Raw genomic sequence first — 134,933 nt, 5'->3', positions numbered from 1 at the left:
AATGCAGTACTTCTCCAGAAATGCAGGTGTAACAACCCAAGTGGTACAGCAATGTGTGTGCAGCAAGGTGTGCAGCAAGTTGATAGCAAGATGACTCAGCAAATTGTGCAAATTATGGTAAAAAAATTGATGCCTTTCACAGCCTGGTAAGCGTGTCTGTCCCAGGAGAAAATGAAACTAATAATGGCCACCGGCAGGAAGAGAAGGAGTCACCTGACCTGGAAATGGAAGGCATGTACTAAATTAATTAGCTGCAGTCTGCAATACAGAAAAAGGACAGCAGGTGGCAGCAGACCAAATGCAAAACTGAACACAAAGAATGGTTACATAACATAACACAATCCATAAAGCACATAATCATAACTTTAGATGGAACAGCACATGGTGCTCTGAGAGCCGTGCCAAATTCAGGCAACATAAATGAAGGAGACCCAACAGGGAGACCAAACATTTCAAAAAATTATGGGCAGATACCACTAAAAAGTGGCATCAATTTCTATTTATTTATTTTTGTACTCACATATATAGCGCCAATAATTCCACAGTGCTTTACAGACATTTACAGACATTAAATGTAAATTTCTTATTAGTACAGTGGGTACGGAAAGTATTCAGACCACTTTAAATTTTTCACTCTTTATTTCATTGCAGCCATTTGGTAAATTAAAAAAAGTTAATTTTTTTTCTCATTAATGTACACTCCGCACCCCATCTTGACTGAAAAAAACAGAAATGTAGAAATTTTTGCAAACTTATTAAAAAGGAAAAACTGAAATATCACATGGTCATAAGTATTCAGACCCTTTGCTCAGTATTGAGTAGAAGCACCCTTTTAACAATAATCTGTTTATTTATATAGCGCCAACATATTCCTCAGCGCTTTACAGTTTGCACACATTATCATTGCTGTCTCCGATGGGGCTCACAATCTAAAACCCTTTTGAGCTAGTACAGCCATGAGTCTTCTTGGGAATGATGAAACAAGTTTTTCACACCTGGATTTGGGGATCCTCTCCAGTTTCGTCAGGTTGGATGGTGAACGTTGGTTGACAGCCATTTTCAGGTCTCTCTAGGTCTCAATTGGGTTTAGGTCAGGGCTCTGGCTGGGCCAGTCAATAATGGTCAGAGAGTTGTTCTGAAGCCACTCCTTTGACATTTTAGCTGTTATGCTTAGGGTCATTGTCTTGTTGGAAGGTGAACAAGGCTTTCATCCAGGATATCTCTGTATTTGGCCGCATTCATGTTTCCTTCAATGGCAACTATACGTCCTGTCCCTGCAGCTGAAAACACCCCCGTAGCAGTATGCTGCCACGACTGTGGTTCACTGTTGGGATTGTATTGGGAAGATGATGAGCAGTGCCTGGTTTTCTCCACACTTGCCGCTTAGAATTATCACCAAAAAGTTCTATCTTTGTCTCATCAGACCAGAGAATCTTTCTCATTGTCTGGGAGTCCTTTATGTGTTTTTTAGCAAACTCTATGTGGGCTTTTACAAGTCATCCACTGAGGATAGGCCTCCATTGGGCCACTCTGCCATAAAGGCCCGACAGGTGGAGGGCTGCAGTGATAGTTGACTTTGTGGAACTTTCTCCCTTCTCCCTACTGCATCTGTGGAGCTCAGCCACAGTGATCTTAGGGTTCTCCTTTACCTCTCTCACCAAGGCTCTTCTCCCACTATTGCTCAGTTTGGCTGGACAGCCAGGTCTAGGAAGGCTTCTGGTGGTCCCAAACTTCTTCCATTTAAGGATTATGGAGGTCACTGTGCTCTTAGGAACCTTGAGTACTGCAGAAATTCTTTTGTTAACCTTGGCAAGATCTGTGCCTTGTCACAATTCTGACTCTGAGCTCCTTGGCCATTTCCTTTGACCTCATGATTCTCATTTGGTCTGACATGCACTGTCAGCTGTGAGGTCTTATATAGACAGGTGTGTGCCTTTACAAATCAAGTCCTATCAGTTTAATTAAACATAGCTGGACTCCAATGAAGAAGTAGAACCATCTCAAGGAGGATCACAAGGAAATGGACAGCATGTGACTTAAATATGAGTGTCTGAGCAAAGGGTGTGAATACTTATGACCATGTGAGATTTCAGTTTTTCTATTTTAATAAATTTGCAAAAATGTCTATATTTCTGTTTTTTTTTCAGTCAAGATGGGATGCAGAGTGTACATTAATGAGAAGAAAATTTACTTTTTTGAATTTACCAAATGACTGCATTGAAACAAAGAATTAAAAATTTAAAGGGGACTGAATACTTTCCGTACCAACTGTATGTCTTTGGAATGTGGAAAGGAAAATGAGTACTCGGAGGAAACCCTCACAAACACGGGAAGAACATACAAACTCTTTGCAGATGCCGTTTTTGGTGGGTGGGAATGCATGTTATAGTGTAACATTTATGTAACTTAGCACTACAGAAAGGAAGAGGACTTGAACTCTAGCGCCACCCACTGCAAGTAGCACTCCTAAAAGTCAATCTCGACCCCCTTAAAAAACCTAAATCTTAAATGTCAAACCAGACATTCTATCCTATCCGGCTTTAATCCTATTAGTTGTAACACTACATTTTGATGCCCTCTAGTGGAAAAAAAAGATTACTTAAAAATAATGCATTGTTTTTAGAAAATATCATGTGCGAAGTGACGATCGTGTGGGTTCACTATGAGCACAGGCGTGTTCAAAAGCAGGTGTCAGTGTCATATGAGGACTGACACCCTGCGGCAATGCCCATGATTGTTGCTAGCGGCGATTGCGTGTGTTAAACCCCTCAGATGCCGCTGTCATTAGCGACAGTGACATCGATCGGGTCGCAGAGGTAGGGAGCTCCCTCTATACACTGATCGATTGAGAATGCAATGTTCGAATGGTCTACATAGTGACCCCGGGTCGTAAGATGGCCCAGGCCATGGGGTCACCCAGTGTTCGCCTCCTCCCTAGATTCTCGTGCGAGTCTCTCACATGAAAACCTGGCACTGCCGCCGGCACTCAGACTGGAGCGTGCGGCTACATAGAAATACGACGTTTCTGTGTAAATCTTTAAAACACATGATTCACATGGAACCCCCGGCAGCATGTTCCATATAATGAGGCAGATAGAGACACTTTGGACTCCGTCTAGCCTGTGATCTGGCGCTGTCTGCCTTTTTAAGTGTCCATAAAAGCTCAATTGACCACAATTTTGTGCACCTCTGAAAAGACGTACTCTGCTGAACAGAGGCCAGACGGAGTCCATAGTAGCTCTGCTGCCTCATTATAGTGACTGGATAGGGGTTTCAACTGAATGACATAATTCTGAGATTTAGGTTGGAAACGCCAATGTAAGTGCTTAGTTATAGAAGGATAGGGAAAATAAGGGGAGGTCAGCTCACCAGTCTCAGTTGCGATCCATAATCCTCCTGCGCACGGAGTCACCTTGATCAGGGGCGTTGACTGAAGCAAAATAAAGGATGGAATCTCCAGCGCTGGACTTCAGTTAAAAATTCATCATTTATTATAAATTCTTAAAATCGGACAGAAAAAAGTATGAATAAGGACATACAGGCAGATGGGGTCTCTGGTGGTCTCCAACCAACGCGTTTCGACCTAGAAGGTCTAACTCATGTAAGTGCTTAGCGTAGAGCGCTGGATAAATGTGATCTAAAATGTTATGTTAAATGTTCCCAATAAAAGCTTAAACTCAATCGACAGAAAAATCAAGTCCCCACTCAGGTCCGTCATCGGTCAATGGAAATATAGGGGGCTTCCACATTACTGGTAGCATAAAGGTTCTGGAAAAGCAAAATGGCTCTTTGCCCCCCAATAGAAAAACAGTGAATTCTGAGTTCCTAAATCCAAATGCCCCTCCCCTTCTGAGCCCCACAGTGTGCATAAATCACAATTAGCGTCCACATATTTGGCATTTCTGTAGTGATTGGAGCCCGCTTTACGGGGTGCATATGTGGCGCCCCTGAGGTTTCAGTCGCCACAGAGGTACTGCACCTCAACCAGAGGTGTGGTAACCCACTTCACAGGTAAGGTGGAGGCACCTGACAGTACTCTAACACCTGCACCCAACACCCACCCTATAGCAGCAGGGCATCTGGATGTACCCTACGGGAGGATGATCTCAACTCTGCCTGGGTGGTAAAGGGTGTTGGGAGGTGGTTGGAGCTAGTGGGAGAATAGAGTTAGTCAAGAGAGTCCACCCTGAGAGGAGGAAGTGGAAGGATGTGTGAAGCAGCTCCCGGTCAGGAGGAGCTGCTGGGAAGGGAGAGACTGAAGGAAGCTCCCTGAAGAAGGAAGGGATCCTAGAGGCACGGTACAGCAACAATACTATCCGTGGGGCTTGGTCCACACCGGCTGACGTCGGGTGGAGGGATCAGGTCACAGTATAGGGACTGACCCTAAAACTAGTGGAGACAGCAACAGACTCAGCTAGATCAACCGGAGGCTACAAGCATTGCAAGTGTGGCGCCCCTGAGGGTTCAGTCGCCACAGAGGTACTGCACCTCCTCCTGAGGTGTGGTACCCCACCATCCAGGTAAGGTGGAGACACCTGACCACGCTCCAACACCTGCATCCCACACAACATAGTAGTGTAGCTAAGCACCCTTTGGTGGCTCCCTGCTTGGAACACGAAGAGTGCTGGGAGGTGGGTGGAGCTTAGTCTGCACCAAAAGAGTGGCAAGATATTAGGATTGGGTCAGTCTGACTAGGTCAGTCTGTGAGAGAAGATCCCCTGAGTGGGATGGATTGAAGGAAGTGCTGCAGCAGACATCAGTGACCTGAGTCTGCTGGCACAGGAAAGACATATTCAGAAAGCCTAATTCTCCATAAGAAAGATAGTTTTGTATGGAACGTAAGGAGGAAAGGAGGACTAAGGATTAGGGTTACAGCAGAAACCTTCCCAAGTTCTAAGCGCAAGGCCGGGGTCCGGTCCCCGAGGTTGTATGGATACTAATGGTCCTGCGACAGACACCGGAGGAATAGAAGTTGTCACCACTTTATTCCCACACAAGACTTGGGGGCACAACAGCAACGTGAGTGAGCCGGGACTAGGTAGCAAGGAGTCCCCGAAGCAGGCTACAGCTGTCTGCTGTACAAGTAGAGTTATAATAACATCAGAAAGGAGGAACTCCAGTGTAACTCAGTACTGTGAGTACTTCACTACGAGCGCTAAGGAGGGAGACGTTCAGAAAAGCCACATATGTTGGCGGAGTGTTGGAACGGTGTACTTCATCTTGCCTGGAGGTTGGTTGCGCCCCTGACCTGGAGGACACGGCACGGATGCGGACACCTGAATGCACAACAGACTGTGAGTAAAGCTTTGGAACTACATGCCATGGTGTACTCCGCTTATTCCTACGTCAACACCCTCAGCACTGCTACATCTCTGTGCCTGACACTGCACAATCTACATCTCTTCCCCATCTCTTCACCTACACTGCCCTGGGACTACAGCCCTACCTGTGGAGGGCCACAACATCATTGCTGCACCACACCATCTGTCCCAGAGGATTTGTCTGCAGCGTCGGCTTAACATCTTCATTGCCGAACACTACAGGTGGCGTCACGAATCATTCACTCATAAACTTTAATCATCATCCACACGTTCAACCATTCCCCCTTTTACAATGGACGCCCAGGGCCATGGACCGGGTCGCAGCTGCCGTGACATCCCCCTTTGAAACCAATGGGCCCGGCTCCGAGTAGCCCCGCCGCCCTGGGTGCGAGGGCGATCCATTTTTGGCGTCACGAACAGGATGACGAAGCCCAGTGCCACCGGGTTCTGTGTGCCGAAGATTTATTGGACTTAATTGCTGAGAATGTGCAAAATAACCAAAATTATAGACTGTAAAATGGACTCTCAAAATGGCCGCCGCCGCGGTGAAGAAGGGCGTGACAACATGGGTGGTCCTAAGAAAAGAGCGCGAACTGTCCTGGGCCTAACCTGCCTAAACTTCTATGCTACAGCGACATGGCCCACCCCCAGAGGGGTTCGTATACTGGCCTGGTATGGAGGATTAGCAAGAAGACGCTGCCCCCAGAAGGAGGAGTGAAGCCCTGTGGCGGGAAAGGAGCCTGGGAAGGAGAGAGAAGGCAAGGACACCATGATGGAAGGAGGCCAGAAGAGTGCGAGAAGGTTGAGTTGAACTTCCCCGGCGCAGTAGCTGAAGGCTCTGACCCTGCTTCCACAATTAATCACCAGCAGCTGGAGGACGAGATTGCCCAGCTGACACACCGCCTGCAGCTGAGACAAGAGGCTCTCTGGACCCTGATTCTGCAGCGTGTCCAGGAGGGGCCTGTACCACCGGTACCTACACCTTCGGTACCCGCCATCACTGCACTGGCTCTTCCCCAGGCAGCGCCTGTCACCATCTCCCCACTGCAACCGCCGCCGAGCGCTGTCTGCCAGGAGGAGTTCTCCGAGGGCCCGGGAGCCGAAAAGGAGGAAGCTGTGCTCCTGCCTGGACCTAGCACGGCTGCGCAGGTCCCATCGGAGGCCCTTGCGGACCCGGAGCCGCCATCCGCTCCACCACCGTCTCCCGCCTCTGACCAGGCAGCTCCAGTCACCACCGCTGCCACCGGCTGCCACCCGATGCCTGCAACGGAGCCGACACAACACCGCCAGGAGGCTCCAGGTATGACTGCCACCCCTACACCTGGGAAGGCCTCGGGGTGCAAAACTGCTGCAGCGTCCGGGCAGGTCGTGTTGGACTTGGTCTGGGACCGGGATTCTAGACCCTGGGGGGAAGCACCTGAACCCCTAGCGGTAGTGCCCCTATCCACAGTGGGTAGAGGCCGGACCCGGGAGGAGGAGGAGGAGACGGAGGCCAGATGCCAACAGACTATCTGCCAGCTGGCAGCCGAGCAGAGGGAACGGGAGCAGCGGAGACTGGCAGTGCTGGGCCCTGGCATGGACCGGAAGGAGAAGGTCCGTGCCGATCACTACGGCCCCGGGACTAAGCAGGATGGGGTCAGGTACTGAATGTCAACCATGAATGGGGGTTTGGCTTCATCTCAGACCCCCGGAGGATCTCTGACCTCTTCTTCAGCAGGAGGGATGTTGAGTCTCACCTCCGGAAGGGACACCCTACTCGTGATCTGCAACCAGGAGAATATGTCACTTTTACCCGGCATGAGGGGCTTCGTTGCAGGTATGCCCTGAATGGCCAGCTGCCATTTCCTCATATGTTAACCCACAAGCAGGAAGAGGAAGTCCTCAAGTTCTCTCCTGGAAGCAGCCAAAGAAACCAGCTTCCATCACCCCAGGAGGAGACCAACATTAAAGAACATTTCCCAAACAAATAACTGTTACCCAGGAGGGTATTGGCACCGTTGTGCCCCATTGTTTACAATTATGTTCCAGGTTTTTTTTGCCTAGTTGCGTTGGCAGCATTTATTATGAAAATTTGAACTGCAGGGATCATGAACTTGGAGTGTATCACAAACTCTCTTGTATATAGTTGCACCTCTTTAGGTGCCTTCTCTTGGTTTTACATAGGTCTTCTAAGAATAAAAAGACTACCTCACCTGGAGCATGGCTCCCACCTAAGGACACTGCAAGAAATCCCGGCTGGGAGCGGTGTCCAGCACTTACAAGAATTATTGAAGTTTTTATGTGATATAATGTGCCTTATGAAATTATTAATAGTTATAGAACAGCTTTTATATAGAATTTAATTGATAGTAATAACTATTAGGATTGTTTTAATAAAGAGATGAAGAATTTGAATAAAGATGCAGGTGACGAACCAGGCATCAGCGGTTGTCACTTATGGTCAAGAAGGGAAATATGAAATGATAAAAGGTATTGAAATAGTAAATTAATATAATAAGTTATAGATAGTTAGTTAAATTGTTTGTAATGTTCAAGAGTCAGAGCCTCCCAAATTGGGAAGATAAGATAAGAGTTGTTTATCAAGCATTCAAAATTTTTTTGTATGTTCCTTATTTTGTTTCACCTTTGTTTCACTTGCAGCCCGCAGACGTGCTGTGTTTAACGGGGGGTATGTGGCACCCCTGAGGGTTCAGTTGCCACAGAGGTACTGCACCTCCTCCTGAGGTGTGGTACCCCACCATCCAGGTAAGGTGGAGACACCTGACCACGCTCCAACACCTGCATCCCACACAACATAGTAGTGTAGCAAAGCACCCTTTGGTGGCTCCCTGCTTGGAACACGAAGAGTGCTGGGAGGTGGGTGGAGCTTAGTCTGCACCAAAAGAGTGGCAAGATATTAGGATTGGGTCAGTCTGACTAGGTCAGTCTGTGAGAGAAGATCCCCTGAGTGGGATGGATTGAAGGAAGTGCTGCAGCAGACTTCAGTGACCTGAGTCTGCTGGCACAGGAAAGACATATTCAGAAAGCCTAATTCTCCATAAGAAAGATAGTTTTGTATGGAACGTAAGGAGGAAAGGAGGACTAAGGATTAGGGTTAGAGCAGAACCCTTCCCAAGTTCTAAGCGCAAGGCCAGGGTCTGGTCCCCGAGGTTGTATGGATACTAATGGTCCTGCGACAGACACCGGAGGAATAGAAGTTGTCACCACTTTATTCCCACACAAGACTTGGGGGCACAACAGCAACGTGAGTGAGCCGGGACTAGGTAGCAAGGAGTCCCCGAAGCAGGCTACAGCTGTCTGCCGTACAAGTAGAGTTCTAAGAACATCAGAAAGGAGGAACTCCAGTGTAACTCAGTACTGTGAGTACTTCACTATGAGCGCTAAGGAGGGAGATGTTCAGAAAAGGCACATATGTTGGCGGAGTGTTGGAACGGTGTACTTCATCTTGCCTGGAGGTTGGCTGAGCCCCTGACCTGGAGGACACGGCACGGATGCGGACACCTGTATGCACAACAGACTGTGAGTAAAGCTTTGGAACTACATGCCCTGGTGTCCTCCGCTTATTCCTGCGTCAACACCCTCAGCACTGCTACATCTCTGTGCCTGACACTGCACCATCTACGTCTCTTCCCCATCTCTTCACCTACACTGCCCTGGGACTATGGCCCTACCTGTGGAGGGCCACAACATCATTGCTGCACCACACCATCTGTCCCAGAGGATTTGTCTGCAGCGTCGGCTTAACATCTTCATTGCCAAACACCACAGGTGGCATCACGAATCATTCACTCATAAACTTTAATCATCATCCACACGTTCAACCATTCCCCCTTTTACAATGGACGCCCAGGGCCACGGACCGGGTCACAGCTGCCGTGACATCCCCCATTGAAACCAACGGGCCCGGCTCCGAGTACCCCACCACCCTGGGTGCGAGGGCGATCCAAAAGTGCTGCAGCCAAAGCCACAATTAATCCCTGAAAAGGCAGACACATAGGATCCAGGGACCTAGAGGTTATTCCGGCCAGATCCAAGTCTGCTGGCTTGGGACACTGCTTGTGAAGGTGCTAGATAAGAGGGAGGAAATCAGCACAGGGAGACGGCCAGGAAAGGAACACACTGAAGGGAGTTCTGGAAAGGTGTTCTCCATCTGCCTGGGAGTTTGCTGGACCCCTCACCTGGAGGACGCAGCGCCAAGTGGGTATTCGTGTACACAAGAACTGTAAGTAAAACTTTGGAACTGCACCCAGCTGTGCCTTCTAATTCTTCCTGCGTCACCTATCAAACACTGCTACATCTATCCTTATCAAATACTACATCTTTGCCATCACAACTGCCTTGGGACAAAAGCTCTGCCTGTGGGAAACTATTTCAACTCTGCTGCATCACACCATCAGTCCCAGAGGATCTGCACTGCAGCGCTGGTCACCTCTGACCAGAAACCACAGGTTGCGTCACAAACTTATCTACACATAGACTTTATTCCTCTTCAGTTCTTATTTTACATGGACACTCAGGGTCACGGACCGTGTCACTGCTGCCGTTACACATCCCTTTAAGACACCGGCCCGGTACCGAGTAACCCACGGCCCTGGGGGTGCTCCACATGTCTTCAGAAGCAAGAGCAGTACTGTTCAACCATATATGGGGTATTGCCACATTGAATAGAAATTGTGTGACAATTTCTATTGCCAATTTTACCCATTTCCCCATGTGAAAATGTAAAATCTGGGGCTAAAGCAGAATTTTTTTGCAAAAATGTAATTATTTTTTTCTTCACCACCCTATGGTATAAAATTTTGTGACACACCTGTTGTATTAATATGGTCACTGCAATCCTAGGTGAATTCATAGCAAGCTGTATTTTGTAAAATGAGGTTACTTATGGACCTCTGGTACCTCAGGGGCTCTGCCAATGTGATATGGCCCCCTTAAACCATTCCAGCAAAAATTGCACTACAATATTGTGGTCCTTCCATTCTGAGTCTTGCACTGTTCCTCAAAAGTAGTTTTTTTGATCAGATATGGGGTTTTGGTGCACTCAAGAGAAATTGCATAACAAATTGTACCAAAACCTGGGAGCAAAGCAACATTTTCATGGAAAAAAATAATTTTCCATGGACTCAGTCCAATGTGATACAATTCTGAGAACAAATGCTCATAACAACCCAAGATACATTTCTCATGAGGAGTAGTTTCCAAAATGGGGTCACTTGTTGGGGATTTCTGCTATTTTTACATGCCAGGGGCTCTTTACATCTGACATAGCATCTTCAATGTATTCCAGCCAAAATTGGACTTGAGTAGAGATGAGCAAACTTGTTTGAAAAACGTTCACCAATTTCAAATTTGGCACAAACGTTGCACATTCGGATTTGTTTTTGGATTCCCAAGCTTTTTTCCTAAAAATTGTCAAATATCGGCCAAAGTTCGGTAAATGACCAAATTCACTAAGTGCTCTTTCAGACGTCAGTGTTTCTCGTAGTAGCACGGGCCGCAAAACATCCCACACACATGTACACTGATGACACACGAATGACATCCCTGTGTCATAAGTCTGACACGTATCAGCGACTGGGAATCAGTGGTACTGTTAGTGCTGTTCCCCGATGCTAGGTGAACACAGCTCACATCCCTGTCCCCTGCTCATGCTGTGATCAGCAGTAGCAGGGGACAATGTTGAGAGTTGTATTCAACTGTTAACAGTGAGAGAAGGCGGCGACTGCACTATAAATAAATAGAAAAATGACATAAGTCCCCTTTACATTTAGCGATGCACTAGCGATCCCGACAACGATACGACCCTGCCAGGATCGCTGGTGCATCGGTAAATGGTCGCTAGTGAGCTGCCACACAGGCAGATCTCACGGCGACATAGCAGCGATCTAGCGGTCGTTACTTACCTTTCAGACGCGGCGATCCTGACGTCCTCCCGTCCGCATCCACGCGTCGCTCGTCGGCGCCAGCAGGAAGCCCAGCAGGAAGCGCCCGACGAGAAATGGAGCTGCGCGATCTCTCGCGATCAGCGATGGACAGCGAGGGAGCCGGTCGGAGGTAAGTATCACACATAGCGATATCGCCAGCGAGATGGCTGCTGCGTCACCAAATCGGTGATGCTTTAGCGATATTGTTAGCGATATCACTATGTGTAAAACGTCCTATAGGGTTCCCTTGTATTTTTGATAACCAGCCAGGCGAAACTGACAGCTGCGGGCTGCATCTCTCAGTTGTCATCTTCATCAAGATTGGCTATCAAGAATAGAGGGGTCCCCAAGCCGTATTTTTTAATTATTGAAATAATAAATTAAGAAACAGCATGGGGTCCCCCTATTTTTCACAACCAGCCAAGCTAAAGCAAACAGCTGGGGGCTGGTATCCTTGGGCTGGTAAGGGTCCATTTATATTGCCCCCCAGCCTAAAATTAGCAGCCCGCATTCACCACAGAAAAGTCACATCTACTAGATGTGCCAATTCTGCTGTTCTGCTGTGAGGTTGATAGCACCTTGGTATTGTACAGTGACATCAAGCCCATGGTTTAAAATTGGAGAGGCATCTACGAATATAAGATGCTTATCTATTACTAAATCTTTTAGTTATATTGTAAATAAACACACTCCCAGAATAACGTCCTTTAATTAAAATAATAACACAGACTCCTTTAATGAATATAAATTAAAACAAAACCCAGCATCCTGAATTAACTATTTCTGACACCTGGCCTGGTGAGTACAGCTATGCCTTTACCTACATCATCTATTCAGTCTGCGTCCAATAGATACTGCAGAAGAGACGCTGGATCGAATCAGACGTCACCTACCATAGCACTGACATCATAAGTGTATTTGAGAGGAAAGACATAGGAGACTCAGTAAAGATCTCAATACAGGTTTTTTATTTACACCAAACATTAGGAACATTTTAACATTACAGGTACAGACACAAACACAACAGAACATTTTATTAAACCACTTCATCTTGCCATGCCACACGTCCCATTTCAGAAACAAAGTAGGCAGCAAATTGGTCCCTCCTTTTGGGCAAATTCAACTGTTGACCGCAGAGGGTGATGATGGTAATCTGGCAATGGGTTTGAAATGGGTTCATCAAGTTCAATGTTGGGTCACTCTTTAACCATTATGTAGATATGCAGAACCACACAGGTTTTGACCACCTTTTCGACTGTCTCCATTTTTAGATTAATGGCAGTTACAAGAATGCGCCATTTGGAGACAAGAATCCCAAAGCTACACTCAACAGTTCTACATCAGTCTGTAGTTAAAAAATTTTTTTGTCTGGTTCAAGTCCCAACTGGAGTAAGGTTTCAGTAGGTTTTCATACATCTGAAAGGCCTTATCCCCAACCATAACAAATGGCATTGGCGGGCCTTGAGTGTGGGGAAAAGGTCGTGGCAGGGGGAAATTAAAATTTTTTCCGTAAAAGTGTTGGCCCATATCCGAGTTTTAAAAAGTTTGGGAAAAGCTCCAATGTCCACAGCGATAAAGTGACAGTCTGCATCTGCAATCGCTATGAGCACTACAGAAAAATATTTCTTGTAGTTGAAGTACTCAGATCCAGTTCTGGCGGGTTTGGTAATCCGAATGTGCTTTCCATCCACTGCTCCCAAACAGTTGGGGAAATTACACACTCGCCAGAAATTTTCGGCAATTTCCAGCCACATTTCCGCAGAGGGTAGGGGGATAAATTCATCCCGGAGAACGTTCCACAAAGCCCAGCAGGTGTCCACAACTATTCCAGACAGGGTGGAAATTCCTAGCCGGTACTGAAAATGGAGCGATGATAAGCTCTCTCCGGTAGCCAGGAATCTGCAAAACAGAGAAAGAAAAAAAATGAAGAACTATAATATGATGGGGTTTAGCTAAACAGATAAAGGCAAAAACAATTAATACAAGGCAGAACAATGATAATTATGACAGGCGTTTGTATTGAAATATTACGTACCTTAATGTGACCAGGAGACGTTCCTCAGCAGGAATCGCTCTATAGAGCTGGGTGTCCTGTCTCCTGATGGCTCCTTGGACACGACCAAGCAAATCCCGTAAGGTCTCGTGAGACCAGGGCCAGACTGGGACAAAAAAGCAGCCCTGCCACACAAACCCACCAGCCCACAAACTATAACACTCCTCACCCTGATCAGTAAATTTTGCTTTACTTTGTCATGCCCCTCACTCTCCTAAAAGGAGATATTTGAAGAGCCACATGTGAATGACGCCACAGTGCGTATGATCGACCACAGCTGCATTTACATGGTGCTCTACAGAGCTCCGATTTTCAGGATCATGGGGGTCGCAGCAGTCCGATCTCCAGGAATTGGAAAGTTATCCCCTATCCAGAGGAGAGGGGGATTACTTGGGATAATCCGTTTAAACCGCTTTTCCAATATTTTATTTTTATTTGGCCATAGTAATATTGAAAATACTAAACCAATATTGACCCTTGCAAATTCCAAGGTCGCTTCTTCGACAACAGGACAGGAGAAGTGGTACTGTGCAGTGCATACAGGGTTCGCTCCAGGTTTTTGTGGGCCCCGGGTGAAAGTCTCAGTGGCCCCTTTAACACGTACCATAATTCATAATGCACAGATACAGCAGAGAAATATAGGTATACAATAAAGATTTCACTTCTTACATTACATGAGTGATAACTATTGTACATTCTACAAAAGGTCATAAATCAGACAGTATAGTCCTCTATACAATATTATGGGCACCATATTGGGCTTTATACAGAAATAACATGCCCCATATATTGCTCCAGACAGAATAATGAGCCCCATATATTGCTCCATACAGCATAATGAGTCCCATATATTGCTCGGTACAGAATAACATGCCCCATATATTGCTCCATAGAGTATAATGAACCCCATATATTGCTCCATACAGTATTATGGATATCACATAGTGCTGCATATAGTATAATGAGCCCCACATATTGTTCCTTACAGAATAATAAGCCCCATATTATGCTCCACATAGTATTATGGGTACCACATAGTGCTCCGTACAGTATAATGAGCCCCATATATTGCTCCATACAGTATAATGAGCCCCATATATTTCTCCATACAGTATGAGCCCCATATATTGCTCCATACAGCATAATGAGCACCATGTGTTGCTCTATACAGTATAATGAGCCCCATATAATGCTCCGTACAGAATAATAAGCCCCATATAATGCTCCACACAGTATTATGGGTACCACATAGTACTCCATACAGTATAATGAGCCTCATATAATGCTCCAAACAGAATAATGAGTCCCATATAATGCTCCACACAGTATTATGGGTACCACATACTGCTCCATACAATATAATGAGCCCCATATATTGCTCCCTACAGAATAATGAGTCCCATATAATGCTCCATACAGAATAATGAGCCCCATATAATGCTCCAAACAGTATAATGAGCCCCATATAATGCTAAAAACAGTATAATGCACCCCATATAATACTCCATACAGTATAATGAGCCCCATACCTTGCTCCATACAGAATGGGCCCCATATAATGCTCCATACAGAATGGGCCCCATATAATGCTCCATACAGAATATGATGGGTCCCATATAATGTTCCAAACAGTACATGATGGGCCCTATATATTGATCCAAACTCCAAACAGAATGGGCCCTATATAATGTTCCATATATGATGGACCCCATATAAGGCTCCATATATAATGGGCCCCATATGATGCTCCATATATAATGGGCCCCATATGATTCTCCAGTATATACCATAATGGGCCCCATGTGATGCTCCAGTATATAATGGGCCCCATGTTATGCTTCAGTATAATGGGCCCCATATGATGCTCCTCAAAATATGGTGGTGCCCGGATGAGGGTAACTAATCCTTAATCAATATAAAAAAATTAATCCAGGACTCAAAGGATCAATGCTGATAATGAATATTTTTATTTTATTTCAGAGGGCATAATCCAAAAAAACCCCATGACGTTTGGGTCTATTCATTGACCTTCATCAGACGGTTTAAGATTAAAGCCCAAAGAAGAGAGGAATCATAGGAGAATCATGAGGAGACAATCTGGTGCAGAAGCGCTGTGCTGTAACGGGTGGGAGCCAGTGAAAATGCACATTTTCACTGGTTACCACCCGTTACAGCACAGCACTTCTGCACCAGATTGTCTCCTATGACATACTCATGATTCTCCTATGATTTCTTTCTTCTTATGGGCTTTAATCTTAAACCGTCTGATGAAGGTCAATGAATAGACCGAAACGTCATGTTTTTTTGGATTATGCCCTCTGAAATAAAATAAAAATATTCATTATCAGCATTGATCCTTTGAGTGCCAGATTAATTTTTTTATTTTTTTTTATATAATGGGCCCCATATGATGCTCCAGTACTTCATATAATGGGCCCAATATTATGCTTCAGTATAATGGGCCCCATATTATGCTCCATATGATGCTTCAGTATATATTGGGCCCCATATGATGCTCCATATGATGCTCTAGTATATGATGGACCTCATATATAGCTCAAAACATTAAAAAAATGAAATCCTCCGCTCTCCTCGCTGGCCGCTGCTCTTCTCCGGACTCTTCAATGTCGACGTCTTCCAGCTCTCTGCACTGTGACTGTTCAAGCAGAGGGAGCAAAGAAGTGATGTCACTGCACCCTCTGACTGGAAACAGCACAGTAAGCAGACGTCACAGCAGAGGAGCGGGAAGAGATAAGTATTGCAAGTGCCGGGGCCCTGAGCAAGCGGGGAGGGGTGGACTCTTTATTAGCCCATGTGGCAACATTTCAGTTCCACAGCAGAGAAAGGTTATGTTATGGATGTGAAACGTTGCCACATGGGCTAATAAGGAGTCTGCCACTTTTTTCACAATTTATCGGAGTGATACATTATACACTATATTAAGACAGCATTATACTATATTATGTTGCATGCATCATATAGGTGAGTGCTGTATATACATTATATAGGTGATACTGTGACTGGGGTATATAGTCGCAGTATCACCTATGTAAAATATATACAGCAGTATCACCCATATATTGTATTTATAAGGCCGGTTTCACACTAGCGTGTGTAATGTGAGAAACTCGCACGAGTCTCTCGCATCAACACCCGGCGCTGCCGCTGGCACTCAGGACCGGAGCTGCGGCTGCATAGAAATGCAGGCAGCGCCGGGTGTTGATATAAGAGACTAGTGCGAGTTTCTCACATCACACACACTAGTGTGACCCCGGCCTAAGTCACAGTATCCTCTATATAATGTATATAGAATGCTGTATATACATTATATAGGTGATATTGTGATTACACAGATTTAGCAGCCAATATCACCTATATATTGTATACACAGCAGTCTATATACAATATACAGGTGATAGTGCAAGTGCTGTACATACACAAAGATTCCATATTGAGACTCACCCAGGTATGGACATGGGGGGAGGATGAACAGCTGAGGTGCGTCCATCGTCGGGCATGCAGAGGAGCGGGTCCCTGGGTGAGTAGATCAGGAAACAAAAAAAGGCATAGCCGTGGAGGCATATAGATCACAGGGTGGGGTTCATAGATCGCTGGGGGGACACAGAGATCATTGTGGGGTGGCACAACGATCACAGGGGGGAAGTACAGAGATCACAGGGGGGCACATAGCTGGGGGCCACAGAGATCACTAGGGGGTGGCACGAAGATCACAGGAGGGCACATAGCTGGAGGGCACAGAGATCACAGGGGGCACAGAGATCACATGGGAGCACAAATATCACATGGGAGCAAAAATATCACAGCGGGGTACATAGCAGGGGGGCACAGATTACAGGTGGGCATATAATTGGGGGGCCCAGATCTTGGGGGCATTTAGCTGGGGGCAAAGATCATAGGGGGCATATAGTTGGGGGGGCACAGATCACAGGGGGCATATAGCTGGAGGCACAGATCACAGGAGGGCATATAATTGGCGGGCACAGATCACGGGGGCACTTAGCTGGGGGCACAGATCACAGGGGGGCATATAGCTGGGGGGGCAAAAATCACAGGTGGCATACACAGCTGTGGCCAAAAGTATTGACACCCCTGCAATTCTGTCAGATAATACTCAGTTTCTTCCTGAAAATGATTGCAAATACAAATTCTTTGGTATTATTATCTTCATTTTATTTGTCTCAAATGAACAAACACAAAAGAGAATGAAGCAAAAAGCAAAACATTGATCATTTCACACAAAACTCCAAAAATGGGCCAGACAAAAGTATTGGCACCCTCAGCCTAATACTTGGTTGCACAACCTTTAGCCAAAATAACTGCGACCAACCGCTTCCGGTAACTATCAATGAGTTTCTTACAATGCTCTGCTGGAATTTTAGACCATTCTTCTTTGGCAAACTGCTCCAGGTCCCTGATATTTGAAGGGTGCTTTCTCCAAACTGCCATTTTTAGATCTCTCCACAGGTGTTCTATGGGATTCAGGTCTGGACTCATTGCTGGCCACCTTAGAAGTCTCCAGTGCTTTCTCTCAAACAATTTTCTAGTGCTTTTTGAAGTGTGTTTTGGGTCATTGTCCTGCTGGAAGACCCATGACCTCTGAGGGAGACCCAGCTTTCTCACACTGGGCCCTACATTATGCTGCAAAATTTGTTGGTAGTCTTCTGACTTCATAATGCCATGCACACGGTCAAGCAGTCCAGTGCCAGAGGCAGCAAAGCAGCCCCAAAACATCAGGGAACCTCCACCATGTTTGACTGTAGGGACCATGTTCTTTTCTTTGAATGCCTCTTTTTTTCTCCTGTAAACTCTATGATGATGCCTTTACCCAAAAAGGGTAATCTCATCTGACCAGGGTGTCTCATCTGACCAGAGAACATTCTTCCAAAACGTTTTAGGCTTTTTCAGGTAAGTTTTGGCAAACTCCAGCCTGGCTTTTTTATGTCTCGAGGTAAGAAGTGAGGTCTTCCTGGGTCTCCTACCATACAGTCCCTTTTCACTCAGATGCTGACGGATAGTACGGGTTGACACTGTTGTACCCTCGGACTGCAGGGCAGCTTGAACCTGTTTGGATGTTAGTCAAGGTTCTTTATCCAACATCCGCACAATCTTGCGTTGAAATCTCTTGTCAATTTTTCTTTTCCGTCCACATCTAGGGAGGTTAGTCACAGTGCCATGGGCTTTAAACTTCTTGATGACACTGCGCACGGTAGACACAGGAACATTCAGGTCTTTGGAGATGGACTTGTAGCCTTGAGATTGCTCATGCTTCCTCACAATTTGGTTTCTCTCAGACAGTTCTTTGGTCTTCTTTCCTTTCTCCATGCTCAATGTGGTACACACAAGGACACAGGACAGAGGTTGAGTCAACTTTAATCCATGTCAACTGGCTGCAAGTGTGATTTAGTTATTGCCAACACCTGTTAGGTGCCACAGGTAAGTTACAGGTGCTGTTAATTACACAAATTAGAGAAGCATCACATGATTTTTTGAACAGTGCCAATACTTTTGTCCACCCTCTTTTTTATGTTTGTTGTGGAATTATATCCAATTTGGCTTTAGGACAATTCTTTTTGTGTTTTTTCATTTAAGACAAATGAAATGAAGATAAGAATACCAAAGAATTTGTGTTTGCAATCATTTTCAGGAAAAAAACTGAGTATTATCTGACAGAATTGCAGGGGTGTCAATACTTTTGGCCACAACTGTAGCTGGGATGCACAGATCACAGGAGGGCATATAGTTGGGGGGCACAGATCACAGGGGTGCATATAGTTTGGGGGCACAGATCACAGGGGTGCATATAGTTGGGGGGCACAGATCACAGGTGTGCATATAGTTGGGGGGCACAGATCACAGGGGGCACAGAGATTATATTGGGCCATATAGCTGGGGGGCACATAGCTGGGGGCACAGAAATTACCTGCAGACAGGAACTAAGCTTCTATTCCAGGACAGGAGACCGGGAAAGCATTAGGCACTAACACCGCCCACCTCGGCACTAACTCCGCCCACCCCAATGACATCATCATTCCTGTGCAGGCAGCGTTCTGTAATGAATGCTGCGTGCACTTGGGGGTTAAACGGCCGGCAGCTGGCAGGGCTGCCACTGGAGGATTGCGGGGACCTGCCTGCAGGCCGCATGTGGCCCGTGGCCGGAGGTTCCCCACCCTTTTTAAAGGGGCGGCGGCCCATTTAGCCTCCAGCCCACCGGGCATGTGCCCGACTGGGCAGATTAGCAATCCGGGCCTGCTTGAGAGATCCTGGTATATTCCACAAATTTTTCCAGGTTGGCATTGAGTTCGCTGTATAGGGTGTGATAGGCTCCTGGACTTCAATAATGGGGTGTCTCCAATAATGCCGACGCCGTCTTCTCCGTCTTTCTCTGTTTCTTTGTTGCTCACAAGCAAACGCAAAGGCAAGAAACATCTTTATATCCAAATCTAGGTTGAAATAAAAGCTCTCCATGCGAAGAGCCGCAGGATACAGGAGCAAAATCTGAAGATTTCAGCTGTCCAAGGGTCTATATAAAGATATCCCATAAGACAGACCCACTGTTGTCCCATTGGTGGTGTCTGTTCATCTAGATTTGTCTCCTGGAAAATTTTTCACCTTTTGCACAAAAAGCGCCAAAGCATTCAAACGCAGCGTTTTTTTACCGCATGCGTAAGCTGATGCTTATAAAAAACACTGCGTTTGCACACGGTTTTTCGTTCGTTTGAGGTTGCGGAAGTTACTCTGCAGATTCAACCGCAAATGTGAAACTAACCTAACACGTGCACCCCACAGTTTTTCTGATACATTGTATTTGTTTACTTTTAGTGTGTTACGTTTGTCAAGATTTTTTGGAATTATTAAGAAAGAATTATACATTTTTGTCTATGCATAGTTTAAGATATTTAAGCCTTTTTTTTCTTTAGCATATTTAATTGACTATTAATTTTGTTTGGAGAAGTGAAAAATATAAAAGTGAAAAGGATATCTGCAAAAAAAAGTGTTCAGCAAGACATAGGCCAGAATTAAAATCTGGCCAGTAGATGGTGCTCACAGACTTGCAGGAGAAAACGGTTCCTTGGCTTGGCAAGACGAATGTAGACTCCAGCATCATTCGCCAGGCGCAAAATGTCTGAGTCCAGCTTCTATTGTGCATTTTACATGCTTTGGCTGGTGGCATGCTTACTGTATTATTCTCACGGCTATGTGATTGTAAATTCAGTTTCATGGTCAGTCACCAATGAGGTGGAAGAAGAATTGGACAGCTCATCCACCGAAGATGCTTTACCAGCACTATTGGAAGACACAATCAGCATGTGGAAGCAGAGCTACCCAGCTTCAGCTTACAAAGAGGAGAGGGAGATGAAATCCAGGCCAGGGCCTGATATGACCAAACAGATGATCTCACCATCCAGGATGTTCTCCTACAAGAGGGAGAGCAGTACTGTCACAGAGAGCCCTTCTTCTCTAGCTGCCCTCCAGAACAGACTGCTCACAAATGCCAGAATATTAGCCCACAAAAGCAAATGGGGGACCCTAGCAACGCTTTCCACCCAGGAGACTGTAAGTGCTTTGTGTCTGCAATGTGCAGTTGCATTCATACATCCCTTGATCAGAGTTCATCGTCTTGGTCTACTTCTGCTGTACATTTATGTCTTTTGTATTACAGGCTCTACAAAAATTAGCTGCCAGAAAGATGCATATATGAAGCAACCGTTCTTAAATGTTAGACATGTATCATGCTCCATCATATGTTTATACATTCATTACGAGGTTGTTTCACCTTTACGTTTTATTTGCAAAAAACATGATAGTTGCACAAAACATGAGTAGTCTGAAGGCGATGTAAAGAACATGCTACTTATACAGCAGATTATTTGTAACACTGGTGAAAACATCTATGTTAGGCGGGGGTCACACATGCGAGAAACTTGCACGAGTCTCTCGAATGAACACCTGGCACTGCCGCTGACACTCAGGACCGGAGTGTGCGGCTGCATGTATTTCTATGCAGCCACACACTCCGGTCCGAATGCCGGCGGCAGTGCCTGGTGTTCATGCGAGAGACTCGTGCAAGTTTCTCGCATGTGTGACCCTGGACTAAGGGTTCAAACGCATTTACATATAAAAAATGCTCTGATGTTCATCCCAAAAAGGTTGATGAGTGTCCTGCGTATGTCATTCTGTATATCATGCAAGAGTGCAATTTTTTTCTCGCCTAGCATCTTTATTTCATGCGCATGCCATCCGTATGCGCTGCATTTTTAACATAATCTTTTACATGCTATAATACTCTATGTAAATTAAAGCTAGTTGTCATAAATAGTAAAGCAATTACATATATAAAAATATAGATAGATAGATAGATAGATAGATAATAGAAAGATATTAGATAAATAATAGATAATTAGATATTATATAGCTATATAGTAAGATAGATAATACAGTCAAGGCCAAAAGTGTTGGCCCTCTTGTAATTGTTTCAGAAAATGAACTTTGTTTCAAACATGTGATAAAAAGGGGAGAAGATGACTCAGTCTTTACATTGTGTATCTGTGTGTGCCATGCTAAGCATGGAGAACAGAAAGAGGAAAAGGGAACTGTTTGAGGACTTGAGAACCAAAATTGTTGAAAAATGTCAACAATATCAAGATTACAATCCCATAACCAGAGATCACTTTTTCTTTGTCCAAAAAGTTTACAACCCATGGCAATTCAAGATATCCATCAGGCTTATGATGCATCAGTGTTAGCGCATCTAACCATCGACATTTGAATTAAATGAAATGTTATGGCAGGAGACCCAGAAGGACCCCACTGCTGACAAAAAGACATAAAAAGCTTGACTGCAGTTTGCCAAAAGCCCAAATACTTCTGGGAAAGTATCTTGTGTACAGATGAGACCAAGAAAGAGCTTTTTGGTAAAGCACATCATTTTACTATTTACCAAAAACAGAATGAGGCATAGAAAGAGAACACAGTACCCACAGTCAAATATGATGGAGTTTCAAAGATGTTTTGGGGTCATTTTGCAGCCTGTGGCACTGGGTGCCTTGACTGTGAAATCTGAACATTACCAAAGGATTATGGATCGCAATGTAGTGACCAATGTCAGAAAGCTGGCTTTGCGTCCCAGGTCATGGGTCTTCCAGCAGAACAATAACCCCAAACATAGTTCAAGAAGCACCCAGAAGTGCAGGGAAACAAAGCACTGGAGAGATCTGAAGTAGCCAGCAATGAGTACGGATGTCATGGAACACTTTTGGAGAGGATTTCAAAATTACTGTTGGGAGAAGGCACTCTTCAAATATGAGAGACTGGGAACAGTTTGCATAAGAAGAGTGGTCCAACCTTTCAGTTGAGAGGTGTAAGAAGTAGAGATGAGCGACTTTGCCTTTCTTAGGGTCGAGTTGGGTTTCATGAAACCCGACTTTCGCAAAAGTCGGGTCGAACAGCTGGAGGCTGTTTCAGCAATCTAAGCCAAAAACAGTTCCTGTTGTTCCGGCTTTAAAAGCAGTCTACCTACTCCCAGAAAAGGGAGCATTACAGGCCTTCCAGAGCTACACCATGATGCAGGCTCAACACCTCCTGCCTTAGCTGCTATTGTGTTTTTGGCACTACCAGCACATGCATCACCACCACCTTCAGTACCAGGTGGCCCCCCATGCCCACATCCACTTCCACCATACTTCCTCATATTTTGGAAAATTGACCCAAAATACCAGCAGATATATGGTACTGTATCAGAAGCGTACAGCTCTATACAGTCTAGGGATAACAGTAAATCTCTGTATATATTTCATGAGTCATACACAGACGCTCACAGGCTCAGTATGGATTACCCAAAAAAATAAAAAGTTGAAAAAGGGTACAGTATCACCAGATACAAGGTATATATAGTGTTAGGAACGGCGGAACGCACTAAATAAAAATAATAATGAAGTGCGTTCGCCACTCGGGGTCCACCGTGCAGTAGGTGATATAACCGCTGCTAAGTGGTGGCAGGAGCAATATGGCAGAAATGCGCACAGGGGTAAACTTCACCCAGGTTCGCAGAGCAATCTCAGTTAACTCACAGAGATGCCAAAAAGTACAAACACAAATGACTGAGCCTGTTGTAGTCAGAGTACTCAGTAAAAAATGCACAGACGGTATACGGTCGCAGGAGTAGCCCAAGACAGCGGCACTACGTCCGTCTAGACCTACCGTGTGCGTGGCGTTGCAACTGTGAACGCAAAGGAGGCTGCTACTGCAGCGCGGCGTGGACACTGCCGCTAAACGACAAAGGCAAGGCGCAAGCACAATGTCGGACGCTAGCAGCAGTGGATGTTGCAGCAGAGGAGCGCTGGCGCTGATTCTAACTCAGTCCCTATCCACATGCGTAATATCAGAGGGAAGGGTTTTCAAATGAGTCAGTCACCAGAATCATGCATCCGTCATCACACAGCAGCAAGTAAGTCTATACTAGCGCATGGCGGAACAGCCATGCGCGCCTTTTATAGCAGCCGGGACCTTCTGCACGCTTCCAGATCTCTGAGATGGACCAATGAGAACTGGAGCGGGACCTGAGCACATGACTCCCGATCTCCAATGGAAGATCGTCCCATGAGCATGCCCAGTAAGAGGACAGAAGGACTTAGCCTCAGGAGAGATTTGCTGCAAGGCAATCTCCTCTGCAATCTCCTCTGCAGTGGAAAAATAGGAGGAGAGTGCAGAATGTGAGGATCTGGATCCCTGCTGAGTAAACGCTGAAATCCGACTCCTAACATATAGTATAGTGTAAACATTCTGAATCTCCGTATACATTTCAGGAGGCAGACACAAACGCTGTTAGGCCCAGTATGGATTACACAAGAATATGAAAAGCTGTAAATGGGTAATGTAACACAAGCGTAGAGCTGTATACAGTGTTGGGGTAATCTTAAAGCTCCAAATATATTTCCGGAGTAACAGACAGACGTTCACAGGCTCATTATGGATTACACCAGAATCTAAATAGCAAAAACGGTTACTGTATCAGAAGCGTACAGCTGTATACAGTGTTGGCCAAATTTTAAATATCGGTAAATATTTTCAGAGTCACCCTCAGACGCTTACTCAGTCTGGGTTTGACCATAACTAAAAATGTTGTAAAAAAGGTACTGGATAACAAGATAGCAAGTATATATATTATAGGGTACAATTGAAATCTCCGTATACATAGTCCCGTAGTCACTCTCAGATGCTTACTCAATATGGATTTGACCGTAATACTAAATTACTAAATGTTGAACAAATGTACCGTATAACAAGATACAAGCTGTATCAAGTATAGGGTAAAAATTGGTATCTCCGATTCACCGTTTATATAGAAGGCGTAAACCACACACGCTCACTCACTATGGATGATACCGTAATGAAAAATTTTGAACAAAGGTACTGTATCAGTCTAGGGGTAATTGTAAATTTCCGTCTATACTTCCAGAGTCAGACACAGACACTCACAGGCTCACTATGTATTACACCAGAATTTAAAAAATAGAAAAAGGGAAAGGTATTCGAAGCGTACAACAGTGTTGTGGTACTTTTAAATCTTCATATATATTTCAATCTCAGTAAGCCAGTCCAGACTCTCTGCTACTGGAAACTACATGGATACAAGTACAGACGGAAAGTCGAGTGTTAGCAGAAATTTGGGAATTACTCATCGCGGGAAAACCTCCCGGTAGATGTTGCAGAGGCGATGCAGACCCTCAATTACTGTGTCTGTGGAGACAGCGAAAACGGTTCTTTGTGAAGAAAGGATTGCTTTATCACAGTAGCGTGGATCACATCACCGTTACTCGTGTCCATCAAATTGTGATCACAGGGAGAGATGTAGACATGGTCCTCACTGCTTATCATGATGTGTCTGGTCATTTTGGAGTGCAAAAGACAGAAGCCACAGGCCGTAGGCGATTCTATTGGATTGGCATGAGAGGAGACATTGAAAAATGGTGGCAGGAATGTCATACGTCTGTGACTATCACTACTGTTAAAGGTAATCATAAAGCACCACTGCATCCGCTTGTAAGTTGACGTCCATTACAAATGGTAGCCATTGATCATCTGAAGGTAGAGGCCAATAGGACAGGCCATAGCTACATCTTAACCATCGTCGATCAATACAACAAATTTCTAGTGGCCGTCTCTGTGAAGGATTTAACTGCCCAGACTACACAGCGGTGGAGCAGGGAGAGGTAAGTATTGCAACTTGCAAGTGCTGTGGCCATGACCAAGCAGGGGGACACACTAGTGGGCGATGGTACTGGCACAGGGCCCCTCATAGTACGCTGGTGTGTCTGACGGCGAGTGGGGCCCCCCCATCAGAGACACTGTATTGTACTATGAGGGGCCCTGTGCCAGTGCCATCGGCCATCAGTGGGCCCATCCACCTGTTCAGAGCAACGGCACTTGCCCGGGTGCACCAGGTGTTGATGCCAGCCCTTGGGGGGGAGTGGGCAGCCCAGTTAGGGAGGTTTAAAAAATGGCATATGTTGATGTGTAGGCTGGAATGGCGGAATTGGCGGAATTGGGCAAGTCCGAGGAAGAGGAGGACCAAAGCGAGTGTGACGACTCCTGGAGTGGACCCTCTGGGTCGTGACACCAACCCTCCCAGGGCGAGCTGACCTAGTGAAGACCACCCCCTATACAGGGAGTGTCAGGGGCAAGCCCCAGGGGGTGAGGCACCACGACTGCTGGCACCAGGCGGCCGGCTCACAGGAGACACGAGTGGGTGAGAGTGTCTGCAGGAACGTGTAAAGTGTGGACACGGGAACACGTGGTATACAGAGAACTTCGTTCGTCCGGGTGTGAGTGAAGCAGGAAGCGTGCAAGGAGCACGTCAGAGCACTGAGTCAGGCAGCAGGTGTGCCAGGAGGTGTAACAGAGAAAGAGACTAAGTACAGGATCAGAGTGTGTGCCCGGAGGCACAACTGAGTATAAGACAGAGCACGGAATCAGAGTGTGTGCCAGGAGGCACGACTGAGTATAAGACAGAGTACAGGGTAAGAGCGTGTGCCAGGAGGCACAACCGAGTATGAGACAGAGTACAGTGTCAGAGCATGTGCCAGGAGGCACAACCGAGTACGAGACAGAACACAGGGTCAGAGCGTGTGCCAGGAGGCACAACCAAGTACAAAGCAGAGTGCAGATTCAGAGCGTGTGCCAAGAGGCACAACAGAGTGCAAGGCAGAGGACCTGAGTACAGCGCACAGCCAGGCAGGGACACGGCAGACCAAGCCAGGAAGCACAGCAATAATCAGGCACCTCCCCTAGGGGGAGGTCGTCTGATATAGCACATGACTACTACTGGTTCCGGGTCAGGAACTAGCCAGAAAGCACATGACCACTACAGGTTCCGGGTCAGGTCCTCCATTACCATAGAGAGGACCGAGCCCTATACAGCACTGACAGGAGCACGCAAGCGCAAACGTGACAAGTAGGAGGAGGCCCGGGGACGAGAGCTGCGCGTGCGCACCCTACAGGACCCCCGGAGTGACCGCAGCTCCGGAAGAGATGACGTCGGGACCGAGGTCCCGCCCCCAGGTGAGCACGGCGTGACAGTACCCCCCCTTTACGCCCCCTCTTTCTAAAACTGGAGAGGAACTTAGACAAAATCTGGGGTGCGTGGATATTCTCCCTGGGTTCCCATGACCTCTCCTCGGGGCCAAAACCCTTCCAATCGACCAGGAACATGGTTCTCCCTCTTACCTTCTTCATGGCCAAAATGTCATTCACCTCAAACTCATCCCCCAAGCCAACAGGCTGGGGTGTGTGGCCTGGAGAAGGATGAAATCGGTTAAGAACCACAGGTTTTAGGAGAGACACATGGAAGGAATTGGGAATACGGAGTGAAGGAGGCAGCTTCAATTTGTAAGCAACATCATTAATCCGCCTGAGGACCTCAAAAGGACCAATGTAACGGGGACCCAGTTTGTAAGATGGTACCTTAAGGCGGACGTATTTGGTGGAGAGCCACACCTTGTCACCAGGGAGAAATGGAGGAACGTCCAGGCGCCTCTTGTCAGCGTGTAATTTCATTCTGTCCCGTGCTTTCTCGAGAGCGGTTTTGGTCTCCTGCCATACCCTGGAGAACTCCACAGACTGAGAATCGGCAGCAGGTACCCCCGAGACAGGAAGTACCGGTAGAGGCACATTGAGATGCTGTCCAAAGACGATGAAGAAAGGAGACTTGGTAGACGATTCACTGGAGTGATTATTGTAGGCGAACTCAGCCCAAGGAAGTAGGCCGACCCAGTCATTCTGATGAGCATTAGAAAAATGCCGGAGATAGGATGTAAGGATCTGGTTGGTACGTTCCACCTGCCCATTGGTTTGGGGGTGATAGGCGGAAGAGAAATCCAATGACACTTTCATGAGTCCGCATAGAGCTCTCCAGAACCGGGAGGTGAATTGGACCCCTCTATCCGACACGATGTGCTGGGGGAAGCCGTGAATCCTGAAGATATGGGAAATGAAGATCTTCGCCAAGTCAGGAGCAGAGGGTAGTCCGGGAAGAGGAATGAAGTGAGCCATCTTTGAAAATCGGTCTACAACCACCAAGACCACAGTACAACCGGAATAACAAGGCAGATCAGTAATGAAATCCATGGCTATGTGCTGCCATGGAGCCGACGGAATGGGAAGCGGGAACAGAAGACCGGAGGGTGGTTGTCTGGGTATCTTGTTCTGGGCACAGGACGGGCAAGATGCTACAAAGTCTTTAACATCCTGGGAGAGTGAAGGCCACCAATAATGGCGAGAGATTAAGTCCAAAGTCTTTTTGACACCAACGTGGCCGGCAATCTTGGACGAATGTCCCCAATTTAGCACTCGTTTTCGGTTATTCTCAGCCACAAAGGTTCTTCCCGGAGGTAACGTGGTTAACTTGACAGGAGCCACAGTAATTACTTTGGATAAATCAATGATATGAGAGGGTTCTTCCTCTGCATCAGACGACAGGAATGATCTTGACAACGCATCCGCTCTAACGTTCTTATCGCCGGGCCGAAAATGTAGCTCAAAGTCAAAGCGGGCGAAGAATAGGGACCACCTGGCTTGCCGAGGATTGAGCCTCTGTGCGGACTGGATGTACGCCAGGTTCTTATGGTCTGTGAAGATCTTGAATGGATGTATGGCACCCTCCAGTAAGTACCTCCACTCCTCCAAGGCCAACTTAATGGCCAATAGCTCTTTGTCGCCAATGGAGTAGTTCTGCTCAGTGGAGGAAAATACTTTAGAAAAGAAGCCACAGGTGACAAAACGTCCAGAAGAGGATTTCTGCAGAAGGACTGCGCCAGCCCCAGTAGAGGATGCGTCTACCTCGAGAGTGAAAGGTCTACTAACCTCAGGTCGGTGAAGCGCCGGAGCAGCGGCGAAGGCTTGTTTCAACGACTGGAAGGCCTCTTCAGCCTCAGAGGGCCAAGCCTTTGGGTTAGCTCCCTTGCAGATAAGGGACGAGATGGGGCGAACCAACGAGGAAAAATGAGGAACGAACTGTCGGTAGTAGTTCGCAAAACCAAGGAAGCGTTGGATTGCCTTCACCCCATGGGGCTGTGGCCAATCGAGGACGGCGGACACTTTTGCCGGATCCATGCATAGACCTGATTCTGAGATAATGTACCCCAAGAATGGCAGGGACGTTTGCTCGAAGGCACATTTCTCGAGCTTGGCATAAAGGCGGTTCTCCCTCAGGCGCTGGAGGACTTGACGCACGTTCTTTCTGTGGGCGGAGAGGTCTGGAGAAAAAACGAGGATGTCATCCAGATAGACTACCACGCAAGAGTACAGCATATCCCGGAAGACGTCATTCACGAACTCCTGGAAAACCGCTGGGGCATTGCAGAGGCCGAAGGGCATGACCAAGTACTCGTAGTGACCGTCTCTGGTGTTAAAGGCGGTCTTCCACTCATCCCCGGAACGAATGCGGATCAAGTTGTAGGCCCCACGAAGATCCAGTTTGGTGAAAATTCGAGCTCCTCTAAGTCGGTCAAAGAGCTCCGGGATCAATGGCAATGGGTACTTGTTCTTGACCGTGATATTGTTCAGGCCTCGGTAGTCTATGCAAGGACAGAGGGAGCCGTCCTTCTTTTTTACAAAGAAAAATCCCGCTCCCGCGGGCGAGGAGGACTTACGGATGAAACCTCTAGCAAGGTTCTCCTGGATATAGTCAGACATAGCTTGGGTCTCAGCAGGGGATAGCGGGTATATCCTACCCCTGGGTGGCGTAGAACCAGGAATGAGGTCAATCGGACAGTCATATGGCCGATGGGGGGGCAGAGTCTCGGCCTCCTTCTTGTCGAAAACATCTGCAAAGGACCAGTAAGCCGACGGCAGACCTGTAGGTGCCGGGGATGGACCGGCAGAGTTCATCAGACGGACGGGCAACAGGCACTTCTCCTGACAGAACGGTCCCCACCGGAGTATCTCGCCCGACCGCCAGTCCAGGGTTGGCTCATGAGTCCGTAGCCAAGGGAGGCCTAGAAGAAGTGCGTGAGACATGGTGGACAAGACGAGGAAGGAGATCTTCTCCAGGTGCAGGGCTCCGATCTGCAGCTCGATCTCTTCGGTGGCCTGGGTAACGGACTCCAGCACGGACGTACCATTGATCGAAACAATCGACCGAGGAGTCTCCAGGGATCTGACAGGAATCCGGTATTTTTTAACCGCCTCGAGTGTGATAAAATTCCCCTCTGCGCCAGAATCCAGGAAAGCCTCCTCAGAATAACGCTTGGCACCGAGATTCAATAATACGGACACGAGCAGGGGAGGAGAGGAATCACGTACACCTAGGGAGGCCTCTCCTATCAACCCTAGGCGGAGAAGTTTCCCGGCTTCTTGGAGCAGGAACGGAGGAGGTGAGAGGAGCTCCTCTCTCTGGCTAATTCACGGGCACGTTCCTGAAACCGCAGGTCGATGCGTGTCGCCAGTGAGATCAGATCCTCTAAAGAGGTGGGAGTATCCCGACCTGCCAGTACGTCTTTGATCCGACTGGACAGGCCACGCCAAAAGATCCCTACGAGAGCCTCGTTGTTCCAACCGAGTTCGGAGGCCAAGGTACGAAAACGGATGGCATACTGTCCGACCGGTAGCGTACCCTGATGGAGGTTAAAGAGGGACTCGGTGATAGAGGCCAGCCGACCCGGCTCGTCGAACACCTTGCGGAAGGTGTCCAAAAAGGTGGAAAGCCGAGAGACGAGTGGGTCATTGCGCTCCCAGAGGGGGTTCACCCATGCTAATGCCTCCCCCTCTAAGTGTGAAACAATAAAGGCAATTTGGGCGCGCTCAGTGGGATAGTGCTGCGGCAAAAGCTCAAAATGTAACCGGCATTGGTTCAGAAATCCTCGACAAAACTTAGGGTCCCCGCTATATCGGGGTGGCTTGCCGAGGCGCGGCATAGGGTGCGGGGCCGAGGACTGGGCAGAAACGGATTGTATGGCCGACAAACGAGACTCCATGGATTTCAAAAAGACCATAATCCTGGTCTGACTCTCCCGTAGGAACACCAGTTCCTTTTGGATGGAGGTGGTGGCACCAGCGGGGTCCATGGCCTGATTATACTGTGACGACTCCTGGAGTGGACCCTCTGGGTCGTGACACCAACCCTCCCAGGGCGAGCTGACCTAGTGAAGACCACCCCCTATACAGGGAGTGTCAGGGGCAAGCCCCAGGGGGTGAGGCACCACGACTGCTGGCACCAGGCGGCCGGCTCACAGGAGACACGAGTGGGTGAGAGTGTCTGCAGGAACGTGTAAAGTGTGGACACGGGAACACGTGGTATACAGAGAACTTCGTTCGTCCGGGTGTGAGTGAAGCAGGAAGCGTGCAAGGAGCACGTCAGAGCACTGAGTCAGGCAGCAGGTGTGCCAGGAGGTGTAACAGAGAAAGAGACTAAGTACAGGATCAGAGTGTGTGCCCGGAGGCACAACTGAGTATAAGACAGAGCACGGAATCAGAGTGTGTGCCAGGAGGCACGACTGAGTATAAGACAGAGTACAGGGTAAGAGCGTGTGCCAGGAGGCACAACCGAGTATGAGACAGAGTACAGTGTCAGAGCATGTGCCAGGAGGCACAACCGAGTACGAGACAGAACACAGGGTCAGAGCGTGTGCCAGGAGGCACAACCAAGTACAAAGCAGAGTGCAGATTCAGAGCGTGTGCCAAGAGGCACAACAGAGTGCAAGGCAGAGGACCTGAGTACAGCGCACAGCCAGGCAGGGACACGGCAGACCAAGCCAGGAAGCACAGCAATAATCAGGCACCTCCCCTAGGGGGAGGTCGTCTGATATAGCACATGACTACTACTGGTTCCGGGTCAGGAACTAGCCAGAAAGCACATGACCACTACAGGTTCCGGGTCAGGTCCTCCATTACCATAGAGAGGACCGAGCCCTATACAGCACTGACAGGAGCACGCAAGCGCAAACGTGACAAGTAGGAGGAGGCCCGGGGACGAGAGCTGCGCGTGCGCACCCTACAGGACCCCCGGAGTGACCGCAGCTCCGGAAGAGATGACGTCGGGACCGAGGTCCCGCCCCCAGGTGAGCACGGCGTGACAGCGAGGCAGTTTTCTGGCAACCTATGTGTCATCAGGGGAAGGTGGGACAAAATCCTTTGAAACCCATGCATGGTTCAGTTTAATGAAGGTTAGATCATCAACATTTTGGGTCGACAGACGGGTCCTTTTTTCTGTCAGGATTGATCCAGCAGCACTGAAGACTCTTTCAGATAACACACTAGCAGCAGGGAAAGCGAGCTCCTGTAAGGCATAGTGTGCCAATTCAGGCCAGGTGTCCAGTTTAGAGGCCCAATAGTCAAAGGGGAATGACCTGTGAGGGAGAACATCGATATGGGAGGAGAAGTAGTTTGTAACCATAGTTGACAACTGCTGTCTCCTGTCACTTGTAATCGATGCAGTATTAGCAGTCGTGTGAGCGGTACTTGAGAAATCATTCCACAACATGGTCATTAAACACCTGACTCCAATGCCACTTCGGCTGTGTGCACCACGAACACCTCTTCCATTGTGCCCACTACGGCTCGTGGGAGAACCAGCACCGCTGCTGTGTGCTGGGAAAGCCTCAAATAAACGGTTTACTAGAGTTGCTTGTTTCTTAGCTAATATTATCTCTAGGTTTTCCTGTGGCATGATGTTGTGTAATTTGCCTTTGTAGCTTGGATCGAGGATGCTGGTCAGCCAGTAGTAGTCATCCTTCATCATTTTGGCAATGCGGGGGTCCCTTTTTAGGATCCGCAAGGCATAATCGCACATGTGGGCCAATGTTCCAGGTGTCAATAATGCACTGCCACTGCTGGTTGGAGGAGCACTTTCTGGCAAATCCACATCCCTACAGTCACGCACAAACACTGTACCTGACCTTGGAACGCCAACATTTTCTCTTGCCCCCTGAGAAGCATCCTCCTGCCCAAAATAATCATCCCCTCCTCCTCCTCCTCCTCCTCTTCTTCCTCCACCTCATCCAGGACAGTTCCTTGACCAGACAATGGCTGACTGTCAGCAAGGCTTCCCTCCTCCTCCTTTTCCTTCTCCGCTGCAGACGCCAGATCCTTAATGTGCCTCAAACTTTGCATGAGCAGACGCATAAGTGGGATGCTCATGCTTATGATGGCGTCGTCTGCACTTACCAGCCGTGTGCATTCCTCAAAACACTGAATGACTTTAGAGGTCTTTCAGCTTTGACCACTGCACACCCGACAATTCGATGTCTTCCCTCAAACTGCCTGAACGTGTATCCTCCCACAAATGCATTACAGCCTGCCTCTATTCGCACAGCCTCTCAACCATGTGCAGGGTGGAGTTCCACCTTGTTGCAACGTCTATGATTAGGCGGTGCTTGGGGAGGTGGAGCAATCGCTGCAGCTTCTGCATACGAGTGGAGTGGACATTTGAGCAACGGATGTGCGAGCACAGTCTTCGCTCCTTATGGAGCAGGGATATTAACTCTGGATAATTATTAAGGAAGCGCTGCACCACCAGGTTCAAAGTGTGAGCCAGGCAAGGTATGTGTGTGAGTTTTGCATGGCCTATGGCTGCCACAAAATTAAGGCCGTTATCACTGACTACCTTGCCTGGCTCAAGATGTAGAGTGCCCAGCCATGACTCAGTTTGTTGCTGCAAGTAGTTGGCCAGTACCTCCGTGGTGTGTCTGTTGTCGCCCAAAGACATCATCTTTAACACAGCCTGCTGACGCTTACCACTAGCTGTTCGATAGTGGGAGACCTCGTGTGCAACACTGCCAGCTGCGGATGGAGTGCTCGTGTGACTGCGCTCTGTGGACGAGCTTTCGCTTATGGAGGAGGAGGAGGACGGTCGAAAGCCTACAGCCAACTGTTTCCTATACCGTGGGCTAGGCAGCACTGTTCCACCGCCGCTGTCCCCTGTGGAGCCTGCATCCACCACATTAACCCAGTGCTCAGTGATGGACACGTAACAGCCCTGGCCATGCCTACTGGACCATGCATCTGTTGTGAGGTGCACCTTTCCACTCACTGATTGCTTGAGTGCATGGACAATGCGGTCTTTCACATGCAGGTGGAAGGCTGGGATGGCTTTTCGAGAAAAGAAGTGCCGACTGGGTAGGTCATAGCGTGGGACTGCGTAGGCCATGAGCTCGTGGAAAGCTTCGCTTTCAACCAAACCATAGGGCATCATCTCTAATGAGAGTAGTTTGGCAATGCAGGCGTTCAAACAGTGTGCGCGGATGAGAGGATGAGTACTTTCTTGTCCTACTCAGAGTGTCTCGTAGGGTGAGCTGGACTGGAGAGCTGTATACGGGGGAAGTAGTGGTGGATCGGACAGAGTGAGAGGGGGTTGGTGATGGTATTGGTGGTGATGGCCTAGATTCAGTGATGTGTTGCAAAACCATTGTGATTCCCTGAGTGCTTTGGCCTTGCGATGACACCTCAACATTTAGTGCTGGTGGTGTGCTTAACGGTGGCGGTGGTCTTACAGTGGGGGAAGCGATGGAGCGTTTCTAACTACCTTCAGTCGGAGCAGGTGCACATGTGCTACCTGAGGTTTTGTAGTCCATCCACGCTTGCAAGTGCATGTTGATAAAATGTCTAAGCATGCAACTGGTATTCAAATTTCTGAGTTGTTTACCTCGGCTAAAGGTCCTTCCGCACTTCTTACAGGTAACCTTTGCCTCACCAGTAGGATTTTGGACAAAGAAGTGCCACACTGCACTCTTCCTACTATGGTATACATTTTCTGGCCTTGCACGGTGTGCTAAGTTGACCGTCTGGCCAAGCTGTCCTGCAACTCTTTTAGTTTTTGGTCCACGTTTTTGGACAGCTACGGGCCTGCCAGATAACCGCTGCTGCGATGTCAATGCCTGCTGCGGATCCTTCTCCTTATCTGAACTATTGCCAGCGCCACCCTCCTCCCCCATTGGATGCCAATCCGGGTCAAGAACTGGGTCATCCATCTCCTCCTCTTCAAAGTCATCTGCACCTTCCTGGTGGTATAGAATGCGGGAAGGGGCACCTGAGTTTCATCAGGGTCAGATTCTGGCTCAGTAGACTGCGAGGGCAATGTAGTGCTCTGGGTCAGTGTACCAGCAGAATCATCTAGCAGTGGCTGTGCATCAGTGCACTCCATGTCAGATTCATCTTGGACTGGGGAATTCAGGATTTGACTGGATAACCCAGGCATGGTATGTGAAAAGAGCTCCATAGAGTAATCTGAAGTGTGGGCTGCCGCATCCTTAACTTTTGGTGGGGGTGAAGGACACAAGTAAAGGTGTTTTTCCTGACCAGAACCCTGCACTGACGACTCCGTGCTTGCAGGTTTCGAACGTTCAGAAGAGGAGGCAATAGAGCTGGTGGCTCTTTCTCCAAAACCTGTTCCTGATGCTCCGGCTTTAAAAGCGGTTTTCCTACTCCAAGAAAAGGGAACCTTACAGGCCTTCTTGGGCCAGATGATGATGCAGGCTCAACACCTCCTGCCTAAGCTGCTATTGTGCTTTTGCCAGAACCAGCCGATGCACCACCACCATCAGTACCAGCTGCGCCCCCATGCCCACGTCCGCGGCCTCTTCCACCATACTTCCTCATGTTTGGGAAAATGTACCAAAAATACCAGCAGAGAGATGGTACTGTATGAGGAGCGTCCAGCTGTGTAAGGTGTATTAAAAAAATTAAATCTACGTATATATATTGTTAGTCAATGATGCTCTCCCAGTATTTATTTGACCATAATCCAACAAGCAGACAGTTCTATAAAGTGTAGGTCTGGAAAAATGCAAAATCTCCTCACTTTGTTTTTCCAGAGTCACACACAGATAGCTTGTATTTGTCCGTGATACCAGTCGGTACACAGTAGTGTGTGAGGAGCGTACACTGCTATACGGTGTCTGTATGGAAAATTGTCAATCTCCTTCTATTTTTATATGGAGTGACACACGCTTTCTCTGTATAGTTTTGACCGTAATCAAACAGCAGATATACGAAACTGTTTGAAAAGCGGACAGTTCTATAAGGTGAAAAGCGGACAGCTCTAAAAGGTGTAGGTCTGGAAAAATGGAAAATCTCCTCGGCTTGTTTTTCCAGAGTCACACGCAGATAGCTTGTATTTGTCCGTGATACCAGCCAGTACACGGTAGTGTGTGAGGAGCGTACACCGCTATACGATGTGTGAAAAAATGAACGCTCGGTAACTCACCAGAGCAAAATAATAAAAGTTGGAGTGCTTTGAAAAAAGAAGTTTGAACAGCAGTGTGCACACAGCAAAGCAGCTTTCAGGTAGCCTTAAAAGGCAGCCTAATCACCAACAGCGCTGCTGCACACCACAAAAATCCTCCCCTTTCACTGCACATTAACTGTACAATGAAAAGCGCTATCAGCGGAAGCAATTTTTTTGTTCTTCTTCCCTGCCTAACGCTCTCCCTTATTCAGAATCAGCAGCAGCACCTCTCCCTATTCTAAGATCAGCAGAAGTAAGATGGCGGTCGGCGGTCACGGCCTTTTATAGCCACTGTGACACCACCTAAAGCCAGCCAATCACTTCAATGCCCTTCTCTAAGATGGTGGTGGCTGCTGCCCATGTCATCGCGTTGCCCACAGTGTGCGTCCTCCATCATTGGCTGAGAAAAGGCACTGGAAGCAATATTTGAAATGTGACTTTGGCGCTCCGCTCGGCGACCTCATGGCCGACCTCACGCTATGGTCAGGTTTCGATCGGCGAAACCCGACTTTAGCTAAAGTCAGCGATTTTTGAATTTGACCGACCCGTTTCACTCAAATCTAGTAAGAAGCTTTTTTGGTTATACAAAGTTATTGACTGCAGTTATTTATTTCAAAGGGTGTACAACAAATTATTAAGTTGAAGGTGCCAACAATTTTGTTGTGCCCATTTTTGGAGTTTTGTGTGAAATTATGTCCAATTTCCCTTTTTCTCTGTTCCTTGTGTTGTTCCAATATACACACACAAAACTTGCAATTGTAATAATTTTCTGGAAGAAATACTTCACTTTCTGGAACAATTTCAAGGATGCCAACATTTTCGGCAATGACTGTAGATAGATAGACAGATATCCTGCAGACACAAAATGTAACAACCTCCCTATATATTATAAACTTGCTCCCTTTTGTGCCTTTCATGTAAATTTTATTCTACAGCTTGTTTCATTTAATAAATAAACATAAAAAAACTACGTAGAGTCCCCCCTATTTTTTGAAACCAGGAAAGGTAAAGCAGGCATCTTCTTTCAGAATAGCTATATAGAATAGATGGGTGGAACAGATAGAATGTCAGGAACACCACACTGCACTTGCTCACTGAGCCAGTGCGCGTGTTCTGAGTACAAAAACAGTGCTCAAAGAAACCTGTGGAGCAGGGCAGCAGTGGTGATGATGCGTGCTTCAGACTATCAGGACCTGAAGCACGTGACTGCTGGGGGCGTGACCTAAGCTCCACAGAGCTAGGAGCTGCAGGGAAACTCCTAGAAAAGTAACTATGGGACAAGTTACCAAGGGGCATAGACAGAGACGTAACACAGATCAAGCCGGGTCAAAGCACGAGATAGCAGGACAGTACCAAAGGGTTAGACAGAGCGAATAGTCAGGACGTAGCAATAGATCAGAAAACCATAACGGGCAATGGACGGTACAATAGGGACAAACTGTAACGGAGTAACAATAGCCAAGCCAGGAGGTCAGAACCGGAGAAGACAATAATACCAAAACGTGAGACAGAGAACTGAGTGAGGGGACAGACCGGGTCATACACGGGAATCAAACAAGCAATGCAGTATCCACGCACACCAGGGGGGTCAGACACCGCAGCCAGAATAACAGTATAGCTGACAGGGAATCCTAGTCTGGAGTGAGTATAAATACCCCTCCCAGATCCAAAGAGAGGCCAGCAAAAGTTAACCCTGTGAGAACAGGACATTAACCATGTCCTAACCATGACAGTACCCCCCTCTTAATGGGGGGGCCACTGGACCCCCAGGTTTCTCAGGGTATCTGGCATGAAAAGCCCGCACCAGTCGATCAGCGTGCACCGAACTGGCCGGAACCCATGACCGATGCTCAACGGAATATCCCTTCCAATGAATAAGGTACTGAAGTCTCCGACACACTCACTGTGAGTCAATGATGCGCCCTACCTCATACTCCAGTTGACCCTCTTCCAACACTGGTGGAGTTACAGATGAGGGATCTTCTCTAACTGTCCCCACAGGTTTTAATAGGGACCTGTGGAAGACGTTAGATATTTTGAAGGAGGTGGGCAACTGTAATCTGTATGCCACCGGGTTGATCACCTCTACAATCTTGTAAGGGCCAATAAATTTTGGGCCCAACTTCTTAGGCTAGTTTCACACTTGCTTTTTTTTGCAGCGCGTTTTTCCCGCAAAAAAATGCATTGAAAAAACGCATACAAAAGCATACAACTGCTGCGTTTTTTTCAAGCATTTTTATGAGCATGCATGAAAAAAACGCAGCGTTTTTAAGCGTTTGTATGCGTTTTTAGTGCGTTTTTACCGCGTTTGCGTTTTTTTCCAACATTGGATGTCCCCTCACACTAACCCAAACCATGACTTTACTAACCCTAAACCTGACCCTAACCCTAACCCTAACCCTGACCCTAACCCTAACCCTAACCCTGACCCTAACCCTTAACCAAATCATACTTAACCCTAACCCAAACCCTAAACCCTAACTAACCCTAACCCTAACCCTAACCCTGACCCTAACCCTAACCCTGACCCTAACCCTAACCCTAACCCTAACCCTGACCCTAACCCTAACCCTGACCCTTAACCAAATCATACTTAACCCTAACCCAAACCCTAAACCCTAACTAACCCTAACCCTAACCCTAACCCTGACCCTAACCCTAACCCTAACCCTGACCCTAACCCTAACCCTAACCCTAACCCTGACCCTAACCCTAACCCTGACCCTAACCCTTAACAAAACCATACTTAACCCTAACCCTGACCCTAACCCTAACCCTGACCCTAACCCTAACCCTAACCCTGACCCTAACCCTAACCCTAACCCTAACCCTAACCCTGACCCTAACCCTAACCCTGACCCTAACCCTTAACAAAACCATACTTAACCCTAACCCTGACCCTAACCCTAACCCTAACCCTGACCCTAACCCTTAACCAAACCATACTTAACCCTAATCCTGACCCTAACCCTGACCCTAACCCTTAACAAAACCATACTTAACCCTAACCCTGACCCTAACCCTAACCCTAACCCTAACCCTGACCCTAACCCTAACCCTAACCCTAACCCTGACCCTAACCCTTAACCAAACCATACTTAACCCTAATCCTGACCCTAACCCTGACCCTAACCCTTAACAAAACCATACTTAACCCTAACCCTGACCCTAACCCTAACCCTAACCCTGACCCTGACCCTAACCCTAACCCTAACCCTGACCCTAACCCTTAACCAAACCATACTTAACCCTAATCCTGACCCTAACCCTGACCCTAACCCTTAACAAAACCATACTTAACCCTAATCCTGACCCTAACTCTGACCCTAACCCTTAACCAAACCATACTTAACCCTAACCCTGACCCAAACCCCAACCCTAACCCTGACCCTGACCCTAACCCTAACCCTAAACCTCCTTAACTAACCCTAACTCTAACCCAAACCCCTAAATTCCATGGTTAAAAAAAAAAATCGCATATGCAAAAAAACGCATACATGAGCATGCCAGTGCGCACATATGCGCATCCATAGGCTATAATGGCCATTTTTAGCGCAAAACGTGCGCATATGTGCGCATGCGCTTTTTTGCAGGACCAAAAAATGCAACATGCTGCGTCTGGAAAATCACAACGCACACCCCAAAAAAACGCAGCGCATGAAAATCGCATACATGCGCTTACAAGCGCGCAGGTATGCGCACCCATGTTAAATATAGGGGAAAAAACGCATGCGCAGGTTAGCGTTTTTTTCCAGCGCTAAAAAACGCAAATGTGAAACCAGCCTTAGAGGGTATTTTAAGTTTGATGTTACGGGTGGACAACCAGACTTTTTCCCCCACTGTTAACGCAGGACCCAACCCCCTCCTCCTGTCCGCAAAATGTTTGTACTTCTTCTGGGCTTTGGAGATGTTCCCCTGCACCTCCCTGCAGAGGGTTTTTAACTATTGTACCATCCCCTCGGCACCAGGGCAATCCGAATCCATATGGGAAAATTCCCCAAACTGCGGAACAAACCCATAATTGACCTGAAAGGGAGACTTTCCGGTAGACTGATTAATACGACAGTTGAATGCAAATTCTGCCATGGGCAATACCTCACACCAGTCTTCCTGTCTGGAGGAGGCCAGGCATCTCAGAATCTGCTCCAACGACTTGTTGGTGCGTTTAGTCTGTCCATTGGATTCCGGGTGATAGGCAGAGGAGAATGACAACGTGACCCCCAACTTCATACAAAACGCTCTCCAAAACCTGGCCACAAATTGCACACCCCTGTCCGACACCACGTTCACGGGCACTCCATGCAAACAATCTGCTGTATAAACAAGCGGGCCAAGGTTTCAGCACATGGTAATGCAGGTAATGGCACAAAGTGGGCTTGCTTAGAAAATCTATCAACCACTACCCATACCACTGAGTTGCCCTTGGAAGATGGAAGATTAGTGATAAAGTCCATGACAGGTGTGTACATGATTTATCCGGAATTGGCAAAGGCACCAATTCCCCGGCCGGCCGGACCTGAGAGCTTTTAGAGCGCGCGCACACCCCACAAGTATTTACAAACCTTTTTATATCAGTACCCATAGAGGGCCACCAAAAACCCCTAGCTACTGCCCCCTGGGTAGCTGCAATACCAGGGTGTGCACTTAGCACAGAATCATGAAATTCTTGAAGGAGCGTGAGACCGAATTGTTCGGGTACAAACAATTTACCTGGGGGTTTATTCCTGGGAGCTTGTGCTTGTGCTTCCAGAATCTCTCTCTGTAACTCAGAAGAGATTTCGGCTACAACCACTCCCGGTTGAAGAATGGAGGAAGGAGGTTCTGGAGGGGACACAGAATCAAAACTTTGGGATAAGGGATCCGCCTTTACATTTTTAGACCCTGGTCGAAACGTGATAGTAAAATGAAATCGAGAAAAAAAAAGTGCCCACCAAGCCTGTCTGGGGATCAATCTCTTAGAAGACTCGATATAGGCCATGTTTTTATGATCAGTGATGACCGTAATGGGATGAGCGACCCCCTCCAAAAAATGCCTCCATTCTTCGAAGGCCAATTTAACCGCTAACTATTCCCTGTTACCGACATCATAGTTTCTCTCGGCCGAAGAGAACTTCTTAGAAAAAAAAGGCACAGGGTTTGAGGTTAGTCAGGGTAGAGGGGCCCTATGACTATACTGCCCCCACCCCCACCTCCGAAGCGTCGACCTCGACGATAAAAGGTCTTGACGAATCGGGTTGTACCAACACAGGGGCTGTGGTAAAACACTTCTTTAATGTAAGGAAGGAATTTTTGCGGCCACGGACCAATTTTTTACATCTGCCCCTTTAAGAGTGTGGTCCATCAAGGGTTTCACCACCTGCGAGAACCCTTTAATGAACTTCCTATAATAATTAGCGAAGCCCAGAAATCGCTGCAACCCCTTCAGGTCATGAGGCTGCACCCAATCGGTAATGGCCTGAACCTTCCGTGGATCCATGCGGAATCCCTCCCCGGATACAATTACACCCAGAAAAGACAGTTCTTGCATAAAAAATGAGCATTTCTCCAGCTTAGCATACAAATGGTTCTCCCGGAGTCTCATAAGAACCGTACGTAAATGGTGTAAGTGTGACTGACTGTCCTCAGAGTATATCAAGATGTCATCCAAGTAGATGACTACATAACACCCAATCACGTCAGAAAAAATAACATTAATGAAGTTCTGAAAAACAGCAGGAGCGTTAGTGAGGCCGAAGGGCATAACCAGGTTTTCAAGCAGCCCCTCAGTTGTCAGGAACGCTGTTTTCCATTCGTCCCCCTCCCGGATCCTTATAAGGTTATAAGACCCCCGTAGATCGAGCTTAGAAACCATTTGGCCCCCGTGAGTTGGTTGCATAGATCAGGAATCAACGGGAGAGGGTACGTGTTCTTAACAGTAATTTTGTTCAGTTCCCAAAAGTCGAGGCACGGTCGCAACACACCATCTTTTTTCTTTACAAAGAAAAACCCTGCTGCCACGGGTGAGACAAAGGGCCAAATATGCCCCTTGTGAAGGCTCTCTTTGATGTACTCTTTTATAGCTTGGCGCTCAGGCCCGGACAAATTAAACAAACGAGCCTTGCGTAATTTGGCTCCAGGTACTAAATCGATAGCACAATCATATGGTCTATGAGGTGGGAGCGCCTCAGCCTCGCTTTCGGAAAATACGTCTTCAAAGTCTCTCAGGTACTCCGGAATACCGTCCAGACCGACAGACGACACAGATACAGATCTTATCGGATTGACAAAAGGAACCGGGTTACAACACAGACCATTATCATTACATCCCCATTGGATGACAGACCATTATCATTACATCCCCATTGGATGATCTCCCCCTTCACCCAATCAATGAGAGGATTGTGGCGTTGCAACCAGGGCATCCCCAATACCAGTCCTGCAGGCAGATTATTCATAACAAAACAACTTAACTTTTCCACATGAGTGGAAGCCATTTTCATAGAAAAAACTTCAGACATAAAGCAAATTCCATCCCGGGTAAGAGGGGATGAATCCACAGCCACAATTTTAACAGGGTCTTTTAACCTGACTGTCCCTATCTTACTAAAAGTCACAACTTGGGCATCAATCAGATTAATGGAGGAACCACAGTCAACAAAAACGGTGGTCATAACAGGATCGCCAGCAAGTTCCAATTCAACCTGCAGCACCATCTTTGTACATGAGAAAAAATGTACCTGGGAGTCTGGACAACCTCCTCGATTGTTGCCCAGACTCAGTCATTTCTCTGAAGAAGAGCAGGAGGGGCAATTCCTTTTCCAATGTCCAGTGGCTCCACAGTAAAAGCATAGTAGGTTGTCTCTACGGTGCCTTCTCTCTTTCTCCTTAACCGAGACTGACCCAACCTCCATGGACTCAGATACAGGTGCGGAGTCACACAATTTAGGGTACAAGGGAGACTCTTGTTGCATTATTCCTCTAGCACGGAGTCTCCGGTCTATATGGACCGCCTGCATCATGGCATCTTCCAGGGTATCAGGAGGAGGATGTAATGCCAGAGTGTCCTGCAGACGGTCCGACAGGCCCCTGCGGAACCACCCCCTCAGGGCGGCGGCGTTCCAGGATACTTCCGTCTTAACTCTGAGCAGAACCATTCAGCAGAGTTCCTCCCCTGTGTCACACTCATCACCACATCCTCTGCGAGATGCACTCTATCAGGCTCATCATAAATGTGCCCCAGAGCCTCAAAGAACAAATTCACAGACATACGTTCAGGAGCAGAGGAAAAGAGAGAGAAAGCCCATGCCTGTGGAGCCCCCCCCGAATTAGGGAAATGACAATTCCCACCCTCTGGAACTCATCCTCGGAGGAGCGGGGCCTCAGAGAAAAAAAAAGCTTGCATCCTTCTCTGAACGTCCTGAACTCCCTTTTATCCCCTGAGACAGGGTCTGGCAATTTGACCGGAGATTCGGGGGATGCCAATGACACATCTCTATCCCCAGCACTATCCCCAGCACTAGGAGCCCCTGCAACGACAGCCCCCTGCACAGTAACCACCGACTGTTGCTGGGTATGGGCCATCGTGCACTGTTCCACATTAAGTTTGTGGAACATTTGGGTCAGGTGCTTGACCTGATCAGCCAAAGCTTTATGGGATCCATGAGGATAACACACTTTTCCTTAAGAGGAAAAAAAAACTGAAATGGTCAGCTATAATGTCAGGAACACTGCACTGCACTTGCTCACTGAGCCAATGCGTGTGTCCTGAGTACAAAACAGTGCTCAAAGATACCTGTTGAGCAGGGCAGCAGCGGTGACGATGCGTGCTTCAGACTATCAGGACCTGAAGCACGTGACTGCTGGGGGCATGACCTAAGCTCCACAGAGCTAGGAGCTGCAGGGAAACTCTTAGAAAAGTAACTATGGGACAAGTTACCAAGGGGCATAGACAGAGACGCGTAAAACAGATCAAGCCGGGTCAAAGCACGAGATAGCATTACAGCACCAAAGGGTTAGACAGAGCGAATAGTCAGGACGTAGCAATAGATCAGAAAACCATAACGGGCAATGGACGGTACAATAGGGACAAACTGTAACGGAGTAACAATAGCCAAGCCAGGAGGTCAGAACCGGAGAAGACAATAATACCAAAACGTGAGACAGAGAACTGAGTGAGGGGACAGACCGGGTCATACACAGGAATCAAGCAAGCAATGCAGTATCCACGCACACCAGGGGGGTCAGACACCGCAGCCAGAATAACAGTATAGCTGACAGGGAATCCTAGTCTGGAGTGAGTATAAATACCCCTCCCAGATCCAAAGAGAGGCCGGCAAAAGTTAACCCTGTGAGAACAGGACATTAACCATGTCCTAACCATGACACAGATACTGCATTTTTCAGACTATAAGACACACCGGACCATAAGATTCACCTCAAATTTTGGAGTGAAAATAGCAGAAAAAAAGCTTTTTATAAGATGGGGGTCCGTCTTATTGTCCCAATTTAAGGTATCTTACCTGAGGGCTGGCAGTGGTGCAGCAGGGTCACAGGAGGTATGGTCCCTTCCTCAGGATAAGTCCGGTCCGGTGTCAGCGGTGCTGATGTTTGATGTGGGCTGTTGGGAGTACACCTTAGCAGAGTCCCTTCGTGCTAAGGTGGGCGACGCCGCAGCCTAGTTCCACGGGGGGTTGCGGCAGTGGTGTGGTGGCTGCAGAGGTGCGGTGATGCTGAGGTATGGTGGGGGGTACGGCGTGCACCTGAGCAGGGTCCCTTCCTCAGGTTAAGTGATGCCGCGGCCCGGTATCCAAGGCAAGCAGCAGAGCTGGGTTACTCATGAGTTTCTCTGTTGCGGCGGCCATCTTCCTGAGGCCACGTGTGCGCAGATTGAGTACTCTACTTCCCGGGGCTTCAGTAAAATGGCTGTGGGAGGCAGTGCGTGTGCAGATGGAGATCGCGGCGGCCATTTTCCTGAAGCTGAGTGAAGCCGAGATCTCAATCTGCAAACTCGGCTTCAGGAAAATGGCTGCCGCGATCTCAATCTGCGCACATGCGGCCTTCCGTGGCCATTTTCCTGAAGTCCCAGGAAGCAGAGAACTCAATCTGCGCACTCGCGGCCTCAGAAAGATGGCCGCCACCACCGAAAAACTCGTGATTCACTGGGCCGCGGCGTCACCACACCTGAGGAAGGGACCCTGCTCAGGTGCACGCCGTACCCCCCACCGCGCCTCAGCATCGCCGCACCTCTGCCGCCACCACACCACTGCCGCAACCCACTGGTAAGCCTGCGTACGCACTGTAAGATGCAACCCCCATTTTCCTCACAATTTTTGGGGGGCAAAGTGCGTCTTATAGTCCGAAAAATGCGGTAAATAGATAGCATAAATATCCTGCAGATATATAATTTCTAAACCTCTCTACATATTATAAACTTGCCTTTCTTGTGTAGTTTATTCTATTGCTTTTTAGGCTTGTTTAACTTAATAAATAAATTAAAAAAAACAACATGGATTACCCCCTATTTTATTTAACCAGTAAATATAAAGCAGACAGCTGTGAGCTTATTTTATTAGTCCAGCAATTCCCACGACATTCCTTGATTACGTCGATAAAAGCCTAAGGAGCCTCGTTTTGAGGCTCCATAAGTGTTGAGCAGCAGTCACTCCTGGCTCACGCTGCGCTCCGCAAGACCCACCAAGTATTTTTGGATGATGAATTGAACAGTGATTTGTGAGGTCTAAGGCTAGTTTCACACTTGCTTTTTTTTGCAGCGCGTTTTTCCCGCAAAAAAACGTATTGAAAAAACGCATACATAAGCATACAACTGCTGCGTTTTTTTCAAGCATTTTTATGAGCATGCATGAAAAAAACGCAGCGTTTTTATGCGTTTGTATGCGTTTTTAGCGCGTTTTTACCGCGTTTGCGTTTTTTTCCAACATTTTTAGGTGGCCCCTCACACTACCCAAACCATGACTTTACTAACCCTAACCCTGACCCTAACCCTAACCCTAACCCTGACCCTAACCCTAACCCTAACCCTGACCCTAACCCTTAACCAAATCATACTTAACCCTAACCCAAACCCTAAACCCTAACTAACCCTAACCCTAACCCTGACCCTAACCCTAACCCTAACCCTGACCCTAACCCTAACCCTAACCCTGACCCTAACCCTAACCCTAACCCTGACCCTAACCCTTAACAAAACCATACTTAACCCTAACCCTGACCCTTACCCTAACCCTAACCCTGACCCTAACCCTTAACCAAACCATACTTAACCCTAATCCTGACCCTAACCCTGACCCTAACCCTAACCCTAACCCTAACCCTGACCCTAACCCTTAACAAAACCATACTTAACCCTAATCCTGACCCTAACCCTGACCCTAATCCTTAACAAAACTATACTTAACCCTAACCCTGACCCTAACCCTGACCCTAACCCTAACCCTGACCCTAACCCTAACCCTAACCCTGACCCTAACCCTTAACAAAACCATACTTAACCCTAATCCTGACCCTAACCCTGACCCTAATCCTTAACAAAACCATACTTAACCCTAATCCTGACCCTAACCCTGACCCTAACCCTAACCCTAACCCTGACCCTAACCCTTAACAAAACCATACTTAACCCTAATCCTGACCCTAACCATGACCCTAATCCTTAACAAAACCATACTTAACCCTAACCCTGACCCAAACCCCAACCCTAACCCTGACCCTGACCATAACCCTAACCCTAAACCCCCTTAACTAACCCTAACTCTAACCCAAACCCCTAAATTCCATGGTTTAAAAAAAAAAACGCATATGCAAAAAAAGCATACATGAGCATGCCAGTGCGCACATATGCGCATCCATAGGCTATAATGGCCATTTTTAGCGCAAAACGTGCGCATATGTGCGCATGCGCTTTTTTGCAGGGCCAAAAAATGCAACATGCTGCGTCTGGAAAATCCCAACGCACACCCCAAAAAAACGCAGCGTATGAAAATCGCATACATGCGCTTACCAGCGCGCAGGTATGCGCACCCATGTTAAATATAGGGGAAAAAACGCATGCGCAGGTGTGCGTTTTTTTCCAGCGCTAAAAAACGCAAATGTGAAACCAGCCTTAGAGTTTAGGCTATGCTTTATAATCTAACCCTGCTTTACTCTTATCCACAATTTTATCCCTGACCTGTTTGGTGAGTTCTTTGATTTTCATGGTCCTGTTCTCAATCAAACCTCTGAGGCTTTCACAGAACAGCTGTGGTTATGGTGATAATAAATTACACACAGGTGGAATAAATTTGCTAAATATGTGACTTCCGGAGGTAATTGGTCACTTAGGATATTATTTAGTGATATCAGAGTACAGGGGGCTGAATACAAATGTATGTCACAATTTTCAGATTTATATTTTTAAAATAATTACTAAGGTCTCTTTCACACATCAGTTTTTTGCCTTCAGGCGCGATCCGGCTTTTTTTTGTAAAACCGGATCCGGCGAAATGCAATGCCGGATCCAGTTTTTCCCCATTGACTTGCATTAGCGCCGGATCGCGCCGGATGGCATTGCGTTTCATCCGTTTTTTGCCGGATCCGGCTTCTTGTCTCATTCCGGTGTCTGGAAAAAATGGCGACTGTAACGTTTTTTGTCTCCGGCGAAAAAGCCGGAAGCGCCGGATCCGACGCTTCCGGCTTTTTGCCACAATGAAAGTCTATGGGCGCCGGAATGCGCCGGATCCAGAAAAAGACGGATCCAGCCACCGGATCCGTTTTTTTAAGTCTGCGCATGCTCAGATCCAATTGGCCAGCCCCCAGGAAACAGATATAACCTGCTAGACGGATCCAGCAGAAAAACGGATCCGTTTCTACAGTTCTCCAAAATTTATGCCGGATCCGTTTTTTCTAAAAATAGCCGGATCCTTCCTGACGGCAAAAAACTGATGTGTGAAAGTAGCCTAAACCATATATCATTTCCTTTACACTTCACAAATACTTGCTACGCTGTGTTTTGGCATATCACATAAAATCCCAATAAAATACATTTAGGTTTGTGGGTGCAACATGAAAAATGTGAAAAAGTTCACAGGATATAGACTGATTCAGATCCTACCTTTTGTACTGAATTATCTAATAAGTGTGCACAAAGGTTATTATGGTGTATCCTGTGTTATCAGCTGTAAAATTCAATTCCACTCAAATGTATTCATTCACCACTATTAGACATTCATATAATCTGGACATTCCAGGATGAATCACAAGTCTGACCTTGACTCTTATGGACAGTAAAAGCCTCAGTGAGAAAATTACTTACCGACTTAGGCTAAGTTCACATTTGCGTATATGTGCGTATCGTATCATCTGCATGTCAAACCGCATGCAAAGGCATGCTAACGCAGCATTTTTTATCCGCATCAGCTTATGCATGACACCAAAAAAAAGCGGCGTATGCATGCGTTTTTGCATGTGTTTGTGTTATTTATGCGCATGCATTCGATAGGACAATGTTTTTCCAGGAGAATTTCCTTGACACAAGCCACGTCCTATGGGCGTGTCTCATGGAAATTCTGTATATAGACTCTTGTACAGATGAAATCCTCAACTTTTGCTGCTGTATTCAGCTGCAAGAAGGATCTTGGCATGGAGAGCTTCTATCGTAATCTTGATTTGGACTTGAAATTGTCTGGTGCCTTTGCTGTGGCTTGCGAAGCAGAAAAAAGAAGAGATAGACGGAGAAGACATTAATGTCGGTACTGGCAACACCCCATCGTTGAAGTCCGAGAGAGCCGTGGAGCCTTCCACTCATTGTACACCGAGCTGCGTGCAAACCCTCAGAAGTTTTTTGACTACACGAGGATGTCGGAACAGAGCTTCGGTGACTTGCTGCAACGTGTCTGAGGATCTATCACCAGGCAGGACACACAGCTACGTCGAGCAATTCCTGCTGAGGAACGTCTGTTGGTGACCCTATGGTACGTAATTTTGAAAAAGAAACACCTGTCATTAATATTATTTTTATAAAAGCCATGTACTGATTTTTTTCCCATTTTCTGTTCCACAGATTCCTGGCTACCGGAGAGACCTTATCATCGCTACATTTTCAATTCCGCATTGGAGTGTCCACCCTTTCTGGGATTGTTGGAGACATCTGCCGTGCTTTATGTGACGTTCTGCGTGAGGAATTCCTCCCCCAACGCACAACTGAACTCTGGCTGGAAAATGCTGCAAAATTCCAAGACATTTGTAATTTTCCTAACTGTTTGGGGGCTGTGGACGGCAAACATTCAGATTGTGAAATCTGCTGGGAGTGGATCTGAGTATTTCAATTACAAAAAATATTTTTCTACTGTTCTCTTGGCGATTGCAGATGCTGATTGTCGATTTGTCGCCGTGGACGTTGGCTCATTTGGACGAGGAAATGACTCACAGACTTTCAAAAACTCTGACATGGGCCAACGTTTGTATGGGAATAATTTCAATTTTCCACAGCCATGACCTATTCCGAACACTGAAGGACCGCCAATGCTGTTTGTTGTGGTTGGGGATGAGGCGTTTCAAATGTGTGCCAACCTCATAAAATCGTACTCATGTCGGGACTTAATCGCACTAAACGGATTTACAACTAACGACTGACAAGGGCACGAAGAACTGTGGAGTGTGCCTTTGGTTTGCTGGCATCTAACTGGCGCATTTTGGGAACAACCATCAATCTAAAAACTGAGAAAATTCATGAGGTTGTGAAAGTGTGTGTTGTTCTGCACAATTACATCCTGGCAAAAGAGCGACCCATCTTAGAACTTGATGAACCTGTTGCTACCACTGTGACGAGCGTCAGCTTACGCTGCGTTGTTTCTTCTTTGAATGAGTGGACCCTCTGGACCGTGGCACCTACCCACCTAGGGCGAGCTAACCTAGTGAGAACCACCCCCTATACAGGGAGTGTCAGGGGCAAGACCAAGGGGGTGAGCCACCACGGCAGCTGGACCAGACAGCCGGCTCAGGGAAACAAGACAAGGCGAGACGAGACGTTAGTTCAAAGAAACTTCATTTAAGGAAGGCTTCAGGGATAACATCAGGTACAAACATAACCAGAACAGGGACAACATAGCAAAGTGCGTGCAAGAGCACGCCAAAGTCCAAGCATGGTACGTGCAGATGGTAGGCGGAGGCACGATGACATCAGACTCCGGACAGCAAGTGAAGATCAACCGGGACATCAGGTTCTGAAGCTCTTTAGGCAATCATCAGTGTTGTGAGTTCATTTTCCCCTTCATTACTGAGGCCCGAAGAACTCCCTCTTCTGGTAAAGAAAGGTAGTGAGCCTGATTGTCAAACACCTGAGGCTGATGATGATGACTGGCTGAGTGGAGTTACGGACTGGATATAAGGCTGCCGATGCCCTTCTGCCCTGCGGGTGATTTCTCTGTGGGATCCTTGGAGACCAGTCTGAATTCCTGCTCCTCCAAAGCTAAGTTTGCTGCTCGGCCTTTTGCTTTTGTGCTTTGACTTTGTTTTGCTTTGTTTTTCTGGATTTCTGCCATTCCCTGCTGGGGTGTGCTGAATTCATTTAGCTCTGTCTTCTGAAAATACCTGAGTGCTGATTTAGTTTTTGAAGCCTAGCTGCTTCAGGGCCTTTTTCATATCAGCGTGTTGGCTTATGTCTTTGATAGGGTTTTGGCAGATTGCAGACAGCAGCCTTCCTGTCCTTTCCTATCTAGGTAGTTTTGGGCCCCGTCTTTGCTCAGTCTATCTTTCTGTCTGTGTTAGTGTTTTCATCTTGCTTCACCGTCATTATATGTTGGGGGCTGCCTATTGCTTTGGGGTCTGCTCTGGGGCAGTTTAGATTTCCCCTTTCTTTCTTTAGGCCTATGTAATTCTCTGGCTGTGATCGAGGGGTCTAGGGCATCGTAGGAACCCCCCACGGCTACTGCTAGTTGTGTTGATAGGTTCAGGGGTCTGCAATCTGATAGTTGCCAACTTCTCTGGTTTTCTGGACTTAGCTTGTATTTCTGCTTTTGCCTCCTACGGTGACTCATTCATAACAGAATCACCCGCCATACCGCAGATTCTAGGGTACTCAATAGCAGGAAAGAATTGAAAAAAAAAAAAAAAAAAGTGTGTATATTTTTTCCTCTATATCTCTGAGGCCGTAGGGGGAATTTTTTTTTTTTTTCTCTCAATGGAGATAAAGCAATTGTCTGATCGTGTGGAGCAGCTCGCTGCGGAAGTGCGGGGAATTTCCGCCTACCTTGCTCATTCACATGCTGCTGAACCAAAAATTCCTACACCTGATGTATTTTTTGGGGATCGGTCTAAATTTTTGAATTTCAAAAATAATTGTAAATTATTTTTTGCCTTGAAGCCTAACTCGTCAGGGAGCTCCGCGCAGCAGGTTGAAATTGTCATCTCTTTGCTGCGTGGCGATCCCCAGGATTGGGCGTTTTCTTTGAAACCAGATGATCCTATTCTGACTAATGTGAACGCATTCTTTCAAGCTTTGGGGTTGTTGTATGACGAACCTAATGCCATTGATCAGGCTGAAAAGACCCTGCTGGCATTAAGCCAGGGTCGTGATTCTGCAGAATTGTACTGTCAAAAATTCCGAAAGTGGGCAGTACTTACTACCTGGAATGATAATGCCTTGGCTGCTCTCTTTTGGAAGGGGTTGTCAGAAGCCGTAAAAGATACTATGGTGGGATTTCCTGTTCCCTCTGGTCTTGACGATTCTATGTCATTAGCCATTCAGGTTGATCGGCGTTTGCGCGAACGCAAAGCTGCACGAGAGGTGTTGCCACCTGTTGAACAAAAGTCTGAACCTATGCAATGTGATAGAGTTTTTTCCAGAGAGCAGCGTCAGGAGTTCAGAAGGCATAATAAGTTGTGTTTTTTCTGTGGAGATGCCTCGCATATTATTTCTGTCTGTCCTAAACGAGAGAAACGCTTTGCACACACGTTTTCTGTTGGGGGTGTTCAACCTAAGTTTCTTCTGGCTATTACTCTGATCTGCTCCCTGTCCACATTTTCCGCCAAGGCTTTTGTGGATTCGGGAGCAGCCCTAAACCTAATGGACTTGGATTTTGCTAAACATTGTGGATTTCCGATGACACCTCTGCAGACGCTTATCCCTTTGAGGGGGATTGATGCTACTCCTTTGGCTAAAAATAAACCCCAGTTTTGGACCCAGGTGGTAATGCGGGTCGCCCCAGACCATCAAGAAAATTGCAGATTTTTGGTGTTGCATAATCTGCATGATACTATTGTTCTGGGGTTTCCCTGGTTACAGATTCATAATCCAGTTTTGGATTGGAAATCTGTGTCTGTGGTGAGTTGGGGTTGTCGGTGTGCCTTTAGTGAGGCTCCGGTATTTTCCACCTCTCCTCAGTCGCATGATGTTCCTGATTATTTGGCGGACTTTTATGATGTATTTAGTGAGAATGAGTCTGTGTCTCTGCCTCCTCATAGGAGTTATGACTGTGCAATTGAACTGAGCCCGGGGTGTAAATTTCCCAAGGGTCGGCTCTTCAATTTATCTGTACCTGAGCACGAGGCTATGCGATCCTATATTAAGGAGGCGTTGGAGAAGGGTCATATTAGACCATCCTCGTCACCCTTAGGTGCCGTTTTTTTTTTTGTAGCCAAAAAGGATGGATCATTAAGACCTTGTATTGATTATCGTGCCCTCAACAAAATTACTGTTAAATATCAGTATCCGTTACCCCTGATTTCTGATCTATTCTCCAGAGTTAAAGGTGCTTGCTGGTTTACCAAGCTTGACCTCAGGGGGGCCTATAATCTTATTCGCATTAAGCATGGGGATGAATGGAAGACGGCGTTTAATACTCCGGAGGGACATTTTGAGTACCTGGTGATGCCTTTTGGGCTCACTAATGCCCCTTCTGTCTTCCAGTGCTTCATGAACGATATTTTCCGAGATTTTGTCGATAAATTTTTGATTATCTATCTGAATGATATTTTGATCTTCTCCAAGGATTGGGATTCTCATGTGGAACATATTCGGACTGTGTTCCGGATCTTGAGGGAGAATTCCCTGTATGTCAAGGGATCTAAATGCCTTTTTGGAGTACAGAGGATTTCTTTTTTGGGATTTATTTTGTCCCCGTCAACTATTGAAATGGACCCGGCCAAGGTACAGGCCATTCACGATTGGGTTCAGCCCACTTCTTTGAAGGCCCTCCAGAAGTTTTGGGGTTTTGCTAATTTTTATCGGAAATTTATAGCAAAATTTTCTAGTATTGCCAAGCCATTGACTGATTTGACTAAAAAGGGTGCTGATGTGTTAAATTGGTCTCCGGAGGCTGTTTCTTCCTTTCAGGAGCTGAAGCGAAGATTCACCTCCGCCCCGGTTTTGCGGCAACCTGATGTCTCACTTCCATTCCAGGTAGAGGTGGATGCTTCTGAGATTGGTACAGGAGCTGTTTTGTCCCAAAAGGATCCTGTAACATCTAAAATGAATCCCTGTGCTTTCTTTTCCCGAAAGTTCTCTCCATCTGAACGTAACTATGATGTGGGGAATAGGGAACTGTTGGCCATGAAATGGGCATTTGAGGAGTGGAGACATTGGTTGGAAGGAGCTAAGCATCAAGTTGTGGTCCTCACTGACCACAAGAATTTGATTTACCTAGAGTCGGCTAAGCGCTTGAACCTTAAACAGGCTAGGTGGGCCTTGTTTTTTACACGTTTTGATTTTGTGGTTTCTTTTCTTCCTGGAACAAAGAATGTCAAGGCAGATGCCCTCTCTAGGAGCTTCCTTGCTGATTCTCCTGTGGTGACCAAGCCTGCTACCATCTTAGGCGAAGGGGTAGTTCTTTCTGCCATCTCGCCCGATTTGAGACGTTCTCTGGAAGAGTTCCAGGAGGACAAACCTGAGCGTTGTCCCAGTGGAAAGTTGTATGTTCCTGACCAGTGGAAGAAGAGAGTGATGTCTGAAGTTCATTGCTCTGCTTTGGCTGGTCATCCAGGTATTTTTGGTACTAGAGATCTGGTGAGTCGGTTTTTTTGGTGGCCCTCCTTGTCTCGTGATGTCAGGAATTTTGTGCAATCCTGTGGGACGTGCTCCCGGTCTAAATCGTGTTCTCGCTCTAGTGGGTTGTTGATGCCTTTGCCTGTCCCCAAGAGGCCATGGACCCATATTTCAATGGATTTCATCTCTGATATGCCTGTCTCTCAGAGGATGACTGTTATTTGGGGGATTTGTGATAGGTTCTCTAAGATGGTTCATCTTGTACCACTCCCTAAGTTGCCGTCTTCCTCTGAGTTGGTGCCCCTGTTTTTACAACGGGTGGTTCGTTTGCACGGGATTCCTGAGAACATTGTATCTGACAGAGGAGTCCAGTTTGTGTCTAGATTTTGGAGAACTTTCTGTTCCAGGCTGGGAATTCAGTTGTCCTTCTCCTCTGCTTTTCACCCTCAGACCAATGGGCAGACAGAGAGAACAAACCAGACCTTGGAGTCATATTTGAGATGTTTTATTTCTGCTGATCAGGATGATTGGGTTTCATTTTTGCCCTTGGCCGAATTTGCTTTAAATAATAGAGCTAGTTCTGCCACTTTGATGTCACCTTTTTTTTGTAACTTTGGGTTTCATCCTCGATTTTCTTCAGGGCAGGTGGAGCCCTCTGCCTGCCCAGGTGTTGACACTGTGGTGGAGAGAATGCACCAGATCTGGGACCAAGTGGTGGATAAGTTATCTCTCTCCCAGGAAAAGGCCCAGCGGTTTTCCAACCAACATTATACCATTGGTCCCCAGTTTAAGGTTGGTGATATGGTGTGGTTATCATCAAAAAATATTGCTATGAAGGTGGCTTCTCCTAAGTTTAAGCCTAGATTTATTGGACCTTACAAGATTGTGGAGATTATTAATCCGGTCTCTTTTCGTTTGGCTCTTCCTGTCACATTTAAAATCCATAATGTGTTCCATAAATCTTTGTTGAAGAGGTTTGTTGAACCTGTTGTTCCGGGGGTGGCACCTCCAGACCCTGTATTGGTTGAAGGTAACATGGAATATGAGGTAGAGAAAGTACTGGATTCCCGTCTGGCTAGATGGAGACTCCAGTATTTGGTTAAGTGGAAGGGTTATGGTCAGGAGGATAATTCCTAGGTCTCGGCCTCTGATATTCATGCCAAAAGATTGGTGCGTGCCTTTCATCGGGCTCACCCTGATCACCCTGGTGGCGTAGTTGAGGGTTCGGTGACCCCTCCTCAAGGGGGAGGTACTGTTGTGAGTTCATTTTCCCCTTCATTACTGAGGCCCGAGGAACTCCCTCTTCTGGTAAAGAAAGGTAGTGAGCCTGATTGTCAAACACCTGAGGCTGATGATGATGACTGGCTGAGTGGAGTTACGGACTGGATATAAGGCTGCCGACGCCCTTCTGCCCTGCGGGTGATTTCTCTGTGGGATCCTTGGAGACCAGTCTGAATTCCTGCTCCTCCAAAGCTGTTTGCTGCTCGGCCTTTTGCTTTTGTGCTTTGACTTTGTTTTGCTTTGTTTTTCTGGATTTCTGCCATTCCCTGCTGGGGTGTGCTGAATTCATTTAGCTCTGTCTTCTGAAAATACCTGAGTGCTGATTTAGTTTTTGAAGCCTAGCTGCTTCAGGGCCTTTTTCATATCAGCGTGTTGGCTTATGTCTTTGATAGGGTTTTGGCAGATTGCAGACAGCAGCCTTCCTGTCCTTTCCTATCTAGGTAGTTTTGGGCCACGTCTTTGCTCAGTCTATCTTTCTGTCTGTGTTAGTGTTTTCATCTTGCTTCACCGTCATTATATGTTGGGGGCTGCCTATTGCTTTGGGGTCTGCTCTGGGGCAGTTTAGAGTTCCCCTTTCTTTCTTTAGGCCTATGTAATTCTCCGGCTGTGATCGAGGGGTCTAGGGCATCGTAGGAACCCCCCACGGCTACTGCTAGTTGTGTTGATAGGTTCAGGGGTCTGCAATCTGATAGTTGCCAACTTCTCTGGTTTTCTGGACTTAGCTTGTATTTCTGCTTTTGCCTCCTACGGTGACTCATTCATAACACATCAGGATCCGGACATCCGAAAGTCAGCCAGGGTTCCATGCAAGGAAACAAGACAGGGTTAAAGACATGATGCGTGTCAACGGACACGCCAGGGTTCACAGGACGGAGGCCTGCGCATGCCAAGGGGCATGCCAGGAACGGGTACAAGGACGGAGACCTGCGCGTGTGAGGGCACACCAGGGACGGGTTCAATGGCATCGGAATCCAGAGTGCTGGCATTGACCGACAGGATCCAGGAAGCAGGCTATGGACATCAGCTCCGGACATCAGGCCGCAGTCATCTAGGTCCGGACCTCTGGCAGCGGTCGGCAGGTTACGGAATCCAGCAGGCAAACTAGGGTTCAGAGCAGAGCAAAGAGAGCAAAAGACTTTTTGCAAGAGTAGCACGAAAAGGCACAGTGCGAAAACCAGCATGCATGCAAGGGAGCACGGAAACCACAGCTGGGGGCACCGGCAGGTGGTACCGACGATGGCATAAGCAAGCGGGCACGACTAGAGGCGGCACCGCTGCGGCCACACAGCCGGTAACTACTATAGCACTGGACGGGGGCACGGCTGAGGCACACAGGCAGGCACGGCTAGAGGCGGCACGGTTGAGGCACAACAGACAGGCACAGGCGACCAGGCATGTGCACGGAGCCACAAGGCAGGGCTAGGCAAAGATACAGGACAGAGACACGTGCAGAGAGCATGGCAAAGCCTAGTACGAAAAGTGCAAGAGCGCACCAAACATCAGAGGCAAGGCATAGAGTAGTAGACAGGACCCTGCGCATGCAAAGGACATGCCAGGGGCAAAGTACAAGGCGAGGCCTGCGCGTACCGAGGGGCACACCAGGGACAGGGCACAGAACGGAGGCCTGCACGTGTAGACAGACACGTCAGGGACAGGCTACAGAGAGGGGTACCTGAAGCCACAAGCAAAGCGAGACAGGAAACATGGAAAGAAACACAGAACAGAATCAGAGCAAACAAGGACTACAAGGCAAAGCAAGGCAAAGACAAAACATGGCACGAAGGACAAACACTAGACAAGGCACGACACAAGAGACGGAATATGAGCACAGAGCATGTGCAGAGACGCACTACAGAACAAGGTGCAAGGGCACAGAATAGAGGGGGCAACCCCACAGACCAAGCAGCCATGCAGAGAAGCAACACAATATTCAGGCCCTGAGCATAGGAAGGGGCGGTCTGATAAAGGGCATAGCACCACCACTTCCGGGTCAGGACCAGGAAAGAGCTTCCAGTTCGGTTCCTCTAGGATCACAGAGCGCGGTCACATGATCAGGGCTTCAGACCTGCAGAGACGATTGCAGAACCGGACAGTGCAGGATCCTAGAAAAGGTCACATGATCAGGGTTTCTAGACATGCAGAGACGATTGCAGAACCAGACATTGCAGGATCCTAGGAAAGGTCACATGATGAGGGTTTCAGACATGCAGAGACGAATGCAGAACCAGCCTATGCTGGAACATAGGAAGGACACATGATAAGGGATTCTAGAGCAGAAACGCAGGCATCCTGCAGCTCAACAGACATGAGGTGAGTGTGCACACTGCTCTAGGAAACATGCAGGATAGCAGACACGAGATGCGCGTGCACACCGCTCCAGGGGTTCTTGAAGTAAAACAGACATGGCAGACATGACAGACATGGCGGACATGACAACCACATTGCAAGATTACCAAGATCACCCACTGAGGACAACAGTGGAAGCTGCCCAAAGGAGGGATAAATTTACAGCCTACTTTGTTTCTGATATTGGACGTGTGGCATGGCAAGACCAAATGGTTTAAGCCGCTAATAAGTAAAATGTACCTGTAATGTTATGTACCTGTAATGTTTGCTGACTTTAATACTAACACCTTCACTGTAACTTCAATACTAAACACCTTGACTGTAACACCCGTTAATACTTCACTCAACAATACACACAAGTTTAAATACTGTAAAGAGATAAAGAAAACACAGGGAGATAGGGATTGTGAAAAAAAATAATTTGTATTAACAAAAACAAAGTTTAATTTAACACTACCTGGACCTGCTCATTCGAAGAACGCATGCGTATCGAACACATGCATACGCATGTCCTTGTGTACCAATGTGTTCCCATAGACAGTAATGCGTTGTTTTGACGCACTTCATCCGATGTGTATGGCTGCGCATATTTGACGCCTCAAAATATGCAACATGTTGCGTTCGCCGCACACCATGAAACGACGCATGCGTACGCATCCGCAAACGAACGCATGTAAACGCATGTTCCTGCGTCCACCATGTTAAAGATATGTACGCATGACGCATGCAAATCAATGCGGATCAAACGCTGCACACAGATACAAAAATGTGAAACCAGCCTTACATACGAGAGGTTGTGGGAATGCTCGGTAAAATGTGTAGTGGTCACTGTGTAGGAAGAAGTGGGAGGTTTTGTCATTCTGCCTTATGATGATACGAAAACTTCTGAAAATTGATAACTTCTACAAAACAGGAAATGTAACCTTATTGTGAGGTCTCTGTGGTCGCTGGAAAAACTGACATTTTCAACAGTTTATTTTAATATAGATAGTTAAACAGAATATTAAAGAAAAATAATCAATTCCCAAGAAAGACAAGTTTGAACTTCTAAAATGTGTGGATAGCTGAATAGACACAACAATAGTTCGTTTCTCTGAGCTTCCTTTCATTTCCGTGTAATAATCCAACAAATGATCCATGCTCTGCACCATTATGTATCCTCAGAACTGCAGTGCTCTGACCCAGGACTTCCACACAGCTCATTAACATAAAGAGCTTGGGCCATTTGCAAGCTCCCTGTTGGGGAGAGAAAATGAGTTCTGTTTTTACACATTATAGTAGTTTGCGGCTGCTTTTCATGGTGACAGATTTAAGCTGTAAAAATTCTGTATTGAACCTGCCGAATGTAGATGTGCTCTTAAAGGGCTTGTCCACTATTGGACAACACTTTCCTAAATGTCCGAGCTCCTAAGTAAAATATGAAAAGATTATACTCGCTATAGGCACCGATGCCATTCTAGCTATGTTAATCTGACTCTCCCAGTGCTCTTGTGACATTAGTAGATCACAAGAGCGCTGCCGCCAATCAGCTGTTGCTGATCAGTTGCTTCTCAGCAATATTTAGTCAGAGCAGAAGTCCCTCTGACAAAATAGTAATGGCTGCAGATGGTCAGTGACATCTCTTTGGCTGCAGTGCTTACGTGATCAGGGGGGCAGAAGCTATGTATGGGCCTGGCTGGGCTAGCCCCTGGCGATGTTCACTGTGCACAATGACAGCGCGCTCTATTGTTGGCTCAGATCAGCAGTAACGAGCTGGAAAAAGCACAATGTTAGTGATCGTTGTAAGAATACCGAGCATGCAGAGATTATCACCGCCCCTGCAAGTGATGTTAAGCAGTTAGTGTAGTTAGCGAAGAAAAGGGAATTTTTAATCTAAGTGTATTAGAAAATAGATTAGATTATGTCATTAAATAAAAAGGCATAGCGGTAGGTGTGGATCCACTGCGCCACAAGTCGGGCTTACCCTGGAGGGGCGTGACTAAGTGTCTACCGAATCTTCACTAGGGCCTCTGATGGTGAAGATGGGCTTGGCTGCCAATAGATAGGTGAAACTCCAGGGCAGTCCCCGTCTCTGCAGCGGGTGACCGGAGGGTCATGGACTAGTTGAAGAGTTACAGGAGGATAGAGGCAAAGGCATAGTCTGACAATTCGAGATCAGGGCAGGCAGCACAGGTTCAGTATACATAGACAAGGTCAGGAGCAGAGACGTGAGGATAAATGGTGTACGAGTCGAGCCAATAGCAGGAGAGACAGAACAAACAGGCATCTACAGGATCCAGAGACAAGAAACTAGGAACAAATGATCGGGCAAGGAGTGGTGGGAGAAGCTGTCTAATATAGCTGCTGCTGCCTAGGGATAGGTTGGGGAAGGCAACCCTACAGGACTCAGCAGGGTTAAAGATATATCGTGGCACAGCTGTGTCGGTGCTCAAAAATAGATTCCCACACCAGAACAGTAATAAAGTAAATTTTTGGCACTCAACTTGAGAATAAATGAAGGATTTTATTTGCAGTCAAAGGCAGTAAACATTTCGGTCAATACATCTGACCTTCATCAATACACTGCAGAAACCAAAATATCACAGAAAAATAAATACAACTATGTAAATTACATCCATGAGTATAACAAGAAGAATAGGCGACAAAATGTGTCAAATAGTGCACTAGTGATGAGGGATTGGAAAAACATGGGAAGGGAGAGGAAAACGGGACCTTTCACAACGGACCAACCAGGTCCCTGCATTCACCACATGTGACCTACCCTGGCCACCTTATATGGTCCATAGCCACGCCCACTTGGTCACATGGCTATGACCTCATCACAGGTCCTTGAACCCTTCAAACACACTTTGCAACAGCGTTCTTAAACACACCCCCTGGGTGGGTTTGTAGGTAACTGAGTCCACCCGTCTCCCCAGCTACCTGGAGACTTCTCCCGGACACATTGACACAACACGTCAGCAGTATCACTGCTGATCAACACACACATCAGTCTCCATATCATGACTCTGCCATTCATCCTCTTTCCTCGGACATCCACACAGCGCCCCCTAGCAGACACAGTGGTTACTACACCACAACGTATACAGCTGTACACTTCTGATACAGTTCCGTATATCTGCTTGTTGGATTACGGTCAAATACATAATTGGAGAGCATAATTGACTAACAAAATATATACGTAGATTTAATTTTTTTAATATACCTTACACAGCTGGACGCTCCTCATACAGTACCATCTCTCTGCTGGTATTTTTGGTACATTTTCCCAAACACGAGGAAGTATGGTGGAAGAGGCCACGGACGTGGGCAGGGGGGCACAGCTGGTAATGATGGTGAATCGGCTGGTTCTGGCAAAAGCACAATAGCAGCTAAGGCAGGAAGTGTTGAGCCTGCGTCATCGTCTGGCCCAAGAAGGCCTGTAAGGTTCCCTTTTTTTGGAGTAGGAAAACCGCTTTTAAAGCCAGAGCATTAGGAACAGGTTTTGGTGTACATTGCCGAAACAGCCACCAGCTCTATTGCCTCTTCTTCTGAACGTTTGAAACCTGCAAGCACGGAGTCGTCAGTGCAGGGTTCCGGTCAGGAAAAACACCTTTCCTTGTGTCCTTCACCCCCACCAAAAGTTAAGGATGCGACAGCCCACACTTCAGATTACTCTATGGAGCTCTTTTCACATACCATGCCTGGGTTATCCAGTCAAATCCTGAATTCCCCAGTCGAAGATGAATCTGACATGGAGTGCACTGATGCACAGCCACTGCTAGATGATTCTGCTGGTACATTGACCCAGAGCACTACATTGCCCTCGCAATAAGGAGAAGGATCCGCAGCAGGCATTGACATTGCAGCAGCGGTTATCTGGCATACCCGTAGCTGTCCAAAAACGTGGACCAAAAACTAAAAGACTTGCAGAACAGCTTGGCCAGACGGTCAACTTAGCACAGCGTGCAAGGCTAGAAAATGTATACCATAGTAGGAAGAGTGCAGTGTGGCACTTCTTTTTCCAAAATCCTACTGATGAGGCAAAGGTTACCTGTAAGAAGTGCGGAAGGACCTTTAGCCGAGGTAAACAACTCAGAAATTTGAATACCAGTTGCATGCTTAGACATTTTATCAACATGCACTTGCAAGCGTGGACGGTCTACAAAACCTCAGGTAGCACATGTGCACCTGCTCCGACTGAAGGTAGCCAGCAATGCTCCATCGCTTCCACCACTGTAAGACCACTGCCACCGTTAAGCACACCACCAACACTAAATGTTGAGGTGAGCACTCAGGGAATCACAATGGTTTTGCAACACAAAACTGAATGTAGGCCATCACCACCAATACCATCACCAACCCCCTCTCACTCCGTCCGGTCCACCGCTACTTCCCCCATATGCAGCTCTCCAGGCCAGCTCACCCTACCAGACACTCTGAGTAGGACAAGAAAGTACTCATCCTCTCATTCGTGTACACTGTGTTTGAACGCCTACATTGCCAAACTAATCTCATTAGAGATGATGCCCTACCGTTTGGTTGAAAGCGAAGCTTTCCGCGAGCACCTGGCCTACGCAGTCCCACGCTATGACCTACCCAGTCGGCACTTATTTCTCGAAAAGCCATCCCAGCCCTCCACCTGCATGTGAAAGACTGCATTGTCCATGCACTCAAGCAATCAGTGAGTGGAAAGGTGCACCTCACAACAGATGCATGGTCCAGTATGCGTGGCCAGGGCCGTTATGTGTCCATTACTGTGCTCTGGGTTCCACAGGGGTCAGCGGTGGTGGAACAGTGCTGCCTAGCTCATGGTATAGGAAACAGTTGGCTGTAGGCTTTCAACCCTCCTCCTCCTCCATAAGTGAAAGCATGTCCACAGAGCGCAGTCGCACGAGCACTCCATCCGCAGCTGGCAGTGTTGCACACACGAGGTGTCCCACTATCGAACAGCTAGTGGTAAGCGTCAGCAGGCTGTGTTAAAGATGATGTCTTTGGGCGACAACAGACACACCGCGGAGGTACTGGCCGACTACTTGCAGCGACAAACTGAGTCATGGCTGGCCACTCTACATCTTGAGCCAGGCAAGGTAGTCAGTGATAACCGCCGTAATTTTGTGGCAGCCATAGCCTGTGCAAAACTCACACACATACCTTGCCTGGCTCACACTTTGAACCTGGTGGTGCAGTGCTTCCTTAATAATTATCCAGAGTTAACATCCCTGCTCCATAAGGTGCGAAGACTGTGCTTGCACATCCATCACTCAAACGTCCACTCCACTCGTATGCAGAAGCTGCAGCGATTGCTCCACCTCCCCAAGCACCGCCTAATCATAGACGTTGCAACAAGGTGGAACTCCACCCTGCACATGGTTGAGAGGCTGTGCGAACAGAGGCAGGCTGTAATGCATTTGTGAGAGGATACACGGGCAGGCAGTTTGAGGGAAGACATTGAATTGTCGGGTGTGCAGTGGTCAAAGCTGAAAGACCTCTGTAAAGTCCTTCAGTGTTTTGAGAAATGCTCACGGCTGGTAAGCGCAGACGACACCATCATAAGCATGAGCATCCCACTTATGCGTCTGCTCATGCAAAGTTTGATGCACATTAAGGATCTGGCGTCTGCAGCGGAGGAGGAACAGGAGGAGGAAGAGGGAAGCCTTGCTGACAGTCAGCCATTGTCTGGTCAGGGAACTGTTCTGGACGAGGTGGAGGAAGAAGAGGAAAAGGAGGAGGAGGAGGGGGATGATTATTTTGGGCAGGAGGATGCTTCTCAGGAGCAAGAGAAAATGTTGGCATTCCAAGGTCAGGTACAGTGTTTGTGCGTGACTATAGGGATGTGGATTTGCCAGAAAGTGCTCCTCCACCCAGCAGTGGCAGTGCATTATTGACACCTTGAACATTGGCCCACATGTGCGATTATGCCTTGCGGATCCTAAAAAGGGACCCCCGCATTGCCAAAATGATGAAGGATGACGACTACTGGCTGGCCAGCATCCTTGATCCACGCTACAAAGGCAAATTACATAACATCATGCCACAGGAGAACCTAGAGATAATATTAGCTAACAAACAAGCAACTCTGGTAAACCATTTGTTTGAGGCTTTCCCAGCACACAGCAACGGTGCTGGTTCTCCCACGAGCCATAGTGGGCACAATGGAAGAGGTGTTCGTGGTGCTCACAGCCGAAGTGACGTTGGAGACGGGTTTAATGAACATGTTGTGGAATGATTTCTCAAGTACTGCTCACACGACTGCTAATACTGCATCGATTACAAGTGACAGGAGACAGCAGTTTTCAACTATGGTTACAAACTACTTCTCTCATATCGATGTTTTCCCTCACAGGTCATTCCCCTTTGACTATTGGGCCTCTAAACTGGACACCTGGCCTGAATTAGCACACTATGCCATACAGGAGCTCGCTTGCCCTGCTGCTAGTGTGTTATCTGAAAGAGTCTTCAGTGCTGCTGGATCAATCCTGACAGAAAAAAGGACCTGTCTGTCGACCCAAAATCTTGATGATCTAACCTTCATTAAAATGAACCATGCATGGGTTTCAAAGGATTTTGTCCCACCTTCCCCTGATGACACATAGGTTGCCAGAAAACTGCCTCGCTTTTGTCCTCCTGTTCCTCGGACTTGCCCAATTACGCCATTTGCAGCAGCTGAATGTCCAGCCTACACATCAACATATGCCATTTTTTAAACCTCCCTAACTGGGCTTCCCACCCCCCCCTAAGGGCTGGGGTCAACACCTGGCGCACCCGGGCAAGTGCCGTTGCTCTGAACAGGTGGATGAGCCCACTGATGGCCGACGGCACTGGCACAGGGCCCCTCATAGTACAATACAGTGTCTCTGACAGTGGGGGGCCCCACTCACCATCAGACACACCAGCGTACTATGAGGGGCCCTGCGCCAGTACCGTCACCCACGAGTGTGCCCCCTGCTTGGTCATGGTCACAGCACTTGCAAGTTGCAATACTTACCTCTCCCTGCTCCACCGCTGTGTAGTCTGGGCAGTTAAATCCTTCACAGGGACGGCCACTAGAAATTTGGTGTATTGATCGATGACGGTTAAGATGTAGCTATGGCCTGTCCTGCTGGCCTCTACCTTCAGATGATCAATGGCTACCATTTGTAATGGACGTCAACTTACAAGCGGATGCAGTGGTGCATTATGATCACCTTTCACAGCTGTGATAATCATAGACGTATGACATTCCTGCCACCATTTTTTCAATGTCTCCTCTCATGCCAATCCAATAGAATCGCCTATGGCCTGTGGCTTCAGTCTTTTGCATTCCAAAATGACCAGACACATCATGATAAGCAGTGAGGACCATGTCTACATCTCTCCCTGTGATCACAATTTGATGGATGCAAGTAACGGTGATGTGATCCACGCTACTGCGATAAAGCAATCCTTTCTTCACAAAGAACCGCTTTCGCTGTCTCCACAGACACATTAATTGAGGGTCTGCATCGCCTCTGCAACATCTACCGGGAGGTTTTCCCGCGATGAGTAATTCCCAAATTTCTGCTAACACTCGACTTTCCGTCTGTACTTGTATCCATGTAGTTTCCAGTAGCGGAGAGTCTGGACTGGCTTACTGAGATTGAAATATATATGAAGATTTAAAAGTACCACAACACTGTATACTGTTGTACGCTTCGAATACCTTTCCCTTTTTCTACTTTTTAAATTTTGGTGTAATACATAGTGAGCCTTTGAGTGTCTGTGTCTGACTCCGGAAGTATAGACGGAAATTTACAATTACCCCTAGACTGGATACACCTGGTATGCGCTGATACAGTACCTTTGTTTAAAATTTTTTATTACGGTATCATCCATAGTGAGTGAGCATGTGTGGTTTACACCTTCTATATAAACGGAGAATTGGAGATACCAATTTTTACCCTATACTCGATACAGCTTGTATCTTGTTATACAGTACCTTTGTTCGACATTTAGTATTACGGTCAAATCCATACTGGGTAAGCGTGACTACGGGACTATGTATACAGAGATTTCAATTGTACCCTATAATATATATACTTGCTATCTTGTTATCCAGTGCCTTTTTTACAACATTTTTTATTATGGTCAAAACCAGACTGAGTGAGCATCTGAGGGTGACTCCGGAAATATATACCGAGATTTCAAATTTGGCCAACACTGTATACAGCTGTGCGCTTCTGATACAGTAACCTTTTTTGCTATTTAGATTCTGGTGTAATCCATAATGAGCCTGTGAACGTCTGTCTGTTACTCCGGAAATATATTTGGAGCTTTAAGATTACCCCAACACTGTATACAGCTGTACGCTTGTGTTACATTACCCATTTACAGCTTTTCATATTCTTGTGTAATCCATACTGGGCCTGAGAGCATTTGTGCCTGCCTCCTGAAATGTATACGGAGATTCAGAGTGTTTACACTATTCTATATATACCTTGTATCTGGTGATACTGTACCCTTTTTCAACTTTTTGTTTTATTGGGTAATGCATACTGAGCCTGTGAGTGTCTGTGTATGACTCATGAAATATATACGGAGATTTACTGTTATCCCTAGACTGTATAGAGCTGTATGCTTCTGATACAGTACCATATATCTGCTGGTATTTTGGTCCATTTTCCAAAACATGAGGAAGTATGGTGGAAGAGGAAACGGACGTGGGCGTGGGAGGCCACCTGGTACTGATGGTGGTGCATCTGCTGGTAGTGCCAAAAACACAATAGCAGCTAAGGTAGGAGGTGTTGAGCCTGCGTCATGGTGTAGCTCTGGAAGGCCTGTAAGACTCCCTTTTCTGGGAGTAGGTAGACTGCTTTTAAAGCCGGAGCATCAGGAACTGTTTTTGGCTTACATTGCTGAAACAGCCTCCAGCTCTATCACCTCCTTTTCTGAAGTTTAAAAAAATGCAAGCACTGAGTCGTCAGTGCAGGCTTCTGGTCAAGAGCAACCCCTTTCCTTGTGTCCTTCACCCACACCAAAAGTGAAGGATGCGGCAGCACACACTTCAGATTACTCCATGGAGCTCTTTTCACATACCATGCCTGGGTTAATTAAAAATGGGGCCCATCATATACTGGAGCATTCCAAATGGGGGACATCAGACACTGGAGCAGCATTTACAGGGCCCATTATACACTGTAGCATTAGAAATGGGGCCCATTATATATGGAGCATTATTAGGGCCCATCATACACTGTAGCATCATCCATGAGGCCCATCATATACTGGAGCTTTCTAGATTGGGGACATCAGACACTGGAGCAGCATTTACGGGGCCCATTATACACTGGAGCATTAGAAATGGAGCCCATTATATATGGAGCATTATTAGGGCCCATCATACACTGGAGCATCATCCATGAGGCCCATCATATACTGGAGCATTCTAAATGGGGCAGATCAGACACTGGAGCAGCTTCTATGGGGCACATTATACACTGGAGCATTAGAAATAAGGCCCATTATATATGAAGCATTATTTGGGCCCATCATACACTGGAGCATCATCCATGAGGCCCATCATATACTGGAGCATTCCAAATGGGGGACATCAGACACTGGAGCGGCATTTACGGGGCTCATTATACACTGGAGCATTAAAAATGGGGCCCATTATATATGGAGCATTATTTGGGCCCATCATACACTGAAGCATCATCCATGAGGCCCATCATATACTGGAGCATTCCAAATGGGGGACATCAGATACTGGAGCGGCATTTACGGGGCTCATTATACACTGGAGCATTAGAAATGGGGCCCATTATATATGGAGCATTATTTGAGCCCATCATACACTGGAGTATCATCCATGAGGCCCATCATATACTGGAGCATTCCAAATGGGGGACATCAGACACTGGAGCAGCATCTATGGGGCATATTATACACTGGAGCATTAGAAATGGGGCCCATTATATATGGAGCAATATTTGGGTCCATAACACACTGGAGCATCGTCCACAGGGACCATCATATACTGTAGCATTATGTGGAGCTCATCATATACAGTATGGAACATTATATGTGATCAATAATTCTGTATGGCAAAATATATGGGGCTCATTATTCTGTTTGGCGCACAATGTGGTGGCCATAATACTGTATGGAGTAATATACTGTCCTTTTTTTGAGCTATTGTACAATTTAAAATAGATCAGTCATGTCATGTAAGCAGTGAAGTATTTGTCATTGTACTATACCTATATTTCTGTGCGGTATCGGAGCATCATGAGTTGTGGTATGTGTTAAAGGGGCGCACTGACACTCTTTGGCCCAGGGCACGCGAAAACATGGAGCCAGCCCTACCCCCCCACAACTTTAGCCGAATAACCCCCAATTTTCAATGTGTAACCATTATTATGAAGTAAATTAAGGTTCACAAGCTTCAGTAATAAGAATTGATGTTTTTGGCATTGAAATGGGCACTGTAGGTGTGTTTACTGTCCTCCACTGACTGCCGACTTTGCTTCCCCATTGACTTACATTGGGTTTCGTGTTTCAGTCGGACCCCGACTCTTCCCTATAGTCGGCCGATTTCGTTCCACCTGACTTTTGCGAAAGTCGGGTTTCATGAAATCCGACTCGACCCTAAAAAAAGGCAAAGTCGCTCATCTCTAAGCCCAAGTAGTCAGGACAATGTTGTTTAGGGACATCATCATTTTCGAGCAAAGACTGCCAAGTAGCCCAAGTGTGAGTAGCCCAAGTGTGAGTATTCCTTCTATAGCTTTCGAACCATGTGTTACTGCTGTTAAATTTAAAAACTGAGTGGATTACCCCTTTAAAGCATTGTTCAAGATAAGAAAAATTGGGCCAAGTCGGGTGGGTGGGGAAGGAGGAATTGCATAAAATAATTAAGAGCATGATAAATTCTCCACTTCTCAGTGCCACTGCTCCCGCCAGTATTTGTTTACTCTGTTGCACCAATGGTGTCCCAAGTACCCACAGGACAACTGGAGCTCTCATGTAGGTAGTCAGGGACGTCATTACTGAAGCACTGTTGGGGTCAGTGTTTCCCTGCAGTGGTCACATGTGTTGTCAGGGACATCATCACTGCAACATGGTAAATCAAGAATGACACTGCGGGACCATGGGGAATTTATCAGGTGAGCGATTGGTCTGTTATTATTTTTGCCACTTGGCGCAATTTTTTTTTTTTGATCTTGGAAAACCCCTTGTCATGGGTTTACCGCAACAGAGAGGAGCCAGAAGACCGCAGAGCCTGATTTCTCCTACTCCTGCACTGATTAGAAGCACTTCATCTTCATATTAAATGGTGTAAAATTCTTTTAGCAGTGTAAGGGTTAATCTAAAATTCTTTTAGCAGTGCAAGGGTCAATCTGCTCAGTTGAGATGTCCTGGAAGTTTACATGCATTTAGGCTCTCAGCTGTATACAGTTAGCCACTAGCATCTCCTATATAATCTGGGCCCTGGCTAGCACAAATTGTCAGAGCAAGCTGATGCTGCATGGCTTGCGGTTGTTGTAAAAGGCATTTGGTGGATTTATCTTTTGACTGTTGCTAGGTTTTAAGTGTGTGATAATTCTCTTTCTTCTCCTACTTTGGTTTAACTTTATCCTCCACTCCCCGGTGTTTACCTCTGTTGTTTATGTGTGTGTATTTGTATGATTGGTATTTTCCTTTATCCTTGTTTGTATTACCTTGTTAGTCTGGTTGATGTATTATGGTACACTACTGCTCCCCTCTTCCCTGGGTGGGAGAGGGGTACAGACTGAGGACGGATTTAGGAACTAAGGCAAGGTACGTTGCCCCGACATCTTCACCATCAGGTAATCTGGGGAACAGGGCAAGCTAGGGCGCCCCTAGGGTTAGGGACAGGGAAGGAGCCTCTGGTCCTGGGACACCTGACAATAGAGTCATGACACCCCTCTTCAACAAATTGGAAAATAAATGATCAACTAGAAATGTACTTCAATAGTGAGATTATTAAAAGTTTTTTAGGCATGGATTGATTAAAATAATAAATAGAGGCATATTCACCTTCCAGCACTCCCTGTGGATCCAGTGCAATTCACTCCAAAGGCCTCCCCTATCTCCAGAATCCGAGTCTGCCCTATTTGGAAGTCATAGCTCGGCTGCAGCCTGTAATTGAGATGTTTCTCTGTTAATGCATTCCTCTAGTCATCTGACCGCTGCAGTCAATTACAGACTGCAGCAGTGCTGTGCCTTCTGAAGACGGCAGACACCGGTAAAGAGCTCTGATGCGGCCTGCACTGGATTTATGGATGTTGGAAAATGAGTATGCCTTGATTTAGAATTTTTAATCAAAAAAATATTTTACTGGTGGACCATTTTAAAGGACTAATTTTACATTCTATGTGGATTTCAATAGAAATCAATATATACATTAATAAAAACAAAGGTAGAGTATTACATCATAATTTTACACTGTAAAGTACAAAGCAAAAAAATTGTTCAAACATTATGTATATAACTGGTATATATCCCCCTTCTTTTACCCTATTCTTAGATACAAGGAGTGCCTTTTGGGCAGGTGTTGTTAACCAGTGATGGTCCTGTGGATAACGGTACTGGAGTTCCTTACTTTTATATTCCTCCCAAGTCAAGCATCATTACAGATTTGATGAAGAACCCAGTTGTATCTTTCACATTTGCAGATCCAAATGGAGATATTTGCAGGTAACAAAAGAAACGCTATGGGAAGCATTGAAATTTTTCTTTATTTTTATTTAAAGAGATTCTGTCAGAATGATCCATCACCACCCCTTGACCAAACTGTTTATATGTATATATCATATAGGTTCATATTTCTCTCTGAAAAGATATTGTCTATTACTGATACAATCTGTTGTTCTCTAACTGAAGTATATTGCTTTTTAACTGTATAAGCAAATGAAGCTGAAGTGCTCTGGGCATGATCAGAGCATTTTAACTTAATTTGCATATTAATTAAAACAGTGATTTTTCAGTCATGGAGCAATAGATTGAAGTAAAGGTATGGATGACATTATCTTTCAGAGAACAACATGACCATATAAAGTATTTTTTTTTTGGGGGGGGGAAATCGATCGGACGGGTTCTCATTAAAAGGTAACATTTTTGTAGTACGTTTAGGTGAATTGCAATAAATAATATTTTAGGAAGTGACAACTGTTGGTAAAATACATGCAGTGTAACAGCCACACCATGAGACAGTACACAAAAATGCTGCAGGAAAAATTATTTTATTATTCTATTTCACTTTACTGACACTTCACTATGCAGTGGCATGTAAAAGTTTGGTCAAAATTACTGTTATTGTGAACAGTTAAGCAAGCTGAAGATGAAATGATCTGTAAAAGGCCTAAAGTTAAAGATGACAAATTTCCTTTGAATATAGTCAAAAATATATATGGTAATGTTTTACATTTTAAGAATTACAAAAAACTAAAATGTGTCATTGCAAATGTTTGGGCACCCTTGGAGATTTGTGTGCTCAGATAACTTTGACCAAGATTTCAGACCTTTAAATAGCCTATTAGGGTTATAGCTTATTCTCTCATCATTAGGAGGCCAGGTGAGGCAAATTTCCCAGCTTTATAAAAATCCAGCCTCCTCTAAACCCTGTGCCAAAAAATCAGCATCCATAGGTTCTTTTAAGAAGCTTCCTAGGACTCTGAAAATGAAAATGCTGGAGCCCCACAAAGCAGGAGAAGGCTATAAGAAGATAGCAAAGCTGTAGCGCCAGCGCCCCTGCACGCTTCTCCTCTCAGGGACACCAACTCACTTCTTCGCATTTCCTCCTCTGGCTACACAGATCTCAGGGCACGGCGCTTAGTGCGCCTTACTTCTTAAAGGGGCCGCACGCCGTCCTAAAGTGTCCCCACCAATGACTGGGAGACACTTATTATTTAAGGCACCTCCACCTAAATGGAGGTGCCTGAGCTACAAGGGTAGTCTGTTCTCAATATGCTTGCTAGTTGTCAGGTCCCCAGTACCTGCCAGTCTGTTTACCTGTCCTCTAACCAGTGGCCCTCACAGGACCCTGATCATTGAAAATCTGTGGTTAGACTTTAAAATAGCAGTGCATGCAAGACAAACCATGAATATCGCATAACTGAAAGAATTTTCCAAGGAAAAATAGATGAAAATCCTTCAAACAAGAATTGAAAGACTCTTGGTTGGCTACAAAAAGCATTTGCAAGCTGTGAAACTTGCAAAAGGTGGTGCTATTAGGTACTAACCACGCAGGGAGCCCAAACTTTTACATTGGTCCATATTCCTTTTTGTGATTTTTAAAATGTAAAAGATGAAAATATTTTTTGACCTAAAATACAAAGGAAATGGGTCATCTTTAACTTTAGGACTTTTAGAGGTCAATTCTGTAACAACCCTGCTGGCGTCACTGCATGGCCTCCCGTCCCCCGCACATCAACTTACTCACTGCTCCGGGTCATGCTGTGAATTCTGTCTGTTGCCAGTCCTGTGATCTGTGCCTCTGCTCTCCTGTATGTTTCCTGGCTATGTTTGTATAGGGGGGGCGGAGCCAGAACTCTCTGGTTCTTATGCAGTCAGGGTGCACCTGTCTAATCTGTCCCTGACCAATCAACTAGAGCCCTTGACTATTTAGTTCCGCCACACCCACTGAAACATTGCCTGTACAATGTCTATACTCAGTTAGTAACTTGCTGCTGAGGAAGCCAGGCCCTGTTCTGTGTATCTCCTTCTCTGGAGGAATACTTCTTGTCTTGCTTTGTACCTTGTCTGCCTGCCAGGAGGCTGAATATCCTGGCCCTTGAGTCTTGGTCCCAGTACCTTGTCTGTACTCTGTCCTACCTTTGTCTCCCTTTCTCCTTGTCTGTGGCTTCCTTCCCTGCTGTGTCTTTCCTTGTGTCCTCCCTGTCTGTGCATCTGCACCCTTGCAGCTCTGTCTGTGCATCTGCACCCTTGCAGCTCCATCTGTGCATCTGCACCCTTGCAGCTCCGTCTGTGCATCTGCACCCTTGCAGCTCTGTCTTCTCTGCTGCTGCAGAACTTCTTGCTGCAGCTTCTCCACAGACCTTGTGGTTCAGCTCTACTCCACACTCCTGGGGCTCCACCTATTCTACTCCTTCCTGCCTGTATCCATACCTGCACCTCCTGTGTGAACAAGTCCAAACCTGTTCCTTCATATTCCACTCCTTCCTGCCTATATCCATACCTGCACCTCCTGTGTGAACAGGTCCAAACCTGTTCCCTCATATACCACTCCTGCTTGCCCTGTGCCTCAAGCCGTCACCTACCTGCTCTGTGTCTCCAAGCCGTGCCCGTTTGCCCAGTGTCTCCAAGCCGTGCCCGCTTGCCCAGTGTCTCCAAGCCATGCCCGCTTGCCCAGTGTCTCCAAGCCGTGCCCGCTTGCCCTGTGTCTCCAAGCCGTGCCCGCTTGCCCAGTGTCTCCAAGCCGTGCCCGCTTGCCCAGTGTCTCCAAGCCGTGCCCGCTTGCCCAGTGTCTCCAAGCCGTGCCCGCTTGCCCAGTGTCTCAGCCGTGCCTGTCGTGTCTACCTGCCTGCCTGTCTATAGCACCTGTCCAAGTGACTTGTCCCCGAGTGGGATCAGCAGCCACAACCAGACACCACCCTGGAGTGGCACCCGACAGCTACCTGCCGTACAAGCCTGACCTCATCATCAGAGGCTCCAGTGAAGACCAAAGTAGCTGTCGTAGTCACACCCCTTCCAGGGTAGTCTGGTTTGTGGCACAGTGGGGCCACAACCCCCCAGCTCGCGCCATTCAGCCAAGGCGTGAGCGTGACAGTTTGCACAGGCCATGGTTCCCGCTGAGTCCCATGTCCTTCCGCTCGCAGAGCGTCATGAACTTGTGTCCTGCCAGTATGAGCAACCAGAGGAATTTGTTCCGTCCTGCGTGGTTCCGATTGTGGAGACCTCTGAACCAATCATCGTCTCCAATGCCCTCTATAAGCAGCTCCTGGCCTATGAAGAGCATGACCCAGCAGACCCGCCTAGTTTCAATGGGAACCCTAAAGAGTGACAAGGGTTCCTGAAAAAGTGCCTGCACTACATCCTGCAGAATGCAGCTTGTTTCTCCTCTGACCGGGTCAAGGTGGGATACATCAAGTCCTACCTAGCTGGTGATGCCTTGATGTGGATCTGTCGTCTTTGGGAAGCAGGGGACCCTGTCGTCATGAGCCTGGGGGCCTTCCTGGTGGCCTTCCGTAAAGTGTTCGACATGCCTCGTCCAGCTGCTCTTGAAAAGTCTTCCCCTTAAAGCTTTCAGAGGCAGACCAGACAAGAGGAACCTGTGGGTGAATTGTCTCAACCGCCTGTGACCGTCCCTGACACTCCTGTTCCACAGCCTGCCAAGTCGGCCTCCTGTGTAAGATCCAAGCGGTCTAAGAAAAAGCAGCTGGCAAGCTTGCAGCCACAATCAGGTCTGGTGAAGTAACATCCTGACGGTCTCTGTCCTGTGAAGCCAATGACTGTTTCTCTGTCTTCAGGGAGCTTTGGTGTGTATAAACCGCCAGCCATACGGAGTCAGTGTGTGGTCTCTGTCGTACAGCTCCCGAAGCCGGCATGGGCGTTGTCTCGAGGTGGCCGAGCCCTACTTGAGAACAGTCTAGTCCTGCAAGGACAGCTACAGCTCCAGGTTGTAACCTTATACATGAGGAAGGTCATCTTCCACTTGCTGACTGGTATGCTCATGGGTCATTCTGATCCAGTGATTCCTATACCTGTTTATGTCTGGAGACCCAGCAGGGCACCACACTTGAAGCAACCAAGTGACAAGAGGTGTCTGGTTCCTTTGTGTCCCATTCAGTCAGCAAGGTCGTCTTCTTTGCCTGGTTTGCTAGTCGCCGAGTCAAGGTGTGAGGATGCCTCTGAAGAGGGGGAGGTGGTCTCAGTCTCCTCACACTTCCCCAGCGACTATACCAGTGTTCTGCTCCCAAGAGCACCCCTGCCTCTTGATTGTCTTTCCCAGGATAAAGGGCTGAAGATGGATCCAGAGTGTATGCCTTCAGCTCCCTTGTGGCCTAGGGGTGAAGGTCCCAAGACAGAGCTTCACTCATCCTCTAACCAGGAAGATGTGGTCCAGTTTTTTCAGGGTAACAGGCTGAAATGGCTCCCTGTATGTATGCCTCCAGCTTCCATATGGCAGGTGGATGAAGAGGTTTGAACAGTGACCTACATATCTCCGTTTCTCACCCTCCTGGAGGAGGTCAAATTTTCTTTTGACAACGGGCTGAAATTGGACTTATTGAAGGTGTCTTCAGTTTCCAGCTGGCCGGCTGATGTAGGGATCAAGTCTGAAGCTTCCAGGTCCCTACTTTCTGACAATCAGGAGGAAGAAGTCCTTGTACCCTCTGTGTTGGAAGCTGCTGGGCACCAAGAGACTGGGCACTCAGTGATTCCGGATGGCACACCTACTTCGCATCACCTGAAGGATGCCCTGTCAGCCTGGACTGTGTGTGGTCCAGTACTCCTTCTTCTGGTCATTCTGGCAGGCTTGAGGAAGAGGGGCCGTAAAGGGGGGGTACTGTAACAACCCTGCTGGCATCACTGCATGGCCTCCCGCCCCCCGCACATCAACTTACTCACTGCTCCGGGTCATGCTGTGAATTTTGTCTGTTGCCAGTCCTGTGATCTGTGCCTCTGCTCTCCTGTATTTTTCCTGGCTATGTGTGTATAGGGGGGCGGCGCCAGAACTCTCTGGTTCTTATGCAGTCAGGGTGCACGTGTCTAATCTGTCCCTGACTAATCACCCAGAGCCCTTGACTATTTAGTTCTGCCACACCCACTGAAACATTGCCTGTGCAATGTCTATACTCAGTAACTTGCTGCTGAGGAAGCCAGGCCCTGTTCTGTGTATCTCCTTCTCTGGAGGAATACTTCTTGTCTTGCTATGTACCTTGTCTGCCTGCCAGGAGGCTGAATATCCTGGCACTTGAGTCTTGGTTCCAGTACCTTGTCTGTACTCTGTCCTACCTTTGTCTCCCTTTCTCCTTGTCTGTGGCTTCCTTCCCTGCTGTTTCTTTCCTTGTGTCCTCCCTGTCTGTGCATCTGCACCCTTGCAGCTCTGTCTGTGCATCTGCACCCTTGCAGCTCCATCTGTGCATCTGCACCCTTGCAGCTCCGTCTGTGCATCTGCACCCTTGCATCTCTGTCTTCTCTGCTGCTGCAGAACTTCTTGCTGCAGCTTCTCCACAGACCTTGTGGTTCAGCTCTACTCCGCACTCCTGGGGCTCCGCCCATTCCACTCCTTCCTGCCTGTATCCATACCTGCACCTCCTGAGTGAACAGGTCCAAACCTGTTCCTTCATATTCCACTCCTTCCTGCCTATATCCATACCTGCACCTCCTGTGTGAACAGGTCCAAACCTGTTCCCTCATATACCACTCCTGCTTGCCCTGTGTCTCAAACCGTCACCTACTTGCCCAGTGTCTCCAAGCCGTGCCCGCTTGCCCAGTGTCTCCAAGCCATGCCCGCTTGCCCAGTGTCTCCAAGCCGTGCCCGCTTGCCCAGTGTCTCCAAGCTTTGCCTGCTTGCCCAGTGTCTCAGCCGTGCCTGTCGTGTCTACCTGCCTGCCTGTCTATGGCACCTGTCCAAGTGACTTGTCCCCGAGTGGGATCAGCAGCCACAGCCAGACACCACCCTGGAGTGGCACCCGACAGCTACCTGCCGCACAAGCCTGACCTCACCATCAGAGGCTCCAGTGAAGACCGAGGTAGCTGTCGTAGTCACGCCCCTTCCAGGGTAGTCTGGTTTGTGGCACAGTGGGGCCACAATCCCCCGGCTCGCGCCATTCAGCCAAGGCATGAGCGTGACAATTTCATCTTCAACTTGCTCACAATTTGTTCAACTTGTTCACAATAACAGTAATTTTGACCAGGGGTGCACAAACTTTTACATGCCACTGTATGTAAATAATTCACAGCATCATAGCACTTAGCAGGAGAACCATTCTTTTCAATACAGTAAAACCACATAACTGATAACATTGGTCCTTTCTTGTCCTGAATTCTCAGAATGTGGGAGACAATAGTTCAGGGTCCTGGAGTGATTGCCAAGGTAGCGATGGGTAATAATTAGCGCCATGCAGCTACAACACTTCAAGGGTTTTTTTACTTGAGATTAAGGGTATGGGATATTAGAGGAAATACAATGAGTGTTAGGCCAGCTTTAGGTTAAGTTCACATTATAAGTTTTCAGTGAGTTTTTGACATTGCGCATTTTCGCTACACAAAAAAAACACAGCGTCTTACAGATCCAGCAATGTAAATGGGATTTATAGAAATTAGTGCCCACTGTGGTTGTTATTTACTCAACTTAAACTCACCTGTGCAAAATGTAAATTTTTCTTGTGTGTATGAGTTTTCTGTGTGGATTTTCCTCATACACTTACATAAGATGTGAAGAAATCTGCAGGTAAAAACCATATAGTGTATGAGATTTTATTGTGTTTCTGCTGCAGACAACACTAAAAACGTATGTAATCCGCTCATGACTGCCAAAGCCAGATGCCAGGTAGTATTAAAAAAGCAGCTTTATTTAAAGGGAACCTGTCAGATTCATTGTGTCTGGTAGCCATTAGGTAGCGTTCACACAAGCAATGCAGTTTTAGTCCAAACACATGCATTTTTTATTGCTTTCCACAAGTGACACTGCACCAAAACAAACTCAAACATCCCTAGCCTTGACCAGGTGTCAACTAGCTACCATACCTATGGGACACATTACAGGTATGAGGAACTATTTATAAAAGTCGATATTTCAGCGTTACTAGGGGTCAGAAAAAGAAGAGCCACCTTCACAGAATGCAGCCTTAGGCCGGTTTCACACTAGCGCATTTTCAGCGCGCGCACGGCCGGGGGTAGCTCCGCCCCCGATCCGGCTCTCTGCCCGGCGTGCCCGCCCCTTCCTTGTAGCACCGCCTCCTAGCGGACAGCGGCGCCTGCGATCGGCGCACCCTATCTTTAGCATAGGGTGCGCCGATCGTGCGCAGGCCGTGCGCTAGTTGCGCTTTGACCTGCGCTGCGCACTTTTGACGGTGCGCCGTGCGCGCCAAAATCCGAAAAGTTTGATTTTGGCGCGCACGGCGCACCGTCAAAAGTGCGCAGCGCAGGTCAAAGCGCAACTAGCGCACGGCCTGCGCACGATCGGCGCACCCTATGCTAAAGATAGGGTGCGCCGATCGCAGGCGCCGCTGTCCGCTAGGAGGCGGCGCTACAAGGAAGGGGCGGGCACGCCGGGCAGAGAGCCGGATCGGGGGCGGAGCTACCCCCGGCCGTGCGCGCGCTGAAAATGCGCTAGTGTGAAACCGGCCTTAGTGCTGCTGAAGGTGGCTCTTTAACTGAAAAATGCCCTGGGGGGCTGACAGGTTCCCTTTAAATTGTATTATTCAAGCAGACCGATTATATCCCCTGGATTTTTCATCTTGGGTATCTTTTGCCAGTCACTTTACTTTGGTCCTACAACCTAACCGATCATTATGCCTGGCCTCTTGTGGAAACCGATTGGGGTTCCCCAGAAGATGGGAGACATTCAACCACCTACATTTTCCAGAGTACCTTTTACTGTTAAGTCTCTGAGCTGGGCAGTCCCATAGTTGTTCTGGGACTTCCCCAGTTCAGGAATATTGGCTTCAGTGGATGCTTCCTCATTGTCCTTCCTAGCCAGTACAATGAATGGAAATTCACCAATTACATCATGTGGCTTTGATGCCATAGCTGACTCCTGCCGACATACTGGGTTCTACAGCTTTAGCCAACAATTCCTAGAACAAAGGAAATTCTCGACCGATAACAATAGCATGCAACAAGTCCTTTGACCACTCCCACTTGGTGGGACACGGAACCACAGTGTGTGCCTATGCTAACCTGGGCCAAGTCCAGAGATGTCCATTGGACTGGACCGTGCCATCTGTGGGTTTGAAATAAGTCTTTTTTTTTACGCTATGTAGAGGAGATTGGGAACATACATACAACATACTAGAATGCTGTACTATAAAAGAGGTCTTAAAAGTGGTAGTCATACTTTACATTGGGAAAACCTGATGACAGGTTCCCTTTAAAACTTGACATACCAAAGAGACAAAATCTGCACCTCAAAAACGTGATAAAAGTGTAAAAAAAAACTCACTGAAAAATGCAATGAAAAAAAGTGAGAAATCTAATTTACGTAATCAGTGCATACATGTGGCAGAGAATCAGCAATATTAATACTCACCAAATACTCATATGTGGATCTAGGCTTTCTGGCACCTGGGGCAAGAATTCGGTCTGGCGCCCCCCCAAAAGCACACATGCGATTTGCACACTTAGTCATGTACCGACAAGCTTCTCTTCCTAATGCTTTCAATGTTCAGTGGAAAACTGAGAGAAGCAGGAAGAGAAGCTCGTTGTCACAGGACCTTAAGTATGAAAATCGCATATGAGTGAATCATAGAATCATAGAGTTGGAAGGGACCTCCAGGGCCATCCGGTCCAACCCCCTGCTCAAGGCAGGATTCGCTAAATCATCCCAGTCAGATGTCTGTCCAGCCTCTGTTTGAAGACATCCATTGAAGGAGAACTCACCACTTCTCGTGGCAGGCTGTTCCACTCATTGATCACTCTAACTGTCAAAAAGTTTTTTCTAATATCTAATCTGTGTCTCCTCCCATTCAGTTTCATCCCATTGCTTCTAGTCTTTCCATGTGCAAATGAGAATAAAGTTGATCCTTCTACAATGTGACAGCCCTTGAGATATTTGTAGACAGCTATTAAGTCTCCTCTCGGTCTTCTCTTTTGCAAACTAAACATTCCCAAATCCTACAACCTTTCCTCATAAGACAGGGTTTGCAGACCGGTCACCATTCTGGTCGCTCTTTTCTGAACTTGCTCCAGTTTGTTGATGTCTTTTTTAAAATGTGGCGCCCAAAACAGGACACAATATTCCAGATGAGGTCTGAAGTGAAGTGAAGTGTCCATGTGATGACTACTGGAATCTGCAGAGCTAAATCCTGATATTGCAGGCTTCTGAATTCTCACAACAAATGCATTGCACACTTTTATGATTCTCCCGTACCGGTGGCAAGAGTACACGGTCATGTCAGAACAAGCATGTGATTTATATACTTCTGGCCACGTTCCAACTAGACGTGCCCGGCCTCGCTCCGTTCATTTTCATTGAGTGAGGCCACACATGTCTAGTCAGCATGTGACCGCATGTATGTAAATTACCGGCACGAAAGAATCCTAACAGCGTTCAATGAGCACTGTGGGAATTCAGAAGTCTGCAGTCACATAGAATGACTGCAGACTCAGCACAAACCTGGACAACCACTTTAATGTTCCTAACATAAATAAAAACATGAGAATAAGTCAGTTTCACAAATAATATTTACATCCAGGTACCTTATAGATGATGTCATCTCTGGAGTCGTTCTGCTTCTTTTCTTCTTCTTGCCCAGACCCCATAATGAGTTTTCTTATCCACATCCCGTCTCTGCAGACTTCCATCTTCTCCGGTCTTCTGCAGCAAATCTTCACACGATCCCCTTACAGATAGAAGTGTTATTATAATGCTCCTAAATAGTATATTGCAGATATTTTTATCTCCTCACACTATTCCCCTCCTTCCTCATACTGTCTCCTCTAACATCCCACCTGTTCACCATACTGTCTCCTCATATATTTACCCCCTCACTCTTTATACTGTCTGCTCACACATACCCTTCTCCCCATACTGTGTCTGCACACATCCCATCACCTTCACTCCCCATACTGAGTCCACATACATTTTTCCCATTGCTACTCATACTGCGTCCACATACATTTACCCATTCGCTCCCCATACTCTTTGCACCGATCCCCTCCACTCACCCCTCTTTCTGTTTCTTAATACATACTCTTCATTTTGTGTCCTCAAATCTCCCCACACACATTAGATCCCCCCATCCCCACTCAAAATCCCCCCCACACACATTAAATCCCCCATCCCCATGCCAAATGCCCCGCACATTAAGTATCCCCCATCCCCACTCTAAATCCCTCCCACACATTAAATAACCCTCATCCCCACTCTAAATCCCCCCACACATAAAGTGCCCCCCATGCCCACTCTAAATCCCCCCACACATTAAATAATCCCACCATCCCCACTCTAATTCCTCCCACACATTAACTAACCCCCATCCCCCTATAAATCCCCCCACACAAAGTGCCCCCCATCCCCACTCCAAACTCCCCCACATTTTATGTATCCCCCCCCTTAATCTTCGGTGGTTTCTTCAGCTCCAGAGTGGAGCACATTTACCACCAGTGATCTGGGCTCCGGCGAGTGACGTCCGCAGCGTGATCACATGACATGATCACACTGCTGATGTCGCTCTGACCCGGCGGTCAGAGCTTCAATTGTACTGGCGTCTGTGCAGATGCCAGTACAATTGCTCCCTTGGAGCCGGCACACTGCAGCTTCTCTGCGCCGGCTGTCAGCTGTGACAGCTGACACAGAGAACGGCTGACTCCCAGTCCGGGGGCAGCAGAATGCAGCTGCCAAGGGAGACACTGTGGACCGCCGCATTAGGCCCCGGCTGCCCCCCCTGGATACGCCTCTGCAAATGCTCATCGTGAGAAAGTAGCCTTAGGTTACTTGTGTTTTTTTTCATTTTGTTTTTGCCATTTTTGTTTTATCATGTTTTAAACAAATAAAGCTGCTTTATTTTTGACACTCATGATATTTGGCTGTGACTAATCTTTATTGATACAGCCATGTGTGGTATACATATGTTTTTAGTGTGTTTGAGCAGTAGAAACAAACTAATAAGGCATATACAGTTTTCACCTTTGGATTCTCTGCATCTAATGCAAAGTCACGTGATCTCTAATATGCATTGTACGTCAGTTTATTACGTATAAAAAAGCACAATGGGCATGAGATTTCTAAATAAATGCCATCCACTGTGTTGGACCTGTAAGATGCTGTGTTTTTGTGGCAGCGAAAATGCACAGCGTCAAAAACTCATCTTGGGAACGTAGCCTAAGTTTAATAGGCAGACGCTCATGTATGGTGTGGCCGTTAACAAACAGATAGGACCTAAAATACATTTAGGGGAATGGTCCCCTCCAAGCTGTGCTTTTAGACCCAATCAGTTCCAGTTCATGTTCTGCCCCCATCTATTTTGGTAAGCACACGTTGAGGCGCGCTACAAGAGATAGAGAGCATCCGGTTTGGGTAAACTATCGTTGTGGGATGGCTTTTATATTTAAAAAAATGTTAACTAAGTATTGTACGGTATTTAAGTGTCACCATATCTACTAACTGCAGATGCAGTACGCATTATGTTTTTATTCTAGGTTATATTTGTTTCTTAATGGCCACAGTGTACTGGTCCTAGTTTTTCACCATTTCAACCTACTGTACGTAGAATTTTGATTCTATTTTTCAGTAAATATTAGGGTGAAATTAATGTTGTAATTCAAGACTCATCCAGCAAAAAAACATGTCACTATACGATCATTTTGATGGAAAAGTAAAAACGTTATGGCTCTTGGAGTAAGAGGAAAAAAAACAAAAAAATGCAAAATTGAAAATTGTCCGCATTGGGGCTTAATTGCTTTTTAAACTGCTGGGAACTCTGAATTAGATGTCAGTTTAGGTCAGGTGCTGAGTTTAGGGATTTGTTTGGTCTCTGTATTATTTTTTAAGTAGAGGTAGAAATTAACCATTCGTTTATGCTGTATTTTCAGAGAGACCAACAGAGACCCACAGGATCCACAGTATGCCGCATTAACACTCATAGGCCAGATGGAGTATGTACAACCAGATGGGGCAGCTTTTGCCAAGAAAGCGCTTTATTCCAGGTAGTAATGTTGGATTTACATAACACGCCAAGGCTGGTTTCACACTTGCGTTTTTTTGCGCTGTGTTTTTGCGCAAAAAAAGCATGCGTTTTTTTCCTATACTTAACATGGGTGCGCATAGACATGCGTTTGTATGCGCATGCGTTTTTTTGTAGTGTGCACCCGGGCGCACAGAATGCATCCTGTTGCATTTTTTGTGCGTCCGACCTGTCTCAAAAAACGCATGCAATGCGCACAAAATTCACCCAAAAACACATTATAGTCTATGGGAGTGCTGACGTGCGCATGGTAATGCGCACGTCAGCGCAAAAAAATGCATGTTTTTTTTAAAAAACCATGCGCAAAAACACAAAAAAAGCATAAAAACGCATGATGCTTTTTTATGTGCGTTTGCACTGCGCACGTAGCGCAGCGCAAAAAAACGCAAGTGTGAAAGTAGCCTAAGTAACATGTGACCAGTGTAACTTATAAAGGCTTTTAGGCCTAAAAATAAAACTGGCCATATATATATACAGCGGGGAAAATAGAATTTGATACACTGCCAATTTTGCAAGTGTCCCCACCTACAAAGAATAGAGAGGTCAGACTTTCCTGTAGTTCTTGACCAAGTTTGCAGACACTGCAGTAGGGAGTTTTGCCCATTCCTCCACACAGATCTTCTCAGATCTTCCAGGTTTGGGGCTGTGACTAGGCAACATTGAGTTTCAGCTCCCTCCAATGATTTTCTATAGGGTTCAGGTATGGAGACTGGCTAGGCTACTCCAGGACCTGGAAATGCTTCTAACGGAACCATTCCTTAGTTGCCTTGACTGTGTGTTTCATGTTCCCTTTAAAAACACTAGCTAGAAAGCAGCAGAATCTGTGTGTGCTTGTACCTCTTTCACTCTGCTTCTACCTCAGTCTTCCCTCTCCGCAGACTTCAATATGCAGCTCTTTTCTTATTATTCAGTGAGCTGGCAGCCATATTTATTTTGATCACTGTATTTTATCAGTTTTTCAGAGTGAATGATGAGTTTAGTAGGCAGGGAGTAGGCAAAAAAAGTGGCTTAGAGATATAGAAAAAAAACCATGAAAAAAATTCTCTTATAAATACAACAAAGTGTACATCAGCACACTGTATGTGCCAATATATAAGCAAACATTGAATATATGAAATGTAAACTGTTTTACTACCATAGACCAGTAATAAAACTGGCTAATTTGTATGTGCCCATCAGCCATGACAAGGCAACCTTTTTCAGATGGGACCTAACCTTTTCTATCAGACATACAGTTCTTTTCCTGGGCCAAAATCTTTCAAATGTAAGAGGCAAGTATGATCCAGCACTAATTAGAAACATTCCTAGACTGATGGGAGAAGCTCAGCCAACTAAGGAGAAAGTCACCTCCTTCAATAGTATACTATAAAAACCTGACCAGCACCTCCTAATAGAATCAATCAAATGTGGAGAAGTGCACATTACTGTAACCACATAATACACAAAGCAAAGGATACAGCAGCTCTCTGTGTACACCAAGATGTATGCAAACATTGGATATGGAAAACTTGGACTGCACTGCTGCTATAAAGAAATACTCCTAAAATCAACATTCTTAGGCTACTTTCAGATTTGCGTTCGGAGGCTCAGGGCCGCCGCTAAGCTCTGCCCCGGCCGTGCCTCCTCCTCTGATCGCATGACACTGCATGCGATCAGCGTACCCTATAGTTAGCGTTGGGTACACTGGTCGTGCGCTGGTACACTTTTGCCGGCGCTTGTGCCCTTTTGGCTCTGCGCCGAGCGCACAAAAATGCAGCACGGCGTGTTTTTGTGCACTCAGCGCAGCGCTGGCAAAAGTGTACCAGCGCACGACCAGCGTACCCAACGTTAACTGTAGGGGACGCTGATCGCATGCAGTGTCATGCAATCAGAGGAGCTGACCGGAGGAGGTGCGGCCGGGGGCGGAGCTTAGCGGTGGCCCTGCGACTCTGAACGCAAATCTGAAAGTAGCCTTAGCGCACAGATTGGCCAATTCATAAAAGCCCACCAGCCATGACAAGGCAAACTTTGTCTTGTTAGGACGCTAGACCTAATATTTATCAGACATATCTCTCCCTAAAAGCCTAAAAATTGAAACAGCAAGTAGGAGCCATCACTAATTAGAAAATGCCTTAGACTGGTCGTAGGAGGAGTGCTCAGCCAAATATGGAGGCAGTCACAACCTGCAGTAGTAGTAAACAGCAAAAACAAACTGACCAGCACCTCCTAAGGAAATAAAGCTAGTGTTAACAGGTGCAAGCTGCTGTGTCTACAGCTGCATTTTTGTCAGATAAGATATATTGCAAAGTTTATTTTTGCTTGCACTATTGATTTATGCAAAGTTTGATCATTAAATCTGTTTTCCCTGACTCTCATATTGATGGCATACCTTTAGAAAATTAGATCCGTTTGGGTCCAACTCCTGAGCACATCCCTTACATTGCTTACCAGGCACAGCTTTCCACATGTTATAGTGGCTGTTCTTTATGATGCAGCATAGTCCTTTAGTTGATAGTGATTAAACAGCAGTGAGCTGCAATACAGTAGCAGATACTGTAACTCCCAAAACTACAGAGGTGTGCCTAGTAATACACGGAAGGGGAAACTAGTACCTCCAAAGCAGGAAAGGGCTACTGTCATAGGCATCTAACGAGGTGCATTATGATGAACTATTGCACTGCAGAAGGTCTATGTACTGTTCTTGCACAAGGGTAATCTTCTGTCTGTGTCCGCCTCTCGACTGAACAGCAGTGAGCGGCAATGAGAGACATAAAAGCACAATGGTGTGCGTGGGAGACAATGAAGGAGACACCACTACCTTCCTGTAATCTTTCCTGCTAGTTATTTCATTCAGTATTGGATGCTTCCCACCATTTTATTTTAGGCCTCATGCGCACAAACCCTTTCTTGCTCAGTTTTGCTTTACGAAAGGTTTTCCTGATCTTACGTGATGTTATCTAATGTTGTGCGGGGCTCTATATCTACAGCTCCTGTATGGATGCTTCCATTTTATTACAAAATAGAAAAAACACGGCACTCAGTGTGGAGAGAGGTGCACAAGTCGGGTATCCAGCCAACTAACAATGTAGTACAAAAACTTGGCACTCAAAAGAAAAATTGATTTGACAGTTCCTTTATTGTAAAAGGCATCCAGTTAAATATACTTCTTTTACTTCTTTAAACGTTTTCGGTCATACAATTGACCTTCATCAGAAACAGAATTTTTTCACAGTTGGTTTTAACTGGGTATATTCATTAATAATGTAGAGAAACAGACATCTGGGAAGCAGCAGCTACTGAGGATGAAAGGACACTGTGATTTTCCAAATGGTCTGTCCTGCCCAGGGAGGCAAGTGTGTCACAGGGAGAGTGAACGCGCTGTTCAGGAGAAGCACTGAGGGTGCAGAGGGATAGCGCTTAGTCTGTGGCTGGACGCATGTGCATTACATTATTCCTTAACACAACAGCCTGGGAAGCGTAGAAAATAAATATCAGGACTGAAGAAGTGAACTAGTCAACACGTTTAATGTCATTTTATTAAATATATAATTTACTATAAAAACTTATTAAAAAGATGCCTCACAGCTAAGGATCCAGAAATAGCCGGATTAGAACATAATATTAAATTGACACACGAGCATAGTATCGAAATAGTATACAGGTAGTACACAGAAAAAGTTAAACTTTGGTCTCGTGACTACAGCACCTTCCTCCATACATTTGAGGAGTCTCCCATATTTTGTTTGGAAAACTCAAAACAACTTTTCTGCCCACTCTTCCATGAAGACCACCTCTATGGAGTGTACGGGTTATTGTGTTTGTATGGATAGATACTCCAGTCTCTGCTTGGGAACTCTGCAGCTCCTTCAGGGTTACCTTTGGTCTCTGTGCTGCCTCTCTGATTAATGTTCTCCTTTTCGGACTGAGAGTTTTGGTCCTTGTCCCTCTCTTGGCAGGTTTGTTATGGTACCATTTTCTTTCCATTTGATAATAATGGATTTGATGGTGCTCCGGGTGATCATCAGAGATAAGGATTTTTTTTTCAGAACCCAACCCTGACTCGTACCTCTCAACAAGTTTGTCCTTGACTTGTTTGGACATCTCCTTGGTCTTCATGGTGTTGTTTGGTTAGTGGTGCACCTTGCTTAATGGTGTTGCAGCCTCTGTGGCCTTTCACAAAAGGTAAAGTATATATGCTAACAGACCATGTGACACTTAAGGCCCTGTCACACATAAAGATGCACCACTGATCCCAACAACGATACAACCTTGTCAGGATCGCTGGTGAGCTGCCAAATAGGCAGCTTCACCAGCGATCAGCACCAATGAGGACGCGTCACTTAGTTACCCGATGTGTACCTTAGAAACCTGCATGCTCGCGCCGGGAGCTGCCAGCACGCAGGTTTCTAAGGTACACATCGGGTAACTAAGTGACGCGCGCCGCTTAGTAAACCGATATTTACCTTAGAGACCAGCTCCCAGCGCCTGCTTAGAGCACTGGGAGCTTCGCTGATCGTTGGCTCCCGCTGCCAAACGCAGCGATGCGCACTGGCCAGTGGGAGAGCAACGATGGAAAAATGACCCAGGCCGATGCTGAATGATCAGTGATACCCGGCGGGGTGGGGGGGGGGTCGGTCACTGATCCCCGTCACACACAGCGATCTCGCTGGCGAGATCGCTGTGGCGTCACAAAATCAGCGATCTCGCTAGCGAGATCGCTGTGTGACGGGGCCATTAGATTATACACAGGTGGACTTCTTTTCACTAAGCATGTGACTTATGAAGGTAATTGCTTGCACCAGAATTTTTGAGGGGCTTCACCACAAAAAGGATGAATATACAGTATATGCACATGCCAATTTTTAGTTATTTGAACCCATAAGTTTCATTTATGCCTATATTTTTATCACTTCACTTACATAGTTACATAGTTAGCAAGGCCAAAAAAACACATGTGTCCACCCAGTTCAGCCTATATTCCGTCAGAATAAATCCCCAGATCTACATCCTTCTAAAGAACCTAATAACTGTAAGATACAATATTGTTACACTCCAGGAAGACATCCAGGCCTCTCTTGAACCCCCTGACTGAGTTCACTATCACCACCTCCTCAGGCAAGGAATTCTAGATTTTCACTGCCCTACCCTAACAGTAAAGAATCCTCTTCCATATTTGTGTAAAAACCTTCTCTCCTCCAGATGCAGAAAATGCCCCCTTGTGACCGTCACCTTCCATGGTATAAACAGATCCTCGGAAAGATATTTGTATTGTCCTCATATACTTATACATGGTTATTAGATCACCCCTCAGTCGTCTTTCGTCTGGACTAAATAATCCTAATTTTGCTATTCTCAGGGTATTGTAGTTCCCCCATCTCCTATATTAATTTTGTTTCCCTCCTTTGTACTCGCTCTAGTTCCATTATATCCTGAGTACCGGTGCCCAAAACTGTACACCATGTGCTGTCTAACCAGGGATTTGTACAGAGGCAGTATAACGCTCTCATCATCTGTATCCAGATCTCTTTTAATGCACCCCATAATCCTGTTTGCCTTGGCAGATGCTGCCTGGCACTAGCTGCTACAGGTAAGTTTATCATTAACTAGGATCCCCAAGTCCTTCTCCAAGTCAGATTTACCCAGTGGTTTCCTGTTCAGTGTGTAATGGTGACTTATCATTGTTAAACCGCATCTGCCACCTTTCGGCCCAAGTTTGCAAGTTATCCAGATCCATCTGTAGCAGAATACTATCTTCTCTTACATTGACTGTTTTACATAGTTTTGTTTCATCTGCAAATATCAATATTTTACTGTGTAAACCTTCTACCAGATTGTTAATAAATACGTTGAAGAGAATAGGTCCCAACGCTGACCCCTGCGGTAACCCACTGGTCACAGCGACTCAGTTAGAGAATATACCATTTATAACCACCCTCTGCTTTCTATCACTAAGCCAGTTACTTACCCATTTACACACATTTTCCCCCAGACCCAGCATTCTCATTTTGTGTACCAACCTCTTGTGTGGCACGGTATCAAACGCTTTGGAAAAATCAAGATTTACTGTCGGGGTCGTAAACGACAATGAATCCTCATTCACCAGTCATTCCAAATCATTGTGCGAGCGCAAAACATCTGGTACCGATTAAGAATGACTCAGACACGCAGCTGATTCAGTCTTAGCTAATGTCCTGCATCCACACCTGTCAGGAGCAGTACAACAACTGGCTTTTATTTACAAATACACAATACTATATTGAGTGTTAGGGGAAGGCGTGCATTAGGCGGGGTTTATGCAGTATACATCTAGTGTCCAGTCTCTCTCTGATTCGTCAAAACGTCTCCCGATGGTTACTCCTTCTTCACATTCCTGAGTTATCTTTTTTAGGAGAAATGAAACTTAACTTAACTCTTTAGACACTGAATTTAAGTGAAAGTGAACACTGGCAGCCATCTTTAATACAGTTACATTTGCATTAGCAAGCAATTAGGAAAAACTTATTGTTTCACAGTATAAAAATATAAAAGTTATATAAGAAAATATATTTTCACCTTGACAATCCCCCCTAAACACTAAGTTTTTCCCTTAATGAAAGATCCTTCGAGACTGTCCATGCGATGGGAAAAGGGGAGGTGGATTTCTTCATCCAGACACCTCAGAAGCTCTCCCCTAGCGAGAGGCCTCCAGGCAGCTGAACCCTTCACTAACCTCACATGGAGTTCTCCCGCTGTCCCTAAACTAAGTCTCTTAACATCATCTGAGAATGGGGGGTTTTGTCTACTCTCTTGAGGGGAATATACTTAGGGATCTCCCCTAGATCAGTACCATCGTACTCTGGTGGGTCTACTTCTTGATTGAGGAAGGTGCCAGTCGGAGTTGCTTTGGCAATAACCTTTTTATACAAGGGAATAACACAACAAAGAGTTATTGATCCAATTACAAGGAGGGCAATCAGTACTATACAAGCTTGTTGAAGGAATCCCTTGAGTCCACCCAACCAGCCGGAAAAGAAAGATGTGTCTACTCCAGCATTAGTTTTCAATTCTGCTGCTAACCCAGTTATCTTTTTAAGGGCTATCATGGTTTTTCCATTCACTCCAGAGTTCTGAGGGATATAGGTACAACACTCCTCTCCCACCATCCCACAAACTCCTCCTTTCTCAGCTAATATCATATCAAGGGCTAGTCGATTTTGGAGTGTCATTCTAGTGTTAGGGCCCAATTCTTCAACTATACCTTGGAAGGCATCTTGGCTGAAATTGACAAACCTTTGTTCACTGTAATATATGTAATTGATCCATTCAACATTTTTATTAATCTGCACCTGTGGGATTATAGAAGCAAAGCCAGCATAGATCTGGTTCTGGGCTTTAAATTGGTCAGGCACCCCCCTTGGCACTCCAATAGCATCAATATATACTAGTGGATCTTCTTCATAACTCATATGGAGCTGATCGAGGCTTCTCCTTTTCCTGGTAGGTTCATCAGGTATCTTTGGATCCCAGGGTAGAATCTTGAACTGCATAGCTAGTTTAACAAGGGTGCATTGGCCTGTCCAGGCATTTGGCAACCTAGGACGGAGCTTACCATCTCCACATAACCAATAAATGTCATACATATATTGTGTATGTTTGATTAACAAGTCAGTATCTAGAGAACTATTCTCTTTGCAGAAACCTGTCTCGAAGATCCCTACTGGTGTACCTGTGGTGTCGTGGGAATTATAGCAGGTGTAATTGTCAGCTAATACAGTTACTTCTCCTGGGACCTTTAGTTTGGGTTCCTTATGAATTAGTGGGACATAATCTGGGCAATCAGTGGGCTTCAAACATTTCAACAAATTCATGACACAGGCAGTGGTGTTTAGGTATGCTCTGAGTATTCAACTGGTCATTCGGAATAACAAAGGTAGCTGGAGTCAAACGACCCAGAGTACAAGCACCTTTTACCCCTACTGGCAACCATTTATATGCATTGTCTCCACATACCCAGAACATGTCACTAGGTAGGTCCCATAGGGCTGAATGTTGTAATACCAGTCTATGAACTAAATCTATGAACGCAGATACATTCTGAAGCATACACCAATTTGGAAGTTGTCCTAAAGGGCTACAATACCCTACATCGGGATTTCTACAGGTGGGAGTTCCTTTCTCATATCCAGATGACTCGTTGCAAGGTATATTACCTGAAATATTAAAACAAGTTTCATTATTGCCCTGGGGAAATAAATTGGAATACTTCCAGGACGTGTTATGCAACCTTCTTTCTAGCAGTATTGGTTTGAAGGCATCAGTAGAGTGGGAAGTTACATTAAAACTAACTTGTAGGCCATACATTGGAATTTGCCCCAGGTAGGTTAACCGAGTTCTATTCCTGGGTACCCAAGCCCCCCCTTTATATGCCAGATATTGAAGGTATGTGTTACTTCCTGAAAGATTACCCTGCCACCAAGGGTATCCTACCCATCCCACAATAGGTATTCCAACAGTTGTGTTCCATAACTTCACATTATTTGTGGCATTATTAGCGAGTGTATCAGAACAACTGGTCCAGGCAAATAATTCCTCGGGTGGCACAGGAATAACAAGGAACGGAATAATAGTGGCCGATATTGGTGAATGTGTGCAGATCCAGCAATCTGCTGGAGACTGAGTGTCTTTTGACCAATCATTTAGTATTTTTTCATGATGTTGTATAAACTTATTATTCAAGGACATTGGAGAATTTAGATTGTCCCACGCAGCTACCATTATTACAGATAATGCAACAAAACCAAACCAAAACATTATGCACTCTTATGCTTTGTTAATTCCTGTGGCTAGTTTGCAATGCGATGCGTGGATCCAGGTTGGTCGTCCTTCCAACTTAACAGCAGTAGGCGTTGTCAGGAGTACTTGGTAAGGTCCTTGATATCGGGGTTCAAGGGTCTTTCTGGAGTGTTTCTTGACATATACGTAATCACCAGGTTGTAGACAGTGAGTTCCTTCCACACTATCTGGATCTGGAATGGAAGAGAAAACTAGAGAATGCATTTGAGTTAAATGCTTTTGCAACTGGATTACATAACTTGTCAAATTATCCACATTGAGTGTTAAGATCTGTGGGTAGTACAACCCTGTGTTCGGTGGTCTTCCAAACAGTATCTCGAAGGGTGACAGTTTAGCTTTCCCCGTGGGTGTGTACCTTACTGAGAATAATGCTAATGGGAGACACTCTGGCCATGGTTTATGGGTTTGCTCCATGGTTTTCTGTATTTTCAATTTTAGTGTCCCGTTCATTCTCTCTACCTTCCCTGAACTCTGAGGGTGGTAGGGTGTATGAAATGCTTGTTCTACACCTATCATTTGCATTACATCAGCAGTAAAGTGTGTACCTCTGTCTGATTCAATTGTTTCAGGGACACCGAATCGTGGTACTAGTTCCATCACCAGTTTCTTTGCAGTAGCTCGAGCTGTAGCCGTTTTCACCGGGTAGGCCTCTGGCCATCCAGAGAAGAGATCTACACATACTAGGATATTTGCATACACTCCTACCTTGGTAGCTGTATGTCGTCAATCTGCCTTCTCTGAAACGGGTAGAGAGGCCTAGGTGTCGCTTTCTTAGGGACTTTTACTGTTTTACCTGGGTTGTGCTGTGCACAGATGAGGCATGATTGTACAAGTTTCGCGGCTGCGCAACTGAAGCCAGGAGCGATCCAGAAGGCATCTACCATGGCACACATGTGACTTTTTGAGGTGTGATTGGGGCCATGTGCTGCTTGCGCCATGATTGGGAACAGGGACTTTGGTGGGCACATTTTATCCTTATTCTCCCATACTCCATTTGAGTTCAGCTCAGCTCCCAGTCTCCCTCGGTGTACCTTCTCTGTTTGGGCAGCCTTTTGCTGGAGGGATTTCAGGACATCTAGACCCAATGTGGCTGGAATACGCTGACTCCCCGCCACCGTCCACTGCTCTCTCTAGGCCGCCTTGTGCTATTTTAGCAGCCTCGTTCGCCCTTCTATTGCCCTCTACCTCCACGGAGTCACCTTTGTGTGTGCTTTTACCTTGACAATGCCAACCTGGACTGGTAACATCAATGCCTCCATCAATTGTTTCACCAGCTCTGCATTTTTAATGGGCTTCGAATCTGTGAAAATATTAGCGACTTTACCTGCAGCGGCTCTACACGCCTCAGTGAGTGCCTTCAACTCTGCCTCCTGCGCCGACATGTGAGGAGAGAGTGGTTCCGCTCGGATTACCTCATGTGAGGATACTACTGCATATCCAGTGTAGAATCGTCCATCCTGGTGGTATCTGGGGCCATCTACAAAAAAAGAAACTCAAAGTCTGCATTAGGAACAGGTTTTTCATGAATGTGTGCAAACCCAACTGTCTCCTGACTCATCAGTTCTATGCAGACATGTTCATGCGTCATGTCAAAGTATCCTTCCTCACTTGCCAATACGGTCACCAATTCCCCCTTTTCTGAATCCACAGGCAGGAGGGTGGCTGGATTCAGAACGTTACATCTTGTGAGGAGTGACATACTCAGGAATTAGTAGAGCACACTCAAGTCAGAGCTGTCTGGCCATAGACAGATGTTTTGGTTGAACTTGTAGGAGTATGGCATGGATGTCATGTGGGGAATAGATTGTCAAAAGAAACGTCAGTGTCATCTCACATGCCTTTCCTATTACGTCTCCACTTTTTTCCTTGTGCTCCAGCATACATGACAGGTCGTTTTATTGTCCTTGTTTGCTCAATTTCTTTAGCTACCTTAAGGAGGTCTTTCGGATCTACATGTCTCCATTCAGGTCTGGCTGTCTGTACTGCGTCTCGTAAGTCTTTGTTCATACCGTCAATGAATGCATCCACCAGTATTCTAACATCAAGTGGATTTATGCAAATGTACCCCATGTCTGCCCATTTCAGCTGTAACCGTCCAAGGTATATCTCTACTCTCTCTCCTCTTTGCTGTGTCACATTAGTCAGGAGTACAGACTGCTCTGATTGTTCCACTGCAGCCCATTGTCTTAGTGACTCACAGTACGTCTCCCCAGATCGTGCAGATTTATCATCCATGCCCCAAGCCTGATTCTTTGTCACATCTGTGTGTCTTAATTATATGATCTAGTGCGTCACCTGCCTTTAAACTCACCAACCTCTCTAGGTCTGCCCAGGTACACTTATATGTCTGCTGTACTTCCTTTATGTGTCTGTAAAACGGGAATGGTTGGTCTTCAGGGGCAGGCAGCTGCTTCAGCAAAGCTAGCTGGTCAGAGGGGCTCCAGGGATAATACACCTGTATCTTTCTTATTCTAGTCACACTTCTAGGTCCTGATGGGGTTGGCCGTCTGATGTCTACTGTCAGCTTACTCCTCAAGGGCCAATGTCCCCACTACCCACTATCCACACTATTATGTCAGCTTCTTATGATCTTGTCTGGATAGGATTTAGTGCAATTCTCTTAGGTCAGTAGCACAGGTCACACAAGTAGCTATTCAGTCTGGATTTGTCTGAGTCTGACCACAGTGTTTACAAGTCCATCTGTTTTGTCTGGGTCTCTGGTTACACTTTGTCAATCAAACATTCATAATACACCTTCCACACTGCTGCACATTCTCAAGCATCATTTATTCACTTGCTATTTTCTTCCCTTGTCTGTGCCTTTTTGTACATCCAAACATTCACACTCTGGTATTTTTGCCTTTTTCAATATTTGTCCCACTTGTTTTACTGCTTCCTTCCTTCTCTGTCTCTTGTAATTTGACACAATTTGCTATACAAATCAATCACACAACTAGAAGCAGGTTCAAACACATTAATGACCAAGCAATCACTTACAATTCCCTTCTAAATTAGGCACCATATCTTACTTTTAACTTCCAATCTTCAATTAAGTACTGTTGCTTTAAAATGCACAAATCTTTCAGCGCGTACCTTACGGATAGAATTACAGAGAATTTTGAGCACAACTCACACTCAGCAGAGATAAGAGCGAAGGGAGAAGAAACTACGCAGCGCCATCCTTCACCCCTCCCGTCAGAATGCAGCGTCGTCCTTCACAGAATTCTGTAGTTCTTTAGACTTATCAAAATCAATTTCTACAAAGAAACTCAAAATCACGGGATTTCACTGTAAGAGCAGATAACTGTATAATGAGATTAACCATGCCTTGCCCTTTTTCTGGCCAAATGCATTCAGGAAACTTTACAATGCAATGCCACATATAACACGAACTATATCATTACTCAATTCATTCAGTCTCAGATGTAGATTTGAAATATCTATAACGCATCTGTCCGGGATACGGCAATGCTCGGGTGTCCTGTAATCATATATAGGGCCTGCAGTGTGTAACACTATATCACAGGGCAAATTCCCTCCCTGGGTGGACATAGCGTCTCCTGGATGCAAGGGGCCACAACTTGCAAGGTAGGCCTGACACTCTTGGGTTATGGCTGGGCCTCCCTTTTTAGCTATCTGTTGGGCCAAACCACCTCTATGCGACAGGGTAGAGTTAGCTGGGTTCACTATGGCTCCTACCTGGTGGGTAACTATGTCCCCATACCCCACTGAGAAAAGAACCTGGGAGCCCTGAGGTGTGATGTAATAGCGTGAATGACAGGGGAACCAGATTTCAGGGTCATGGGGCAACCTAGAGGATTTGTTGAGAGGGGTAGGTAGTGGGCTCCTTCCGGGCCGGGGGGATTCGAACGGACCTAATAGCAGTGGCGGGGCAGGGGGAATTGTAGCAACCTGATTGTCAGAATCTTCTGATCCCTCATCATCTCCGATAGCTTGGCGCCTCATACGCATTACGGACCGGAAAGCCGTACTGCCGGTCAGGGCATCAAGAGTGAAGGGACCTTGACCAGGTGTATTTACAAATATCACAGTGGGTTGCACCAGGAGACTAGGCCCAGAGGCCGGAACAGAAACAGGAACATTAGAGGTGGGAACAGCATCGGTCGGTGCCGGAGGTTTCTCAGGAAGTGGTGGTCCCTGATAGTACTCGCCGGAAAGTGTTACCAGCGGACATAGTGGCTGGGGAGGAATTCCGGGTGCACCAAGATGGCTGCCGGTGGAGGCGTGGCATGCCCCACTTCCGTCCATGGTCTGGGCGGAACCCCAAGGACGGCCCGCCCCACACACACGGCAGGTTTCCACCCAGGTTGGATTCTGCACGCCACAAACAGGACACACCCACGTTTCTGGAGAGCTCGTCTTGTCGCCATTATAGGGCGGTGGTTGGGACTGCATTTTCATCATCAGTGGCACGGCGGCCATTTTACAATCTATAAGATCACAGTTCAAAGGCATTTTATAACCAAACACAGGTTCCGCATTGTCTGATCCTCCTTCCCCATCAATCTCTTTCCATCCTTCATTCTTCAAGCCTCGCGCAACTCGCAGATGAGCTTGTGCTTGTTCTAACAATCCTTTATCTTTCAACATGCCTCGTTTGTTCTCTATGAGATTATGCCACATAGCCGGCTGTAATCTCCCTGACGAGGGCAATCCTACATGCTTATACAATCTCTCAACATTCTTGACTGCCTTCTTGCCTTCCCGTGACGCTACTATTGCCTTGACCTCCACAGCATCCTCATCTAACTTGTGGGGCACAGACTTCTTCTGCTTTAAGATACGCAGCATGACTCTTACAGAATACTATGGTTCTCTGCAGAAAAACCACTGGTAGCGATATCAACACTGATGTTCCACAGTACGGAGCCTCACGTTCGACGTACTAGGAAAAGAGCCTCGCGCTCAATATTTCCTTTCCCTAACCTTGAACAGCAGTGATTAACAGATTATCCTGCCACGATATTCCAACAGTCGGGAGGCGGTCTCCTAGTGAGAGCCCTCCACAGAAATACAGGTGGTCCCTTCTCGGGACGTCTTAATTACCTAGCTGGTACAATATCACAGAGGCTGCGTCTCCTATCCCTTCCTCTAGGTTGCCCCACAATCTGCAACTAGCTCAATTTATCACTCCACTTCACTACTAGACAATAGTCACGGGTAGGGTGGTTGAATGGAGTACAATGACCGGTGGAGGAGGTGTGGTGTACACGAGGACGCGCAGAATGCGACGTCTCTCAGTTGCTGGTTCAGAGCGTGGCACAGGATCGCACTCAGTCTCACCACTCGACCGGTCACCCCTCAGACCCAAGAAGACCACAGACAAACCAATAACGGCTGAGACACTAGCAAGTGTGACACATACAGTGTATATGATCTCACTTACCGTGTTTTGGAGGGTGATCAGTCCTCGAGGTCAGCCACTACAGGTATCATCCACAGACATCCAGGCATGGGTCCAGAGGAGCCTCGGATCACTGTCCACGCCCCCCGTTGGGCTCCAAATTGTCGGGGTCGTAAACGACAATGAATCCTCATTCACCAGTCATTCCAAATCATTGTGCGAGCGCAAAACATCTGGTACCGATTAAGAATGACTCAGACACGCAGCTGATTCAGTCTTAGCTAATGTCCTGCATCCACACCTGTCAGGAGCAGTACAACAACTGGCTTTTATTTACAAATACACAATACTATATTGAGTGTTAGGGGAAGGCGTGCATTAGGCGGGGTTTATGCAGTATACATCTAGTGTCCAGTCTCTCTCTGATTCGTCAAAACGTCTCCCGATGGTTACTCCTTCTTCACATTCCTGAGTTATCTTTTTTAGGAGAAATGAAACTTAACTTAACTCTTTAGACACTGAATTTAAGTGAAAGTGAACACTGGCAGCCATCTTTAATACAGTTACATTTGCATTAGCAAGCAATTAGGAAAAACTTATTGTTTCACAGTATAAAAATATAAAAGTTATATAAGAAAATATATTTTCACCTTGACAATACCATGTCCAATGACTCACCTTTGTCCAGTCTATAGCTTACCTCTTCATAAAAGCTGATTAGATTGGTTTGACAGGAGCGATTCCTCATAAACCCATGTTGATATGGAGTTAAACAGTTATTCTCATTGAGATAATCCAGAATAACATCCCTCAGAAACCTTTCAAATATTTTACCAACAATAGAGGTTAGACTTACTGGCCTATAATTTGCAGGTTCACTTTTATAGCCCTTTTTGAATATTGGTACCACATTTGCTATGCGCCAGTCCTGTGGAACAGACCCCGTCGCTATAGAGTCCCTAAATATAAGAAATAATGGTTTGTCTATTACATTACTTAGTTCTCTTAGTACTCGTGGGTGTATCCCATCCGGACCCAGAGATTTATCTATTTTAATCTTATTTAGCCGGTTTCGCACCTCTTCTTGGGTTAGATTGGTGACTCTTAAGGCCCTTTTACATTTAGCGATGCACCAGCGATCCAACCAGCGATCCGACCCGGTCAGGATCGCTGGTGCATCGCTAAATGATCGCTAGTGAGCTTTCATACAGAAAGATCTCACAGCGATGCAGCAGCGACGCAGCGCACGATACTTACCATTCACACACAGCGATCCTGCGTCCTCCCGCCCGCGTCCAGCGTCGCTCGTCGTCACAGCAGGAAGTCTCAGCAGGAAGCGCCCGACGAGAAATGGAGCCGGACATTCTCGCGCGATCAGCGATGGACAGCGGGGGAGCCGGTCGCTGGTAAGTATCACACATAGCGATATCGCTAGCAATATCGCTATAACGTCACAAAACCAGTGACGTTTTAGCGATATTGCTAGCGATATCGCTTAGTGTAAAACCCCCTTTAATATGGGGTTTTCTTTGTCTCTTGGCATTTCACCTAGCATTTCATTTTCCACAGTGAATACCGTGGAGAAGAAGGTGTTTAATATATTAGCTTTTTCCTCATCATGTACAACCATACTTTCCTCACAATTTTGTAATGGGCCTACACTTTCACTTTTGATTCTTTTACTATTGATATAGTTGAAGAACAGCTTGGGATTAGTTTTACTCTCCTTAGCAATGTGCTTCTCTGTTTCCTTTTTGGCAGCTTTAATTAGTTTTTTAGATAAAGTATTTTTCTCCCTATAGTTTTTTAGACCTTCAGCAGTGCCATCCAGCTTTAGTATTTTAAATGCTTTCTTTTTACTGTTAATTGCCCCTCTTCTTTGTTTAGCCACATTGGGTTTTTCCAATTTCTTGTCCTTTTATTCCCACAAGGTATAAACCGCTTGCAGTGCCTATTTAGGATTTTCTTAAACATTTCCCATTTATTTTCTGTATTCTTATTTCTCAGGATATTGTCCCAGTCATCCAGATAAAGGGGATCTCTAAGCTGGTGAAACTTTGCCTTCCTAAAGGCAATATTGTGCAATATTGTGGTTGCTATTTTCTAGATGCGCGACGACCTGCAGATTTGTTATTCTGTCAGGTTTATTAGATAGTACAGTATTAGGTCTAAAAGTGCTGCTCCTCTGGTTGAATTCTGCACCAGTTGTGAAAGATAATTTTTCTTGGTTATTAGCCTTTAAGGCAACAGGTTTCTGCTATCTGTCATCAATTTTTTTGTCTATCAGCTGCGGCCACCGGCATCAGGGGCTTATCTACAGCATTCTGTAATGCTGTAGATAAGCCCCCGATGTTACCTGAAAGAGAAGAAAAATGAGTTAGATTATACTCACCCAGGGGCGTTCCGGGTCCGGAGGGAGTCGCGGTCCGGTCTGGCGCCTCCCATCTTGCAGCGATGACATCCTCTTCATTCCTTGCCATCACGTCTGAGGCACAGGTGCACTGCTCTGCCCTGTTGAGGGCAGAGCGGATTACTGCAGTGCGCAGGCGCCGGAAGAGGTCCTGTGTGCCTGTGCACTGCAGGACTCTGCTCTGCCCTCAATAGGGCAGAGCGATGCGCCTGCGCCGGAGCCACGACAGGAAGGAATGAAGAGGACGTCATTGCTGCAAGATGGGAGGCGCGGACCGGACCGCGACTACCTCCGGACCCGAACTGGACCCGGAACGCCCCAGGGTGAGTATAATCTAACTCATTTTTCTTCTCTTTCAGGTAACATCGGGGGCTTATCTACAGCATTACAGAATTCTGTAGATAAGCCCCTGATGCCGGTGGCCGCAGCTGATTTTGGGTTTTGCAGGTCTCTGTTTCCAACTTCGCCAACTTAGCCTAAATACTGCTGATGCATCATGCACAAACCATATTAGAAAAATATTTAAACACAGGTTGTAAAGTAACAAAAAGCCAAGAGGGTGAATACTCTCGTAAGCCACTGTATATATACTGGATTAAACCATATTCCACTGTTAATAAAACCTGCTCTGTGCTAAGACCTTAATACAAATGTAGCATGCAGTTATAATCATATGTATTATTGTAGGGTAGCAGTACCTTGTTCAAGAAAGTCTGTCACTGCATGAATGTATCAGGTGCTGTGTCCCTCCACTACGAAGTGCGTTTCGCCCAGCTGCTTCCGGGGCATCCCACAATTATGATTCAAACTGTATGCTACAGTTGTATTAAGGTTTAAGCACAGAGCAGGTTTTGTTATTGGTGGAATCTGGTGACTATTAAATCCAGGATGTATACCATTTCTCCTTTCCATACTATGCTCATATGTTTACTATTATGTTCTAGTCTGGCTATTTCTGTATCTCTGTCTGTGAGGCATCTGTTTATTATGTGTTATTAGTAAGTTACAGTATATATTTAATAAAATGACATTGATTGAACGTGTTTGCTAGTTCACATCTCCTGTCCTGGGATTTATGTTCTACATTTCCCAGGCTGTTGTGTTTACTATATTACATTGAAGTGCTACATACCTCTTATTTTATAATAAAAAAAAGGACACTTTTTGGTTGACTAATACATTGTGGATAGTATATCTTCCTCATTCTCTCCTGTAATATAATGCAATTTTACAAATGCAGTGTATAATTTTTTTTTAACTTTTTTTTTTTCTTCTTTACGCTGACCTTATTTACAAGGCCCACTTTGGAAAAATATTTGCCATTGACATATTCTGTAAAATTAAGCAGAAAAAAAAAATATTAATTTTTATCTTTTTTTTCCAAAGGCATCCGGTTATGAGAAAGTGGTCTCAAAGTAACAACTGCCTGCTAATGAAAATGAATATAGAGCACATCTTCGTAACAGACTGTTATGGAGGAGTGTACAGCCTTCCCCTGGAAGATTACTACAAAGTGAACCCAAAATGAGCAGTTCTTCTTCACTGTTACATAGCATGACCATACCCTTGACGGATTAGAACACTATAGTAAGGCCGGGATCACACTACCGTGTGTGATGCGAGAAACTCGCACGAGTCTCTCGCCTCAACACCTGGCGCTGCCGCCGGCACTCAGGACCGGAGCTGCGGTTGCATAGAAATACATGCAGCCGCAGCTCCGGTCCCGAGTGCCGGCGGCAGCACCCGGTGTTGAGGCGAGAGACTCGTGCGAGTTTCTCGCATCACACACGGTAGTGTGATCCCGGCCTTACAGAAAGGTTGACGGCCACTGTACTTACCAAGTGTTATTACATTGAAGCACTCACTGTCTGTCTCACTGTAAATGTGTTTCAGAGGGTAAATATGTTCTTAAGTATTTTGTCCATTGTGCTAAAACTTTGGAATTTTAACATGAACTAAACTATATTTATAATGCCAGGGAGAATTTTTCTAACAAAACAGAGCTGATTCTAGCAAATTTTGTCTGTTTTGGGCATTTTTAAGCTAAATAATCTGAACACACAATCATTTTCTAAATCAATAGCACTTTTACTTTTATGCATTAATTGCATTGCTGGCCAAATACAAATAATAAATGTGCAGAGAAAGGGCAGGAGTTGGTAGGTAAAGGAACTTTAGTGCAGTTCTTGTATACCTTCTCGATGAATAATATGACTAGTTATCTATCCAACCGGTCATCACTGGCTCAGCTGCATTTCATCTAGTGCCTAAGGGTATCTTAATCCTTGGGTAAGGCTAGTTTCACACTAGCGTTTATGAGCGCAGCGACGGCCTGCTCACGGCCGCCGCTAAGCCCCGCCCCCTGCCGCGCCTCCGCCGGTAGCTCCGCCCACCGGCGCATGACGCTGCACGCGCCCTGCGTCCACCTATTTTTATCACTGGGGGCGCAGGCCGTGCGCAGTATGCGTTTGGCGGCGCATGCGTCCTTTTGACGGTGCGCCGACCTGCGCCAAACGCAACCTGCTGCAGTTTGGTTGCGTCGGCGCACTGTCAAAAAGGCGCATGCGCCGCCAAACGCATACTGCGCACGGCCTGCGCCCCCTGTGATAAAGATAGGGGACGCAGGGCGCATGCAGCGTCATGCGCCGGTGGGCGGAGCTACCGGCGGAGGCGCAGCAGGGGGTGGGGCTTAGCGGCGGCCGTGCGCAGGCCGTCGCTGCGCTCATAAACGCTAGTGTGAAACTAGCCTAAAAGCTTAGATTTTCAGTTCTCTTTATAGTTTAGATAAGTTGGTTGCTGAATCTGCAGTGAAATTATTACCGTTCTACATCTACAACTTTATCAATAGGAATTAAAGGCAATTGCAGAAAAAAAAATTATTCTAAGATGAAATGTTCTCATGTAGGGGCACAAGATTTAATGAAAATTTGTCATAAAAGTTTAATTCTTTTAAACAGAAGATCAATATTGGTTTAAAGCACCACTCCAGCATATTGTTTTTATTGCAGTGCTGGAGTGGTGCTACTAATCTAAGTTCCCTGCCCCTACTCTCACCCTTACCTGTCGCCGTCTTCATCTTTGACCAGTGCTGCTCCAGCCGGGCTTCCCTAATTTGTGATCTGCCGGATCTCTCCAGTGTTTGCTGCAGTGAATCCGGAGGTCATTTTTCAATGCAAGTCTGATAGTTTCGTTCTGGCTTTCGTAGACTTACATTGAGAGCTCAGGATCAATAGCTCTGACATCCGGTCAGTCAGAAGTTGCAGTCACAAAATGGTGGGGTGGGAGCGGAGCGGCGCTGTGAAGAGCTGATGATGGCGGTTGGCGAGTATAACATTAGGCTGTCATTTATGCAACCCGTGGGTTGGGCAGCATGAATTTCCTGATAGTCCCTTAAATGGGAACCTATCCCACCATTATCAATTATCATCTATACAGAAACAGGTGATAAATGGATGATTAGAATTCCAACCAATGACACCCTTGGTGGTCTTAAGTATCTGGTCCCATGTCCATGTGTGAATAAAACAGTAACGTGCATATGTGACCACCTCTGTTATGAATGGGTCACCGAGGAGAAAAAAGCAAAACACGCTAAGCCACAGAAAACCAGAGAAGTTGGTAACTATGCAGATTGCAGATCACTGATCTTACCACACAACTAGCAGTAGCCGTGGAGCGTGCCTACGATGAACCTAGACACCTCGTCACGGCCGGAGGACTACATAAGCCTAAAGCAAGAAAAGGGAAAACTAACTGCCCCAGAGCAGACCCCAAAGGAATAGATAGCCCCCACACATGTATTGACGGTGAAACAAGATGAAGGCACAAACACAGGCAGGAAAATAGGCGAGCAAATGATGGGGCCCAAACTAACTAGACAGGAAAGGAAAGGGAAGACACTATCTGCAACCTGCAAAAAACCCTACAAAAATAATGTCCAACACTTCTGATAGCAAAATTAACCCTGAAGTCACTAGACTTCTCTCACTATATCAGCACTCTGAAATATTCTGAGGCAGAGCAAAAAGAGACCGAACTAGTAAGGGACAAAAAGCCAATTGGCAAAATACTGATAAATAAGAGTGGAAATTCAGCTCAGCCCCCAGCCGGGGCTGGCAGACCACACAAAAAACTGAATAGACCAACAAAATCAAGTGTGAACATTAGCAGAAAAACTTAGCTTTAGATGACTGGAACAGAGCTGAAAACCAAGAGCTGACAAGCCAGAAGGAATCACCAGCAACTGAATAGGGCGTCGGCTGTCTTAAATCCAATCTGAGAATCCTGAGATCCAATCGTCATCCTCATTCTCAGGTGGCAGATCTCCATCGATCAAACCAGTCGCACCACCTCCCGTCACCACCAGAGGGAGTCCAGAAGGGGAACTCACAAGTGGTGAACCAGAGAATGAACTCACAACACACCTCTCCACTCTCAGACTAAAGGTCTAAAAGTGAATGGAGTGGTGGTCCCGGATGGGCACTTAGGGAACAAGTTACCTGTATTCTTAGCATGGGTGGTGGTCTGAGCAGTCAGGCCCTCACTAATCATATATTTATCACCCATCCTCTGTATAGGTGATAAGTGTTGCTTGTACAAGAAACCCAGTTATCTGACATTTGAATGTATAAAGTGTGCAGTCTCTAAAATTTTTTTTTTTTTTTTTTTTTACACACAAATACCCCTTGTTGACCCACCCAAAATGTTATTCAAACGGGTGAATGATCATTACTGCATAGCGGAGCCACAAGAATGCTTCAGTTCACACCCAATTCCCAGACAGACCCAATTGAAATCAATGTCTGTCAATGTCCACGTTGTTACGTGGGAAATTGGATCTGTCAGTATTATGGCTTCCATTAGGCACAGAAGCAGTGATGCTGGTGTGAACGAAGCTTAGCTCTGTATAGGTCATCCAAAAAGCCAGGTGTTGATGAAAGAACAGTAAATTTAATGCCATTTTCAGATTCTATATATCAGATTATATAATTACACGAAGCATGCTGTTCTGTAAACCTGAATGAATGTATATAACACATATGAATGTAACATGTTTTGGATCTATATGGCTATCATACAACCTGTGTTCACGTGAATGATTAATGCTCTCAATACAGTATTGAAGATACCTACCAAGTACTGAGGGGCAGGAGGAAATATTACATACAAAACCAAACAGAGCACCAAACCAAAAAAAAAAAACACGCTAGTGTATTATTGTGTGTACCCTTCTGGCCAATATTTTATACTGACACCAGGTGCAGGAATTAAGGTTCTGGCATCGGTGGGTAAAGGTGAGCAGTATTTCCTAGGAGAGTACCAGTCCAAACTTTTACTTGATTCATACCACATTTTATGGCACACCGGTGCTGAGTTGACAAGTATGGGGTTTGTGGGAAAAGATTTAGTAATGTAAATGTCTACTCCCAATGAGTCCAGTGGGCGGTTCTAGATGATCACTGACTGCTATTTGTGGTTCTGTTCTCACGTAGGTAACCCTGTTAATAAGCGAGTGAGCCAATCAATAAGACCATACAAAAATAAATGTCAAGTTCTACCGAAAATCTACATAGCCGCATATCTACATATCAATATTCTCTATAACATGAGGTGAGCTAACAGAGCAGCGTGTAAACCTAACACCAGCACAGGTCACTAAATCAAGTACTCTGTACCAGGCCATAACAAAAGTGAATCACCAAAATCATCACCTACATTGGAAATACCAGAAGGGAAAAGTGAGTCCTATGCATTCTGAGTCTTCCCTATATATATCAATGCGGTCCACTACACCGCCCACTTCCACCCACAAGATGCTGATATGGACATGTAGATTATTGAAAGTACCTTTATATAAGCAATTCATTGCTTAATGACATCGCTACAAAGCAATGTTTTATTCTATATGCAAATGAGGCTAAAGTGCTCTGGAGTGCCAAAGCATTTCCTGAGCTTCTGCCTCCTGACTATCACTCTTCCAGTGCCATCTATTTCTGCCTGACTGAGTAGTCTAGCTAGTGACTTGTCAATGAAGCAGAAGTTGTTGCTAGGTTTGGAATAGAGCTGGGGAAGCAGCGGATCGGGAAGTGCTTTTGTATGCCCATAGCACTTTAAGCTCATTTGTATATGGAATAAACTTTTATTTTGGAGCAATGTAATAGAGCACTGAATGTCTTAAGAAAAGGCACAGATTACCTTATGCTTCAAAGACCTAAATGCGCATATAAGTAACTTGGTGGGGGTGCATTACAATAACAGATTAAGTTTAATAGGCTCCCTTTTTCTCTTCTGATGAAAGGTCATATGGAGCAGGATAAAGCAGAACTTTATTGCCCCCACTTAAAAACAGCGCACTCTTATTTTTTATTGTCTCTTCATAACTACGTTCTGTGGTTTTATTGCACTGTGGATTCGCAATTGTGCGTTTGCAGATGTGTGCCATATGCATAACATGTATACGTCTAAAACAAATGCAGGCGTGTGCAATGCGTCAAAATACATCTGTCTGACTTTCGATGTATGTCATCTATGTCTACATAGGGTTTTTTTTTTAACGAATAACTTTTTCTAATTCTTTTCTCAACTATCTTTTAATGGTGCAGACGGGAAAACAAACCTGATGTATTGAAACATTCTACTATACAATTCTATACATTTCCCATTGATAATAATGGAAAAAAAAATGTACGGTATATACTGTATCTTTGATGCTCTTTCTTATAGACTAAAAATGTGGTGAACTAAAAACAAAAACCGCAATATGATGTAAAGTGAACAAAACAGTCAAGAGAATTTTTGTTTTCCCTGTTTAGCCCATTTAAGTCTATGGATAACCGGCCATATATGACTGAATACAGTTTTTTTGTTTTAGTTCAGGTGTATACGTCTAGTGGAATGCACTGCAGAAATGTCAACCTAGCCTTATACTGTCATGCTGTAGATATTCTATTTTATTGTAGAAATCTCCCCTTGTCTACAAAATTTACTGTATAATGATTAAGCAAAAGAATTTGATTTAAAAAAACAAAAAAAAACAGTGGGTCCAGCAAATGTAATACTTAGCTTTTATGAATACAGCATTTATAAAGCCTCTGGCACTTGTTCCACCCACTGTATCATGCTCAATGAAAGGAGCGGTTGTCCTTTGGTACTTTAATTATTCTTCAGAATTAGAATCAGATTTCGAAGTAATGCCCTCTTCACCGACTCTGGATAATAAGACATCTGCTGTTTTGTGGTTTCACTGGTTCTCCCGCTATGTTCTGTTAGGATCATTTTAAAAACCATAGATCACAACTTAAGAAGTATGAGCTGGGTGTTTGGAAAAAAAAAAAAGTCTCCATCAATTTGGCAAGTGGGATGCTCCCGTGGGTTTGGCACAATTTGCCATCGTGTTTTTTGTATGACAGTTTGTTACTTACAAATAAAATCATTTAATCAACTATACTCATCTCAGTAGATAGATTTTTCATAGATCAACATTTTTTTTGTGGACAAAACCAAATAATATGCTAGCATTTTTTTGAATAATATCTAGTCCGGTGGGGGTGTCAAATTCATTTTCACAGAGGGCCACATGAGCATTATGGTTGCCTTCAAAGAGCCACAACACGTTATGAACACAGAGTGCAACGCGTGGACTGGCCAGTGGCTATAAGACAGCTATCCCTGCATAGTAGGGAAATAAGATAGATGTCCCTGTGTAGTAGGGCTATACGAGAGTTGTTCCTGGATACTAGTGCTATAAGATAAATGGCCCTGGGTAATAGGGTTATAAGACAGATGTCTCTGAGCAGCAGGGTTATAAGACATCTGTCCCCAGGTAGTAGGGCTGTAAAAGAGCTCTTATTGGGTAGTAGGGCTATAAAAGTGTTGTCCTTGAGTGGTAGGGCTATAAAACAGCTGTTCTTGGCTAGTAGGGATTTAAGACAGTTGTCCCCGGGTAGTAGGACTATAAGAGCCCTGTCCCCGGTTAGTAGGACTATAAGAGCTCTGTCCCCGGGTAGTAGGACTAAAAAAGCGCTGTCCCCAGGTAGGACTATAAGAGCTCTGAATCAAACATGCAACCTGAAACCTTTACTTTTGTCAGCCCCTTTGTTAAATGCTGACTGACTGCGTCCACTTGGTTTCAAAGATGGCACCCGCTGCCACCGCTAAGCGCTGGCTGTGTCCTCTCAGATTCCAAGACAGCACCAGCTCCCTGTGCTTACCTCACACCTCTGCTAAGTGCAGACTGTGTAGAATGCAGCCAGTACTTTGTATAGGGGGTGGTGCCATAACAGTGGGTGGGTGCCATCTTGGATTTTGACCTCCAACGCACATCTCCACACTACAATTTAAAGCTACATTCACACGTAGTGGAACTCTCGCGGAAGTTACCGTGAGAATTCCGGAATTCCATTCTGCGGGAAAATCGCATTTTAAATTCCTGTGATTTTCCTGCGGAAAACAATAGTGATTTGCAAGCGTAATTAGCTTGCAGAATGCTAGTGTTTTCCAAGCGATCTGGAGCATCGCTTGGAGAACTGATTGACAGGTTGGTTACACTCGTCAAACATAGTGTTTGACAAGTGTGACCAACTTTTTACTACTGATGCTGCCTATGCAGCATCAGTAGTAAAAGATAAAATGTAAAAAAATAATAAAAAATATTGTTATTCTCACCTTCCGGCATCCCACGCAACCTTCCCGACTCTCTCCACGCTCCCGGTCCCAGTAATTCTTTGCGCGAATGACCGCGAGAGCGACGTCATCGCGAATGACCGCCAGACGTCGCGCTCCCGCGAGATCACATCATCGTGGTCATTCTCGCAAAGGATTACTGGGACCGGGAGCGTGGAGAGAGGCGGGAAGGCTGCGCGGGACGCCGGAAGGTGAGAATAACAATATTTTTTATTTTAATTCTATTTTTTACAGGGATATGGTACCCAAAGGCCGGAGGACAGTCTCCTCTCCTCCGGACCGTGGGTACCATCCACAAATGTTCTGCTTACTTTTCGCATGGTGGGCACAGCCACATGCGGAAAGTAAGCAGAACAATGCATTCCTATGTGGGCGGAATCGCCGCGATTCCGCTAAATTAATGAGCATGCTGCGTTTTTTACCGCAAAGCGATTCCGCCGCGGAAAAAACTGCAGCATTAGCACAGCATTGCGGAAACCCATAGGATTGCATGGGATGCATATTTTTCGCGTTTTCGCGGCAAAATCGCGCATTTAAAACTGCAGCGAAAACGCAAAAAAAACCTCGACGTGTGAACTCAGCCTAAAACAAGCACATAGGCAGTGGACAGAGGACACTTTCCCCGTATGTATAGGAAAAGACCGTGTGCACTACCAGAGAAGGTGCCGTAGTAGGATCCCACACCATATAATATATAATGAAAAACTAGGCACTCAACTTAGAGAGGTACTTTTGGTGATTTTTAATGCAGCCCAAACAGACAAGCGGTGGTATACTGCGTCTGATACAGGCATGCTGACACACTGAAGCACTCGGACTACTAATTCGTGGGATTTATGCAACAGTACCCCCAAGTCTAGAAATTCACATTAGCTGAGACGTGTCCTGCTTTAATAATTAGGATTCCCATGAATCCACAACACTTTAAAACAGTCTGTAATTGACAAAGGCGGGATGTGGCCGAAACGTTTTATTTTGGGCTGTGTCATGCTCTCACTAAATGAACGGGATTCATATAGCTTAGCAAGCAGCTAAACCGCTATACCGGGTCCAATAAGGGAGACTGTAGTTCAATCTGTGTTTTATTGAACGTAGGTATATAGATGAGGTGTAACTACAAACAGAAATACATAAAGACAATCAGTGCTGGGTACATAGAAAATACATATATACATAACGTAAATGTCTGCACTAACAGCTGAGCAAGGGAACTATCTAAGCTGGCCAATATGAGGGATAGTGATATATACAGGGAGCGTGTCACTTACCAGCGATGCTAACACTGGGAGAGAAGATGGATGAGGTGTTTCCAGTATGCAAGCAGATTGAAAATGGAGGACTGGACAGGGAAATGGGGCTGGACTAGACCATAATAATCCCTTGCAAATTTACCCATGATACATTGGGAGTTGGAGGGAAAGTAAAAGGAAAGCAGGAAGAGAATAACACTGCAGTTATTATTTTTGGTCACTAGATGGAGCTGGAAACAATGAACATCAGAAATTATGAAACTGAGCATTATCACTGAATTTATGCTATGAAAACAAACATTTAAGAGTCATTATTCGTGTCGGAGACAGAACAGGCTGCATTAAAAATCACCAAAAGTACCTCTCTAAGTTGAGTGCTTAGTTTTTCATTATACTTTCCCCGTATTAACAGCCAATTCTTCTGTGTCCTGACCTTGCAGGCCACATAAATTGACATGGTGGGCCAGAGTCAACCCACGGGCCTTGAGTTTGTCAGTCAAACTGCTCTGCAGCACGCTGCTCTGTAGGCAAAAGATCGCACACATCGTATGGTCTCAATATTAAGTGTAAGGCCGGGGTCACAATTGCGAGTGCAATGCGTAGGGCCAGATTTATGAAGTTGTTTTTGCCATTTTTTTTTTTTTTGCAGAGTTGCACAAAATTTGTTACTATTGGCGTTTTTATGGCATTTCCAGCCAACTTTTCCAAAATAGGTGGAACTGGTGCAGGACACAGTGTGACTAAGCTTGCCTGTTTGCGTATCCTACCTCAGCGCGTGATACAGCAAGCACCACCAACAGAATCAGTGCTGCCGGCCGTCCTCGGTGACACGGTCCACATCTCAGTATCACTTTGCAGTCACCAACAAAATGGCTCCGCACTGTTATCCTAAACCTTAGCCTTCTATATCCTTTTGCAAGTTCCCAGAAGGGAAGGAGTGACATCAAACGTGATCAGACCCCGCCCACTTTTACTACAGTCGTAATGTGAGCTAGCACTACACTAGGTTTTCATGGCAAATTTCAGAAACTGCTCCCCCTAGTGTATAAATTGAAAAATATCAAAACATTTTAAAAGTATTTTTCATATTTTATACCAATAAAAAAGGTAATTATCTATCTTTTTAATTAAAACATTAAAACTTTGCATTTTTTTCAAATGTTGAAAAAAACGATAATTAGACCTACCGGTAATTGTATTTCCAGGAATCCATCCTGACAGCACCATGGAGGACGTCTTTCTTATCCTCATTGGAGCAGGAAACGAGAGGTTAAAAGGACCCTCCCCTTACCAGCCTTCAGTGTTTTCTCAAAGTACCACATCTGGATGGATGAAAAGAAATTTTATTAAACAATCTTAACCAACGTTACATCACATTAGTATAGAATATTACAGTAGGGATGTACATAACTAGTAGTGCTGTCAGGATGGATTCCTGGAAATACAATTACCGGTAGGTCTAATTACTTTTTTCCAGTTCACCACCTGACAACACCATGGAGAAGTACCAAAGAATGACAGTCTAGGGCGGGACTACTGCGTGAAGAACCTTCCTGTTAGCGTGGCTGGTCTGGAGCCGGAATCTCCAGGAGTGGACCCTCTGGGCCGTGGCTCTGACGGGCACCGGGCGAGCTGCCAGGTGGAACCGACCCCTATAAAGGGACCGTTAGGAGCAGGCCCAGGGGTTCGAGTACCACGGTAGCCGGTACCGAGAGGGGCGGCTCAGGATGGACTGGAGTAAGACTGTGAAACTGAAATGTAGATGACAGAACAGAGCTGGAACACAGGAGACAGGAGAGGAGTAAGACTACAGACTGGAACGTGGAGGGATGGCTGGAGCAGGAACACAGGAGACAGGACTGGAGTAGGACGGAAGGACTGGAGCAGGATGGAACAGGAACACCGGAGGCAGGACTGGAGTAGGACGGCAGGACTGGAGCAAGATGGAACAGGAACACCGGAGGCAGGACTGGAGCAGGATGGAACAGGAGCACCGGAGGCAGGACTGGAGTAGGACAGCAGGACTGGAGCAGGAACACTGGAAGCAGGACTGGAGTACAGCAGGGGACACGGATAGCCGGACTGCGAGGCTGCTGCAGGGAGCACACGAGAACGGGACTGTGAGACTGCAGAGCACACGAAGAAACGAGGCCCAGTGTGCTAGGAAACACGATCAGGCGCCTCCCTCAGTGGGAAGCGGCCTGATATGCCCGTCTGGTCTGCCATTGGTCAGGGGGTGCTTCCGGGTCAGGGCATAACCGGAGCACAAGAAGCAGAAGGGAGGCGCAGCCGTGGCCTATGGTGCATGTGCATTGCATGCAAAGATGCCGTTGGCCGCGCGCCTGTCAGAGGTGACTGCCGTGGTTGTCGGGCGGCGAGGGGCTGCAGCGTGGGCATGATGGCCGGGTGAGTATGCAGAGACGGCGTGACACTTCCTACCGAAGGCTAATTGCCCCAAGACTATATCCAATTTATGTTTAGAAAAGGTACTAAGATTAGACCAAGTTGCAGCTTTGCAGATTTGGTCTGCTGAGGCCCCCCCCTTTTCTGCCCATGAGATGGCCATAGTAGAATGGGCTCTGAGATAATTCGGCGGAGATTTGTCCTGAGCTTCGTAGGCTAGACTTATTGTGAATCTAAACCACCGGGCAATTGTGGATTTCACTGCCTTCTTACCCTTATTTGGACCCCCATACTGTACAAATAAATTTTTGTCCTGCCTCCAACCCCCCATTTATTTGAGAACCGTCTCCCTCATGTCTAGGTTATGATAGGTTCTATCTTTCGGGTTTCTAGGGTGTTGGCAGAATGAGGGAAGAACGACTTCCTGATTTATATTTGTGTTTGAAACGACTTTAGGGAGAAAAGTTGGGTCGAGCCTCAAAGCTAAATGGTCATCAAACACATGCAAGTACGGGTCCTGGATGGATAGGGATTGTAACTCCCCCTAACCTCTTTGCCGAAGTAATAGCCACTAAGAATGCAGTTTTGAAAGACAGCCTGCTGATCTCCATGTCGTCTGATAGGTCGAATGGGCGTTTACACAAGCTATTAAGGACCAGGTTAAGATCCCATGGTGGCACTGACCTCTGAATCAAAGTCTTCAGTCTCTGTACAGCTTTGGAGAACCTAGCTATCCAGGGGTGTAAGCACAGAGCTGAGTCGAAGAATACACTAAGGGCCGAGATCTGCACTCTCAGGGTACTGGGTCTAAGGCCCTTTTTAAAACCTGCCTGCAGGAAGTCAAGGATTTTAGGGATGTTTGGATGGGCCGTATCTATTGACATTTCTCCACAATAACTGCAGAATCATTTCCAAATCTTGCTGTAAATGGCGGCGGTCACTGGCTCCCTACTTGCTTGAAGCGTGGAGCTCACCTCATCGGACAGACCTCTGGACTTTAGGACCTCCTGTTCAGGGTCCAGGCTGCGAGTTGGAGAGCGCACGTGTTGTGATGGACGACTGGACCTTGGTGGAGGAAATGGCAGTAGGCATGTAGGCAGTAGGATGGGGTCCTCCTTCGACATCTTCCTCAGCAAAGGAAACCAGGACCTCTTTGGCCAGAAGGATACCACTAAGATAACAGTCGCCCCTTCGTCATGTATCTTCCTGAGGATTCTCGGGATGAGAGGAATAGATGGAAATGCATATAAGAAGCCTTCTTTCCATGACTAGGAGCATCGAGCGTTTCACACAGGGGATGCAAGATGTCATCAGTCCTAGAAGCTTCATTGAATCGCTGATAGAGCAGCGGCTTCTTGCGAAGTGGTGGATCCTTTCCACTATCCCTATCCGTTTGTCTTCCGGTAAAAAAGATGTTCTTAAATGGGAGTCAGTAAGACCCCCAAGAATTTTCTCCTTGGCTCTGGGACCAAATTTGACTTCTCCCAGTTCAAGATCCATCCCAGATTCTGCAACATGGAGATTGACATCTGGCAATCGGCCCTGAGCTGTTCTTTGGAATTGGCTCCTATTAGGAAGTCGTCTAAATAGGGTATAATTGTGATGTTGCGACTTCTCAGATAGGTGACCACCTCTACCATTCGTTTGGTAAACACCCTGGGGGCTGAGGCTAGGCCGAAGGGAAGGCACCGAAACTGGAAGTGACAGACCCTTTCCGGAACTCTCAGGGCAACCTCAGATATTTCTGGTAGGACTCGTGAATCGGGACATGATAGAGATATGGTGATGTGCATACTGTCTATTAGGGGCATCGTGGACCTTATAGACTCCATTTTGAATCTCTTGTACCTGACATATTTGTTTAGGGGCTTGAGATTTATTATTGTCCTGGTTTCTCCTGACGGCTTCTTTATCGAGAAGAGGTTCGAGTAATGACCTCTGCCCCTCTCCTATAGCCCCAATTCTCAGAAGGTCCTGGAAGTCCGACCACATTGAGGAGGTTGAGGGAAAGCAGGGGTTGGTTAATACAATCCTCTCTGGAGGTGGACAGGCGAATTCTATCTTGTAATCCTGGGAGACAAGTCTGCAATACCCATGGATTTTGAGCTAGTTTTTCCCAGGCTCCCAGGAACCCCTTTAACCGACCCCCTATTCTGATGGCATCATTTTCTACATGAGCCTGAAAAGATGGAATCTCTTACCCTTCCCTCCTTTGGGGTAACTCCATCTAACCGTCTTACCCTTCCCCTTATAGTCTGACTTCTGACTAGGTCGGGGCCTACGAAAGGGCTGGTATTTCTTTGGCCTTTCTTTGGGGAACCCTTTCTTTTTATCTGAGGCTTTCTCTAGAATGTCGTCTAGAATGGGCCCAAATACTTTTCCCCCTGAGAAATGAATGGTGCAAAGTTTATTCTTAGGGCCCCGTCACACATAGCGACTCACCAGCGATCCCGACAACGATATCACCTTGTCAGGATCGCTGGTGAGTCGCTATGTGATCGCTGGTGAGCTGTCAAACAGGCAGCTTCACCAGCGATCAGGACCAGCGACACGCGGGTAACAAGCGATGCACCTCGCTTGGTTACCCGCAGTGTATCTTAGTTACCAGCGCGCTGATGCAGGGAGCTGGTAACCAAGGTACACATCGGGTTTCTAAGGGGAGCACAGCACTTAGAAACCCGATGTGTACCTTGGTTACCAGCTCCCTGCATCAGCGCGCTTGTAACTAAGGTACACATCGGGTTTTTAGGCACAGCGCGTCCCCTTAGAAACCCGATGTGTACCTTAGTTACCAGCTCTTGCTCGCTGGCCTCCCGCCTGTCACACGCTAGCGAGATCGCTGTGTGTGACGGGGGCTTTAGACTGGGTGTCTCCTGACCAGGTCTTTAGCCAAATAGCCCTTCTAGCTGCATTGGATAACGACCCGTCTCAAGCTGTGAATCGTACTGAGTCGGCTGACGAGTCAGCCATGAAACCAGTCACTAGCTTTAAGAGGAGCAGAGATTTTAGAATAGTGTCTCTGGCAGTCTTGTTTCTTAAATGTTCTTCCAGGTTGTCGACCCATAGGTGCATAGAGCGGGCTACCAATGTCGCGGCAAAATAGGCCGTATTATGGCTGCTGAAGTCTCCCAGGTTCTCTTCAGAAGTCCATCTGTCTTCCGATCCATAGGCTCCTTCAGGCTGGAGGAGTCCTCAAACGGGATAGTAGTTCTTTTTGCCACTTTGGCGACAGGAACATCTACCTTGGGAACCTCTTCCTAGGTTTTGACATCTTCAGAATCGAATGGTAGGCGCAGTCTGAAGTCTTTCGGGTTCACCAGTCTCTTTTCGGCGTCTTCCCATTCCTCCAGGATCATGGAGCAGATGTGGGAATTCACCGTAAATACTCTACTCATCTGCGAATGTAGACCGCCGAATATCTTGTCCTGAATAGAGCGGGTCTTCGGGGGTTTCCTCTACTTGCATCGTATCACGCACTGCACGGAGGAGTTCATCTGTGTCCTTGGATGAGAAGAGATACCGCTTCCCCCCTTCTGGTGGGTCGATAAGGGTTTCCCCTTCTTCCTGGTCAGAACCCTCAGATACAGTGGGGCAAAAAAGTATTTAGTCAGTCAGCAATAGTGCAAGTTCCACCACTTAAAAAGATGAGAGGCGTCTGTAATTTACATCATAGGTAGACCTCAACTATGGGAGACAAACTGAGAAAAAAAAATCCAGAAAATCACATTGTCTGTTTTTTTTTCATTTTATTTGCATATTATGGTGGAAAATAAGTATTTGGTCAGAAACAAAATTTCATCTCAATACTTTGTGATATATCCTTTGTTGGCAATGACAGAGGTCAAACGTTTTCTGTAAGTCTTCACAAGGTTGCCACACACTGTTGTTGGTATGTTGGCCCATTCCTCCATGCAGATCTCCTCTAGAGCAGTGATGTTTTTGGCTTTTCGCTTGGCAACACGGACTTTCAACTCCCTCCAAAGGTTTTCTATAGGGTTGAGATCTGGAGACTGGCTAGGCCACTCCAGGACCTTGAAATGCTTCTTACGAAGCCACTCCTTTGTTGCCCTGGCGGTGTGCTTTGGATCATTGTCATGTTGAAAGACCCAGCCACGTTTCATCTTCATTGCCCTTGCTGATGGAAGGTTTGCACTCAAAATCTCACGATACATGGCCCCATTCATTCTTTCATGTACCCGGATCAGTCGTCCTGGCCCCTTTGCAGAGAAACAGCCCCAAAGCATGATGTTTCCACCACCATGCTTTACAGTAGGTATGGTGTTTGATGGATGCAACTCAGTATTCTTTTTCCTCCAAACACGACAAGTTGTGTTTCTACCAAACAGTTCCAGTTTGGTTTCATCAGACCATAGGACATTCTCCCAAAACTCCTCTGGATCATCCAAATGCTCTCTAGCAAACTTCAGACGGGCCCGGACATGTACAGGCTTAAGCAGTGGGACACGTCTGGCACTGCAGCATCTGAGTCCATGGTGGCGTAGTGTGTTACTTATGGTAGGCCTTGTTACATTGGTCCCAGCTCTCTGCAGTTCATTCACTAGGTCCCCCGCGTGGTTCTGGGATTTTTGCTCACCGTTCTTGTGATCATTCTGACCCCACGGGGTGGGATTTTGCGTGGAGCACCAGATCGAGGGAAATTATCAGTGGTCTTGTATGTCTTCCATTTTCTAATTATTGCTCCCACAGTTGATTTCTTCACTCCAAGCTGGTTGGCTATTGCAGATTCAGTCTTCCCAGCCTGGTGCAGGGCTACAATTTTGTTTCTGGTGTCCTTTGACAGCTCTTTGGTCTTCACCATAGTGGAGTTTGGAGTCAGACTGTTTGAGGGTGTGCACAGGTGTCTTTTTATACTGATAACAAGTTTAAACAGGTGCCATTACTACAGGTAATGAGTGGAGGAAAGAGGAGACTCTTAAAGAAGAAGTTACAGGTCTGTGAGAGCCAGAAATCTTGATTGCTTGTTTCTGACCAAATACTTATTTTCCACCATAATATGCAAATAAAATGAAAAAAAAAAATCAGACAATGTGATTTTCTGGATTTTTTTTTCTCAGTTTGTCTCCCATAGTTGAGGTCTACCTATGATGTAAATTACAGACGCCTCTCATCTTTTTAAGTGGTGGAACTTGCACTATTGCTGACTGACTAAATACTTTTTTGCCCCACTGTACATCTTCTTCTAGGATATGTCAGATTCCCTCTGTCTTTTCCGAGAACCTTGAGGTTCCGCCTGTGTGGTCTGGAGATAACCCAGGCCTGTGTGGTCTGGAGATAACCCAGGCCTGAGATGTAAGTCTGGACCTCCTGTCTTATGATGAATCTCATATTGGCCATTAAGGAGGCTTGTTCCTCTCAGACAATTTTCGCCGTGCAGGCCTCACAGAGGTGTTTCTGCCAGGTCCTGGGCAGCTTGGCCTTACAGATGGGGCATTTCTTATTCCCCCCCCCCCCCGATTCCTCGCTATCCTTTTTAGCAGCTGTCACTTCAGATTTCTCCCCCTAGAATACACAGAGTATGGGCTATGTGTCTCTAAGTGTAGGGAAGGGGTTAAAAGTGGCAATGCTTTCAGAAGCTTACTCACGTGCCCCTGGCTTTGCTCTGAGCCAACCTGTTTTAGTGGGATCCTCCATCCTAACAGGAAAAGTCCCTGGATGACAGTAGGGCAGCCTGGTTACTATGCAAAAGACCCTATTTATAAGATACCCTCCTGAAGATCCGGCCTCTATGGATGCTGGACCGCTGACCCGGAAGTCCTCTGGCCGGCTGTAGAGGTGACGCTGCTGTGGTGTACTGCAGTGGGCTGCGACCAGGAAGTACAGGGGGACGCTGCCGGAAGTGAACCTGGGGATCCATGGAGTGCGCGCTGGAATGCACACCACCCACGACCTCCTGCTGGGAGGAGGCAGCGGGAAGACCGCCCGGGGTTGTCGTACTGATGCCGGCCGCGACCCAGAAGCACGGGAGGGACACGGCCGGAGCGTGCCTGGGGATCCCTTGCTGTAACACCCGCCGGAGGATGAAGGCAGCGCGTCCTGAGCCGAGAGCCCCCAGGTTGAGGGAAGCAGCTCGATCCTCAGGAGCAGTGCTACACTGACGTAGGCTGAGGGACCCTTCGGGAGGGGTGTCAGGCGCAGATCGCTTGGCGGCAGGAAGGGAAAGGCTGGGCCCCCCGATCCTACCCGATCTGCCCGGTACAGTCAGGGATAGGATTCCTCTCGTCATTCCTATCCTCCGTGGGACAGGAAAAACACGGAAGGGTGGTAAGGGGAGGGTCCTTTTAACCTCTCGTTGTTTCCTGTCCCAATGAGGATATGAAGGACGTCCTCCATGGTGCTGTCAGGTGGTGAACTGGAAAAATGTTTTTTTGGATGATACATTCCCTTTAATTGGATATCTATACATCTTGTAGACTTACTATTTTTGTGCATAAAACAAAGATTTCTCTGGATTATTTCAGTAAAAAAAGCATGGCACACAACTGGAATCAAGTCTCACATCTCAGATCAACTATATTTTTATGTAATTAAATGGTTTGCTTCCACACAGTATAAAATAAAGACTCAGACACTTCATGGAGAGTTTAAATAGTGTGAAGTTTATTATATATTCTATGTGCTGGTTACCTCCCATCACTCACAACAGCGTACAGCAAAGCAGGAAAAACCCACAGTGGAGGAAACCTATAGGGACTCCATGGTTGCTGTACTGCCCTTCCTCTGGGCATACTAAGGGTGGTTACCACTATAAAATATAACAACTGTGAAAAAACAGCAAGTATGTGTGTACAGCATATAATGTGTGAATTTGTGTGGGTACAGTATATAGGGTAAGTGTGTGTTGTCTGTGGTAATTAAGAATACTTCTTTATCCAGTTCTTCATCCACCATGTCTTGTAGATGTTCTTCTCCTTGTAGGTCCAGCAGCTATGTTCATCGTCCGGCAGCGTTCTTCTCCTTGTAGATAAAGCAACTATGTTCCTCAATGTTCTTCTTGTTGGTCCAACAACCATGTTCCCCATCTGGCAATAGAAGAAAAAAAAAGACGCGCACCCTTGCTATAAAAATGTGCTGACTGAACGTGTAATTATTCCACAAAACGTAATCCAAAAGATAAAGAGTCGCACTCAAAGTCTCATATATTGTTGCAAAAGAAGATTTATTTCAATCACCAAAATAATATTTCACCGGTTGAAAAATCAAGATATTTCAGAGGTATAAGGTAACGTTTCGACCCTATCCAGGGTCTTTATTAGACCTTACTGGAAAGAAAATATACAAAATATAAGAAAAATATACAGAAGATAAACATTCATATAAATTACAGAAATCACAATACAAAAACCACAGTACAATAAATCCCGTAGATCCTGTACAAGTATGTACATGTGACAAAGGACAAATAAAAGGATCCCACATTATCTGAAGAATCAGACTTATAGGGTCTTGAGAGCTTCATAATAAATTTTAACGGAGTGATCAAATATCTTAGAGACGTCACTATGATATTTGATCACTCAGTTAAAATTTATTATGAAGCTCTCAAGACCCTATAAGTCAGATTCTTCAGATAATGTGGGATCCTTTTATTTGTCCTTTGTTTGTCACATGTATATACTTGTACAGCACCTAAGGGATTTATTGTACTGTGGTTTTTGTATTGTGATTTCTGTAATTTATATGAACTACCTTGACTCGTGCAAACTTTTCGCACATTGGTCGTCAGGGGCGCAGGCAATTTCAGAAAAAGCAAGCTGGTCAAATGTAAATGTATTTCATGGGCTGATGAACACAGACAGGTATTTATATATGTAGATTGGTAATACAATAAATAAAATGGACTTATTTGTGATGAACTGCTGACATATGCATGACAGGATATTTTACTGTAATAAATGATTTCAATAACAAGTCCTGATATGGGCAGAGCACAAAGACGACCTAATGTGTATGCCCTTCCAGCAGTGAATATAAGCTGGACATGTTTGATTAGATGCGAGACTTGAATTCAGATACTCGTGTCTGTGTTCATTTGTCCACCCTGACTCGATCGAGGCCATCCAATATACTGAGGGGCTTTCCCGAGAAAGACCACTTAAACTTAACAATAAGTAGAGGCCAAAAAATGTTTTCCGGTTGAGGTGCCACCTGCAGGTCATTGTGTCTTTCTGCAGGTTTATGAAAATGAATGTTTAAACTGTATTTAGTGATAAAATTGTGAATGTGTGGTTTGTTTGGCTGTTTTCTTGCTGAAGGGAGCAAGTTTACCTCTCAAATGGTGTATCGTGTGTGTGTGTGGGTGCAGTATGAACGGGGATACAAAGGAATCACCGAAAAACAGTGTTTAGAAATAATAGAATAGATGTTTATCTTCTGCATATTTATCTTATATTTTGTATATTTTCTTTCCAGTAAGGTTTGATAAAGACCCAGGAAAGGGTCGAAACGTTACCTTATACCTCTGGAATATCTGGATTCCCCATCTGGCAATGTTCTTCTCCTTGTTGGTCCAGCAGCTATGTTCCTCATCTAGCAATGTTCTTTTCCTTATAAATTATCACTAAGGGAGAAATTCGTTTTAGATTTGAACTATACGTTTATATCTTGAAACCCTTTTGCCAGACCAATATTACACTTACTAGAGATGAGTATGGATCTGCTCGTTTGGTATCCTCCTGCGAGTCTGTACGGCATTAGATGTTTTCAGCATCTTCCTACAGAAATATGCTACAAAATGAGCAAGATGCAGCATTATTCCTCTTGAAGCAAACGTACTGCCCAGCTGTAATGGACGTTCCCGTCTCTCTTCCATGCCCAATGGTAAGGGTCTTGTGACACGATCTAGAATGAAATAAGTGATTATAATCAAAGTTTAAAGGTAATATGTCACCAGTAATTATAATCCAATTTGCATGTATTTTATACCCGATGAGGCTGATGTGTTGACTTTGAAAATCAATGTCAGAATGGCTGTATAATCAAAGTTTTCCTCTTTGATATTTAAAAAAAAAAAAAAAAAATCATTTCATGAGTACAGCCATGCCTGCACTCATGAAATGCTCAACCTAATATCAGGATTACACGACCATTCTGTTGTTGACATTCAAAGTAAGAACAACAGCCCCATGAGGTCAAAGGGATTTATTTATGCATGATGTTTATATTGTGACATCTGGATACAGATCAGCTTTAAATTATGCTTGACATATTTTGCTAACCAGATCACAGGTAGTCCAATCCACCCAAGCCCAAAATCCCATCCTGGTGAGCGGGCACATCACATATTTTTAGTAGCTGGTCCTTCTTCATACTCCTCTTCCATCCGAGAGCCCAGCGGTAGATCTACCGTTGATATGGTACGTCCTCTTCCAAAAGGTTGGCCAAACACCTGGAGAGAAGAACAATGAAACCACATAAATTACGGTACACTTCAGAAGAAAATACAGAAAAATAAAAAAGAATCAAATGCAATTATCACATATTTAGGTGAGGAGATACTAGTGGGAATATACAGTATTATATATAGTTAATGGGTATATATTACATGTACAGGTGTTCATAACAAAAAGCCCTTTATTTCCCTATGATGAATCTTCTTAAATCTGAATGATTTGCTGACCCCCCACTACAATAATACCTTGTCTGAAATCTTAAGGCAGGTGTCCCTGGCTAGAAAGCACTTGATGTATGTCTTATTCTACAAATATGAGAAAAATAAGATTATTTCATTCCAAACTATTTAATCAAAACCTTTGCAATGGTAACAGTCAAAAATGAAAGGGGCTATAGAGCACTTAATTAATGATGGCATATCCTCATTAATATCAGATCAGTGGAGATTTGAGACCTGACACCCACTGATCAGATGTTGAAGAAAAATATGAATTCACTATTTAAAGGGGTATTCCCATCTCTAAGATCTTATCTCGATATGTAGTAGGTGTAATAATAATATTATTAGCAAATACCTCCAATTAGAAAGTAAATATAGTTCTTCCGATTAGGCATGTCGCTTACCCATCCACAGTTACAACCACTCATATAGTGACAGTTAGTTAGATGTTAGTGGTCGAAACCATGAATATCTAGGCTACTGCAATGTCCTTCACATGGGGAGAACTGGTTTTAGACAAAATGGGGCCGTGGGCAAAAAGTTTAAATTGGGGCCCCAAATACTCACTTATTGCATCGGCACACAGAAACATTTTGGTTGCATTTACATGCGCTGAGTTGAGGTAAATAAAAATGGGCGATTGACAATATTAAAGTCATTCAATGCTTGTTTCCCGGCCTCTTTACACCGGCTGAGGAAGAATTATAGGCCCAAAACAATCACTAGTAGATTAATCTATCCCCATACAGTATCATATTTTCATCAGCTTATATGCAGCTTACATCAGCAATATACTGCTGAGAACAATAATTTTTGTTCCACCTTAAACAATCACTCGATGAATAGGCCGCAATTTGCTTGTTTAGCATAATGCACCCTGTAGTCCTCCACATAGTATAATGCACACCCCATATAGTATATTAATGCCCCATAGTCCTCCACATAGTATAATAATCTCCCTATAGTCCTCTATATAGTATAATACACATCCTATAGTCCTCTATGTACTATAATGCACGCAATAGTCCTCCATATAGTATAATGCACTCCCCATAGTCCTCGGTAGAGTATAATGCAGTCCCCATATAGTATATATAGTATAAAGCAGCCCCAGAGTAAAATGCAGCCACCATATAGAACATAATGCACTCCCCATTGTCTTCAATAGAGTATAATGCAGCCCACATATAGTGTTTATATAGCATATATATAGTATAATGCAGGCCCATAGAGTTTAATACAGGCCCATAAAGTACATATAGTATAATGCACACCCCATAGACCTCTAGTATTATGGTTACCACGTACTCACCAATTAAAAAAAAAATGCTCACCTCTCATTTCCTTGCTTTCTGGTCTCTGCAGTGCGTCTACTCAGCAGCTCAACTGCCCGACACAGCATGGCAAGTGATGAAGTGATGTCATCGCACCCGCTGAGGAGGAATGATGGGGGAGGGAGCATCATCCAGCGCTCTTTCCTCCATCATTGCTTTCAACTGTATCGGCAACTTTGATGCCGATACAGTTGAATGCACGATGCGAGGGGAATGGGGGGGGCGGAGCCGGACCTGGCCATTAGCGGCATGCCACTGGCTGGGATCCCCTGGGGAAATACCGAGTTTGCATGATCCTAATGTCGACCCTGCGCATGAGGTAAGCGACATGGTGAAACAGAAGAGCTATACTACATTTCTAATTGGAGGTATTTGATAATATTATTATCCCCTATACCAATATGTAGTATATCTTGGAGATGGGAATACCCCTTTAAGTAATGATTAACCCCTTTAAAATATAATAAGCAGACATGCCATCAAACCTCAATATGAGATATCATATTGTAATAAGCCCCAGAGAAGGAAAGTGACCGGTCCAGAAGAGTGAAGAGGCTTTCCTGAAGACCACTAAGCCCGATTCATCATTTGTGTTTTTTTAAGTTACTTTTCTTAGCTTGCATTTTTAGCTGATGCTTTTTTGCACCAAATTCAGCAAAATGGCAAATTTAATTCAAGTTTTGTGCAAAGTCCAAAATTGTCTTTTACTGGTTTTGCTACTTTTTAGCAGGAAAAATTGCATGCATACATAAAATCACTCTAGATCTCGGGAGACGAGGTCTCGGGAGCCAAGATGTCAATTTGCGCATCTGTGCCAATTTTCCGGAGTCCACAGAAGCAAAAAGGATATCAAGTTCGGGGACTCTCGACATTTTGTAAAAGACCGGGTCCTACTGCAACCTCACACCACCTTTTCACAGCTCAGGGCCCACAGCATCACCTCACTCCTGCCACTGTCAGCTTTCTGCAAGCGAGCCTGCCACCTCGGTCCCAGCTCCACGGCAGCCGCCTCCCAGCAGGAGGTTCATCCTGCCAGAAAGGAAGCAAGGTCCCAGCTAGGTTGCCAGAGGTGTGGGTTTTTCCACTTGGAGCTTTTGAAGCAGGACCACCTGCTAAGTCATGTTCTGTCTCAGCTTCACATTTTAAAGGAGGTCTATAATCTCAGACCGGATAGGATACAGTCGATTAGCCAATGCAAATCAATGAGAGCGAGAACAAAATGAGATGGCACACAGACCATCTGACTGAATTCCGATTTTTACGCAATCATCTCAAGGAATAAAAAAAATGTAAAGCTATAGATACAGTATATGACAGAAAGATATTAGATAGAACAGATATTCTGCAGATAAATAATGTCACAACCACCCAACATATAAAACTTGCACCCTTTATTGCCTTTCATGTGGCACTACAGTGTATGTAGCTTAGTTTAACCTAATAAACAAAACATGGGATCATCCCTATTTCTGATAACCAACAAAGATATTGCAGACAGCTGTGGGCTGATACCAGGCTGGGAAAGTTCATGGTTATTAGGCCCTTCTCAGCCTAAAAATACCAACCAACAGCCGCCCCAGAATTGGCGCTTCACATTAGATGTGCTAAATATGGCTCTTAAATTGGCTCTTCTTGATTGCAGTGGTGTGGTGGAAATCAGGTAGTTGGTCTTGGGGTTGATGGCAGCTGTAATTTGTTAAAATTCACAGTTAACATCAAGACCGAGTGTTAGTAATGGAAATGTATGCCAGTTTTATAATTTTTGCAGCTGCTTTTAAAGCCCTACACCAGAATTATTTTTTTTTTTCAGTACTGGAGCGACGCTTTAAATGTAAGACCCCTGCCCTCTTCTTATAGTCCCCTTCCGGCGGCTCCACCATTTACCGACACCACTCCGTTCCTGCAGTGCCATCTTGTGACCATAACTTCTGACTGGCTGGAAGTTGTATCACAAGAGTCCAATGCAAGTCTACGAGAGCCAGAAGGAGGCTCTCAGATTTACTGAAAAGTGACCTCCGCGCCATAAAACACTGGAGCTGCTGGCAGGTCTCTTTTCACCAAAGACTGATGCAAGCAACGCTCGAAAACAATGAAGGCAGCGGAGTATGAGACGAGGCAGAGGAATTACATGTAAACACCACTCCAGAAGTGCAATAAAACAACGCCTGAGTGGAGCATTATGTGTCTTCACATCAGGGCACCTCACTTTTCTTGTTGCGTTTTTTGTTGTTAAACTTGTTATAAACAGATTAAAAAATGCCAAATAAGAAACTGGACGAATAAGAAACCAACTCCAGCATCGCTATTAGCCAGGGTCGGACTGGGATAAAAAAACAACCCTGCCATACAAACCGCACCGGCCCACATACTGTAACATTCACCCTCCCCGAACAGTGAATGTTTCCTATTCTTTGTTCTGCCCCTCAACTGAGTTTAAGGAGTCATTTGAAGAGCCACATATGAATGGTGCACCATTGGGTATGATCGACCACAGCTCCATTTACATGGTGCTATTCAGAGCTCCGGTTCTTGGGAAGAGGGGGTCCCAGAAGCAGGGCTGTGGAGCCAGAGCCCATTTTAGTGGAGTCAGAGTCATGGAAAATGAGGAGTCGGAGGTTTGACTTACCAACTTCACAGCCTCGGAAGGGCTGTGGAGTCATGGAGTCGGAGTCAGAGCCCATTTTGGTGGAGTCGGAGTCATGGAAATTGAGGAGTCGGAGGTTTGGCTCACAGACTCCACAGCCCTGCCCAGCAGTAGGATCCCCAGTGATTCAAAACTTATCACCTATCCAGTGCATATATACAGGGCAGGAGAAGTGGTATGGTGCAGTGTACAGGTGCATCTCACAAAATTAGAATATCACCAAAAAGTTCATTTATTTCAGTTCTTCAATACAAAAAGTGAAACTTGTATATTATATAAAGTCATTACAAACTGAGTGATCTATTTCAAGAGTTTATTTCTGCTAATGATGATGATAAATATGGCTTACAGCCAATGAAAACCCAAAAGTCATTATCACAGTAAATTAACTTTTGATGATATTCTAATTTTGTGAGATGCACCTGTATATGTACAGAATAATACACCAGTATAAAAGGACAGGAGAGGTATACACAGCATATACAACCCCACAATACATGCTAAAAACAATTATATATACAGCGTCACACTATATACTATGCTAAAGAGTATAGTGTGGAGCTATGTATATACTGTAGAGTTGTGCCACTGTATATAGTGTGGGTTCCACACTATATAAACATCTCTACAGTATATACTATATATACACAGCACAATATTATATACTCTTATTATTCTGTATACTTCACATAGGATACAACGACTCCGGGGTGTACACAGGAGAGGGGGCTGACACTACATCACATGAGGCTGACACTGGGGTATATATATACACATCACTGGGGCAGACACTGGGGTATATATACATCACTAGGGAAGACACTGGGGTATATATACATCACTAGGGCAGACACTAGGGTATATACAAATCACTGGGGCTCACACTAGGGTATATATACACATCACTGGGGCTCACACTGGGGTATATATACACACAACTGGGGCTCACACTAGGGTATAAACATCACTGGGGTTTATATATATACACATACACACACACACTAGCTATGAACCCGTTCCACGCCCGAGTGGCGAGCATTTTTGTTGGTATATGGTCTCCCATCCTGGTATGTGCTGCCCCCTCCTATCCTGGTATGCATGGTACCCTTCATCCCTATCCTGCTATGCATGGCCCCCTCATGCCTGTAATGGTATGCATGGTCCTCTCACCACCCCCACCCAACTCCTGGTATGCACGGCACTCCATTCCTCATCCTGGTATGCATGGTACCCCCTCATCTCTATCCTGGCATGTATGGTCCCCTCACCCCCCAATCCTGCTATGCATGGTACCCCCTCATCCATATCTTGGTATTCATGATTCCCTCACCCCCCAATCCTGGTATGCATGGTCCTCTCACCCCCCCATTCTGGTATGCATGGTCCCCTCACCCCCCTATCCTGGTATGCATTGTCATCTCACCCCTCTATCCTGGTATGCATGGTCCCCCTCACCCCCCAATCCTGGTATGCATGGTCCTCTCACCCCCCCAATCCTGGTATGCATGGTCCCCTCACCCCCCAATCCTGGTATACATGGTCCCCTCATCCCCCTATCCTGGTATACATGGTCCTCTCACCCCCCTATCCTGGTATGCATGGTCCTCTCACCCCTCTTTCCTGGTATGCATGGTCCCCTCACCCCCCAATCCTGGTATGCATGGTCCTCTCACCCCCCAATCCTGGTATACATGGTCCTCTCACCCCTCTTTCCTGGTTTGCATGGTCTCCTCACCCCCCAATCGTGATATGCATGGTCCCCTCACCCCCTATCCTGGTATGCATGGTCCCCTCACCCCCTATCCTGATATGCATGGTCCCCTCACCCCCTATTGTGATATGCATGCTACCTCTCACGCCCCTATCCTGATATGTATGGTCCCCTTCACTCCTATTAAACTGCACACATGCAAAAAAAACAAAAAAACAAAAACATTTATACTCACCCTTCTTTCCTGTGCTCCAGCGCTGTCCCTTTCTGCTGGAGGCTGGGGGAGGAGTGCGGCTGGAGTACGCACATGCCCATACCGCGCTGTCCGGCGCCATATTGCTGAAGACACACTGCAAATGTGTAAAATGGCGCCGGATAGCACTATGCGCATGCGCGATTCTGCCGCACTCCTGCCCCGCGATTTCTGGAGCCATACACACTCCTCTTACCGCTGGATGCCTCCTTATGTCTGGAGCCAGACAGCGCAGGAGCAGACACTGGGGTATAAACATCACTGGGGCTGACACTGGAATAATACATATATATATATATATATATATATACTGTATATATATGTGTGTGTGTGTGTGTGTGAAGCGAAAAAAGGAGAAATATGCAGCACTCACTGATATAGCTGATTACTCGCGAAACGGCCGTTGTCCGGCACCTCCCTCCCCTAGCATTCCTCTAACGTCCTGCATGTCCACATATCTATTGATGGTATTTATGTGAAATAAAGACGCACAGATTTTCAGCTATATCGGTGAGTGCTGCATATTTCTTCTTTTTTCGCTTCACATTGAAATATTCATGTTTTTTCATGCAAGCACCTCCGTTTTTTGACTGAAATATATACTGCAATACTTCAGATAAATAGCTCCATCTGTTAATGTGGTGATTTGTGTGCCCTAGTATGCCGTTCATCTGTTTGCTCTTTGCTGGGATATATATATTTATTACACACACATCACTGAGCAGACACTGGGGTGTATCTAATATATAAAGCTCAAGTGTGTGTGATTTGGCCCCTGAGAGCGTCCTAAGCTATGTTGTGAGGCGAAATTTTAACCCCGCGCGTTCCAATTCACCAAACAATTTTGCCCCTGTCTACATACTGGGGAAAAAGTGTGTGCGCATCAAGCCCCACCCCTCATTATGATGTCACAATGGTTGCCATGGCGAAGCTGATTCATCATAGGTTGCAAGCCCCGCCGCTCATTATGATGTCATAATGGTTGACTATGGGATGGAGGATGTGTGATGGGTATATGGGTACGGGACTATGGGATGGAGGATGTGTGATGGGTATATGGGCACTGGACTATGGGATGGAGGATATGTATGATGGGTATATGGGCATGGGACTATGGGATGAAGGATGTATGATGGGTATATGGGCACGGGACTATGGGATGGAGGATGTGTGATGGGTATATGGGCACTGGACTATGGGATGGAGGATATGTATGATGGGTATATGGGCACTGGACTATGGGATGGAGGATATGTTTGATGGGTATGTGGACACGGGACTATGGGATGGAGGATATGTATGATGGGTATATGGGCATGGGACTATGGGATGGAGGATATGTTTGATGGGTATGTGGACACGGGACTATGGGATGGAGGATATGTATGATGGGTATATGGGCACTGGAAGATGGGATGGAGGATATGTATGATGGGTATATGGGCACGGGACTATGGGATGAAGTATATGTATGATGGGTATATGGGCACGGGACTATGGGATAGCGGATATGTATGATGGGTATATGGGCACGGGACTATGGGATGGAGGATGTGTGATGGGTATATGGGCACTGGACTATGGGATGGAGGATATGTATGATGGGTATATGGGCATGGGACTATGGGATGGAGGATATGTATGATGGGTATGTGGACACGGGACTATGAGATGGTGGATATGTATGATAGGTATATGGGCACGGGACTATGGGATGGAGGATGTGTGATGGGTATATGGGCACGGGACTGTGGGATGGAGGATGTGTGATGGGTATATGGGCACTGGACTATGGGATGGAGGATATGTATGATGGGTATATGGGCATGGGACTATGGGATGGTGGATGTGTGATGGGTATATGGGCACTGGACTATGGGATGGAGGATATGTATGATGGGTATATGGGCATGGGACTATGGGATGAAGAATATGTATGATGGGTATATGGGCATGGGACTATGGGATGGAGGATATGTATGATGGGTATATGGGCATGGGACTAAGGGATGGAGGATGTATGATGGGTATATGGGCACTCGACTATGGGATGGAGGATATGTATGATGGGTATATGGGCATGGGACTATGGGATGGAGGATGTGTGATGGGTACATGGGCACTCGACTATGGGATGGCGAATATGTATGATGGGTATATGGGCACGGGACTATGGGATGGAGGATATGTATGATGGGTATATGGGCACTCGACTATGGGATGGAGGATATGTATGATGGGTATATGGGCACTCGACTATGGGATGGAGGATATGTATGATGGGTATATGGGCATGGGACTATGGGATGGAGGATGTGTGATGGGTACATGGGCACTCGACTATGGGATGGAGGATATGTATGATGGGTACATGGGCACTCGACTATGGGATGGCGAATATGTATGATGGGTATATGGGCACGGGACTATGGGATGGAGGATATGTATGATGGGTATATGGACACGGGACTATGGGATGGAGGATATGTATGATGGGTATATGGGCATGGGACTATGGGATGAAGGATGTGTGATGGGTATATGGGCACGGGACTATGGGTTGGAGGATATGTACGATGGGTATATGGACACGGGACTATGGGATGGAGGATGTGTGATGGGTATATGGGCACTGGACTATGGGATGGAGGATATGTATGATGGGTATATGGACACGGGACTATGGGATGGAGGATGTGTGATGGGTATATGGGCACGGGACTATGAGATGAAGGATGTGTGATGGGTATATGGGCACGGGACTATGGGATGGAGGATATGTATGATGGGTATATGGACACGGGACTATGGGAAGGAGGATGTGTGATGGGTATATGGGCACTGGACTATGAGATGGAGGATGTGTGATGGGTATATGGGCACTGGACTATGGGATGGAGGATATGTATGATGGGTATATGGACACAGGACTATGGGATGGAGGATGTGTGATGGGTATATGGGCACTGGACTATGGGATGGAGGATGTGTGATGGGTATATGGACACTGGACTATGGGATGGAGGATATGTATGATGGGTATATGGACACGGGACTATGGGATGGAGGATGTGTGATGGGTATATGGACACTGGACTATGGGATGGAGGATATGTATGATGGGTATATGGACACGGGACTATGGGATGGAGGATGTGTGATGGGTATATGGGCACTGGACTATGGGATGGAGGATGTGTGATGGGTATATGGGCATGGGCCTATGGGATCGTGGATATGTATGATGGTTATATGGACACGGGACTATGGGATGGAGGATATGTGTGATGGGTATATGGGCACTCGACTATGGGATGGAGGATATGTATGATGGGTATATGGGCATGGGCCTATGGGATCGTGGATATGTATAATGGGTATATGGACACGGGACTATGGGATGGAGGATGTATGATGGGTATATGGGCACGGGACTATGGGATGGAGGATAATTATAATTTGCTATAACTAACCACAGTTAGTTACTATGCCCGGGCAATACCGGGCTCTTCAGCTAATATATATAAGAGGCATCATGATTACTCGCTAATCCCGCCCCCTGCACAGTAGCTCCGCCCCCCACACATCACCACACATAACCCCGCCCCCCCACATCACCACATAATCCCACCGCTGCCATGAGTTTTTCCTGGGCCCCCTCCTGCTTGGGGCCCTGGTGCAACTGCACCGGCGATATGTTCATCTCTGTGTCCAACCATCCTTCCATCTACACGTACGTCCCTCCATCCGTACGTCCCTCCATCCATGCATCTGACCATCCATACGTCCCTCCAGCCATGTGTCCGTCCATCTTACCTGGCCACATCCTAACGGCTGCCACAGTAGATCAAACCTATTTTCATTCCTACAGGCAGCGGCCGCTCTGCATGCACACAAAGATCCTCACAATAAAGGGTTAACAACATAATATAAGGGCAGATACACGAAGCTGAAGTTGGTTTCTTATTCGGCAGTTTCTGATTCGGCTAATTTTTAATTTCTGCTTTTTTCAGATTTTTCAATAAAAATAAAACATTCTAAGTATATAATAATATGCAATCATGTGTCCTTTAGTGAATACACTTAAAAACAGATTAAAAAAATAGAAGGCTGGCACAAAAATGGGCATCAAAGTGGGCACTGAGGCATGGTATTGAAGGGGTTAAATGCCTTTGTGCCACTGATCTGACACCTAATTTACAAACCTTGTGATGCCCCACATCAAGTTCATGTCAATCCAGCCTGGCACAAATGGGTTCTGGGCATCAAAACTGGCATCAAAGTGGGCAGATCACCCATTTTCACAGATTTGAATAAGTAACAGCTATTTTGAAGGAGTTAAATGGCTTTGTGCCACTGATCTAACACCTGATTTACATACCTACTGATGCCCCACATGAAATCCATGTCACTCCAGCCTGGCACAAATGGGTTATCGGCATCAGAACTGGCATCAAAGTGGTCAAATCACCCATTTTCACAGATTTGAATAAGTAACAGCTATTTTGAAGGGGTTAAATGGCTTTGTGCCACTGATCTAACACCTGATTTACATACCTACTGATGCCCCACATGAAATCCATGTCTCTCCAGCCTGGCACAAATGGGTTATCGGCATCAGAACTGGCATCAAAGTGGTCAAATCACCCATTTTCACAGATTTGAATAAGTAACAGCTATTTTGAAGGGGTTAAATGGCTTTGTGCCACTGATCTAACACCTGATTTACATACCTACTGATGCCCCACATGAAATCCATGTCTCTCCAGCCTGGCACAAATGGGTTATCGGCATCAGAACTGGCATCAAAGTGGGCAAATCACCCATTTTCACAGATTTGAATAAGTAACAGCTATTTTGAAGGGGTTAAATTGCTTTGTGCCACTGATCTAACACCTGATTTACATACCTACTGATGCCCCACATGAAATCCATGTCTCTCCAGCCTGGCACAAATGGGTTATCGGCATCAGAACTGGCATCAAAGTGGGCAAATCACCCATTTTCACAGATTTGAATAAGTAACAGCTATTTTGAAGGGGTTAAATGGCTTTGTGCCACTGATCTAACACCTGATTTACATACCTACTGATGCCCCACATGAAATCCATGTCTCTCCAGCCTGGCACAAATGGGTTATCGGCATCAGAAAAGGCATCAAAGTGGGCAAATCACCCATTTTCACAGATTTGAATAAGTAACAGCTATTTTGAAGGGGTTAAATGGCTTTGTGCCACTGATCTAACACCTGATTTACATACCTGATGCCCCACATGAAATCCATGTCACTCCAGCCTGGCACAAATGGGTTATCGGCATCAGAACTGGCATCAAAGTGGGCAAATCACCCATTTTCACAGATTTGAATAAGTAACAGCTATTTTGAAGGGGTTAAATGGCTTTGTGCCACTGATCTAACACCTGATTTACATACCTATTGATGCCCCACATGAAATCCATGTCTCTCCAGCCTGGCACAAATGGGTTATCGGCATCAGAACTGGCATCAAAGTGGGCAAATCACCCATTTTCACAGATTTGAATAAGTAACAGCTATTTTGAAGGGGTTAAATGGCTTTGTGCCACTGATCTAACACCTGATTTACATACCTATTGATGCCCCACATGAAATCCATGTCTCTCCAGCCTGGCACAAATGGGTTATCGGCATCAGAACTGGCATCAAAGTGGGCAAATCACCCATTTTCACAGATTTGAATAAGTAACAGCTATTTTGAAGGGGTTAAATGGCTTTGTGCCACTGATCTAACACCTGATTTACATACCTATTGATGCCCCACATGAAATCCATGTCTCTCCAGCCTGGCACAAATGGGTTATCGGCATCAGAACTGGCATCAAAGTGGGCAAATCACCCATTTTCACAGATTTGAATAAGTAACAGCTATTTTGAAGGGGTTAAATGGCTTTGTGCCACTGATCTAACACCTGATTTACATACCTATTGATGCCCCACATGAAATCCATGTCTCTCCAGCCTGGCACAAATGGGTTATCGGCATCAGAACTGGCATCAAAGTGGGCAAATCACCCATTTTCACAGATTTGAATAAGTATCAGCTATTTTGAAGGGGTTAAATGGCTTTGTGCCACTGATCTAACACCTGATTTACATACCTACTGATGCCCCACATGAAATCCATGTCTCTCCAGCCTGGCACAAATGGGTTATCGGCATCAGAACTGGCATCAAAGTGGGCAAATCACCCATTTTCACAGATTTGAATAAGTAACAGCTATTTTGAAGGGGTTAAATGGCTTTGTGCCACTGATCTAACACCTGATTTCCATACCTATTGATGCCCCACATGAAATCCATGTCTCTCCAGCCTGGCACAAATGGGTTATCGGCATCAGAACTGGCATCAAAGTGGGCAAATCACCCATTTTCACAGATTTGAATAAGTAACAGCTATTTTGAAGGGGTTAAATGGCTTGGTGCCACTGATCTAACACCTGATTTACATACCTACTGATGCCCCACATGAAATCCATGTCTCTCCAGCCTGGCACAAATGGGTTATCGGCATCAGAACTGGCATCAAAGTGGGCAAATCACCCATTTTCACAGATTTGAATAAGTAACAGCTATTTTGAAGTGGTTAAATTGCATTGTGCCACTGATCTAACACCTGATTTACATACCTACTGATGCCCAACATGAAATCCATGTCTCTCCAGCCTGGCACAAATGGGTTATCGGCATCAGAACTGGCATCAAAGTGGGCAAATCACCCATTTTCACAGATTTGAATAAGTAACAGCTATTTTGAAGGGGTTAAATTGCTTTGTGCCACTGATCTAACACCTGATTTACATACCTACTGATGCCCCACATGAAATCCATGTCTCTCCAGCCTGGCACAAATGGGTTATCGGCATCAGAACTGGCATCAAAGTGGTCAAATCACCCATTTTCACAGATTTGAATAAGTAACAGCTATTTTGAAGGGGTTAAATGGCTTTGTGCCACTGATCTAACACCTGATTTACATACCTACTGATGCCCCACATGAAATCCATGTCTCTCCAGCCTGGCACAAATGGGTTATCGGCATCAGAACTGGCATCAAAGTGGGCAAATCACCCATTTTCATAGATTTGAATAAGTAACAGCTATTTTGAAGGGGTTAAATGGCTTTGTGCCACTGATCTAACACCTGATTTACATACCTGATGCCCCACATGAAATCCATGTCACTCCAGCCTGGCACAAATGGGTTATCGGCATCAGAACTGGCATCAAAGTGGGCAAATCACCCATTTTCACAGATTTGAATAAGTAACAGCTATTTTGAAGGGGTTAATTGGCTTTGTGCCACTGATCTAACACCTGATTTACATACCTATTGATGCCCCACATGAAATCCATGTCTCTCCAGCCTGGCACAAATGGGTTATCGGCATCAGAACTGGCATCAAAGTGGGCAAATCACCCATTTTCACAGATTTGAATAAGTAACAGCTATTTTGAAGGGGTTAAATTGCTTTGTGCCACTGATCTAACACCTGATTTACATACCTACTGATGCCCCACATGAAATCCATGTCTCTCCAGCCTGGCACAAATGGGTTATCGGCATCAGAACTGGCATCAAAGTGGTCAAATCACCCATTTTCACAGATTTGAATAAGTAACAGCTATTTTGAAGGGGTTAAATGGCTTTGTGCCACTGATCTAACACCTGATTTACATACCTACTGATGCCCCACATGAAATCCATGTCTCTCCAGCCTGGCACAAATGGGTTATCGGCATCAGAACTGGCATCAAAGTGGGCAAATCACCCATTTTCACAGATTTGAATAAGTAACAGCTATTTTGAAGGGGTTAAATGGCTTTGTGCCACTGATCTAACACCTGATTTACATACCTGATGCCCCACATGAAATCCATGTCACTCCAGCCTGGCACAAATGGGTTATCGGCATCAGAACTGGCATCAAAGTGGGCAAATCACCCATTTTCACAGAT

The 134,933-nt window shown here is 46.0% G+C and overlaps 2 protein-coding genes and 1 long non-coding RNA gene across 3 annotated transcripts in view; 1 reads left to right on the top strand and 2 right to left on the bottom strand.

The window, feature by feature from the left end:
* The first annotated feature begins 20,405 nt into the window (after nucleotides 1-20,405).
* Nucleotides 20,406-100,643, top strand: CREG2 (cellular repressor of E1A stimulated genes 2). The gene is made up of 4 exons (XM_073550641.1): nucleotides 20,406-20,873; nucleotides 70,101-70,270; nucleotides 82,292-82,405; nucleotides 100,416-100,643. Exons 1-4 carry the CDS (start codon nucleotides 20,439-20,441, stop codon nucleotides 100,555-100,557), a joined length of 861 nt encoding a protein of 286 aa, XP_073406742.1. The 5' UTR covers nucleotides 20,406-20,438; the 3' UTR covers nucleotides 100,558-100,643.
* LOC141053625 (endogenous retrovirus group PABLB member 1 Env polyprotein-like) lies at nucleotides 88,854-92,311 on the bottom strand. The gene is made up of 2 exons (XM_073550640.1): nucleotides 91,220-92,311; nucleotides 88,854-90,611 (listed from the first exon to the last, which is right to left on the bottom strand). Exon 2 carries the CDS (start codon nucleotides 90,267-90,269, stop codon nucleotides 89,157-89,159), a length of 1,113 nt encoding a protein of 370 aa, XP_073406741.1. The 5' UTR covers nucleotides 90,270-90,611; nucleotides 91,220-92,311; the 3' UTR covers nucleotides 88,854-89,156.
* A 17,317-nt stretch (nucleotides 100,644-117,960) lies between the features above and the next one.
* The window catches only part of LOC141053623 (uncharacterized), a 41,344-nt gene continuing 24,371 nt past the window's right edge, over nucleotides 117,961-134,933 (bottom strand). Inside the window, exons 2-4 of the long non-coding RNA XR_012221235.1 lie at nucleotides 120,601-120,770; nucleotides 120,022-120,223; nucleotides 117,961-118,404 (exon numbers count right to left, since the gene is read on the bottom strand). This is a non-coding gene — a long non-coding RNA (uncharacterized lncRNA). The remainder of the gene's footprint in view (nucleotides 118,405-120,021; nucleotides 120,224-120,600; nucleotides 120,771-134,933) is intronic.

The sequence above is a fragment of the Dendrobates tinctorius genome, unplaced genomic scaffold, assembly GCF_039654945.1.
Source record: "Dendrobates tinctorius isolate UK_male_01 unplaced genomic scaffold, ASM3965494v1 ptg000166l, whole genome shotgun sequence".
Taxonomy (NCBI): domain Eukaryota; kingdom Metazoa; phylum Chordata; class Amphibia; order Anura; family Dendrobatidae; genus Dendrobates; species Dendrobates tinctorius.
This window is presented reverse-complemented; position numbering and strand designations above follow the sequence as displayed.

Coding starts and splice junctions, on each gene's coding strand:
- CREG2 (XM_073550641.1), top strand. CDS start 20,439: ATGTCTGAGTCCAGCTTCTATTGTGCATTTTACATGCTTTGGCTGGTG. Junction 70,271..82,291: donor CCAAATGGAGATATTTGCAG/GTAACAAAAGAA, acceptor CTGTATTTTCAG/AGAGACCAACAGAGACCCAC. Junction 82,406..100,415: donor AAGAAAGCGCTTTATTCCAG/GTAGTAATGTTG, acceptor TTTTTTCCAAAG/GCATCCGGTTATGAGAAAGT.
- LOC141053625 (XM_073550640.1), bottom strand. CDS start 90,269: ATGAATTTGTTGAAATGTTTGAAGCCCACTGATTGCCCAGATTATGTC.